Below are 144,179 nucleotides of genomic sequence, written 5' to 3'. Positions count from 1 at the left end.
TATACTCCCTCTAGGTCATCAGGCTGCTGATTATACTCCCTCTCCTGCCTCTAGGTCATCAGGCTGCTGATTATCCTCCCTCTAGGTCATCAGGCTGCTGATTATACTCCCTGTAGGTCATCAGGCTGCTGATTATACTCCCTCTCCGTCATCAGGCTGCTGATTATACTCCCTCTCCTGCCTCTAGGTCATCTGGCTGCTGATTATACTCCCTCTAGGTCATCAGGCTGCTGATTATCCTCCCTCTCCTGCCTTTAGGTCATCAGGCTGCTGATTATACTCCCTCTAGGTCATCAGGCTGCTGATTATACTCCCTCTAGGTCATCAGGCTGCTGATTATCCTCTCTCTCCTCCCTCTAGGTCATCAGGCTGCTGATTATCCTCCCTCTCCTGCCTCTAGGTATTCAGGCTGCTGATTATACTCCCTCTAGGTCATCAGGCTGCTGATTATACTCCCTCTAGGTCATCAGGCGGCTGATTATCCTCCTTCTCCTGCCTCTAGGTCATCAGGCTGCTGATTATCCTCCCTCTCCTGCCTCTAGGTATTCAGGCTGCTGATTATACTCCCTCTAGGTCATCAGGCTGCTGATTATACTCCATCTAGGTCATCAGGCTGCTGATTATCCTCCCTCTCCTGCCTTTAGGTCATCAGGCTGCTGATTATACTCCCTCTAGGTCATCAGGCTGCTGATTATACTCCCTCTAGGTCATCAGGCTGCTGATTATCCTCCTTCTCCTGCCTCTAGGTCATCAGGCTGCTGATTATACTCCCTCTAGGTCATCAGGCTGCTGATTACACTCCCTCTAGGTCATCAGGCTGCTGATTATACTCCCTCTAGGTCATCAGGCTGCTGATTACACTCCCTCTAGGTCATCAGACTGCTGATTATACTCCCTCTAGGTCATCAGACTGCTGATTATACTCCCTCTAGGTCATCAGGCTGCTGATTATCCTCCCTCTCCTGCCTGTAGGTCATCAGGCTGCTGATTATACTCCCGCTAGGTCATCAGACTGCTGATTATACTCCCTCTAGGTCATCAGACTGCTGATTATACTCCCTCTAGGTCATCAGGCTGCTGATTATCCTCCCTCTCCTGCCTCTAGGTCATCAGGCTGCTGATTATCCTCCCTCTCCTGCCTGTAGGTCATCAGGCTGCTGATTATACTCCCTCTAGGTCATCAGACTGCTGATTATACTCCCTCTAGGTCATCAGACTGCTGATTATACTCCCTCTAGGTCATCAGGCTGCTGATTATACTCCCTCTAGGTCATCAGGCTGCTGATTACACTCCCTCTAGGTCATCAGGCTGCTGATTATACTCCCTCTAGGTCATCAGGCTGCTGATTATACTCCCTCTAGGTCATCTGGCTGCTGATTATCCTCCCTCTCCTGCCTCTACGTCATCAGTCTGCTGATTATCCTCCCTCTCCTCCCTCTAGGTAATCAGGCTGCTGATTATACTCCCTCTAGGTCATCAGGCTGCTGATTATACTCCCTCTAGGTCATCAGGCTGCTGATTATACTCCCTCTCCTGCCTCTAGGTCATCAGGCTGCTGATTATCCTCCCTCTAGGTCATCAGTCTGCTGATTATACTCCCTCTCCGTCATCAGGCTGCTGATTATACTCCTTCTCCTCCCTCTAGGTCATCAGGCTGCTGATTATACTCCCTCTCCTCCCTCTAGGTCATCAGGCTGCTGATTATACTCCCTCTAGGTCATCAGGCTGCTGATTATCCTCCCTCTCCTCCCTCTAGGTCATCAGGCTGCTGTTTATACTCCCTCTAGGTCATCAGGCTGCTGATTATCCTCCTACTCCTGCCTCTAGGTCATCAGGCTGCTGATTATACTCCCTTTCCTCCCTCTAGGTCAACAGGCTGCTGATTATACTCCCTTTCCTCCCTCTAGGTCATCAGGCTGCTGATTATACTCCCTCTCCAACCCTCTAGGTCATCAGGCTGCTGATTATACTCCCTCTAGGTCATCAGGCTGCTGATTATTCTCCCTCTATGTCATCAGGCTGCTGATTATACTCCCTCTAGGTCATCAGGCTGCTGATTATACTCCCTCTAGGTCATCAGGCTGCTGATTATACTCCCTCTAGGTCATCAGGCTGATGATTATACTCCCTCTAGGTCATCAGGCTGCTGATTATACTCCCTCTCCTGCCTCTAGGTCATCAGGCTGCTGATTATCCTCCCTCTACGTCATCAGGCTGCTGATTATACTCCCTCTCCGTCATCAGGCTGCTGATTATACTCCTTCTCCTCCCTCTAGGTCATCAGGCTGCTGATTATCCTCCCTCTCCTCCCTCTAGGTCATCAGGCTGCTGTTTATACTCCCTCTAGGTCATCAGGCTGCTGATTATCCTCCCTCTAGGTCATCAGGCTGCTGATTATACTCCCTCTAGGTCATAAGGCTGATGATTATACTCCCTCTAGGTCATCAGGCTGATGATTATACTCCCTCTAGGTCATCAGGCTGCTGATTATACTCCCTCTAGGTCATCAGGCTGCTGATTATACTCCCTCTAGGTCATCAGGCTGCTGATTACACTCCCTCTAGGTCATCAGGCTGCTGATTATACTCCCTCTAGGTCATCAGGCTGCTGATTATACTCCCTCTAGGTCATAAGGCTGATGATTATACTCCCTCTAGGTCATCAGGCTGCTGATTATACTCCCTCTCCTGCCTCTAGGTCATCAGGCTGCTGATTATCCTCCCTCTAGGTCATCAGGCTGCTGATTATACTCCCTGTAGGTCATCAGGCTGCTGATTATACTCCCTCTCCGTCATCAGGCTGCTGGTTATACTCCCTCTCCTGCCTCTAGGTCATCTGGCTGCTGATTATACTCCCTCTAGGTCATCAGGCTGCTGATTATACTCCTTCTCCGTCATCAGGCTGCTGATTATACTCCTTCTCCTGCCTGTAGGTCATCAGGCTGCTGATTATCCTCCCTCTAGGTCATCAGGCTGCTGATTATACTCCCTCTAGGTCATCAGGCTGCTGATTATACTCCCTCTAGGTCATCAGGCTGCTGATTATACTCCCTCTAGGTCATCAGGCTGCTGATTATCCTCCTTCTCCTGCCTCTAGGTCACCAGGCTGCTGATTATACTCCCTCTAGGTCATCAGGCTGCTGATTATCCTCCCTCTCCTGCCTTTAGGTCATCAGGCTGCTGATTATACTCCCTCTAGGTCATCAGGCTGCTGATTATACTCCCTCTAGGTCATCACTCTGCTGATTATCCTCCTTCTCCTGCCTCCAGGTCATCAGGCTGCTGATTATACTCCCTCTAGGTCATCAGGCTGCTGATTACACTCCCTCTAGGTCTTCAGACTGCTGATTATACTCCCTCTAGGTCATCATACTGCTGATTATACTCCCTCTAGGTCATCAGGCTGCTGATTATCCTCCCTCTCCTGCCTCTAGGTCATCAGGCTGCTGATTATCCTCCCTCTCCTGCCTCTAGGTCATCAGGCTGCTGATTATCCTCCTACTCCTGCCTCTAGGTCATCAGGCTGCTGATTATACTCCCTTTCCTCCCTCTAGGTCATCAGGCTGCTGATTATACTCCCTTTCCTCCCTCTAGGTCATCAGGCTGCTGATTATCCTCCCTCTCCTGCCTCTAGGTCATCAGGCTGCTGATTATACTCCCTCTAGGTCATCAGGCTGCTGATTATACTCCCTCTAGGTCATCAGGCTGCTGATTATACTCCCTCTAGGTTATCAGGCTGCTGATTATACTCCCTCTAGGTCATCAGACTGCTGATTATACTCCCTCTCCTGCCTCTAGGTCATCAGGCTGCTGATTATCCTCCCTCTAGGTCATCAGGCTGCTGATTATACTCCCTCTAGGTCATCAGGCTGCTGATTATACTCCCTCTCTGTCATCAGGCTGCTGATTATACTCCTTCTCCTGCCTGTAGGTCATCAGGCTGCTGATTATACTCCCTCTCCTCCCTCTAGGTCATCAGGCTGCTGATTATACTCCCTCTAGGTCATCAGGCTGCTGATTATACTCCCTCTAGGTCATCAGGCTGCTGATTATACTCCCTCTAGGTCATCAGGCTGCTGATTATACTCACTCTAGGTCATCAGGCTGCTGATTATCCTCTCTCTCCTCCCTCTAGGTCATCAGGCTGCTGATTATCCTCCCTCTCCTGCCTCTAGGTCATCAGGCTGCTGATTATCCTCATGCTAGGTCATCAGGCTGCTGATTATACTCCCTCTAGGTCATCAGGCTGCTGATTATACTCCCTCTAGGTCATCAGGCTGCTGATTATCCTCCCTCTCCTGCCTTTAGGTCATCAGGCTGCTGTTTATACTCCCTCTAGGTCATCAGGCTGCTGATTATACTCCTTCTCCTGCCTGTAGGTCATCAGGCTGCTGATTATACTCCCTCTCCTCCCTCTAGGTCATCAGGCTGCTGATTATACTCCCTCTAGGTCATCAGGCTGCTGATTATACTCCCTCTAGGTCATCAGGCTGCTGATTATACTCCCTCTAGGTCATCAGGCTGCTGATTATACTCACTCTAGGTCATCAGGCTGCTGATTATCCTCTCTCTCCTCCCTCTAGGTCATCAGGCTGCTGATTATCCTCCCTCTCCTGCCTCTAGGTCATCAGGCTGCTGATTATCCTCATGCTAGGTCATCAGGCTGCTGATTATACTCCCTCTAGGTCATCAGGCTGCTGATTATACTCCCTCTAGGTCATCAGGCTGCTGATTATCCTCCCTCTCCTGCCTTTAGGTCATCAGGCTGCTGATTATACTCCCTCTAGGTCATCAGGCTGCTGATTACACTCCCTCAAGGTCATCAGGCTGCTGATTATACTCCCTCTAGGTCATCAGTCTGCTGATTATCCTCCTTCTCCTGCCTCTAGGTCATCAGGCTACTGATTACACTTCCTCTAGGTCATCAGACTGCTGATTATACTCCCTCTAGGTCATCAGACTGCTGATTATACTCCCTCTAGGTCATCAGGCTGCTGATTATCCTCCCTCTAGGTCATCAGGCTAATGATTATCCTCCCTCTCCTGCCTCTAGGTCATCAGGCTGCTGATTATCCTCCCTCTCTGGCCTCTAGGTCATCAGGCTGCTGTTTATACTCCCTCTAGGTCATCAGGCTGCTGATTATCCTCCTACTCCTGCCTCTAGGTCATCAGGCTGCTGATTATACTCCCTTTTCTCCTTCTAGGTCATCAGGCTGCTGATTATACTCCCTCTAGGTCATCAGCCTGCTGATTATTCTCCCTCTATGTCATCAGGCTGCTGATTATACTCCCTCTAGGTCATCAGGCTGCTGATTATACTCCCTTTCCTCCCTCTAGGTCATCAGGCTGCTGATTATACTCCCTCTCCTCCCTCTAGGTCATCAGCCTGGTGATTAACCTCCCTCTCCTCCCTCTAGGTCATCAGGCTGCTGATTATCCTTCCTCTCCTGCCTCTAGGTCATCAGGCTGCTGATTATCCTCCCGCTAGGTCATCAGGCTGCTGATTATACTCCCTCTAGGTCATCAGGCTGCTGATTATACTCCCTCTAGGTCATCAGGCTGCTGATTATCCTCCTTCTCCTGCCTCTAGGTCACCAGGCTGCTGATTATACTCCCTTTAGGTCATCAGGCTGCTGATTATACTCCCTCTAGGTCATCAGGCTGCTGATTATCCTCCCTCTCCTCCCTCTAGGTCATCAGGCTGCTGTTTATACTCCCTCTAGGTCATCAGGCTGCTGATTATCCTCCTACTCCTGCCTCTAGGTCATCAGGCTGCTGATTATACTCCCTTTCCTCCCTCTAGGTCAACAGGCTGCTGATTATACTCCCTTTCCTCCCTCTAGGTCATCAGGCTGCTGATTATACTCCCTCTCCTCCCTCTAGGTCATCAGGCTGCTGATTATACTCCCTCTAGGTCATCAGGCTGCTGATTATTCTCCCTCTATGTCATCAGGCTGCTGATTATACTCCCTCTAGGTCATCAGGCTGCTGATTATACTCCCTCTAGGTCATCAGGCTGCTGATTATACTCCCTCTCCTCCCTCTAGGTCATCAGGCTGCTGATTATCCTCCCTCTCCTGCCTCTAGGTCATTAGGCTGCTGATTATACTCCCTCTAGGTCATCAGGCTGTTGATTATACTCCCTCTAGGTCATCAGGCTGCTGATTATACTCCCTCTAGGTCATAAGGCTGATGATTATACTCCCTCTAGGTCATCAGGCTGCTGATTATCCTCCCTCTCCTGCCTCTACGTCATCAGGCTGCTGTTTATACTCCCTCTAGGTCATCAAGCTGCTGATTATACTCCCTCTAGGTAATCAGGCTGCTGATTATTCTCCCTCTCCTCACTCTTGGTCATCAGTCTGCTGATTATCCTCCCTCTCCTCCCTCTAGGTAATCAGGCTGCTGATTATACTCCCTCTAGGTCATCAGGCTGCTGATTATACTCCCTCTAGGTCATCAGGCTGCTGATTATACTCCCTCTAGGTCATCAGGCTGATGATTATACTCCCTCTAGGTCATCAGGCTGCTGATTACACTCCCTCTCCTGCCTCTAGGTCATCAGGCTGCTGATTATCCTCCCTCTAGGTCATCAGGCTGCTGATTATACTCCCTCTCCGTCATCAGGCTGCTGATTATACTCCTTCTCCTCCCTCTAGGTCATCAGGCTGCTGATTATACTCCCTCTCCTCCCTCTAGGTCATCAGGCTGCTGATTATCCTGCTCTCCTCCCTCTAGGTCATCAGGCTGCTGATTATCCTCCTACTCCTGCCTCTAGGTCATCAGGCTGCTGATTATACTCCCTTTCCTCCCTCTAGGTCAACAGGCTGCTGATTATACTCCCTTTCCTCCCTCTAGGTCATCAGGCTGCTGATTATACTCCCTCTAGGTCATCAGGCTGCTGATTATTCTCCCTCTATGTCATCAGGCTGCTGATTATACTCCCTCTAGGTCATCAGGCTGCTGATTATACTCCCTCTAGGTCATCAGGCTGCTGATTATACTCCCTCTAGGTCATCAGGCTGATGATTATACTCCCTCTAGGTCATCAGGCTGCTGATTACACTCCCTCTCCTGCCTCTAGGTCATCAGGCTGCTGATTATCCTCCCTCTAGGTCATCAGGCTGCTGATTATACTCCCTCTCCGTCATCAGGCTGCTGATTATACTCCGTCTCCTCCCTCTAGGTCATCAGGCTGCTGATTATACTCCCTCTCCTCCCTCTAGGTCATCAGGCTGCTGATTATCCTCCCTCTCCTCCCTCTAGGTCATCAGGCTGCTGATTATCCTCCTACTCCTGCCTCTAGGTCATCAGGCTGCTGATTATACTCCCTTTCCTCCCTCTAGGTCAACAGGCTGCTGATTATACTCCCTTTCCTCCCTCTAGGTCATCAGGCTGCTGATTATACTCCCTCTCCAACCCTCTAGGTCATCAGGCTGCTGATTATACTCCCTCTAGGTCATCAGGCTGCTGATTATTCTCCCTCTATGTCATCAGGCTGCTGATTATACTCCCTCTAGGTCATCAGGCTGCTGATTATACTCCCTCTAGGTCATCAGGCTGCTGATTATACTCCCTCTAGGTCATCAGGCTGATGATTATACTCCCTCTAGGTCATCAGGCTGCTGATTATACTCCCTCTCCTGCCTCTAGGTCATCAGGCTGCTGATTATCCTCCCTCTAGGTCATCAGGCTGCTGATTATACTCCCTCTCCGTCATCAGGCTGCTGATTATACTCCTTCTCCTCCCTCTAGGTCATCAGGCTGCTGATTATACTCCCTCTCCTCCCTCTAGGTCATCAGGCTGCTGATTATCCTCCCTCTCCTCCCTCTAGGTCATCAGGCTGCTGTTTATACTCCCTCTAGGTCATCAGGCTGCTGATTATCCTCCTACTCCTGCCTCTAGGTCATCAGGCTGCTGATTATACTCCCTTTCCTCCCTCTAGGTCAACAGGCTGCTGATTATACTCCCTTTCCTCCCTCTAGGTCATCAGGCTGCTGATTATACTCCCTCTCCAACCCTCTAGGTCATCAGGCTGCTGATTATACTCCCTCTAGGTCATCAGGCTGCTGATTATACTCCCTCTAGGTCATCAGGCTGCTGATTATACTCCCTCTAGGTCATAAGGCTGATGATTATACTCCCTCTAGGTCATCAGGCTGCTGATTATACTCCCTCTCCTGCCTCTAGGTCATCAGGCTGCTGATTATCCTCCCTCTAGGTCATCAGGCTGCTGATTATACTCCCTGTAGGTCATCAGGCTGCTGATTATACTCCCTCTCCGTCATCAGGCTGCTGATTATACTCCCTCTCCTGCCTCTAGGTCATCTGGCTACTGATTATACTCCCTCTAGGTCATCAGGCTGCTGATTATACTCCATCTCCGTCATCAGGCTGCTGATTATACTCCTTCTCCTGCCTGTAGGTCATAAGGCTGCTGATTATACTCCCTCTAGGTCATCAGGCTGCTGATTATACTCCCTCTAGGTCATCAGGCTGCTGATTATACTCCCTCTAGGTCACCAGGCTGCTGATTATACTCCCTCTAGGTCATCAGGCTGCTGATTATCCTCCCTCTCCTGCCTTTAGGTCATCAGGCTGCTGATTATACTCCCTCTAGGTCATCAGGCTGCTGATTATACTCCCTCTAGGTCATCACTCTGCTGATTATCCTCCTTCTCCTGCCTCCAGGTCATCAGGCTGCTGATTATACTCCCTCTAGGTCATCAGGCTGCTGATTACACTCCCTCTAGGTCTTCAGACTGCTGATTATACTCCCTCTAGGTCATCATACTGCTGATTATACTCCCTCTAGGTCATCAGGCTGCTGATTATCCTCCCTCTCCTGCCTCTAGGTCATCAGGCTGCTGATTATCCTCCCTCTCCTGCCTCTAGGTCATCAGGCTGCTGATTATCCTCCTACTCCTGCCTCTAGGTCATCAGGCTGCTGATTATACTCCCTTTCCTCCCTCTAGGTCATCAGGCTGCTGATTATACTCCCTTTCCTCCCTCTAGGTCATCAGGCTGCTGATTATCCTCCCTCTCCTGCCTCTAGGTCATCAGGCTGCTGATTATACTCCCTCTAGGTCATCAGGCTGCTGATTATACTCCCTCTATGTCATCAGGCTGCTGATTATACTCCCTCTAGGTTATCAGGCTGCTGATTATACTCCCTCTAGGTCATCAGACTGCTGATTATACTCCCTCTCCTGCCTCTAGGTCATCAGGCTGCTGATTATCCTCCCTCTAGGTCATCAGGCTGCTGATTATACTCCCTCTAGGTCATCAGGCTGCTGATTATACTCCCTCTCCGTCATCAGGCTGCTGATTATACTCCTTCTCCTGCCTGTAGGTCATCAGGCTGCTGATTATACTCCCTCTCCTCCCTCTAGGTCATCAGGCTGCTGATTATACTCCCTCTAGGTCATCAGGCTGCTGATTATACTCCCTCTAGGTCATCAGGCTGCTGATTATACTCCCTCTAGGTCATCAGGCTGCTGATTATACTCCCTCTAGGTCATCTGGCTGCTGATTATCCTATCTCTCCTCCCTCTAGGTCATCAGGCTGCTGATTATCCTCCCTCTCCTGCCTCTAGGTCATCAGGCTGCTGATTATCCTCATGCTAGGTCATCAGGCTGCTGATTATACTCCCTCTAGGTCATCAGGCTGCTGATTATACTCCCTCTAGGTCATCAGGCTGCTGATTATCCTCCCTCTCCTGCCTTTAGGTCATCAGGCTGCTGATTATACTCCCTCTAGGTCATCAGGCTGCTGATTACACTCCCTCAAGGTCATCAGGCTGCTGATTATACTCCCTCTAGGTCATCAGTCTGCTGATTATCCTCCTTCTCCTGCCTCTAGGTCATCAGGCTACTGATTACACTTCCTCTAGGTCATCAGACTGCTGATTATACTCCCTCTAGGTCATCAGACTGCTGATTATACTCCCTCTAGGTCATCAGGCTGCTGATTATCCTCCCTCTAGGTCATCAGGCTAATGATTATCCTCCCTCTCCTGCCTCTAGGTCATCAGGCTGCTGATTATCCTCCCTCTCTTGCCTCTAGGTCATCAGGCTGCTGTTTATACTCCCTCTAGGTCATCAGGCTGCTGATTATCCTCCTACTCCTGCCTCTAGGTCATCAGGCTGCTGATTATACTCCCTTTTCTCCCTCTAGGTCATCAGGCTGCTGATTATACTCCCTCTAGGTCATCAGCCTGCTGATTATTCTCCCTCTATGTCATCAGGCTGCTGATTATACTCCCTCTAGGTCATCAGGCTGCTGATTATACTCCCTTTCCTCCCTCTAGGTCATCAGGCTGCTGATTATACTCCCTCTCCTCCCTCTAGGTCATCAGCCTGGTGATTAACCTCCCTCTCCTCCCTCTAGGTCATCAGGCTGCTGATTATCCTTCCTCTCCTGCCTCTAGGTCATCAGGCTGCTGATTATACTCCCTCTAGGTCATCAGGCTGCTGATTATACTCCCTCTAGGTCATCAGGCTGCTGATTATCCTCCTTCTCCTGCCTCTAGGTCACCAGGCTGATGATTATACTCCCTCTAGGTCATCAGGCTGCTGATTATCCTACCTCTCCTGCCTTTAGGTCATCAGGCTGCTGATTATACTCCCTTTAGGTCATCAGGCTGCTGATTATACTCCCTCTAGGTCATCAGGCTGCTGATTATACTACCTCTCCTGCCTTTAGGTCATCAGGCTGCTGATTATACTCCCTCTAGTTCATCAGGCTGCTGATTATACTCCCTCTAGGTCATCAAGCTGCTGGTTATCCTCCCTCTCCTCCCTCTAGGTCATCAGGCTGCTGATTATACTCCCTCTCCTCCCTCTAGGTCATCAGGCTGCTGATTATACTCCCTCTAGTTCATCAGGCTGCTGATTATACTCCCTCTATGTCATCAGGCTGCTGATTATACTCCCTCACCTCCCTCTAGGTCATCAGGCTGCTGATTATACTCCCTCTTGGTCATCAGGCTGCTGATTATACTCCCTCTCCTCCCTTTAGGTCATCAGGCTGCTGATTATACTCCCTCTAGGTCATCAGGCTGCTGATTACACTCCCTCTAGGTCATCAGGCTGCTGATTATACTCCCTCTAGGTCATCAGGCTGCTGATTATTCTCCCTCTAGGTCATCAGGCTGCTGATTATACTCCCTCTAGGTTATCAGGCTGCTGATTATACTCCCTCTTGGTCATCAGGCTGCTGATTATACTCCCTCTAGGTCATCAGGATGCTGATTATACTCCCTCTCCTCCCTCTAGGTCATCAAACTGCTGATTATACTCCCTCTGCTCCCTCTAGGTCATCAGGCTGCTGATTATCCTCCCTCTAGGTTATCAGGCTGCTGATTATACTCCCTCTTGGTCATCAGGCTGCTGATTATACTCCCTCTAGGTCATCAGGCTGCTGATTATACTCCCTCTAGGTCATCAGGCTGCTGATTATACTCCCTCTAGGTCATCAGGCTGCTGATTATCCTCCCTCTCCTCCCTCTAGGTCATCAGGCTGCTGTTTATACTCCCTCTAGGTCATTAGGCTGCTGATTATACTCCTTCTCCTGCCTGTAGGTCATCAGGCTGCTGATTATACTCCCTCTCCTCCCTCTAGGTCATCAGGCTGCTGATTATACTCCCTCTAGGTCATCAGGCTGCTGATTATACTCCCTCTAGGTCATCAGGCTGCTGATTTTACTCCCTCTAGGTCATCAGGCTGCTGATTATACTCCCTCTAGGTCATCAGGCTGCTGATTATCCTCTCTCTCCTCCCTCTAGGTCATCAGGCTGCTGATTATCCTCCCTCTCCTGCCTCTAGGTCATCAGGCTGCTGATTATCCTCATGCTAGGTCATCAGGCTGCTGATTATACTCCCTCTAGGTCATCAGGCTGCTGATTATACTCCCTCTAGGTCATCAGGCTGCTGATTATCCTCCCTCTCCTGCCTTTAGTTCATCAGGCTGCTGATTATACTCCCTCTAGGTCATCAGGCTGCTGATTACACTCCCTCAAGGTCATCAGGCTGCTGATTATACTCCCTCTAGGTCATCAGTCTGCTGATTATCCTCCTTCTCCTGCCTCTAGGTCATCAGGCTACTGATTACACTTCCTCTAGGTCATCAGACTGCTGATTATACTCCCTCTAGGTCATCAGACTGCTGATTATACTCCCTCTAGGTCATCAGGCTGCTGATTATCCTCCCTCTAGGTCATCAGGCTAATGATTATCCTCCCTCTCCTGCCTCTAGGTCATCAGGCTGCTGATTATCCTCCCTCTCTTGCCTCTAGGTCATCAGGCTGCTGTTTATACTCCCTCTAGGTCATCAGGCTGCTGATTATCCTCCTACTCCTGCCTCTAGGTCATCAGGCTGCTGATTATACTCCCTTTTCTCCCTCTAGGTCATCAGGCTGCTGATTATACTCCCTCTAGGTCATCAGCCTGCTGATTATTCTCCCTCTATGTCATCAGGCTGCTGATTATACTCCCTCTAGGTCATCAGGCTGCTGATTATACTCCCTTTCCTCCCTCTAGGTCATCAGGCTGCTGATTATACTCCCTCTCCTCCCTCTAGGTCATCAGCCTGGTGATTAACCTCCCTCTCCTCCCTCTAGGTCATCAGGCTGCTGATTATCCTTCCTCTCCTGCCTCTAGGTCATCAGGCTGCTGATTATCCTCCCGCTAGGTCATCAGGCTGCTGATTATACTCCCTCTAGGTCATCAGGCTGCTGATTATACTCCCTCTAGGTCATCAGGCTGCTGATTATCCTCCTTCTCCTGCCTCTAGGTCACCAGGCTGATGATTATACTCCCTCTAGGTCATCAGGCTGCTGATTATCCTCCCTCTCCTGCCTTTAGGTCATCATGCTGCTGATTATACTCCCTTTAGGTCATCAGGCTGCTGATTATACTCCCTCTAGGTCATCAGGCTGCTGATTATACTCCCTCTCCTGCCTTTAGGTCATCAGGCTGCTGATTATACTCCCTCTAGTTCATCAGGCTGCTGATTATACTCCCTCTAGGTCATCAAGCTGCTGGTTATCCTCCCTCTCCTCCCTCTAGGTCATCAGGCTGCTGATTATACTCCCTCTCCTCCCTCTAGGTCATCAGGCTGCTGATTATACTCCCTCTAGTTCATCAGGCTGCTGATTATACTCCCTCTATGTCATCAGGCTGCTGATTATACTCCCTCTCCTCCCTTTAGGTCATCAGGCTGCTGATTATACTCCCTCTAGGTCATCAGGCTGCTGATTACACTCCCTCTAGGTCATCAGGCTGCTGATTATACTCCCTCACCTCCCTCTAGGTCATCAGGCTGCTGATTATACTCCCTCTTGGTCATCAGGCTGCTGATTATACTCCCTCTCCTCCCTTTAGGTCATCAGGCTGCTGATTATACTCCCTCTAGGTCATCAGGCTGCTGATTACACTCCCTCTAGGTCATCAGGCTGCTGATTATACTCCCTCTAGGTCATCAGGCTGCTGATTATTCTCCCTCTAGGTCATCAGGCTGCTGATTATACTCCCTCTAGGTTATCAGGCTGCTGATTATACTCCCTCTTGGTCATCAGGCTGCTGATTATACTCACTCTAGGTCATCAGGATGCTGATTATACTCCCTCTCCTCCCTCTAGGTCATCAAACTGCTGATTATACTCCCTCTGCTCCCTCTAGGTCATCAGGCTGCTGATTATCCTCCCTCTAGGTTATCAGGCTGCTGATTATACTCCCTCTTGGTCATCAGGCTGCTGATTATCCTCCCTCTAGGTCATCAGGCTGCTGATTATACTCCCTCTAGGTCATCAGGCTGCTGATTATACTCCCTCTAGGTCATCAGGCTGCTGATTATACTCCCTCTAGGTCATCAGGCTGCTGATTATACTCCCTCTAGGTCATCAGGCTGCTGATTATCCTCCCTCTCCTCCCTCTAGGTCATCAGGCTGCTGTTTATACTCCCTCTAGGTCATCAGGCTGCTGATTATCCTCCTACTCCTGCCTCTAGGTCATCAGGCTGCTGATTATACTCCCTTTCCTCCCTCTAGGTCATCAGGCTGCTGATTATACTCCCTCTCCTCCCTCTAGGTCATCAGGCTGCTGATTATACTCCCTCTAGGTCATCAGGCTGCTGATTATTCTCCCTCTATGTCATCAGGCTGCTGATTATACTCCCTCTAGGTCATCAGGCTGCTGATTATACTCCCTCTAGGTCATCAGGCTGCTGATTATACTCCCTCTCCTCCCTCTAGGTCATCAGGCTGCTGATTATCCTCCCTCTCCTGCCTCTAGGTCATTAGGCTGCTGATTATACTCCCTCTAGGTCACCAGGCTGTTGATTATACTCCCTCTAGGTCATCAGGTTGCTGATTATACTCCCTCTAGGTCATAAGGCTGATGATTATACTCCCTCTAGGTCATCAGGCTGCTGATTATCCTCCCTCTCCTGCCTCTACGTCATCAGGCTGCTGTTTATACTCCCTCTAGGTCATCAAGCTGCTGATTATACTCCCTCTAGGTAATCAGGCTGCTGATTATTCTCCCTCTCCTCCCTCTTGGTCATCAGTCTGCTGATTATCCTCCCTCTCCTCCCTCTAGGTAATCAGGCTGCTGATTATACTCCCTCTAGGTCATCAGGCTGCTGATTATACTCCCTCTAGGACATCAGGCTGCTGATTATACTCCCTCTAGGTCATCAGGCTGATGATTATACTCCCTCTAGGTCATCAGGCTGCTGATTACACTCCCTCTCCTGCCTCTAGGTCATCAGGCTGCTGATTATCCTCCCTCTAGGTCATCAGGCTGCTGATTATACTCCCTCTAGGTCATCAGGCTGCTGATTATACTCACTCTAGGTCATCAGGCTGCTGATTATACTCCCTCTAGGTCATCAGGCTGCTGATTACACTCCCTCTCCTGCCTCTAGGTCATCAGGCTGCTGATTATCCTCCCTCTAGGTCATCAGGCTGCTGATTATCCTCCCTCTAGGTCATCAGGCTGCTGATTATACTCCCTCTAGGTCATCAGGCTGCTGATTATACTCCCTCTAGGTCATCAGGCTGCTGATTATACTCCCTCTAGGTCATCAGGCTGCTGATTATCCTCCCTCTCCTCCCTCTAGGTCATCAGGCTGCTGTTTATACTCCCTCTAGGTCATCAGGCTGCTGATTATCCTCCTACTCCTGCCTCTAGGTCATCAGGCTGCTGATTATACTCCCTTTCCTCCCTCTAGGTCAACAGGCTGCTGATTATACTCCCTTTCCTCCCTCTAGGTCATCAGGCTGCTGATTATACTCCCTCTCCTCCCTCTAGGTCATCAGGCTGCTGATTATACTCCCTCTAGGTCATCAGGCTGCTGATTATTCTCCCTCTATGTCATCAGGCTGCTGATTATACTCCCTCTAGGTCATCAGGCTGCTGATTATACTCCCTCTAGGTCATCAGGCTGCTGATTATACTCCCTCTCCTCCCTCTAGGTCATCAGGCTGCTGATTATCCTCCCTCTCCTGCCTCTAGGTCATTAGGCTGCTGATTATACTCCCTCTAGGTCACCAGGCTGTTGATTATACTCCCTCTAGGTCATCAGGCTGCTGATTATACTCCCTCTAGGTCATAAGGCTGATGATTATACTCCCTCTAGGTCATCAGGCTGCTGATTATCCTCCCTCTCCTGCCTCTACGTCATCAGGCTGCTGTTTATACTCCCTCTAGGTCATCAAGCTGCTGATTATACTCCCTCTAGGTAATCAGGCTGCTGATTATTCTCCCTCTCCTCCCTCTTGGTCATCAGTCTGCTGATTATCCTCCCTCTCCTCCCTCTAGGTAATCAGGCTGCTGATTATACTCCCTCTAGGTCATCAGGCTGCTGATTATACTCCCTCTAGGTCATCAGGCTGCTGATTATACTCCCTCTAGGTCATCAGGCTGATGATTATACTCCCTCTAGGTCATCAGGCTGCTGATTACACTCCCTCTCCTGCCTCTAGGTCATCAGGCTGCTGATTATCCTCCCTCTAGGTCATCAGGCTGCTGATTATACTCCCTCTCCGTCATCAGGCTGCTGATTATACTCCTTCTCCTCCCTCTAGGTCATCAGGCTGCTGATTATACTCCCTCTCCTCCCTCTAGGTCATCAGGCTGCTGATTATCCTCCCTCTCCTCCCTCTAGGTCATCAGGCTGCTGTTTATACTCCCTCTAGGTCATCAGGCTGCTGATTATCCTCCTACTCCTGCCTCTAGGTCATCAGGCTGCTGATTATACTCCCTTTCCTCCCTCTAGGTCAACAGGCTGCTGATTATACTCCCTTTCCTCCCTCTAGGTCATCAGGCTGCTGATTATACTCCCTCTCCAACCCTCTAGGTCATCAGGCTGCTGATTATACTCCCTCTAGGTCATCAGGCTGCTGATTATTCTCCCTCTATGTCATCAGGCTGCTGATTATACTCCCTCTAGGTCATCAGGCTGCTGATTATACTCCCTCTAGGTCATCAGGCTGCTGATTATACTCCCTCTAGGTCATCAGGCTGATGATTATACTCCCTCTAGGTCATCAGGCTGCTGATTATACTCCCTCTAGGTCATCAGGCTGCTGATTATACTCCCTCTAGGTCATCAGGCTGCTGATTATACTCCCTCTCCTCCCTCTAGGTCATCAGGCTGCTGATTATCCTCCCTCTCCTGCCTCTAGGTCATTAGGCTGCTGATTATACTCCCTCTAGGTCATCAGGCTGTTGATTATACTCCCTCTAGGTCATCAGGCTGCTGATTATACTCCCTCTAGGTCATCAGGCTGCTGATTATCCTCCCTCTAGGTCATCAGGCTGCTGATTATACTCCCTGTAGGTCATCAGGCTGCTGATTATACTCCCTCTCCGTCATCAGGCTGCTGATTATACTCCCTCTCCTGCCTCTAGGTCATCTGGCTGCTGATTATACTCCCTCTAGGTCATCAGGCTGCTGATTATACTCCCTCTCCGTCATCAGGCTGCTGATTATACTCCTTCTCCTGCCTGTAGGTCATCAGGCTGCTGATTATACTCCCTCTAGGTCATCAGGCTGCTGATTATACTCCCTCTAGGTCATCAGGCTGCTGATTATACTCCCTCTAGGTCATCAGGCTGCTGATTATCCTCCTTCTCCTGCCTCTAGGTCACCAGGCTGCTGATTATACTCCCTCTAGGTCATCAGGCTGCTGATTATCCTCCCTCTCCTGCCTTTAGGTCATCAGGCTGCTGATTATACTCCCTCTAGGTCATCAGGCTGCTGATTATACTCCCTCTAGGTCATCACTCTGCTGATTATCCTCCTTCTCCTGCCTCCAGGTCATCAGGCTGCTGATTATACTCCCTCTAGGTCATCAGGCTGCTGATTACACTCCCTCTAGGTCTTCAGACTGCTGATTATACTCCCTCTAGGTCATCAGACTGCTGATTATACTCCCTCTAGGTCATCAGGCTGCTGATTATCCTCCCTCTAGGTCATCAGGCTGCTGATTATCCTCCCTCTCCTGCCTCTAGGTCATCAGGCTGCTGATTATCCTCCCTCTCCTGCCTCTAGGTCATCAGGCTGCTGATTATCCTCCTACTCCTGCCTCTAGGTCATCAGGCTGCTGATTATACTCCCTTTCCTCCCTCTAGGTCATCAGGCTGCTGATTATACTCCCTTTCCTCCCTCTAGGTCATCAGGCTGCTGATTATCCTCCCTCTCCTGCCTCTAGGTCATCAGGCTGCTGATTATACTCCCTCTAGGTCATCAGGCTGCTGATTATACTCCCTCTATGTCATCAGGCTGCTGATTATACTCCCTCTAGGTTATCAGGCTGCTGATTATACTCCCTCTAGGTCATCAGACTGCTGATTATACTCCCTCTCCTGCCTCTAGGTCATCAGGCTGCTGATTATCCTCCCTCTAGGTCATCAGGCTGCTGATTATACTCCCTCTAGGTCATCAGGCTGCTGATTATTCTCCCTCTCCGTCATCAGGCTGCTGATTATACTCCTTCTCCTGCCTGTAGGTCATCAGGCTGCTGATTATACTCCCTCTCCTCCCTCTAGGTCATCAGGCTGCTGATTATACTCCCTCTAGGTCATCAGGCTGCTGATTATACTCCCTCTAGGTCATCAGGCTGCTGATTATACTCCCTCTAGGTCATCAGGCTGCTGATTATACTCCCTCTAGGTCATCAGGCTGCTGATTATCCTCTCTCTCCTCCCTCTAGGTCATCAGGCTGCTGATTATCCTCCCTCTCCTGCCTCTAGGTCATCAGGCTGCTGATTATCCTCATGCTAGGTCATCAGGCTGCTGATTATACTCCCTCTAGGTCATCAGGCTGCTGATTATACTCCCTCTAGGTCATCAGGCTGCTGATTATACTCCCTCTAGGTCATCAGGCTGCTGATTATACTCCCTCTAGGTCATCAGGCTGCTGATTATACTCCCTCTCCTGCCTTTAGGTCATCAGGCTGCTGATTATCCTCCCTCTCCTGCCTTTAGGTCATCAGGCTGCTGATTATACTCCCTCTAGGTCATCAGGCTGCTGATTACACTCCCTCAAGGTCATCAGGCTGCTGATTATACTCCCTCTAGGTCATCAGTCTGCTGATTATCCTCCTTCTCCTGCCTCTAGGTCATCAGGCTACTGATTACACTTCCTCTAGGTCATCAGACTGCTGATTATACTCCCTCTAGGTCATCAGACTGCTGATTATACTCCCTCTAGGTCATCAGGCTGCTGATTATCCTCCCTCTAGGTCATCAGGCTGCTGATTATACTCCCTCTAGGTCATCAGACTGCTGATTATACTCCCTCTAGGTCATCAGGCTGCTGATTATCCTCCCTCTCTTGCCTCTAGGTCATCAGGCTGCTGTTTATACTCCCTCTAGGTCATCAGGCTGCTGATTATCCTCCTACTCCTGCCTCTAGGTCATCAGGCTGCTGATTATACTCCCTTTTCTCCCTCTAGGTCATCAGGCTGCTGATTATACTCCCTCTAGGTCATCAGCCTGCTGATTATTCTCCCTCTATGTCATCAGGCTGCTGATTATACTCCCTCTAGGTCATCAGGCTGCTGATTATACTCCCTTTCCTCCCTCTAGGTCATCAGGCTGCTGATTATACTCCCTTTCCTCCCTCTAGGTCATCAGGCTGCTGATTATCCTCCCTCTCCTGCCTCTAGGTCATCAGGCTGCTGATTATACTCCCTCTAGGTCATCAGGCTGCTGATTATACTCCCTCTATGTCATCAGGCTGCTGATTATACTCCCTCTAGGTTATCAGGCTGCTGATTATACTCCCTCTAGGTCATCAGACTGCTGATTATACTCCCTCTCCTGCCTCTAGGTCATCAGGCTGCTGATTATCCTCCCTCTAGGTCATCAGGCTGCTGATTATACTCCCTCTAGGTCATCAGGCTGCTGATTATACTCCCTCTCCGTCATCAGGCTGCTGATTATACTCCTTCTCCTGCCTGTAGGTCATCAGGCTGCTGATTATACTCCCTCTCCTCCCTCTAGGTCATCAGGCTGCTGATTATACTCCCTCTAGGTCATCAGGCTGCTGATTATACTCCCTCTAGGTCATCAGGCTGCTGATTATACTCCCTCTAGGTCATCAGGCTGCTGATTATACTCCCTCTAGGTCATCAGGCTGCTGATTATCCTCTCTCTCCTCCCTCTAGGTCATCAGGCTGCTGATTATCCTCCCTCTCCTGCCTCTAGGTCATCAGGCTGCTGATTATCCTCATGCTAGGTCATCAGGCTGCTGATTATACTCCCTCTAGGTCATCAGGCTGCTGATTATACTCCCTCTAGGTCATCAGGCTGCTGATTATCCTCCCTCTCCTGCCTTTAGGTCATCAGGCTGCTGATTATACTCCCTCTAGGTCATCAGGCTGCTGATTACACTCCCTCAAGGTCATCAGGCTGCTGATTATACTCCCTCTAGGTCATCAGTCTGCTGATTATCCTCCTTCTCCTGCCTCTAGGTCATCAGGCTACTGATTACACTTCCTCTAGGTCATCAGACTGCTGATTATACTCCCTCTAGGTCATCAGACTGCTGATTATACTCCCTCTAGGTCATCAGGCTGCTGATTATCCTCCCTCTAGGTCATCAGGCTGCTGATTATCCTCCCTCTCTTGCCTCTAGGTCATCAGGCTGCTGTTTATACTCCCTCTAGGTCATCAGGCTGCTGATTATCCTCCTACTCCTGCCTCTAGGTCATCAGGCTGCTGATTATACTCCCTTTTCTCCCTCTAGGTCATCAGGCTGCTGATTATACTCCCTCTAGGTCATCAGCCTGCTGATTATTCTCCCTCTATGTCATCAGGCTGCTGATTATACTCCCTCTAGGTCATCAGGCTGCTGATTATACTCCCTTTCCTCCCTCTAGGTCATCAGGCTGCTGATTATACTCCCTCTCCTCCCTCTAGGTCATCAGCCTGGTGATTAACCTCCCTCTCCTCCCTCTAGGTCATCAGGCTGCTGATTATCCTTCCTCTCCTGCCTCTAGGTCATCAGGCTGCTGATTATCCTCCCGCTAGGTCATCAGGCTGCTGATTATACTCCCTCTAGGTCATCAGGCTGCTGATTATACTCCCTCTAGGTCATCAGGCTGCTGATTATCCTCCTTCTCCTGCCTCTAGGTCACCAGGCTGATGATTATACTCCCTCTAGGTCATCAGGCTGCTGATTATCCTCCCTCTCCTGCCTTTAGGTCATCAGGCTGCTGATTATACTCCCTTTAGGTCATCAGGCTGCTGATTATACTCCCTCTAGGTCATCAGGCTGCTGATTATACTCCCTCTCCTGCCTTTAGGTCATCAGGCTGCTGATTATACTCCCTCTAGTTCATCAGGCTGCTGATTATACTCCCTCTAGGTCATCAAGCTGCTGGTTATCCTCCCTCTCCTCCCTCTAGGTCATCAGGCTGCTGATTATACTCCCTCTCCTCCCTCTAGGTCATCAGGCTGCTGATTATACTCCCTCTAGTTCATCAGGCTGCTGATTATACTCCCTCTATGTCATCAGGCTGCTGATTATACTCCCTCTAGTTCATCAGGCTGCTGATTATACTCCCTCTAGGTCATCAGGCTGCTGATTATTCTCCCTCTAGGTCATCAGGCTGCTGATTATACTCCCTCTAGGTTATCAGGCTGCTGATTATACTCCCTCTTGGTCATCAGGCTGCTGATTATACTCCCTCTAGGTCATCAGGATGCTGATTATACTCCCTCTCCTCCCTCTAGGTCATCAAACTGCTGATTATACTCCCTCTGCTCCCTCTAGGTCATCAGGCTGCTGATTATCCTCCCTCTAGGTTATCAGGCTGCTGATTATACTCCCTCTTGGTCATCAGGCTGCTGATTATACTCCCTCTAGGTCATCAGGCTGCTGATTATACTCCCTCTAGGTCATCAGGCTGCTGATTATACTCCCTCTAGGTCATCAGGCTGCTGATTATCCTCCCTCTCCTCCTTCTAGGTCATCAGGCTGCTTATTATACTCCCTCTCCTGCCTCTAGGTCATCAGACTGCTGATTATACTCCCTCTCCTGCCTCTAGGTCATCAGACTGCTGATTATACTCCCTCTCCTGCCTCTAGGTCATCAGACTGCTGATTATACTGCCTCTCCTGCCTCTAGGTCATCAGACTGCTGATTATACTCCCTCTCCTGCCTCTAGGTCGTCAGACTGCTGATTATACTCCCTCTCCTGCCTCTAGGTCATCAGGTTGCTGATTATTCTGCTCACCAGTGCCTCATGACCCTCACCTGGTCTCCATCACCTCCTTGATTATCTTCCCTATATCTTTCACCCCCCTTTGTTCTCTCTTCAGGTGTTGACTCTGTTTTCGTTTTTATTTATTAAAACACTCACTCCCTCCATGTACTTGCTTCCCGACTCTCAGTGTACTCGTTACAAATACCATAAGCACCAGGAGAGTGCAGGAATCTCCAGCTACTGTGTTTGTCTTTATAGGCTTATTCTTCCCAGAATCCCACAGTGGCATCACTAGTAATTCCAATGATGTGTGTATATTTTCTATGATGTTGACATATAGCCAGTCACATTTGCAACCACATTATTTAACACTAACTGGTTGTACACATACTTTTGTGGTCATATGGGGTTATTGAAAATTAGTAGCCTAACAAGTCTCTACATGTCCTCAGTCACATTTGCAACCAAATTACTTGAACCATTGCAAATACTGTTGTATGTCATTTGTAATTTAGTACTTTTTTGTACATGAAATATGACATTTGTTTCCACCACAAAGTGTATTACTTAATAGTATGCATTGTTTTCAGTATCGGCTTGTGAGCCAGCCAACCAAGTGAACGTGTTCACCATTTGATAGTCTCCATATTGGCATTACCAGAGACGGGGAGGAATAAGTAGGCTGTCCTTGTAAATAAGAATTTGTTCTAAACTGCTTCCATATATGTTATTTCATAGTTGTGATGTCTTCACTATTATTCTACAATGTAGAGAATAGTAAAAATAAAGAAAAATCCTGGAATGTGTAGGTGTCCAAACTTTTGACTGGTACTTGCTTAATTAATTTGATTAATATTATGGTTTTTCTATTCCATGAAAAATGAAAAACCCTCTGGGTTTCTGTTACAATGGAACGGAAAATATGGCTCTGTACAACGTGACGCTCATAAATTCAGAGCATTGTCAGATTGTCAGTTTGTACCTGTAGAGCCACAGAAATAGTTTCATGCATTTAGGACCATAGCAACAGACCTTGGCACTCTACAGAAATAACCAATACATGTCATCCTGCTAACTCCTCTAAAAGGGACACCCCTGTCCTGGAAAAGACCCAAGAGGTGTAACCATAGCAACAGTACATAGTTGGCCATAACAGTTACAGGAATAACCAACAGGTGCATATCTAATGGTGTCCAATGACCTAGAGCACATATAGATTACTAGTTTTGCTGACTCCTTCTGAAATAAATAATTGCCATAGTCATACTGGAAAATTCACAATAATAGTTAATATACTGTCAAGTTTGATGTATAACTACTAACGTTAGGTAGATAGCTAACATACCGGTACATACTGCTGTAATGATATGCTATGTGGTTCGTAACGACAGCGTAGCTAACAAATTGACAGCCAACATAACGTGTTAGGTAACTTATTTGAAAAGTCACTACTTTATTACATTGAGTAGCAAGCTACCGTGAGTACGTGCTCTATCGACTCTGCGGCTTGAGCATGCTTTTGGTGTACAGTCAATAGCATGCTTGTCACGTCCTGACCTGCAGAGGGCGTATTGCTTAGTCTTGGTCAGGATGTGGCAGGTGGTTTGTTTGTTTAATGTTGTGTTGGTGATTGGGACTTCCAATTGAAGGCAGGTGTGTATAGTTGCCTTTGATTGGAAGTCCTATATAGGTGTGTGTGTTTGTCTTTGGGGTTGTGGGGAATTGTTCTTGCACTGCGTTTGCATAGCCTGTAAGACTGTCCATGTTGTGAGTATCATTTATTGTTTTGTTTTCCGGTGGATGCTTTGCCTTTTACCATTAAAAGAAAATGAGCATCCACAATCCCGCTGCGCCTTGGTCCTTCTCTATCCAGTATGACATTTTCAGCAACGAGTACGACATATTCTGTGACAATGCTGGACTTTGGGCAAGAAGGTTGAGGGTTTGAAACCTGCTCCCTGCTTGTTTCGTTTAAAGTCGTGCACAATTATCAGTTTATTATTTGGTTTATATTGCCCATTCATTGTCAGTTAGAGACACAGTAGTGCATTGGGACCCAAAAGCATAATCAGTGCTCTAACTCCCCCTTGGTCATTAGGGCAAATCTGGTCTGTGATAGGACGGGGGTTTTTCACATCTAGCTCGGCTATTAGACTATTCTTTAGTAAAGGTTGAATAGTCTGTTGTTCAGCTATTAGCTCCCCTCCCCAACTTGCAACAAATGGATGTCTTTTTGACGGGAGCAAAACTTTTTTATTTTCAATCAAAAATAATTGTTCTGAAAGCAAAAACGAGGCTTCAAATATTTTGTAATAGATCACAAAAATGTATGCATTTTATTCCCCAAAAATATTTTTAACAAAAATGTATTTGAAAACATCAACCACTATCAACCACACTCCATTTTGGCAATTTTTTTGTGTCACTTTGGCTACAACCAATACTGTTCAGCCTTTCTTTCCGACACAAAGGAAGTCATAGCGGACACCTATGAAGAAGGACTGTGTGATGATGGCATCTCAGGTAAGCAGCACTGGGCGTTCTTCCGTCTAACACCAACGAAGAAGGACTGTGTGATGATGGCATCTCAGGTAAGCAGCACTGGGCGTTCTTCCGTCCAACACCAACGAAGAAGGACTGTGTGATGATGGCATCTCAGGTAAGCAGCACTGGGCGTTCTTCCGTCCAACACCTACGAAGAAGGACTGTGTGATGATGTCATCTCAGGTAAGCAGCACTGGGCGTTCTTCCTTCCAACACCTACGAAGAAGGACTGTGTGATGATGGCATCTCAGGTAAGCAGCACTGGGCGTTCTTCCGTCCAACACCTATGAAGAAGGACTGTGTGATGATGGCATCTCAGGTAAGCAGCACTGGGTGTTCTTCCGTCCAACACCTACGAAGAAGGACTGTGTGATGATGGCTTCTCAGGTAAGCAGCACTGGGCATTCTTCCGTCCAACACCAACGAAGAAGGACTGTGTGATGATGGTATCTCAGGTAAGCAGCACTGGGCTTTCTTCCGTCCATCTTTTACATTTACATTACATTTAAGTCATTTAGCAGACGCTCTTATCCAGAGCGACTTACAAATTGGTGCATTCACCTTATGATATCCAGTGGAACAACCACTTTACAATAGTGCTTCTAAATCTTTTAAGGGGGGGGGGGGGGGGTTAGAAGGATTACTTTATCCTATCCCAGGTATTCCTTAAAGAGGTGGGGTTTCAGGTGTCTCCGGAAGGTGGTGATTGACTCCGCTGTCCTGGCGTCGTGAGGGAGCTTGTTCCACCATTGGGGTGCCAGAGCAGCGAACAGTTTTGACTGGGCTGAGCGGGAACTGTGCTTCCTCAGAGGTAGGGGGGCCAGCAGGCCAGAGGTGGATGAACGCAGTGCCCTTGTTTGGGTGTAGGGCCTGATCAGAGCCTGAAGGTATGGAGGTGCTGTTCCCTTCACATCTCCGTAGGCAATCACCATGGTCTTGTAGCGGATGCGAGCTTCAACTGGAATATTATATTATATATATATTTTTAAAAAATTATATAGCTACTAGTTAGCTCCTACGATTCAGTGTCGGTTCATAACATTGTATTATATTACATACATACCGTAGAATGATAAATCATGCAATTATTATTCTCAAGCTAACCAAAAGCATTTAGCTACGAACGCCTGTTCTCGACATTTTCAGTTGAATTAATCTAGCTTTCTTTCATGGCAACACATAAGCAGGCCATGTCCTATTTGTTTCGTAGTCGACATATAATCATATTTCATGACAGTGTAATGGTTATCTTTTTTTACAGAAGGATATGAAAGAACACAATATGTCTGTCAGGGAATGTTATTCTGATATGTCAGATGAAGAGTTAGACCAGAAAGTCAGCGCCATTAAGGCAAGGATGCCCCCATGCGGGCTTTAGAATGGTCAAAGGAAGTCTCAGAACAATGGGCAATCGTGTACAATGGTGAAGAGTTAGGGAGTCTGCAGCGTTTAGATGGTGAAGAGTTAGGGAGTCTGCAGCGTTTAGATGGTGAAGAGTTAGGGAGTCTGCAGCGTTTAGATGGTGAAGAGTTAGGGAGTCTGCAGCGTTTAGATGGTGAAGAGTTAGGGAGTCTGCAGCGTTTAGATGGTGAAGAGTTAGGGAGTCTGCAGCGTTTAGATGGTGAAGAGTTAGGGAGTCTGCAGCGTTTAGATGGTGAAGAGTTAGGGAGTCTGCAGCGTTTAGATGGTGAAGAGTTAGGGAGTCTTTGCAGCGTGTAGATGGTGCAGGTATTATTTCCACAATGATCCAGCTTCGTTGCATTGCTCTGCAAAAATACTCTGTTCCTGCTCCCCTGTCTCTCGTCCACATTGATACAAATCATAAATTGATTTAACCTCTATGGGCTAGGTGGGACGCAAGCGTCCCACCCGTAGTGCACTCCATCAACAGCAGGTGCATTTCAAGAGTGGCAAATTTGAATCCAAATAAATGTCAAAATTCAAATTTTTCAAACATACAACTATTTTACACCCTTTGAAAGATAAACATCTCCTTAATCTAACCACGTTTTACGATTTCAAAAAGGTTTTATGGCGAAAGCATAAATTTAGAGTATGTTAGGACAGTACATTTACAAGAGTTGTGTGTAATGTTGTGCCAATTCAAAGACAGGCGTCACCAAAACCATAAAATCAGCTAAAATTATGCACTAACCTTTTACAATCTCCAACAGATGACACTCCTAGGACATTGTGTTAGACAATGCATGCATTTTTAGTTCTATCAAGTTCATATTTATATCCAAAAACAGCGTTTTACTGTGGCGTTGATGTTCAGGAAATCGTTTCCCTCCAATAACCGGCATTCAAGTCAGCACCACAAATTAAATAATTAAAATTAGAAAACATTGGTAAAATATTATATTGTCATTTAAAGAATTATAGATTTACATCTCTTGAACGCAATCAACTTGCCAGATTTAAAAATAACCTTACTGGGAAATCACACTTTGCAATAATCTGAGCACTGCGCCCAGAAAAATACGCGTTGCGATACAGACTAGCCGTCATGTTGGGGAGATCTAAAATCGAAAATACTATGTAAATAATCCATTACCTTTGATTCTCTTCATCAGATGTCACTTCCAGGTATCACCGGTCCATAACGAATGTAGTTTTGTTCAAAAAAGCTCATCATTTATGTCCAAAAATCTCCGTCTTGTTGGCACATGATCTAAGCCCGCCGGACTTCACTTCATGAACGAGGGGAAAAAATATATTTACGTTCGTTCAAACATGTCAAACGTTGTATAGCATAAATCATTAGGGCCTTTTTTAACCAGAACATTAATAATATTCAAGGTGGACGAATGCATTCTCTTTTATAACGTATTGGAACGAGGGTACCCAACATGAACTCGCGCGCCAGGTGTCTAATGGGCCATCATCGTTCCATGGCTCTTGTTCGGTCAGATCTCCCTCCAGAAGACTCAAAACACTTTGTAAAGGCTGGTGACATCTAGTGGAAGCAATAGGAAGTGCCAAAATATTCCTCAGCCCCTGTGTTTTTCAATGGCATAGGTTTAAAGGTAATACAACACATCAGGTATCCACTTCCTGTCAGAAAATGTCTCAGGGTTTTGCCTGCCAAATGAGTTCTGTTATACTCACAGACACCATTCAAACAGTTTTAGAAACTTTAGGGTGTTTTCTATCCATATATAATAAGTATATGCATATTCTAGTTACTGGGTAGGATTAGTAACCAGATTAAATCGGGTACATTTTTTTATCCAGCCGTGCAAATACTGCCCCCTAGCCCCAACAGGTTAACAAGATGTATAATGTCTCCATCAAATCTAATTAGTTATTTTTACTTTTTTAATTCTTACTTATTCCTAGACAAATGTTCAATGATGTATGAAATGGGAGATGTCCTTCAACTGGTAATACATAAATAATGAAGCAGGTTAATAGGTTAAACATTTCACTTTTAATTACAATACTTTTTTTCAAGATACAACAGGTAAGTATATTATTTTGTATACATATTGCATATTTCCCTTCACTTAATGAACAACCCAGTCTGGTGTTAAGCTTTCTGTGCTGTATTGACGTATCCTGAAAATGACATCTGCTGCTTTAGATTGAACGGTCATATCTCAGTTATTGTTTTCATATCTACAAAAAATAAGCTATTTTCTTTACTTTCCGAGTGCGAGCTGATCAAGAGGTCAAAAATGTAGATATTGCCAGATGTTCACTGTCCGAGGAACAGGCCGTGGAAGCTTCATTGCTGGCAAAAGTGTCCATAACCAGAGATAATTCAACTGTTCTGTGTTCTTTTTTTCTCTCTTCCTCTCTGCCTGTCTTGTTGTACATAGAACCTGTCTCACATGCACAGTATGGAGGAAGAGGAGACCTTGACCTGTCGAATTCTATCCACCTCTTCTGTGTGGGACATGTGTTCCTACCTCGGCAGATCTGCATCATTTCAGACAGTTGGAATAATCATCCTTTAAGTACAGAGGCCAACCTGACACCTCACCAGCTGTTGTCTTAGCACTACACAATGGATTCAAATGATCAAGTCATCATCAAGCTTCAAGTGGTATTTATGCATTCATTTGTGATCTGGTAATGTAAAAGTCTAATAATGACTATCTTCTATTGTTTGTCCTCATGTGTCTGTTTTTCAGCATAAAGTACTCTGTAGCCACTTAGTGTGAGACCACACACACAAAATAAGTCTCTCTCCTTCACTTCATCCCTCATACCTCTAGGTTATATATATATACATTTTATTACCTTTATTTAACTAGGCAAGTCAGTTAAGAACAAATTCAAATTTTCAATTACAGCCTAGGAACAGTGGCTTAACTGCCTTGTTCAGGGGCAGAATGACAGATTTGTACCTTGTCAGCTTGGGGATTAGATCTTGCAACCTTTCGGTTACTAGTCTAACGCTCTAACCACTAGGCTACACTGCTGCCCCATATCAGCTGTGAACTCCTCCCGCACCTGAACTGGCTGACACAGAGGGCACAGCATGATCATAGGTGAGAGGTCACTTGGTCGGGCCAACAGGAAGTATTATTAAAGAGATGCTTTACATTGAAATACAGAGATGTAGTAGTCCCAGAGCTAATGATCCAAGGTCAGTTTTGCATTTCACCTCCTGATGATTATGATGACTGACCGTGTTAGAATAAAAAAAAAAGCTTAATCATGCTCTCTCTCTATCCATGTATGTTCTGATGTGAGAGAAGAAGCCAGTCCCGTCATCGCCACCTCACCCGCTCTTAACATAACCTTCGGGCCAACTGGGGGCCCAAGGCTGGTTAGGAGACACTGCAATTGTGATGAACTGAGAGAATATTAGGGTAGGACTGTAATTCATTAATCATATGCTGTCTGCCTCTGTTCTTACCTCTTTCCCTTTCTGTCTTCTACACCTCTCTCCCCACCTCGTCTTTCTTCCTCGTTTTATAATGCACACCATATGTGCATTGAAGTACAGATTGAACTTGTATTTATAATATAACATTACAATTATCATAATTATAGTGCATGCATTATGTATTTCTAACATCCGGATAATGAACTTCTTTCAAGAAAGCGTTTCACATTCTCCACTGGTTGAAATTAAGTATCTCATTGAAATACTATCCTGTGTCCTCAGATTAATGCAGATGAAGGGAGTTAGATATGCATATTTTTTTCTGTATATATGAATTACAAATCAGCCTTTACTTAAATCATGTTTCTAGTCTATTGCATAGTTACAATGTGTAATTGTCACGAGCGGATAGAGCTGTTTTAGGGTGAGTCAAGCGCAGGAGACAGAGGTCCGTTGGAACAAACTTGATTTAATAAATCCAAGGGCAAAATCCATATACGGCTGGGAGCACAACAGTCAAAAAGACTAAAAGAAGCTCCGCTCAAAAAAGGGCAGCCCGGCAACCCTACTGCCTATACAATAAGTCGTAACCCAAACAATATAACACCACACATAACAAAGAACAATCCCGCACGAATCCTAACTAAACACAGACAGACTAAATACCCCCCCCACTAATGATAAACACGAAACGGGTGCAATCAAAAAACAGACATAACTAACAGACACTGAAACACAGATCGGTGGCAGCTAGTAGGCCGGCGACGACGAACGCCGAGCACCGCCCGCCCGACCGAGGCGCCACCTTCTGTGGACGTTGTGACAGTAATCATTGATGTCCCAAGAGCAGGAGTGGTAAACATAATTGTAATACATACATGCAGACACAGCATCATTCAAATAATGGAGTTTGATATTATTGAAAAAGAATGTCTCAGAGATTCATACCTGAATCTCACCTTTATTTGCATTTACATTTACATTTACGTCATTTAGCAGACGCTCTTATCCAGAGCGACTTACAAATTGGTGCATTCACCTTATGATACCCAGTGGAACAACCACTTTAAATAGTACATCTATATCTTTTTTTTTTTTTGGGGGGGGGGGGGGTTAGAAGGATTACTTTATCCTATCCCAGGTATTCCTTAAAGAGGTGGGGTTTCAGGTGTCTCCGGAAGGTGGTGATTGACTCCGCTGTCCTGGCGTCGTGAGGGAGCTTGTTCCACCATTGGGGTGCCAGAGCAGCGAACAGTTTTGACTGGGCTGAGCGGGAACTGTGCTTCCGCAGAGGTAGGGAGGCCAGCAGGCCAGAGGTGGATGAACGCAGTGCCCTTGTTTGGGTGTAGGGACTGATCAGAGCCTGACGGTACGGAGGTGCCGTTCCCCTCACAGCTCCGTAGGCAAGCACCATGGTCTTGTAGCAGATGCGAGCTTCAACTGGAAGCCAGTGGAGTGTGCGGAGGAGCGGGGTGACGTGAGAGAACTTGGGAAGGTTGAACACCAGACAGGCTGCGGCATTCTGGATGAGTTGTAGGGGTTTAATGGCACAGGCAGGGAGCCCAGCCAACAGCGAGTTGCAGTAATCCAGACGGGAGATGACAAGTGCCTGGATTAGGACCTGCGCCGCTTCCTGTGTAAGGCAGGGTCATACTCTGCGAATGTTGTAGAGCATGAACCTACAGGATCGGATCACCGCCTTGATGTTAGCGGAGAACGACAGGGTGTTGTCCAGGGTCACGCCAAGGCTCTTAGCACTCTGGGAGGAGGACACAATGGAGTTGTCAACCGTGATGGCGAGATCATGGAACGGGCAGTCCTTCCCCGGGAGGAAGAGCAGCTCCGTCTTGCCGAGGTTCAGCTTGAGGTGGTGATCCGTCATCCACACTGATATGTCTGCTAGACATGCAGAGATGCGATTCGCCACCTGGTTATCAGAAAGGGGAAAGGAGAAGATTAATTGTGTGTCGTCTGCGTAGCAATAATAGGAGAGACCATGTGAGGATATGACAGAGCCAAGTGACTTGGTGTATAGCGAGAATAGGAGAGGGCCTAGAACTGAGCCCTGGGGGACACCAGTGGTGAGAGCACGTGGTGCGGAGACGGATTCTCACCACGCCACCTGGTAGGAGCGACCTGACATGTAGGACGCAATCCAAGACTGAGCCACGCCGGAGATGCCCAACTCGGAGAGGAGGATCTGATGGTTCACAGTATCAAAGGCAGCAGATAGGTCTAGAAGGATGAGAGCAGAGGAGAGAGAGTTAGCTTTAGCAGTGCGGAGAGCCTCCGTGACACAGAGAAGAGCAGTCTCAGTTGAATGACCAGTCTTGAAACCTGACTGATTTGGATCAAGAAGGTAATTCTGAGAGAGATGGCAAGAGAGCTGGCCAAGGACGGCACGCTCAAGAGTTTTGGAGAGAAAAGAAAGAAGGGATACTGGTCTGTAGTTGTTGACATCGGAGGGATCGAGTGTAGGTTTTTTGAGAAGGGGTGCCACTCTCGCTCTCTTGAAGACAGAAGGGATGTAGCCAGCGGTCAAGGATGAGTTGATGAGTGAGGTGAGGTAAGGGAGAAGGTCTCCGGAAATGGTCTGGAGAAGGGAGGAGGGGATAGGGTCAAACGGGCAGGTTGTTGGGTGGCCGGCCGTCACAAGTCGCAAGATTTCATCTGGAGAGAGAGGGGAGAAAGAGGTCAAAGCATAGGGTAGGGCAATGTGAGCAGGACCAGCGGTGTCGTTTGACTTAACAAACGAGGATCGGATGTCGTCAACCTTCTTTTCAAAATGGTTGACGAAGTCATCCGCAGAGAGTGAGGGGGGAGGGAGAGGAGGATTCAAGAGGGAGGAGAAGATGGCAAAGAGCTTCCTAGGGTTAGAGGCAGATGCTTGGAATTTAGAGTGGTACAAAGTGGCTTTAGCAGCAGAAACAGAGGAAGAAACTGTAGCGAGGAGGGAGTGAAAAGATGCCAGGTCCGCAGGGAGGCTAGTTTTCCTCCATTTCCGCTCGGCTGCCCGGAGCCCTGTTCTGTGAGCTCACAATGAGTCGTCAAGCCACGGAGCAGGAGGGGAGGACCGAGCCGGCCGGGAGGATAGGGGACATAGAGTCAAAGGATGCAGAAAGGGAGGAGAGGAGGGTTGAGGAGGCAGAATCAGGAGATTGGTTGGAGAAGGTTTGAGCAAAGGGAAGAGATGATAGGATGGAAGACGAGAGAGTAGCGGGAGAGAGAGAGCAAAGGTTGCGACGGCGCAATACCATCTGAGTAGGGGCAGAGAGAGTAGTGTTGGAGGAGAGCGAGAGGGAAAAGGATACAAGGTAGTGGTCGGAGACTTGGAGGGGAGTTGCAGTGAGATTAGTAGAAGAACAGCATATAGTAAAGATGAGGTCAAGCGTATTGCCTGCCTTGTGAGTAGGGGGGACGGTGAGAGGGTGTGGTCAAAAGAGGAGAGGAGTGGAAAGGAGGCAGAGAAATGAGTCAAAGGTAGACGTAGGGAGGTTAAAGTCACGCAGAACTGTGAGGGGTGAGCATCCTCAGGAAAGGAACTTATCAAGGCGTCAAGCTCATTGATGAACTCTCCAAGGGAACCTGGAGGTCGATAAATGATAAGGATGTTAACCTCTCTGGGCTAGGTGGGACGAAATCTTCCCACCTACGCAACAGCCAGTGTAATCCCGTGGCGCGATTTTCAAATACCTTAGAAATGCTATTACTTCAATTTCTCAAACATATGACTATTTTACACCATTTTAAAGACAAGACTCTCATTAACCTCTATGGGACCGGCGGGACGAATTCGTCCCACCTACGTAACATCCACTGCCAGCCTGTGGCGCGATTTTCAAAATCTTCAAAATCCTATTACTTCAATTTCTCAAACATATGACTATTTTACAGCCATTTAAAGATAAGACTCTCGTTAATCTAACCACACTGTCCGATTTCAAAAAGGCTTTACAACGAAAGCAAAACATTAGATTATGTCAGCAGAGTACCAAGCCAGAAATAATCAGACACCCATTTTTCAAGCCAGCATATAATGTCACCAAAACCCAGAAGACAGCTAAATGCAGCACTCACCTTTGATGATCTTCATCAGATGACAACCCTAGGACATTATGTTATACAATACATGCATGTTTTGTTCAATCAAGTTCATATTTATATCAAAAACCAGCTTTTTACATTAGCATGTGACGTTCAGAACTAGCATACCCCCCGCAAACTTACGGGGAATTCGCTAACATTTTACTAAATTACTCACGATAAACGTTCACAAAAAGCATGACAATTATTTTAAGAATTATAGATACAGACCTCCTCTATGCACTCGATATGTCCGATTTTAAAATAGCTTTTTGGTGAAAGCACATTTTGCAATATTCTAAGTATATAGCCCAGGCATCACGGGCTCGCTATTTAGACATCCGGCAAGTTTAGCACTCACCATAATCATATTTACTATTATAAAAATGTCATTACCTTTTGTTGTCTTCGTCAGAATGCACACCCAGGACGTCTACTTCAATAACAAATGTTGGTTTGGTCCAAAATAATCCATCGTTATATCCGAATAGCGGCGTTTTGTTCGTGCGTTCCAGACACTATCCGAAATAGTAAAGAAGTGTCGCGCGCTTGGCGCAATTCCTGACAATAAAATTCAAAGTATTCAATTGCCGTACGTCGAAGCATGTCAACCGCTGTTTAAAATCAATTTTTACGTCATTTTTCTCGTAGAAAAGCGGTAAAATTCCGACAGGGAATCTCCTTTTCGGCAAACAGAGGAAAAAATCCCAAAGGCGGGGGCGGTCGGGGTCACGCGCATAAGCTAGTGTCTCTTGATGGGCCACTTGAGAAAGGCGATAATGTGTTTCAGCCTGGGGCTGGAATGACGACATTCTCTTTTTTCCCGGGCTATGAGAGCCTATGGACGACGTGGGAAGTGTCACGTTAGAGCAGAGATCCTTAGTAAATGATAGAGATGGCAAAGAAGTTCCAGAAATGGTCAGACAGGCCACTTCCTGTAAAGGAATCTCTCAGGTTTTGACCTGCCATTTGAGTTCTGTTATACTCACAGACACCATTCAAACAGTTTTAGAAAATTTAGGGTGTTTTCTATCCATATGTAATAAGTATATGCATATTCTAGTTACTGAGTAGGAGTGGTAACCAGATTAAATCGGGTATGTTTTTTATCCAGCCGTGTCAATGCTGCCCCCTAGCCCTAACAGGTTAACACAGGCTATTCAAGTCCTTCAGTAGATTCAGAGAGGGGAAGGGAGAAAGGTATTTATGGGGGGGGGGGGGTCATAAACCTTACCCACAGGCCAACGTCATGACACCCCTGGTCCCATATTTCCCTGGATTTTGTCACTGGGCTTCCTCCGTCAGATGGCAACACCACCATCCTGACAGTGGTTGACAGATTCTCCATCCCTCTCCGAAGTTACCTTCAGACAAGGAGACGGCCCAGCTCATGGTGCAGCACATCTTCCGAATCCATGGACTTCCGGTCGACATTGTCTCAGATCGGGGTCCTCAGTTCTCGTCCCAATTCTGGAATGCGTTCTGCACTCTTATCGGGTCGTCAGCCAGCCTGTCCTCTGGGTTTCACCCCCAATCTAACGGCCAGTCGGAGCGAGTCAATCAAGATATGGAGACGGCACTACGGTGTCTTGTTGCCAGTAACCCCACCACCTGGAGTGTGACGTAGAAGTCCGTCACTGGCCGCAGGCAGCATTTGGTACTTTAACGCACGCACACATTCATCACTCCTCCCTGCTCCATTATCAGATAAGTTAACAGTGTGGGTCGACACACAAGTTAGCTTCTCTATCTTAGTACATACATTTCACACTTCAGTAACCGGTTATAGTATAAAGAAATAAACATACAAGTGTTCATATTTAACCTCTATGGGCTAGGTGGGACGCTTGCGTCCCACCTACTCAACAGCCAGTTGAATCCTGTGGCGCGTTATTCAAATCCTTAGATATGCTATTACTTCAATTTTTCAAAAATATGACTATTTTACACCATTTTAAAGATAAGACTCTCGTTAATCTAACCACACTGTCCGATTTCAAAAAGGCTTTACAACGAAAGCAAAACATTAGATTATGTCAGCAGAGTACCCAGCCAGAAATAATCAGACACCCATTTTTCAAGCTAGCATATAATGTCACATAAACCCAAGCCACAGCTAAATGTAGCACTAACCTTTGATGATCTTCATCAGATGACAACCCTAGGACATTATGTTATACAATACATGCATGTTTTGTTCAATCAAGTTCATATTTATATCAAAAAACAGCTTTTTACATTAGCATGTGACTAGCATGTGACTAGCATTCCCACCGAACACTGCCGGAGAATTTACTAAATTACTCACGATAAACGTTCACAAAAAGCATAACAATTATTTTAAGAATTATAGATACAGAACTCCTCTATGCACTCGATATGTCCGATTTTAAAATAGCTTTTCGGTGAAAGCACATTTTGCAATATTCTCAGTAGATAGCCCGGCATCACAGGGCTAGCTATTTAGACACCCAGCAGGTTTAGCACTCATCAAAGTCAGATTTACTATAAGAAAAATGTTATTACCTTTGTTGTCTTCGTCAGAATGCACTCCCAGGACTTCTACTTCAATAACAAATGTTGGTTTGGTCCAAAATAATCCATCGTTATATCCAAACAGCGGCGTTTTGTTCGTGCGTTCTAGACACTATCCTAAAGGCTAAATAAGGGTGACGAGCATGGCGCAATTCGTGACAAAAGAATTCTAAATATTCCATTTCCGTACTTCGAAGCATGTCAACCGCTGTTTAAAACAAATTTTTATGCCATTTTTCTCATAAAAAAGCGATAATATTCCGACCGGGAATCTGCGTTTAGATAAACAGACAAAGGAAAAGAAAGCATTCGGTCGAAGCGGGCACGCGCCTAAGCCCATAGTACTCTGAGTGGCCACTTGCCAAAAGCGATAGTGTTTCAGCCAGAGCCTGCCTCGATATCGTTCAACTTTTTCCCGGGCTCTGAGACCCTATGGAAGATGTAGGAAGTGTCACGTTATTGCACAGATCCTGAGTCTTCAATAAAAAGAGCCAAGATGAAACACTACATCTCAGACAGGCCACTTCCTGCATGAAATCTTCTCAGGTTTTGGCCTGCCATAGGAGTTCTGTTATACTCACAGACACCATTCAAACAGTTTTAGAAACTTTAGGGTGTTTTCTATCCAAAGCCAATAATTATATGCATATTCTAGTTAGTGGGCAGGAGTAGTAACCAGATTAAATCGGGTACGTTTTTTATCCAGCCGTGTCAATACTGCCCCCTAGCCCTAACAGGTTAATATAAGCAATATTTATTATACTTAGATGTTATGGATGAGCGCATTGTTTGTTCTGTTCCTCTCTCTCTCCATCTCTGTAGCTTCCGGGTATGCTGGATAAGGACCCGAGCTAAGGGAATTGGGCTTACTTTGTATTGCCTGTCCGGAATGGCTCATTAATGTAAATGGGCATATTGGAAGACACTGTCAGTAGTGATGTAATTTTGTAAATGTTATATTGTGATGTTGTTTCATAAACGTGTTGCAATGTATATATTTTGGTATGTTTAGATAAATGGAAACTGTAGGTTGAATAGGTAATTGCTTATTTAATTAGTGTTAATTGTTCTGAGGGGAGGGGCTACCCCTACAAAAGGAGCCTCTCTTTCAGTTCATGGGGAGGCATTTTGGATTGAGCTGTGGGTGGGGCAGCTTTGTTTTTAAGCTGTCCCATAAGGTATACGTTTGATGGCAGTACTGTTGTTTTTTGTTCCGGAATCACTATGTAAATAAACACCTTTGCACAGAAGAACTTTTGCGGCTCCGCCATCTTTTTATTTTTTGTGGAGGTTGGGTTTTCCAGTTTGGCCTTCTGGCCTACTCTACGTGACACTGGTCTGGGTGGAATATGCCAGGAACACTCTTCCCTGCTCAGCTACTGGACTATCCCCCTTCATATGCCCCATGGGGTATCAGCCCCCACTCTTTCCAGAGCAAGAAGTGGAGGTCAACATACCTTCAGCCCAGATGTTTGTGCGCCGCTGTCGGCATACCTGTAGAAGAGCTCGGGTGGTTCTTCTCAGACCACCTCCAGGTATCGTCAACAAGCTGAATGCCACCGGACTCTGGCTACTCGCTATCGGGTCGGGCAGAGGGTATGGTTGTCCACTCAGGACCTACCCCTCCGGGTAGAATCCCGTAAACATTCCCCCGTTACATTGGTCCTTTCCCCATTTCTAAAGTCATTAGTCCCACTGCTGTCCGTCTGTTGTTGCCCCATACCCTCCGTGTTCACCCCACTTTTCATGTGTCCAGGATTGAGCCCTTGTCTCACAATCCTCTGTCTTCAGTTTCTAGGTCCATATTCTCACTCTCTCCCAGTTTTGACACTTGCCTGTTTTCTGGACTCTGTACCTGCCTGCCCTGACCTCGAGCCTGCCTGCCGCTCTGTACCTCCTGAACTCTGATCTGGTATTGACCTTCTGCCTGTCCACCACTATTCTCTTGTCTACCCCTTTTGGAACTAATAAATATCAAACACTCAAACCATCTGCATCTGGGTCTGGCCCTGAGCTCTTATAGAAGGAATGAGCCCATTCCAGGACCTGAGGCCAGGCCGAATCAGGAACGAACATCCGGTTAGCCCGGCCCCCCCAAGAAAGGAGAAATTGGGCATCTTTGTTTAATTCCACGTCTAACGTCAAATCTGTTCTATGGGATAATTTAACAGAGCTGTTACTATTATTGTAAAGTGTCTTAATTACACTTTGAAAATATTGACCAAAACCAAAAAATCTAAGTCTCAAAAATAAAATAATATATAACTAGTAAATATATAGTTATTTTCTAGAAACATAGCTACAGTCCACTTAGCTAGCTAGATAGCTAGCTTGCTACTTTATCAAATCAGATAGATAGCTAGCAAGAACATTTGTTTTCCACTTGCATTTAAAGCTGCCTGATATAGTTTGCTAGTAAAGTAGGATGGTTAAGTCAGAAGCCAGCTAGCAATGCCACGTTCATGCTTTTTACCCCCCAAAAAACATGCACACACAGTGGAGTAAAGTACTTAACTAGTACTTTAAAGTATTTTTACCTAAGAGAAAATCCCTGGTCATCCCTACTGCATCTGATCTGGAGGACTCACTAAACACAAGTGTTTTGTTTGTAAATTGTGTTGAAGTGTATCCCTGGCAATCTGTAAATTTAAAAAACAAGACAATCATGCCACCTGGTTTGCTTAACCTGTTGGGGCTAGGGGGCAGTATTTTCACGGCTGGATAAAAAAACGTACCATATTTAATCTGGTTACTAATCCTACCCAGTAACTAGAATATGCATATACTTATTATATATGGATAGAAAACACCCTAAAGTTTCTAAAACTGTTTGAATGGTGTCTGTGAGTATAACAGAACTCATTTGGCAGGCAAAACCCTGAGACAGATTCTGACAGGAAGTGGATATCTGATGTGTTGTATTACCTTTAAACCTATGCCATTGAAAAACACAGGGGCTGAGGAATATTTTGGCACTTCCTATTGCTTCCACTAGATGTCACCAGCCTTTACAAAGTGTTTTGAGTCTTTTACTGTGAGATCTGACCGAACAAGAGCCATGGAACGGTGATGGCCGATTAGACTCTGGCGCGCGAGTTCATGTTGGGTACCCTCGTTCCAATACGTTATAAAAGAGAATGCATTCGTCCACCTTGAATATTATTCATGTTCTGGTTAAAAAAGGCCCTAATTATTTATGCTATACAACGTTTGACATGTTTGAACGAACGTAAATATATTTTTTCCCCTCGTTCATGAAGTGAAGTCCGGCGGGCTTAGATCATGTGCTAACAAGACGGAGATTTTTGGACATAAATGATGAGCTTTTTTGAACAAAACTACATTCGTTATGGACCTGTGATACCTGGAAGTGACATCTGATGAAGAGAATCAAAGGTAATGGATTATTTACATAGTATTTTCGATTTTAGATCTCCCCAACATGGCGGCTAGTCTGTATCGCAAAGCGTATTTTTCTGGGCGCAGTGCTCAGATTATTGCAAAGTGTGATTTCCCAGTAAGGTTATTTTTAAATCTGGCAAGTTGATTGCGTTCAAGAGATGTAAATCTATAATTCTTTAAATGACAATATAATATTTTACCAATGTTTTCTAATTTTAATTATTTAATTTGTGGTGCTGACTTGACTGCCGGTTATTGGAGGGAAACGATTTCCTCAACATCAATGCCATAGTAAAACGCTGTTTTTGGATATAAATATGAACTTGATAGAACTAAAAATGCATGCATTGTCTAACATAATGTCCTAGGAGTGTCATCTGATGGAGATTGTAAAAGGTTAGTGCATCATTTTAGCTGGTTTTATGGTTTTGGTGACCCTGTCTTTGAATTGACAAAACATTACACACAGCTATTGTCAATGTACTCTCCTAACATAATCTAACTTTATGCTTTCGCCGTAAAACCTTTTTGAAATCGGACAACGTGGTTAGATTAAGGAGATGTTTATCTTTCAAAGGGTGTAAGATAGTTGTATGTTTGAAAAATTTGAAATTTGACATTTATTTGGTTTCAAATTTGCCGCTCTTGAAATGCACCTGCTGTTGATGGAGTGCACCACGGGGGGGACACTAGCTTCCCACCTAGCCCATAGAGGTTAATATAAGGAATTTGAAATTATTCATCAAATCAAATTTATTTATAAAGCCCTTCTTACATCAGCTGATATCTCAAAGTGCTGTACAGAAACCCAGCCTAAAACCCCGAACAGCAAGCAATGCAGGTGTTAGAAGCACAGTGGCTAGGAAAAACTCCCTAGAAAGGCCAGAACCTAGGAAGAAACCTAGAGAGGAACCAGGCTATGAGGGGTGGCCAGTCCTCTTCTGGCTGTGCCGGGTGGAGATTATAACAGAACATGGCCAAGATGTTCAAATGTTCATAGATGACCAGCAGGGTCAAATAATAATAATCCCAGTGGTTGTAGAGGGTGCAACAGGTCAGCACCTCAGGAGTAAATGTCAGTTGGCTTTTCATAGCCGATCATTCAGAGTATCTCTACCGCTCCTGCTGTCTCTAGAGAGTTGAAAACAGCAGGTCTGGGACAGGTAGCACGTCCCAGACCTGGGACTTGCATTGATAGTTTTACTTTTGATACTTAAGTATATTTAAAACCAAATACTTTTACTTAAGTAGTATTTTACAGGGTGAAGTAAAGAAGAGTATCTGTATTTCACTTGAGTCATTTTCTATTATGTTATCTTTACTTTTTCTCAAGTATGAAAATTGGGTACAGGCTGCATCCCAGGGATGTTGTCCCCTTCAGCTCCAGAGTCTTCACCTGAACGAACATCACAGGCTGAATCCCAGGCTGAATCACACACTTGAGGGGGTGTTGCTTACTAGTGCACATGCTTCACACAATTTTTTCAAGCAACCTGAGGGGAAAATGAACTTCTTAAGTTTTTTTATTGCCATCTGCAAGTGCTGTATATTCTATTTTTATTGACAAATTTTACTTACACTGGTGCATCAATCTAATTAACAGAATGAAAAAATGACCATCAAAATCTGTCAGTTTAAGCTAGAGATATGTTTTTTTGCATAGGCTGCATCTCAATCCACCGCATCCGTCTATAGCAGCCTTCCACATCTGCTGTGGAAGGAGGCCGAGCTACAGCTGAGGTGGTCAGAGCATGAGACATCACGAAAATCGGTCTTCTCACGAATATGGCTGTAGCATCCGAACGGTTTGGCCAACAAACTACTCTCATGAACATGAGACTCTCACTACGACCCCCACAAGTGTCACCGGTTTAAAAAATCAATGGAAGTATGGAGGTAGTTTTGTGCCTACACAAAAAAAGGGGTTAGATATGGGTCCCAAAAAATATATTTTTTAACTTGCAAAAACACCTTCTCTTCTCCCTGGACATTGAACAGCAACCTACTTCAATAATAGTTCTTCAGGAATCGATGCACAGATATGACACTAGATAGAGCAGGAGAGCTGTTAAGAGAGTAACAGCAGAGACTGCCAGACCTCTGGTACCAGTGTACTCACTGTTTCCTGTAGAAACATAACTGTACGATGGGTTGTTGGTGAGGAAACTCCTTTAATAGGAAATTACTAACAGGTATAATATTACCAAGTTTAAAATGTGAGTTTACAGTTATGCCCACATTTTTCCTCGTCTTTGAAGTGAGAATAACATCACTATGCCATAACATCTCAGATAATATACAGACTATATGCACGGAAAAACAAAATATTTGCATTTGAGGGAGAAGACATGACCCTGAAAAAAATAGTAAAAACAATAACACTGTGATGTCATCTTAGCAAGCCAAAAACACTGTGATGTCATCTTAGCTAGCCAATAACAGAGTCACCAGGAGACTATCGGGTCCGCTGCATCTGAAGGGTGAGGTTCATGCAGACAGACTGCTAACAAGGAGGCTTCACACAAGATAGATACTTCCTAAGATATCCGGTCTGAAACATAGAGATTTCATGGTCTAAACAGCCTGACAGGTTCATTTGATGGCCAGGATGGCATCGTAGGACTTCCCTGTCCGACAGACCTGGACGTTGTGGAAGCCAGCGAAGGAGAGCATGTTAGAGTACTGAGAGGGAGGATGCTCCTTCCCCTCCGTCTGGACCAACATGTTGAGGGAGAAGATCTGAGCCATGACCGGACCTCGACGGTTCTCAAACAGTAGAGCCTCCACTAACAGAACCCCACCACCTAGAGAGAGAGAGAGAGAGAGAGAGAGAGAGAGAGAGAGAGAGAGAGAGAGAGAGAGAGAGAGAGAGAGAGAGAGAGAGAGAGAGAGAGAGAGAGAGAGAGAGAGAGAGAGAGAGAGAGAGAGAGAGAGAGAGAGAGAGAGAGAGAGAGAGAGAGAGAGAGAGAGAGAGAGAGAGAGAGAGAGAGAGAGAGAGAGAGAGAGAGAGAGAGAGAGAGAGAGAGAGAGAGAGAGAACCTTCAGCCCTGAATGGAGGTTGCTGTGTTTACATACAGACCTTTTTGTTTAACATTGCTACCTGCTGTGCATTTTTTTTTGATTGTTGTGCACTCTGTCAACAACTTGTGGTGCCTCCCCCATCTCATGCACAATTGGGAGCCTACTGATATCTGATGTGAATCTGAGGTCTGATGTGAATCTCTGCTTTGTCCCCATTAGTAAATTAAGTAATTTTTGTAGGTGGATCCTTAATTGCAGTTAATTATTGGATGTTTACTTCAGGTTCTTTGAATGCTCAAATTGACTTGTATAAAGAAACTAATCTACCCTCCGCCCCATCACCTAGAGTGGCCTTGGAGGCTCTAAAGGTCTTCCTGAGGGGCCACATAACCCAACATGCCTCACACAAAAAGGAGAGAGCTGCCAAACAAATGGAATGTATGAAGCAGATACAAATCAAATCAAACTTTATCAAATTAAACTTTATTTGTCACATGTGCCGAATACAACATGTGTAGACCTTACTGTGAAATGCTTACTTACAAGCCCTTAACCAACAGTGCAGTTCAAGAGAGTTAAGAAAATATTTACCAAATAAACTAAAATGACAATAACGAGGGTATATACACTGGTACCGCTACCGAGTCAATGTGTGGGGATACAGGTTAGTGGAGGTCATTTGTATATGTAGGTAGGGGTGAAGTGACTATACATAGATAATAAACAGTGTAGCAGCAGTGTAAAAAACGAATGGGGGTGGGGGGATGTCAATGTAAATAGTCCGGTGGCCATTTGATTAATTGTTCAGCAGTCTTATGGCTTAGGGGTAGAAGCTGTTAACCTGTTGGGGCTAGGGGGCAGTATTTGCACGGCTGGATAAAAAAATGTACCCGATTTAATCTGGTTACTAATCCTACCCAGTAACTAGAATATGCATATACTTATTATATATGGATAGAAAACACCCTAAAGTTTCTAAAACTGTTTGAATGGTGTCTGTGAGTATAACAGAACTCATTTGGCAGGCAAAACCCTGAGACATTTTCTGACAGGAAGTGGATACCTGATGTGTTGTATTACCTTTAAACCTATGCCATTGAAAAACACAGGGGCTGAGGAATATTTTGGCACTTCCTATTGCTTCCACTAGATGTCACCAGCCTTTACAAAGTGTTTTGAGTCTTCTGGAGGGAGATCTGACCGAACAAGAGCCATGGAACGATGATGGCCCATTAGACACCTGGCGCGCGAGTTCATGTTGGGTACCCTCGTTCCAATACGTTATAAAAGAGAATGCATTCGTCCACCTTGAATATTATTCATGTTCTGGTTAAAAAAGGCCCTAATGATTTATGCTATACAACGTTTGACATGTTTGAACGAACGTAAATATATTTTTTCCCCTCGTTCATGAAGTGAAGTCCGGCGGGCTTAGATCATGTGCTAACAAGACGGAGATTTTTGGACATAAATGATGAGCTTTTTTGAACAAAACTACATTCGTTATGGACCTGTGATACCTGGAAGTGACATCTGATGAAGAGAATCAAAGGTAATGGATTATTTACATAGTATTTTCGATTTTAGATCTCCCCAACATGACGGCTAGTCTGTATCGCAACGCGTATTTTTCTGGGCGCAGTGCTCAGATTATTGCAAAGTGTGATTTCCCAGTAAGGTTATTTTTAAATCTGGCAAGTTGATTGCGTTCAAGAGATGTAAATCTATAATTCTTTAAATGACAATATAATATTTTACCAATGTTTTCTAATTTTAATTATTTAATTTGTGGTGCTGACTTGAATGCCGGTTATTGGAGGGAAACGATTTCCTGAACATCAACGCCACAGTAAAACGCTGTTTTTGGATATAAATATGAACTTGATAGAACTAAAAATGCATGCATTGTCTAACACAATGTCCTAGGAGTGTCATCTGTTGGAGATTGTAAAAGGTTAGTGCATCATTTTAGCTGATTTATGGTTTTGGTGACGCCTGTCTTTGAATTGGCACAACATTACACACAACTCTTGTAAATGTACTGTCCTAACATACTCTAAATTTATGCTTTCGCCGTAAAACCTTTTTGAAATCGTAAAACGTGGTTAGATTAAGGAGATGTTTATCTTTCAAAGGGTGTAAAATAGTTGTATGTTAGAAAAATGTGTATTTTGACATTTATTTGGATTCAAATTTGCCGCTCTTGAAATGCACCTGCTGTTGATGGAGTGCACCACGGGTGGGACGCTTGCATCCCACCTAGCCCATAGAGGTTAACCTGTTAGGGCTAGGGGGCAGCATTGACACGGCTGGATAAAAAACATACCCGATTTAATCTGGTTACCACTCCTACTCAGTAACTAGAATATGCATATACTTATTACATATGGATAGAAAACACCCTAAATTTTCTAAAACTGTTTGAATGGTGTCTGTGAGTATAACAGAACTCAAATGGCAGGTCAAAACCTGAGAGATTCCTTTACAGGAAGTGGCCTGTCTGACCATTTCTGGAACTTCTTTGCCATCTCTATCATTTACTAAGGATCTCTGCTCTAACGTGACACTTCCCACGTCGTCCATAGGCTCTCAGAGCCCGGGAAAAAAGAGAATGTCGTCATTCCAGCCCCAGGCTGAAACACATTATCGCCTTTCTCAAGTGGCCCATCAAGAGACACTAGCTTATGCGCGTGACCCCGACCGCCCCCGCCTTTGGGATTTTTTCCTCTGTTTGCCGAAAAGGAGATTCCCTGTCGGAATTTTACCGCTTTTCTACGAGAAAAATGACGTAAAAATTGATTTTAAACAGCGGTTGACATGCTTCGACGTACGGCAATTGAATACTTTGAATTTTATTGTCAGGAATTGCGCCAAGCGCGCGACACTTCTTTACTATTTCGGATAGTGTCTGGAACGCACGAACAAAACGCCGCTATTCGGATATAACGATGGATTATTTTGGACCAAACCAACATTTGTTATTGAAGTAGACGTCCTGGGTGTGCATTCTGACGAAGACAACAAAAGGTAATGACATTTTTATAATAGTAAATATGATTATGGTGAGTGCTAAACTTGCCGGATGTCTAAATAGCGAGCCCGTGATGCCTGGGCTATATACTTAGAATATTGCAAAATGTGCTTTCACCAAAAAGCTATTTTAAAATCGGACATATCGAGTGCATAGAGGAGGTCTGTATCTATAATTCTTAAAATAATTGTTATGCTTTTTGTGAACGTTTATCGTGAGTAATTTAGTAAAATGTTAGCGAATTCCCCATAAGTTTGCGGGGGGTATGCTAGTTCTGAACGTCACATGCTAATGTAAAAAGCTGGTTTTTGATATAAATATGAACTTGATTGAACAAAACATGCATGTATTGTATAACATAATGTCCTAGGGTTGTCATCTGATGAAGATCATCAAAGGTGAGTGCTGCATTTAGCTGTCTTCTGGGTTTTGGTGACATTATATGCTGGCTTGAAAAATGGGTGTCTGATTATTTCTGGCTTGGTACTCTGCTGACATAATCTAATGTTTTGCTTTCGTTGTAAAGCCTTTTTGAAATCGGACAGTGTGGTTAGATTAACGAGAGTCTTATCTTTAAATGGCTGTAAAATAGTCATATGTTTGAGAAATTGAAGTAATAGGATTTTGAAGATTTTGAAAATCGCGCCACAGGCTGGCAGTGGATGTTACGTAGGTGGGACGAATTCGTCCCGCCGGTCCCATAGAGGTTAAGGAGCCTTTTGGCCTTACAGTCAGACGATGATCAGCTCCTTTGTCTTGAACACATTAAGGGAGAGGTTGTTGTCCTGGCACCACACTGCCAGTTCTCTGACCTCCTCCCTATAGGCTGTCTCATCGTTGTCGGTGATCAGGCCTATTGTGTCATCAGCAAACTTAATGATGGTGTTGGAGTCGTGTTTGGCCATGCAGTCGTGGGTGAACAGGGAGTAGAAAAGGGGACTAAGCACACACCCCTGAGGGGCCCCAGTATTGAAGATCAGCGTGGCAGACGTGTTGTTGCCTACCTTTTCCACCTGGGGGCGGCCTGTCAGGAAGTCCAGGATCCAGTTGCAGAGGGAGGTGTTTTTTTTCCAGGGTCTTTAGCTTAGTGATGAGCTTTGTGGGCACTATGGTGTTGAATACGGAGCTGTAGTCAATGAACAGCATTCTCACATCGGTGTTCCTTTTGTCCAGGTGGGAAAGGGCAGTGTGGAGTGTGATTGAGATTGTGTCATCTGTGGATCTGTATGCAAATTGGGTACCCGCGAAGATGCTGTTGATGTGAGACATTACATTTACGTCATTTAGCAGACGCTCTTATCCAGAGCGACTTACAAATTGGTGCATTCACCTTATGATATCCAGTGGAACAAGCACTTTACAATAGTACATCTATATATTTGTTTGGGGGGGGGGGGGTTAGAAGGATTACTTTATCCTATCCCAGGTATTCCTTAAAGAGGTGGGGTTTCAGGTGTCTCCGGAAGGTGGTGATTGACTCCGCTGTCCTGGCGTCGTGAGGGAGCTTGTTCCATCATTGGGGCGCCAGAGCAGCGAACAGTTTTGACTGGGCTGAGTGGGAACTGTGCTTCCGCAGAGGTAGGGAGGCGAGCAGGCCAGAGGTGGATGAATGCAGTGCCCTTCTTTGGGTGTAGGGACTGGTCAGAGCCTGAAGGTACAGAGGTGCCGTTCCCCTCACAGCTCCGTAGGCAAGCACCATGGTCTTGTAGCAGATGCGAGCTTCAACTGGAAGCCAGTGGAGTGTGCGGAGGAGCGGGGTGACGTGAGAGAACTTGGGAAGGTTGAACACCAGACGGGCTGCGGCGTTCTGGATGAGTTGTAGGGGTTTAACCACTAACTTTCAAATGACCACCGCCCTCAAGAAGCCAACATATCACTTATTCTCAAAAAGGGAAAATGCCCAGAGTCTTGTTCCTCGTACAGACCCATTTCCCTTCTGAATGTGGATAGAAAATTGCTTTCTAAAATTCTAGCCACAAGATTAGACGACTCACTGCCATTAATTGTGAAAGGAGACCAAACTGGCTTCATTAAGGGCCGTAAGTCATGTAACAATGTCAGACGGCTTCTTAATGTAATTCAAGCCTACCAACGAAGTGCAATGGATGGTCTTGTGCTCTCCCTAGATGCTGAGAAAGCATTTCATCGTGTGGAGTGGTCTTACCTATTCTTTGCTCTGACTAAATTTGGTCTAGGGGACAACTTTATAAAATGGGTGAAAGTTTTATATGATGATCCTCAGGCTGCTGTCCTTACTAATAGGCTACGGTCAAATAGCTTCGCTATACATAGAGGTACCAGACAGGGCTGTCCTTTGTCCCCTCTCCTATTTGCACTCGCTATGGAACCACTGGCCGAGGCCATCAGAGTAACGCCTGCTATACAGGGGCTGCTCATTGGTGATGTTCACAATAAAATAAGCTTGTACGCTGATGATGTCCTGATATTTATCTCTAGTCCCGAGACTTCAATTACATCTCTTGTTAATATTATAGAATTATTCAGCAAATTCTTAGGCTACAAGATTAACTTAACTAAATCAGAGGCTATGCCACTTGGTAAGCTTCATTCTGTACCTAATACTTCTCCCCCCTTTCCTTTTAAATGCTCTCCCTCAGGTTTTACGTATCTGGGTATATTTGTAACTCCTAAATTCCAGCAAATGTACAAAACCAATTTTGTTCCCTTGTTTGATACAATAAGACAGGATCTGGAGCGCTGGAACGCTCTTCCGATTTCATGGTTGGGTAGAATATCCCTCTTGAAAATTAACATTTTACCTAAACTACTTTACCCAATCCAAATGATCCCAGTATTACTATCCAATAAGGTAATAAAGGATGTAAATGGATGGTTAACTTCCTTTATATGGAGTAAACGCAAGCGAAGACTTAAGATGGCAATATTGCAGCTGCCAAGTTCTATGGGTGGCTTGGATCTGCCCAATATCAGGTTCTATAAATGGTGTGCCCACCTATGTTATATTTCTGACTGGATCACAAATGATGACTCCTCTATTTGGTTACACATTGAGACTTCTTTTTCAAAATACCCCTTACAGGATCTTTTATTTTTCAGAAGTTTCAAGTCTGTAAGAGATCACTGCAATAATCCCATTACACTTAACACACTCAAAGTATGGAGGTCAGTTCAATGTTTTTTGGGAAGGTCCAAATTAACCTTTGCTCTTACCCCAATTCTTAACAACCCAGATTTTGGTCCAGGATTGCTGGATGCTGGCTTTAACTTTTGGATTAATAAGGGCATAGGCAGACTAAATGATTTATTTGCTGATAAGATTTTATTGTCATTTGAGCAGATGGTTGAGAAATACCGACTCCCAATGTAGGACCTTTTCCGCATTATATATTATATTTTGAAGAGCACCACCTTAACCTCTATGGGCTAGGTGGGACGCTTGCTTCTCAAACATATGACTATTTTACAGAATTTTAAAGACAAGACTCTCGTTAATCTAACCACACTGTCCGATTTCAAAAAGGCTTTACAACGAAAGCAAAACATTAGATTATGTCAGCAGAGTACCCAGCCAGAAATAATCAGACACCCATTTTTTCAAGCTAGCATATGTCACATAATCCCAAACCACAGCTAAATGTAGCACTAACCTTTGATGATCTTCATCAGATGACAACCCTAGGACATTATGTTATACAATACATGCATGTTTTGTTCAATCAAGTTCATATTTATATCAAAAAACAGCTTTTTACATTAGCATGTGACTAGCATGTGACTAGCATTCCCACCGAACACTGCCGGTGAATTTACTAAATTACTCACGATAAACGTTCACAAAAAGCATAACAATTATTTTAAGAATTATAGATACAGAACTCCTCTATGCACTCGATATGTCCGATTTTAAAATAGCTTTTCGGTGAAAGCACATTTTGCAATATTCTCAGTAGATAGCCCGGCATCACAGGGCTAGCTATTTAGACACCCAGCAAGTTTAGCACTCATCAAAGTCAGATTTACTATAAGAAAAATGTTATTACCTTTGTTGTCTTCGTCAGAATGCACTCCCAGGACTTCTACTTCAATAACAAATGTTGGTTTGGTCCAAAATAATCCATTGTTATATCCAAATAGTGGCGTTTTGTTCGTGCGTTCAAGACACTATCCTAAAGGGTAAATAAGGGTGGCGAGCATGGCGCAATTCGTGACAAAAAAATTCGAAATATTCCATTACCGTACTTCGAAGCATGTCAACCGCTGTTTAAAATCCATTTTTATGCCATTTTTCTCATAAAAAAGCGATAATATTCCGACCGGGAATCTGCGTTTAGGTAAACAGACAAAGGAAAAGAAAGCATTCGGTCGACGCGGGCACGTGCCTAAGCCCATAGTACTCTGAGTGGCCACTTGCCAAAAGCGATAAAGTGTTTCAGCCAGAGCCTGCCTCGATATCGTTCAGCTTTTTCCCGGGCTCTGAGAGCCTATGGAAGCCGTAGGAAGTGTCACGTTATTGCACAGATCCTGAGTCTTCAATAAAAAGAGCCAAGATGAAACACTACATCTCAGACAGGCCACTTCCTGCATGAAATCTTCTCAGGTTTTGGCCTGCCATATGAGTTCTGTTATACTCACAGACACCATTCAAACAGTTTTAGAAAATTTAGGGTGTTTTCTATCCAAAGCCAATAATTATATGCATATTCTAGTTACTGGGCAGGAGTAGTAACCAGATTAAATCGGGTACGTTTTTTATCCGGCTGTGTCAATACTGCCCCCTAGCCCTAACAGGTTAATTGGCAACCCTGATGTGTCTATCATGAAATAATGCTTTTTTTCCCACAAAGGAAAATGTCTGTAGGTTTGTTTTATGATGCTTTAAGGTAATTGTCTGCTGTTGACACACAGAGGGTGAAACAAGTGTGGGAAAAATAATTGTCTGTTACTATTGACGAAGAGATGTGGGAGGACATTTGGAGATATGCAAAAACAATATCTATATGTAATCGTAATAGAGCTATCCAGTTAAGAATAATACACAGATTGCATATATCCCCAAATCGCAGACATGCCTTTAGCCCCTCTTCCTCCTCTCCTCAGTGTCTCAAATGTAAAACTGATACAGGCACCCTAACACATTGTTTATGGTCATGTACCTAACAACAAAGATACTGGTCTGGTGTTCTGCAAGAAATGTAAAAGATCCTAGGGGTCACATAAAAATAGATATGGATGAGCGATGGCCGAATGGCATAGGCAGGATGCAGTAGATGGTATAGAGTACAGCATATACATATGAGATGAGTAGTGTAACGTATGTAAACATTATATAAAGTGGCATAGTTTGAAGTGACTAGTGATACATTTATTAAATCCAATTTTTAATTATTAAAGTGGCTAGAGATTGAGTCAGTATGTTGGCAGCAGCCACTCAATGTTAGTGATGCCTGTTTAACAGTATGATGGCCTTCAGATAAAAGCTGCTTTTCAGTCTCTCGGTCCCAGCTTTGATGCACCTGTACTAACCTCACCTTCTGGATGATAGCGGGGTGAACAGGCAGTGGCTCGGGTGGTTGTTGTCCTTGATGATTTTTTTGGCATTCCTGTGACATCAGCTGGTGTAGGTGTCCTGAAGGGCAGGTAGTTTTCCCCTGGTGATGCGTTGAGCAGACCGGACCACACACTGGAGAGCTCTGCGGTTGCGGGGGCAGTGCAGTTGCCGTACCAGGCGGTGATACAGCCAACAGGATGCTCTCAATTGTGCATCTGTAAACGTTTGAGGGTTTTAGGTGCCAAGACACATTTATTCAGCCTCCTGAGGTTGAAGAAGCTTTCCACCTTCTCCACTGCGGTCCAGTAGATGTGGATAGGGGGGTGCTCCCTTTCCTCGTTCCTGAAGTCCACGATCAACTCCTTTTTTTGTTGACGTTGGGTGAGAGGTTATTTTCCTGTTACCACACTCCCAGGGCCCTCACCTCCTCCCTGTAGGCTGTCTCATCATTGTTGTTAATCAGGCCTACCACTGTTGTCGTCTGCCAACTTGATGATTGAGTTGGAGACATGAGTGGCCTCGCAGTCATGGGTGGAGTACAGGACGGGGCTGAGCACGCATCCTTGTTGGGCCCCTGTGTTGAGGATCAACGAAGTGGTGTTTTTTCCTACCTTCGCCACATGGGGGCGACCCTTCAGGAAGTCCAGGACCCAGTTGCACAGGGCTGGGTTCAGAACCAGGGCCTAAAGCTTAATGAAGAGCATGGAGGGTACTATGGGGTTGAATGCTGAGCTATAGTCAATGAACAGCATTCTTACAAGTATTCCCTGTAGCTCAGTTGGTAGAGCATGGTGTTTGCAACGCCATGGTTGTGGGTTCGATTCCCACGGGGGGCCAGTACAAAAAAAAAAAAAATGTATGAAATGTAAGTCGCTCTGGATAAGAGCGTCTGCTAAATGACTAAAATGTAAATGTATTCCTCTTGTCCAGATGGAATAGGGCGTTGTGCAGTGCGATTCCGAGTGCATCTTCTGTGGATCTATTGGGGCGGTATGCAAACTGAAGTGAGTCTAGGGTGTCAGGTAGGGTAGAGGTGATATGATCCTTAACTAGCTTCTCAAAGCTCTTCATGATGACAGAAGTGAGTGCTACGGGCGATAGTCATTTAGTTTAGTTACCTTTGCTTTCTTGGGTACAGGAACAATGGTGGACATCTTGAAGCAAGTGGGGACAGCAGACTGGAATAGGGAGAGATTGAATATGTCCGTAAACACTCCAGCCAGCTGGTCTGCACATGCTCTGAGAACGCGGCTAGGGATGCCGTCTGGGCCAGCAGCCTTGCGAGGACGCTTAAATGTCTTACTCATGTCGGCCACGGAGAAGGAGAGCCCACAGTCCTTGATAGCGGGCCGCGTCGGTGGCACTGTGTTATCCTCAAAGTGTGCGAAGAAGGTGTATAGCTTGTCCGGAAGCAAGAAGTCAGTATCTGCAATGTGGCTGGTTTTCCCTTTGTAGTCTGTGATTGTCTGTAGACCCTGCCACATACACCTTGTGTCTGAGCTGTTCAATTGCAACTCCACTTTGTCTCTATACTGACGCTTTACCTGTTTGATTGCCTTACGGAGGGAATAACTACATTGTTTGTATTCGGCCATATTCCCAGTCACCTTGCCATGGTTAAATGCAATGTTTCGCGCTTTCAGTGTTGCGCAAATACTGCCATCTATCCATGGTTTCTGGTTTGGGTAGGTTTTAATAGTCACAGTGGGTACAACATCTACTATACACTTCCTGATAAATAAACTCAGTCACCACATCAGTGTTTTCATCAATATTATTCTCAGAGGCAACACGGAACATATCCCAGTCCGTGTGATCAAAACAATCTTGAAGCGCGGATTCCGATTGGCCAGACCAGTGTTGAATAGTCCGTAGCATGGGTACTTCCTGTTTGAGTTTCTGCCTATAGAAAGGGAGGAGCAAAATAGAGTCATGATCAGATTTGCCGAAAGGAGGGCAGGGGAGGGCGTTGTAGGCATCCCAGAAGTTGGAGTGGTTCAGTGTTTTAGCAGCGCGAGTACTATAGTCAATGTGTTGATAGAACTTCGGCAGAGGACATTAACCTGGTCCTAGGAAGGTCTTGATGGATGTCTTCTGACTTGGGTGGGAAATATAAACATATTCAATATTTTTTTAAGCGATTCCAGTGCCCGATTTTGGGGACTGTCAGCTTAACCTCTATGGGCTAGGTGGGACGCTAGCGTACCACCCGTGGTGCACTCCATTAACAGCAGGTGCATTTCAAGAGCGGCAAATTTGAATCCAAATAAATGTCAAAATTCAAATTTTTCAAACATACAACTATTTTACAATCTTTGAAAGATAAACATCTCCTTAATCTAACCACGTTTTACGATTTCAAAAAGGTTTTACGGCGAAAGCATAAATTTAGAGTATGTTAGGACAGTACATTTACAAGAGTTGTGTGTAATGTTTTGTCAATTCAAAGACAGGGTAACCAAAACCATAAAACCAGCTAAAATGATGCACTAACCTTTTACAATCTCCATCAGATGACACTCCTAGGACATTATGTTAGACAATGCATGCATTTTTAGTTCTATCAAGTTCATATTTATATCCAAAAACAGCGTTTTACTATGGCATTGATGTTGAGGAAATCGTTTCCCTCCAATAACCGGCAGTCAAGTCAGCGTCACAAATTAAATAATTAAAATTAGAAAACATTGGTAAAATATTATATTGTCATTTAAAGAATTATAGATTTACATCTCTTGAACGCAATCAACTTGCCAGATTTAAAAATAACCTTACTGGGAAATCACACTTTGCAATAATCTGAGCACTGCGCCCAGAAAAATACGCGTTGCGATACAGACTAGACGTCATGTTGGGGAGATCTAAAATCGAAAATACTATGTAAATAATCCATTACCTTTGATTCTCTTCATCAGATGTCACTTCCAGGTATCACAGGTCCATAACGAATGTAGTTTTGTTCAAAAAAGCTCATCATTTATGTCCAAAAATCTCCGTCTTGTTAGCACATGATCTAAGCCAGCCGGACTTCTCGTCATGAACGAGGGGAAAAAATATATTTCCGTTCGTTCAAACATGTCAAACGTTGTATAGCATAAATCATTAGGGCCTTTTTTAACCAGAACATGAATAATATTCAAGGTGGACGAATGCATACTCTTTTATAACGTATTGGAACGAGGGTACCCAACATGAACTCGCGCGCCAGGTGTCTAATGGGACATCATCGTTCCATGGCTCTTGTTCGGTCAGATCTCCCTCCAGAAGACTCAAAACACTTTGTAAAGGCTGGTGACATCTAGTGGAAGCAATAGGAAGTGCCAAAATATTCCTCAGCCCCTGTGTTTTTCAATGGGATAGGTTTAAAGGTAATACAACACATCAGGTATCCACTTCCTGTCAGAAAATGTCTCAGGGTTTTGCCTGCCAAATGAGTTCTGTTATACTCACAGACACCATTCAAACAGTTTTAGAAACTTTAGAGTGTTTTCTATCCATATATAATAAGTATATGCATATTCTAGTTACTGGGTAGGATTAGTAACCAGATTAAATCGGGTACATTTTTTTTATCCAGACGTGCAAATGCTGCCCCCTAGCCCTAACAGGTTAAGAGGTTTCCGAGTAAAAACCGAGACCGGGAGGGGGACAAGGGGTCCAAGACGGAGTCAAGACCAGAAAAATGCGAGTCCAATCCAGAACCATGATTGTAATTTTGTCAAACCACCACCATAAGAGTTGAAAATGTCCAGTATTTCTGTGTTCATCTTTCAGATCAAAATCTGGATTCTGTAGACATTCAGAATAGTGAAAGAATGCATGCTGGGGGAAAATAGAGCCCTCTACAAATGAGTACTAACCCAAACACAGTGGGGAACAATGGGCCTTCTACGCCTTCAGAGAAGGGCTAAGGATTTAAAATCGCATGTGCCGAATACAACCTTACCATGAAATCCTCATTACAAGCCCTTAACAAACAATGCAGTTTTAAGAAAAATAATAGTAAATAAAATATTTACTAAATAAACTAAAGTAAAAAAAAGTTACAATAAACTATCATTATGGAGGCTATAAACATGGGGTACCGGTACCGAGTCAATGTGCAGGGGTATAAGTTAGTAATGAGGCTATATACAAGGAGCACCGGTACAGAGTCAATGTGTGGGGGTACAGGTTAGTAATGAGGCTATATACATGGGGTACCGGTACAGAGTCAATGTGTGAGGGTACAGGTTAGTAATGAGGCTATATACATGGGGTACCGGTACAGAGTCAATTTGCGGGGGTACAGGTTAGTAATGAGGCTATATACATGGAGTACCGGTACAGAGTCAATGTGTGGGGGTACAGGTTAGTTGAGGTAATTGAGGTAATATGTACATGTAGGTAGGGGTTATGGCTTTTATGGTGACCATATTACTGCCACACCTTCATGACGGCAGTCAAATTCCACGTGACCATTTAAATTAAATTAAATACCATTTTATTTGTTACATACACATGTTTAGCAGATGTTATTGTGGGTGTGGTGAAATGCTTGTGTTTCTAGCTCCAACAGTGCAGTAATATCTAACAATTCAAAACAATACACAAAATACACACAACCTCAATTAAAATAATGGAATTAAGGAATATATAAATATTAGGAAGAGCAATGTCGGAGTGGCATAAATTAAAATTCAGTAGAATAGAATACAGTATATACATACGAGATGAGTAAAGCAAAAACACCAGTCTCAACATCAACCGTGAAGAGGCGACTCAGGGATGCTGGCCTTCTAGGCAGAGTTCCTCTGTCCAGTGTCTGTGTTCTTTTGCCCATCTTAATCTTTTCTTTTTATTGGCCAGTCTGAGATATGGATTTTTCTTTGCAACTCTGCCTAGAAGGCAGCATCCCGGAGTCGCCTCTTCACTGTTGACGTTGAGACTGGTGTTTTGCGGGTACTATTTAATGAAGCTGCCAGTTGAGGACTTGTGAGGTTGTGAGCTGCCAGTTGTGAGCTGCCAGTTGAGGACTTCTGTTTCTCAAACTAGACACTCTAATGTACTTGTCCTCTTGCTTAGTTGTGCACCGGGGCCTCCCACTCCTCTTTCTATTCTGGTTAGAGCCAGTTTGCACTGTTCTGTGAATGGAGTAGTACACAGCGTTGTATCAGATCTTCAGTTTCTTGGAAATTTCTCACATGGAATAGCCTTCATTTCTCAGAACAAGAATAGACTGACGAGTTTCAGAAGAAAGTTGTTTGTTTCTGGCCATTTTGAGCCTGTAATTGAGCCCACAAATGCTGATGCTCCAGATACTCATCTAGTCTAAAGAAGGCCAATTGTATTGCTTCTTTAATCAGAACAACAGTTTTCAGCTGTGCTAACATAATTGCAAAAGGGTTTTCTAATGATCAATTAGCCTTTTAAAATGATAATCTTGGATTAGCTAACACAACGTGCCATTGGAACACAGGAGTGATAGTTGCTGATAATGGGCCTTTGTACGCCTATGTAAATATTCCACACAAATCTGCCGTTTCCAGCTACAATAGTCAATTACAACATTAACAATGTCTACACTGTATTTCTGATCAATTTGATGTTATTTTAATGGACGAAAAAAAAATGCTTTTCTTTCTAAAACAAGGACATTTCTAAGTGACCCCAAACTTTTGAACGGTAGTGTTTATGGGGCAGCAGCCTCTAAGGTGCAGGGTTACGTAAGCAGGTGGAAGCCGCCTAGTGATGGCTATTTAACAGTGTGATGGCCTTGAGATTGAAGCTGTCTCTCGGTCCCAGCTTTAAAACAGCAGAGGGAGCACTCCCCTATCCACAACGACGGGACAGCAGTGGAGAAGGTGGAAAGTTTTAAGTTCCTCGGCGTACACATCGCTGACAAACTGAAATGGTCCACCCACACAGACAGTGTGGTGAAGAGGCTGAAGAAATTTGGCTTGTCAACTAAAACCCTCTCAAACTTTTACAGATGCACAATTGAGAGCATCCTGTTGGACTGTACCACCGCCTGGTACGGCAACTGCGCCGCCCACAACAGCAAGGCTCTCCAGAGGGTGGTGCGGTGTGCCCAACGCATCACCGGGGACAAACTACCTGCCCTCCAGGACACCTACAGGACCCGATGTCACAGGAAGGCCAAAAAGATCATCAACCACCTGAGCCACGGGCTGTTCACCCCGCTACCATCCAGAAGGAGAGGTCAGTACAGGTGAATAAAAGCTGGGTTTACTCAACACTTCATCTTAGAGGCTGCTGCCCAGTAAACATAGATATGGAATCACTGGCCAATTTAATAATGTTTACATACTGCTTTACTCATCTCACATGTATATACTGTATTCTAATCTACTGTATTTTAGTCAATGCCCCTCCGACATTGCTCGTCCTAATATATATATATTTCTTAATTCCATTCTTTTACTTTTAGATTTGTGTGTATTGTTGTGAATTGTTAGATACTACTGCACTGTTGGAGCTAGGTACACAAGCATTTCGCTACACCCACAATAACATCTGCTAAATATGTGTATGTGACCAATATAACTTGATTGATAACACTGCTGTAACTTTTCTGTGATGGCTAGGGGTAGACTGCCCTGCCATTCAGACTGTGCCAGAGATTATTCTGATCCATTATGGCAACACATCTATCTAACATAGACTTTCAGATGCACAACTTGTTGTCTGAGTCTCTCGAGGTCGAGGCTGTGGTTGAATGGCCTCGTCAGGTTCAAGCACTTGTCTAGGCAGTGTGTCAGGCTCTGCCTGGTCAGTGTCTCTGTCATTTATAGTCCATTGTCCTGACTGTGGTTGTATCCACAGTTTCACAAAAGAAACATGTCGCATGGCCCCCTTGCTATTCCTTTCCAGGACAACAGAGTTCCCCTTCCTGTCCACAACGATGTATGCTAAATATGTGTATGTGACCAATAAAATGTGATTTGATCAACATAGAGCTGATGTATTTCAACAAATGCCTGTTCAGGGAGTCTAATGTGTTGTTCTTTTTTTCAAACAATAATGCTGGACCGCATACATATTGTTCCTGGAGTAGACTACATGGGGAGCTAGCTTGTGTTGTCAAGCCCTCTCTTTATGGACAATATGCTGGATAAAGAAGTGGATGACTCCAAAGTGGAATAGAATACAACTTTATTGTCCATGGGTCAGAAGGGAAAGGTATCTTACATTTTAGTCATTTAGCAGACGCTCTTATCCAGAGCGACTTACACTAGTGAATGCATACATTTCATACATTTTTTGTTTTCCGTACTGGTCCCCCGTGGGAATCGAACCCACAACCCTGGCGTTGCACACATCATGCTCTACCAACTGAGCCACACGGGATCTTCTCCTTTCTCAACCCAAGTTGACACAGAGTCAGCAGCAGTGCAGCGTCCGTTGATGGAGAGCCATTATGGGGGTTAAGGGCACAACACCAGGAGATTGTACAATGGTACTGTTGGCATTGTTAGCAGAAAACAGGATCCCCCCATCATAGCGAATGGAAAAATGTCAATCTTCACGGTCAATCTTCATGTAAATAAACAAATATTTTGTAGACAATCATAGTACCAATAATTGCTTCTAATACACCAGATGTATGTCCTTGAGCTGATTACTTTAAAATCTCACACAGAATACAATTTATAAGGATAATTTAGTTGCTAATGGCAGCCTGCAGTACCTAGGGCGGCCTTCAAATTGAGTTACTCAATAGAGGGGGCAGCACTGAGCTATCCTGCAACTTTACTTCCTGGAGTAGCTCAAACTGCGCATGTTATGTCTCCATGAGACGCCATCTTAACTGACTGAGTCTTCACATAGGAATGAATGGTGTCATGTGATCAATGGCTTTTTCTATTCATATATCATGTAATTGATGGGATCAGAGACCAACAGCCTTCCAGCAGCCAGTTCAGTTCCATTCCCATTTTTGTGCTGCATGGCCCTGGGCTTGAACCAGCAACCTTCTAGCTGCTGGTCTGCCTATCCAACCTTTGTTTCTTAATCCTGGTCCTGGGGACCCAAATGGGTGCACATTTTTCCCTAGCACTCAACTTATAATCAACTTTAATAATCACATTTACAAGCTTTGATGCTTGAATCAGGTGGGTAGTATTAAGGGAAAAAACTAAATGTGCCCCCCTTGGGGTCCGCAGGACCAGGATTGAGAAACACTGCATGTCCAGGGCTAGGCTACTGTTGCCCCGTGGAGCAGTGAGTGAGTGTGGTACTACGACTACAATGGTTCAAGCCCCGGACCTTACAAAAATGGGAATGGAACTGAACTGGCAACTGGAAGGCTCCCTTGTACCATTTCCTGCCATTGTGCCTGTGAGCAAGGCACTCAACCCCTCACAATTTCTCTCCACCCAGGGGTGCTGCGGTGGTTTTAGGCAAAGGCAAAGGCAGAAGATACATTTCCACATTCTCTCCATGTTCTTGTCACAAGATGACAGTTTGTACATCTCTACACCCACACCTGTTGTCTCTACTGCCTTTACACCAACACCTGTTGTCTCTACTGCCTCTACACATCTCTACACATCTCTACGCCCACACCGCTGTTGTCTCTACTGCCTCTACACATCTCTACACCCACACCGCTGTTGTCTCTACTGTCTCTAAACTAGAGGGCGACCGATTATGATTTTTCAACGCCGATACCGATACTGATTATTGGAGGACAAAAAAAAGCAGATACCGATTAATCGGCCAATTTTTTTTACAGGTATTTGTAATAATGACAATTACAACAATACTGAATGAACACTTATTTTAACTTCAATAAAATCAATTTAGTCTCAAATAAATAATGAAAGATGTTCAATTTGGTTTAAATAATGCAAAAACAAAGTGTTGGAGAAGAAAGTAAAAGTGCAATATGTACCATGTAAGAAAGCTAATGTTTAAGTTCCTTGCTCAGAACATATGAAAGTTGGTGGTTCCTTTTAATTAACATGAGTCTTCAATATTCCCAGGTAAGAAGTTTTAGGTTGTAGTTATTATAGGAATTATAGGACTATTTCTCTCTATACGATTTGTATTTCATATACCTTTGACTATTGGATGTTCTTATAGGCACTTTAGTATTGCCAGTGTAACAGTATAGCTTCCGTCCCTCTCCTACCTGGGCTCAAACCAGGAACACATTGACAACAGCCACCCTTGAAGCAGCGTTACCCATGCAGAGCAAGGGGAACAACTACTCCAAGTCTCAGAGCGAGTGACGTTTGAAACGCTATTAGCGCGCACCCGCTAACTAGCTAGCCATTTCACATCTGTTACACCAGCCTAATCTTGGGAGTTGATAGGCTTGAAGTCATAAACAGCGCAATGCTTGAAGCACAGCGAAGAGCTGCTGGCAAAACGCACGAAAGTGGTGTTTGAATGAATGCTTACGAGCCTGCTGCTGCCTACCACCGCTCAGTCAGACTGCTCTATCAAATCATAGACTTAATTACAACATAATAACACACAGAAATACGAGCCTTTGGTCATTAATATGGTCGAATCCGGAAACTCTCATCTCGAAAACAAAACGTTTTTCCTTTCAGTGAAATACGGAACCATTCCGTATTTTATCTAACGGGTGGCATCCCTAAGTCTAAATATTCCTGTTTCATTGCACAACCTTCAATGTTATGTCATAATTACGTACACTGCTCTTGATAGTATCACTGATATTTAATAAGCTTACGTATCGGCCTAACGGCCTTCGTCAGAGCTTTTGTGAATTTTCTGAAAACAGCACCTCTATGTAGACCTAGCCCCACCCACATCCGTTCCACGCATGGAAAGGGGTAGGAGGCAAAGGAAAAATAAATAAGTGCTACCAAACATAACAATATGTATTTCACGAATACTACAAAAGTGTATAAATAAGACGCATTGAATACGTCCATAAAACCACAATGAGGACATATCAAGTTTTCATTAATCATTGGGTACATCATACGAAAAACAGAGAATTAGTGAACATAAAAGTTCAATCAGGAGAAACGACAGGGATTATCCAGTCGCAGTACATTTTAATGACCTAAAACATGCCATTTCTACCTTTAGATGTTGTGTTATAGAGAAAGTTACGATATCAGACAGGGGAGGTGATATTAATAATACTCTGAGTAAAAGAGAATGTTTTTGGATTTTCACCCTCCAGACATTATTTCCTAAAGGTCTTAATGATGAAATGCCTATGTATGTTATGTTGTGAATTTGAAATATGTCCCTATTTAAGATTACTCTGATGTCTCTACACATCTCTACAACCACACCTGTTGTCTCTACACCACTGAGAATTGCTTGTATTGTAGTACACTGCCATTACTGTATGTATGTCTACTATTTAATTGTGCTATGTAAACTATCCTGTATCTTCAGAATAAAACAAGGTTGAGGTTATTACTAAGCCTTTGAGTTTTTGACATTGTGAAATACTAGTGTCTCATATTACTATGTCTACTTTGAGTATTATTGTTAAAGATTGTGATATTGTGAAAGACTAATCTAATATTCTCACATGAACAACAAATGAGAAAGTTGAAATGATACACCCCGCCTTTGAACTTGAGATGAGTTAAATGGAATAGTACATGACATTTGGACTCACATGTAGTCTGATATGAAATGAACTCCTGCGGAATTAAGTATTTCTTGCAGTACAATGATATACACCAAATGTACATTTTGTCTCGGGAAAAGGAGTGAAGCATTACAGTATTTATTTTCAGCATCTCTTGAGCAAATGCGAATGGACTGTCTTTTTCAGTGATTGACACTGTTAGATAAAAGCTGTGAGTATTTCAACCATATGCTCAAAAACATATATTTTCCTGCACCCCCTGTGAAAAAGTTGTTCCACACTATAAATGATTGCGTTGACAGAGATGATCACCTCGCTTCGAGTCCTTAGGAAACTACCCAGTATTTTGTTTTTCTATGTATTATTTCTTACATTGTAACCCCAGGATATCTTAAGTCTTATTACATACAGCCGGGAAGAACTATTGGATATAAGAGCGATGTCAATTTACCAACATTACGACCAGGAATACGACTTTCCCAAAGCGGATCCTCTGTTGGACCACCACCCAGACAATGGATCTAATCCCAGTAGCCAAACCAAGACAATGGCGCCGCAGAAGGGGCAGATGGAGCGGCCTCCTGGTCAGGCTCCGTAGATGTGCACATTGCCCACCGCTCCCTAACATACTACTCGCCAATGTCCAGTCTCTTGACAACAAGGTAGATGAAATTCGAGCAAGGGTTGCCTTCCAGAGACACATCAGAGATTGTAACATTCTCTGTTTCACTGAAACATAGCTCTCTTGGGATATGTTGTCGGAATCGGTTCAGCCACCGGGCTTCTCCATGCATCGTGCTGACAGGGATAAACACCTCTCTGGGAAGAGGGAGGGCGGGGGTGTACGCTTCATGATTAACGATTCATGGTGTAATCATAACAACAGACAGGAACTCAAGTCCTTATGCTCACCCGGCCTCGAATTCCTCACAATCAAATGCCGGCCATATTACCTTCCAACAGAATTCTCGTAATTTATCGTCACAGCTGTGTACATTCCCCCTCAAGCAGACACCAAGATGGCCCTAAAGGAACTTCACTGGACTCTATGTAAACAGGAAACCATATATCCTGAGGCTGCATTTATTGTAGCCGGCGATTTTTAACCTGTTGGGGATAGGGGGCAGTATTTTCACGGCCGGATAAAAAACTTACCCGATTTAAACTGGTTACTACTCTTGCCCAGAAAAGGGAATATGCATATAATTAGTAGATTTGGATAGAAAACACTCTAAAGTTTCTAAAACTGTTTGAATGGTGTCTGTGAGTATAACAGAACTCATATGGCAGGCAAGAACCTGAGAAGATTCCATGCAGGAAGTGCCCTGTCTGACAATTTGTAGTCCTTCTGTTGCATCTCTATCGAAATTACAGCATCTGTGCTGTTATGTGACACTTTCTAAGGCTTCCATAGGCTCTCTAAAGTGTTCAGAAAGCGGAATGACGTGTCTCCTGTCTCTGGGCAAAGTACAGCAGCAGAGTTTGTAAGTGGCCTGTCTGGGGACAGTGAGACTGAGATGCGCATTCACGAGACTTCTCAATTTTTTTCTTTCACTCTTTGAATGAATACAACGTTGTCCGGTTGGAATATTATCGCTATTTTAAGAGAAAAATAGCATAAACATTTATTTTAAACAGCGTTTGACATGCTTCGAAGTACGGTAATGGAATATTTTGACATTTTTTGTCACGAAATGCGCTCGCGCGCTACCCTTTGGATAGTGACCTGAACGCACAAACAAAACTGAGGTATTTGGATATAACTATGGATTATTTGGAACCAAAACAACATTTGTTGTTGAACTAGAAGTCCTGGGAGTGCATTCTGACGAAGAACAGCAAAGGTAATCCAATTTTTCTAATAGTAATTCTGAGTTTAGGTTGGCCCAAACTCAAATTAGCTAGCCTGTGATGGCCGAGTTATGTACTCAGAATATTGCACAATGTGCTTTCGCCGAAAAGCTATTTTAAAATCTGACATAGCGTTTGCATAAAGGAGTTCTGTATCTATAATTCTTAAAATAATTGTTATGTATTTTGTCAACGTTTATCATGAGTAATTTAGTAAATTCACCGGAAGTTTTCGGCTAGTTCTGAACATCACATGCTAATGTAAAAAGCTGTTTTTTGATATAAATATGAACTTGATTGAACAAAACATGCATGTATTGTATAACATAATGTCCTAGGAGTGTCATCTGATGAAGATCATCAAAGGTTAGTGCTGCATTTAGCTGTGGTTTTGGTTTTTGTGACATATATGCTTGCTTTGAAAATGGCTGTGTGATTATTTTTGGCTGGGTACTCTCCTGACATAATCTAATGTTTTGCTTTCGCTGTAAAGCCTTTTTGAAATCGGACAACGTGGTTGGATTAACGAGAGTCTTATCTTTCAAATGGTGTAAAATAGTCATATGTTTGAGAAATTGAAGTTATAGCATTTTTGAGGTATTTGTATTTCGCGCCACGCGATTCCACTGGCTGTTGAATAGAGTGGGACGCTAACGTCCCACTGGCCCAGAGAGGTTAACAAAGCAAATTTGAGAACAAGGCTACCTAAATTCTAACAGCATATTGATTGCACTACGCGCGGGGGTAATACACTAGACCACTGCTACTCTAACTTCCGCGATGCATACAAAGCCCTCCCCCACACTCCTTGCTCCTATCGTCTTATAGGCAGAAACTCAAACAGGATGTACCAGTGACTAGAACCATTCAACGCTGGTCTGACCAATTGGAATCCACGCTTCAAGATTGTTTTGATCACACGGACTGGGATATGTTCAGGTCAGCCTCAGAGAATAACATTGACCTATACGCTGACTCGGTGAGTGAATTTATAAGGAAGTGCATTGGAGATGTTGGTCCCACTGTGACTATTAAAACCTACCCTAACCAGAAACCGTGGATGGATGGCGGCATTCGCGCAAAACTGAATGCGTGAACCACCGCATTTAACCATGGAAAGAGGTCTGAGAATATGGCTGAATATAAACAGTGTAGTTATTCCCTCTGCAAGGCAATCAAACAAGCAAAATGCCGGTACAGGGTCAAAGTGGAGGCGCAATTCAACGGCTCAGACATGAGACGCATGTTGCAGGGCCTACAGGAAATCATACACTACAAAAAGAGAACCAACCACATCACGGACACCTTCCTTGCCCGCTTTGAGGATAATACAGTGCCACCGTCGCAGCCGGCTAACAAGAACTGGGCCCCCCCTCTCTCCTTCTCGTCACCAACGTGAGTAAAACATTTAAACGTGTTAACCCTCGCAAGGCTGCTGGCCCAGACGGCATACCTAGCTGCGACATCAGAGCATGCGCAGACCAGCTGGCTGGTGTGTTTACGGGCATATCCAATCGCTCCCTATCCCAGTCTGCTGTCCCCACATGCTTCAAGATGGCCACCATTGTTCCTGTACACAAGAAGGCAAAGATAGCTGAACTAAATGACTCACTTCTGTCATCATTAAGTGCATTGAGAGACTAGTCAAGGATCATATCACCTCCACCTTACCGGCCACCCTAGACCCACTTCAGTTTCCATCCTGCCCTAACAGGTCCACAGACGATACAATACTTGTAAGAATGCTGTTCATTAACTACAGCTCAGCATTCAACACCATAGTACCCTCCAAGCTCATCATCAAGCTGGAGGCCCTGGGCCTCAACCCCGCCCTGTGAAATTGGGTCCTGGACTTTCTGACGGGCCGCCCCCAGGTGGTGAAGGTAGGAAACAACATCTCCACCTCGCTGACCCTCAACACTGGGTCTCCACAAGGGTGCCTTCTCAGCCCTCTCCTGTACTCCCTGTTCACCCACGACTGCGTGGCCATGCACGCCTCCGACTCAATCATCAAGTTTGCAGACAACACAACAGAAGGGGGCTTGATTACCAACAACGACGAGTCAGACTACAGGGGGGAGGTGAGGGCACTCGGAGTGTGGGGTCAGGAAAACAACCTCTCACTCAATGTCACCAAAACAAAGGAGATGATTGTGGACTTCAGGAAACAGCAGAGGGAGCACCACCCTATCCACATCGATGGGACAGTAGTGGAGAAGGTGGAAAGTATTAAGTTCCTTGGCGTATACATCAATGACTAACTGAAATGGTCCACCCACACAGACCTCAGGAGGCTGAAGAAATTTGGCTTGTCACCCAAAACCCTGACTAACTTCTAGAGATCCACAATCGAGAGCATCCTGTCGGGCTGTATCACAGTCTGGTACAGCAACTGCTCCGCCGACAACCGTAAGGCTCTCCAGAGGGTGGTGCGGTCTGCACAACACATCACCAGGGGCAAACTACCTGCCCTCCATGACACCTATAGCACCCGATGTCACAGGAAGGCCAAAAAGATCATCAAGGACAACAACCACTCGAACCACTGCCTGTTCACAGCACTATCATCCAGAAGGCGAGGTCAGTACAGGTGCATCAAAGCTGGGACCGAGAGACTGAAAAACAGCTTATATCTCAAGGCCATCAGACTGTTAAATAGCAATCACTACCTCAGAGAGGCTGCTGCCAACATGGAGACCCAATCACTGGCCACTTTAATAAATGGATCACTAGTCACTTTAAACAATGCCACTTTAAATAATGCCACTTTAATAACGTTTACATATCTTACATTACTCATTTCATATGTATATACTGTATTTTATACCATCTACTGCATCTGGCCTATGCCTCTCGGCCATCGCTCATCCATATATTTATATGTGCATATTCTCATTCACCCCTTTAGATGTATGTATTAGGTAGTTGTTGGGGAATTGTTGTGAGATATTACTGCGCTGTCGGAACCAGAAGCACAAGCATTTCGCTACACTCGCATTAAAATCTGCTAACCATGTGTATGTGACCAATACAATTTGATCTGAATATGATTTGATTTGAACATGGAACTCACCTGGTTGACATTATGGAACACTTACCTGGTTGACATTATGGAACACTCACCTGGTTGACAACATGGAACACTCACCTGGTTGACAACATGGAACACTCACCTGGTTGACATTATGGAACACTCACCTGGTTGACAACATGGAACACTCACCTGGTTGACAACATAGAACACTCACCTGGTTGACATTATGGACCACTCACCTGGTTGACGTTATGGAACACTCACCTGCTTGACATTATGGAACACTCACCTGGTTGGCATTACGGAACACTCACCTGGTTGACAACATGGAACACTCACCTGGTTGGCATTATGGAACACTCACCTGGTTGGCATTATGGACCACTCACCTGGTTGACATTATTTACATTTCAGTCATTTAGCAGACGCTCTTATCCAGAGCGACTTACAGTGGTGAATGCATACATTTCATACCTTTTTTTTTTTTCCTGTGCTGGCCCCCCGTGGGAATCAAACCCACAACCCTGGTGTTGCAAACACCATGCTCTACCAACTGAGCTACAGGGAAACACTCACCTGGTTGGCAACATGCATGGATCTTCTTCAGCAGCTGAACACATTTCTCTTCCTTCCAGTCATGGAGGATTCTGGCCAAGATGTACAGATCAGCTGGAGGGATGTCTCCGTCAAAGAAGTCTCCTACAAAACAACATTCCTTTATACAGACTGATCATCTGAGGTGTAAAGTTTAGATGGTTGAGGTGTTGAGGTTAGGATGGTTAACGATGCTCACCCTCCTGAAACACGATGGTGTCGTCCTGTTCAGAGAAGTGCTGTCTGGCTGTCTGGATGACAGTAGGAAGGTCCAGCACCGTGACGGAGGAGGAGGGGTAGGCCTTGGACAGCTCCCTGGCCAGAGCACCCGAACAACCTGCAACAGGCCAACACCACCACACAATATCACCACCACACAATATCACCACCACACATTATCACCACCACACAATATCACCACCACACAATATCACCACCACACAATATCACCACCACACATTATCACCACCACACAATATCACCACCACACAATATCACCACCACACAATATCACCACCACACAATATCACCACCACACATTATCACCACCACACATTATCACCACTACACATTATCACCACCACACAATATCACCACCACACAATATCACCACCACCACACATTATCACCACCACACATTATCACCACCACAACGCAATATCAGTATGACAACTGAATATCACCATGACAACTAACAGGCAAAAAATATTACTATCATTATGTTTTGTTGTGAGTGCTGCTGCATAAGGCTTCATATAGATTATCATAACCTTGCTTATAAATGGAAAACAATCAATTGACCTACCACCGAGGGTCAGGGTAAAGTTCAGGGTTAGGGTTAGGGTCAGGGTTAGGGTTAGGTTCAGGGTTTGGTTTAGGGTCAGGGTTAGGGTCAGGGTCAGGGTTAGGGCCAGGGTTAGGGTCAGGGTTTGGGTTAGGGTCAGCGTTAGGGTTAGGGTCAGGGTTAGGTTCAGGGTTTGGTTTAGGGTCACCTACCTCCAAGGTCCACCATGGCCTTAAAGCAGGAGAGGTTGAAGGCTGTGACGATGTCGTGTCCATCCAGGATCCATGTTGAGTTCATCAGACCCATAAACTTCAGCATCTCCTCCTCTGACCTGAAACAGCAGACAGCTGCCTTCATAAAACCCCAGAAGGTACTGATGGACTGCAAGAACATCCTCTTTACAAGGGGTTTGAGCTGCTCCCCTCAGGGTGACGTTACAGGGTACCGGGGGACAAAAGAAATAGGGCCAAACGATCCTTTGTCCCAGCAGCAGTAAGGCTCCTGAATGTTTAAACCAGCAGGAGGACCAGTGTTCTAGCCTACAGCTAACATTGTAGTTAAACCACCAGGAGGACCAGTGGGCCTACAGCTAACATTGTAGTTAAACCACCAGGAGGACCAGTGGGCCTACAGCTAACATTGTAGTTAAACCCCCAGGAGGACCAGTGTTCTAGCCTACAGCTAACATTGTAGTTAAACCACCAGGAGGACCAGTGGGCCTACAGCTAACATTGTAGTTAAACCACCAGGAGGACCAGTGTTCTGGGACTACAGCTAACATTGTAGTTAAACCACCAGGAGGACCAGTGTTCTGGACTACAGCTAACATTGTAGTTAAACCACCAGGAGGACCAGTGGGACTACAGCTAACATTGTAGTTAAACCCCCAGGAGGACCAGTGGGACTACAGCTAACATTGTAGTTAAACCACCAGGAGGACCAGTGTTCTAGCCTACAGCTACATCTTCCATTGTGTATGTCTGGAACCATAATGGTCCTCTACAACAGATCTATATAGATACTGTCTCTGACTGAGGCCCTGTCTGGAACCATAATGGTTCTCTACAACAGATCTATATAGATACTGTCTCTGACTGAGGCCCTGTCTGGAACCATAATGGTCCTCTACTATAGATCTATATATAGATACTGTCTATACTTGCATGGTTTTTACAATGATACTATCCTCACTAGAACCTGTTACAATATATAGTACATGTTTCCAAATGTAATTATAATTAATGCAAACTATTCAATTATTTATTGAGGGGGAAAACTGAATTTATAACATTCTATTGTATTATGTGCTAATGTTTAGGTCCAGTGAATAAATATTGATGCTCCTTCTATTTGTAACACAGAATGAACTGGCAGTGAGGGAGACTTTCAGAGCACAGAACCCTCAGATATAAACACTAAACCCTTCAAGGCAAATTGTTAACCCTAACCCCAAACCCCTCAAGGCAAATTGTTAACCCTTACCCCAACCCTAAACCCCTCAAGGCAAAATGTTCAATGGAGCTTTAGCTGATTTGGGGCTACAGGTTAGCAATGAACCCCGAGCCGGGATTGCTAACAAGGCTGGAAATTCAAAACATCAAAAATCTAATAATTTCAATTTCTCAAACAATCAACTATTTTACACAATTTAAATGATAAACATCTCCTTAATCTAACCATATTGTTCGATTTTCAAAGAGGCTTTACGGCAAAAGCATAAAGTTAGATTATGTTAGGACAGTACATAGCCACAAAAGTATAAACATCCATTTTCAATTCAAGGTCAGGCGTCACCAAAAGCAGAAACCAGCTTGAATTATGCACTAACTTTTGTCAATCTCCATCAGATGACACTCCTAGGACATTATGTTATACAATACATGCATTTTTTGTTCCATCAAGTTCATATTTATATCCAAAAACAGCATTTTACAGTAGCGTGAAATTCAGATTTTTTTCTTCTCTGAAATGCTTCCGGTGAACATAACAAAATTACTATTCGAAAACATTGGTAAATTATAATATTGTCATTCAAAGAATAATATATTATCATCTCGTAATTGCTACCGAATGGCCAGATCTCAAAATAACTTTACTGGGAAATCACATTTTGCAATAAACGGGGTGCTATGCTAAGAACAACAGGCTATGCTATACAGTTAGCATCATCTAAAATCGATAATAACATTGTAAATATCCCCTTACCTTTGATTATCTCCATCAGAAGACAGGCATCCCAGGTCCGGAAGGCATCCCAGGTCCGGAACAAATGTGGTTTCTTTTGACAAAGTTCATAATTTATGTCCAAATAACACCAAGTACTTAGCGTTCATTATGCTCCCACAAAACGTGGTGGGGGACTGTAAAATCACGCCGAAAAGCTAAAAAAACCTAGTAAATAATCTATTTATGTTCGTTCAAACATGTCAAATGTTGTTTAGCATTAATCTTTTGGTCCATTTTTAACGTTAAACATCAGTAATATTTTCACACAACCTATCCTATGTCGAGATAAACAATGAAGACAAAACTCACGTTTCTCAGATTTATGCGCAGGCGCAAAAAAATGAAGTGATGACATGTCAACTTCCTTGGATTCTAATTTGCTCTCTGTTTATCATAGACGCTTCAAACAACTTTATAAAGATCGTTGACATCTAGTGGAAGCCGTAGGTGTTGCGAAATGAATCCTTTCTCACTATGGTATCTATAAAACAATGACACTAAATAGTACAGTCACAAAATTCACTTTTTTTTAATCTATTTTTCACAGGTTTTTGCCTGCAATATGAGTTTTGTTATACTTACAGACACCATTCAAACTGTTTTAGAAAATTCGGAGTGTTTTCTATCCGAATGTGTTAATAATATGCATATCCTAGCTTCTGAGTTGGTGTAGGAGGCAGTTAAAAATGGGCACATATTTTTTTCAAAATGTCTCAATACTGCCCCCGAGCCCCAACAGGTTAAAGCACAAAAGGAGATGAATGTCTTGGCCTCCCGTGCTAACCCTAACACATCCTAACTCTAACCCAACCTAACCCTAACACATCCTAACCTTAACCCATCCCAACCCATACTAACCCTAACCCAACCTAACCCTAACACATCCTAACTCTAACCCAACCTAACCCTAACACATCCTAACTCTAACTCAACCTAACCCTAACACATCCTAAACTTAACCCATCCCAACCCATACTAACCCTAACCCAACCTAACTCTAACCCATCCTAACCTTAACCCATCCTAACCCATACTAACCCTAACCCAACCTAACACTAACCCATCCTAACCCATACTAACTCTAACCCAACCTAACCCGAACACATCCTAACCCATACTAACGCTAACCCAACCTAACCCTAACACATCCTAACCTTAACCCATCCCAACCCATACTAACCCTAACCCAACCTAACCCTAACCCATCCTAACCCATACTAACGCTAACCCAACCTAACCCTAACCCATACTAACTCTAACCCAACCTAACCCTAACCCATCCTAAACTTAACCCATCCCAACCCATACTAACCCTAACCCAACCTAACTCTAACCCATTCTAACCCATACTAACGCTAACCCAACCTAACCCTAACCTATCCTAACCTTAACCCATCCCAACCCATACTAACCCTAACCCAACCTAACTCTAACCCATCCTAACCCATACTAACCCTAACCCAACCTAACTCTAACCCATCCTAACCCATACTAAACCTAACCCAACCTAACTCTAACCCATCCTAACCCATCCTAACCTTAACCCATCCCAACCCATACTAACCCTAACCCAACCTAACCCTAACCCATCCTAACCCAAGATGGCGCCGGAAGAGATGGCCGCCGTTTTACGGTCTCCTAACCAATTGTGCTATTATGTGTTTTTTTTCGCTATATTTGTAAATTATTTTGAACATAATGTTTCTGCAACCGTATTTTACGGCAGAAAAGAGCTTCTGGATATCTGGACAGCGATCACTTACCTCGGATTAGACAAAGATTTTTCAACAACAAGCAGGACTCACACGATATTCTCCAAACACCCCACAGGGCAGACATCCCAATTATTCGCAAAAGGAAGCGACGCAGAGGACGAAGAGCCGGATACCTCGTCCGGACTCGCAGAAGGTAACTAGAAAAGCTGTCGTTACCATCAACGTAACGAGGGCAATCATTGGACAATAAACTAGACGAGGTACGTTCACGAATATCCTACCAACGGAACATCAAATACTGTAATATCCTATGTTTTACGGAATCGTGGCTGAATGATGACATGGATATTCAGCTAGCGGGATACACGCTGCACCGGCAGGATAGAACAGCACACTCCGGTAAGACGGGGGGGGGGTCTGTGCAAATTTGGAAACAACAGCTGGTGCACGAAATCTAAGGAAGTCTCTAGATTTTGCTCGCCTGAAGTAAAGTATATTGTGATAAATTGCAGGCCACACTACTTGCCTAGAGAGTTCTCAGCTATACTTTTCATGGCTGTTTATTTACCACCACAAACAGATGCTGGCACTAAGACCGCACTCAGTCAGCTGTATAAGGAAATAAGCAAACAGGAAACCGCTCACCAAGAGGTGGTGCTCCTAGAGGCCGGAGACTTTAATGCAGGGATACTTGAATCACTTCTACCAAATCTCTACCAACATGTTAAATGTGCAACCAGAGAAAAAAATTCTAGATCCCCTGTACTCGACACTCAGAGAAACATACAAAGCTCTCCCTCGCCCTCCATTTGGTAAATCTGACCACAACTCTGTCCCCTGATTCCTGCTTACAAGCAAAAATTAAAGCAGGAAGCACTAGTGACTCAGTCTATAAAAAAATGGTCAGATGAAGCACATGCTAAACTACAGGACTGTTTTGCTATCACAGACTGGAACATGTTCCGGGATTCTTCCGATGACATTGAGGAATACACCACATCAGTCACTGGCTTTATCAATAAGTGCATTGAGGATGTCGTCCCCACAGTGACTGTACGTACATACCAGAAGCCATGGATTACAGGCAACATTCGCACTGAGCTAAAGGGTAGAGGCTGCCGCTTTCAAGGTGCGGGACTCTAACCCGGAATTCTACAAGAAATCCCGCTATGCCCTGCGACGAACCATCAAACAGGCAAAGCGTCAATACAGGGCTAAGATTGAATCATACTACACCGGCTCCGATGCTCGTCGGATGTGGCAGGGCTTGCAAACTATTACAGACTACAAAGGGAAGCACAGCCGTGAGCTGCCCAGTGACATGAGCCTACCAGACGAGCTAAATCACTTCGAGGGAAGCAACACTGAGGAATGCATGAGAGCATCAGCTGTTCCCGGACGACTGTGTGATCACGCTCTCTGTAGCCGATGTGAGTAAGACCTTTAAACAGGTCAACATACACAAGGCTGCGGGGCCAGACGGATTACCAGGACGTGTGCTCCGGGCATGTGCTGACCAACTGGCAGGTGTCTTCACTGACATTTTCAACATGTCCCTGATTGAGTCTGTAATACCAACATGCTTCAAGCAGACCACCATAGTCCCTGTGCCCAAGAACACAAAGGCAACCTGCCTAAATGACTACAGACCCGTAGCACTCACGTCCGTAGCCATGAAGTGCTTTGAAAGGCTGGTAATGGCTCACATCAACACCATTATCCTGGAAACCCTAGACCCACTCCAATTTGCATATCGCCCAAACAGATCCACAGATGATGCAATCTCTATTTTACTCCACACTGCCCTTTCCCACCTCGACAAAAGGAACACCTATGTGAGAATGCTATTCATTGACTACAGCTCAGCGTTCAACACCATAGTACACTCAAAGCTCAGCACTAAGCTAAGGAACCTGGGACTAAACACCTCCCTCTGCAACTGGATCCTGGAATTCCTGACGGGCCGCCCCCAGGTGGTGAGGGTAGGTAGCAACACATCTGCCACGCTGATCTTCAACACTGGAGCTCCCCAGGGGTGCATGCTCAGTCCCCTCCTGCACTCCCTGTTCACCCACGACTGCATGGCCATGCACGACTCCGACACCATCATTAAGTTTGCTGATGACACAGCCTATATGGAGGAGGTCAGAGACCTGGCCGGGTGGTGCCAGAATAACAACCTATCCCTCAACGTAACCAAGACTAAGGAGATGATTGTGGACTACAGGAAAAGGAGCACTGAGCACGTCCCCATTCTCATCAACGGGGCTGTAGAGGAGCAGGTTGAGAGCTTCAAATTCCTTGGTGTCCACATCAACAACAAACTAGAACGGTCCAAACACACCAAGACAGTCGTGAAGAGGGCACGACAAAGCCTATTCCCCCTCAGGAAACTAAAAAGATTTGGCATGTGTCCTGAGATCCTCAAAAGGTTCTACAGCTGCAACATCGAGAGCATCCTGACCGGTTGCATCACTGCCTGGTATGGCAATTGCTCGGCCTCCGACCACAAGGCACTTCAGAGAGTAGTGCGTACGGCCCAGTACATCACTGGGGCAAAGCTGCCTGCCGTCCAGGACCTATACACCAGGCGGTGTCAGAGGAAGGCCCTAAAAATTGTCAAAGACCAAAGCCACCCCAGTCATAGACTGTTCTCTCTACTACCGCATGGCAAGCGGTGCCGGAGTCCCAAGTCTAGGACAAAAACGCTTCTCAACAGTTTTTACCCCCAAGCCATAAGACTCCTGAACAGGTAACCAAATGGTTACCCGGACTATTTGCATTGTGTGCCCCACCAACCCCTCTTTTACGCTGCTGCTACTCTCTGTTTATCTTATATGCATAGTCACTTTAACTATACATTCATGTACATACTACCTCAATTGGGCCGACCAACCAGTGCTCCCGCACATTGGCTAACCGGGCTATCTGCATTGTGTCCCACCATACGCCAACCCACCTTTTTACACTACTGCTACTCTCTGTTCATCATATATGCATAGTCACTTTAACCATACCTAAATGTACATAGTACCTCAATCAGCCTGACTAACCGGTGTCTGTATATAGCCTTGCTACTCTTATTTTCAAATGTATTTTTACTGTTGTTTTATTTCTTTACTTACCTACCTACACACACACACACACACACACACACACACACACACACACACACACACACACACACACACACACACACACACACACACACACACACACACACACACACACACAAAACCACACACACACACACACATCTTTTTTTCGCACTATTGGTTAGAGCCTGTAAGTAAGCATTTCACTGTAAGGTCTACACCGGTTGTATTCGGCGCACGTGACAAATAAACTTTGATTTGATTTGATTTAACCCAACCTAACCCTAACCCATCCTAACCTTAACCCATCAAAACCCTATCCCATCCTAACCTTAACCCATCCAAACCCTAACCCATACTAACCCTAACACATACTAACCCTAACCCATCCTAACCTTAACCCATCCTAACCCAACCTAACCCTAACCCATAGTAACTCTAACCCATCCTAACAATAACCCATCCTAACCCATATTAACTCTAACCCATCCAAACCCTAACCCATCCAAACCCTAACCCATACTAACCCTAACCCATAGTAACCCTAACCCATCCTAACCCTAACCCATCCAAACCCTAACCCATCCAAACCCTAACCCATAGTAACCCTAACCCATACTAACCCTAACCCATACTAACCCTAACCCATCCTAACCTTAACCCATCCTAACCCAACCTAACCCTAACCAATAGTAACTCTAACCCATCCTAACCCTAACCCATCCTAACCGAACCTAACCCTAACCCATAGTAACTCTAACCTATCCTAACCCTAACCCATCCCAACCCATACTAACCCTAACCCAACCTAACTCTAACCCATCCTTTTCCCGAAGCGGATCCTCTGTTTGGTCCAACATCCAGGACAATGGATTGGATCCCAGCTGGCGACCCAAAACAATGGCGCCGCAGAAGGGGCTGACGGAGCGGTCTTCTAGTCGGGCTACTTAGACGGGCACATCGCTCACCGCTCCCGAGCATAATACTCGCCAATGTCCAGTCTCTTGACAACAAGGTAGACGAAATCCGAGCAAGGGTTGCTTTCCAAAGAGATATCAGAGATTGTAACGTTCTTTGTTTCAAGGAAACATGGTTCACTCGGGATACGTCATCAGAGTCGGTACAGTCACCTGGTTTCTTCACCCATCGCGCCGACAGAAACAAACATCTCCCTGGTAAGAAGAAGGGTGGGGGTGTATGCCTTATGATTAACGAGACGTGGTGTGATCATAACAACATACAGGAACTCAAGTCCTTTTGTTCACCTGACCTAGAATTCCTTACAATCAAATGCCGACCGCATTATCTACCAAGAGAATTCTCTTCGACCATACCACAGTCGTGTATATCCCCCCAAGCAGACACATCGACGGCCCTGAAAGAACTTAATTTGACACTATAAACTGGAAACCACATATCCTGAGGCTGCATTTATTGTAGCTGGGGATTTTAGCAAGGCTAATCTGAAAACAAGGCTCCCTAAATTTTATCAGCATATCGAATGCGCGACCCGGGCTGGCAAAACCCTGGATCATTGTTATTCTGACTTTCGTGATTCATATAAAGCCCTCCTCCGCCCTCCTTTCGGAAAATCTGACCACGACTCCATTTTGTTGCTCCCAGCCTATAGACAGAAACTAAAACAGGAAGCGCCCGTGCTCAGGTCTGTTCAACGCTGGTCCGACCAATCAGATTCCACGCTTCAAGATTGCGTCGATCACGTGGACTGGGATATGTTCCGCATAGCGTCGAATAACATTGATGAATACGCTGATTCGGTGAGCGAGTTTATTAGCAAGTGCATCGGTGATGTTGTACCCACAGCGTCTATTAAAACACTCCACAACCAAAAACCGTGGATTGATGACAGCATTCACGCAAAACTGAAAGCGCGAACCACTGCTTTTAATCAGGGCAAGGTGACCGGAAACATGACCGAATACAAACAGTGTAGCTATTCCCTCCGTAAGGCAATCAAACAAACTAAGCGTCAATGTAGAGACAAAGTAGAGTTGCAATTCAACAGCTCAGACACGAGAGGTATGTGGCAGGGTCTACAGTCAATCACAGACTACAAAAGGAAAACCAGCCCCGTCGCGGACCACGATGTCTTGCTCCCAGAAAAACTAAACAACTTCTTTGCTTGCTTTGAAGACAATACAGTGCTACTGACACGGCCTGCTACCAAAACCAGCGGGCTCTCCTTCACTGCAGCCAACGTGAATAAAACATTTAAATGTGTTAACCCTCGCAAGGCTGCCGGCCCAGACGGCATCCCCAGCTGCATCCTCAGAGCACGCGCACACCATCTGGCTGGTGTGTTTACGGACATATTCAATCAATCCTTATCCCAGTCTGCTGTTCCCACATGCTTCAAGAGGGCCACCATTGTTCCTGTTCCCAAGAAAGCGAAGGTAACTGAGCTAAGTGACTATCGCCCCGTAGCACTCACCTCCGTCATCATGAAGTACTTTGAGAGACTAGTCAAGGACCATATCACCTCTACCCTACCTGACACCCTAGACCCACTCCAATTTGCTTACCGCCCCAATAAGTCCACAGACGACGCAATCAAATCACACTGCACACTGCCCTAACCCATCTGGACAAGAGGAATACCTATGTAAGAATGCTGTTCATCGACTACAGCTCAGCATTTAACACCATAGTACCCTCCAAACTTGTCATTAAGTTCGAGACCCTGGGTCTCAACCCCGCCCTGTGCAACTGGGTCCTGGACTTTCTGAAGGGCTGCCCCCAGGTGGTGAGGGTAGGAAATAACATCTCCACCCCTCTGATCCTCAACACTGGGGCCCCACAAGGGTGCGTTCTCAGCCCTCTCCTGTACTCCCTGTTCACCCATGACTGCGTGGCCATGCACGCCTCTAACTCAATCATCAAGTTTGTAGACGACACTACAGTGGTAGGCCTGATTACCAACAACGACGAGACGGCCTACAGGGAGGAGGTGAGGGCCCTCGGAGTGTGGTGTCAGGAAAACAACCTCACACTCAATGTCAACAAAACAAAGGAGATGATCGTGGACTTCAGGAAACAGCAGAGGGAGCAGCCCCCTATCCACATCGACGGGACAGTAGTGGAGAAGGTGGAAAGTTTTAAGTTCCTCGGCGTACACATCACAGACAAACTGAAATGGTCCACCCAGACAGACAGGGTGGTGAAGAAGGCGCAGCAGTGCCTCTTCAACCTCAGGAGGCTGAAGAAATTTGGCTTGTCACCAAAAACACTCACAAACTTTTACAGATGCACAATTGAGAGCATCCTGTCGGGCTGTATCACCGCCTGGTACGGCAACTGCTCCGCCGACAACCGTAAGGCTCTCCAGAGAGTATTGAGGTCTGCACAACGCATCACCGGGGGCAAACTACCTGCCCTCCAGGACACCTACAGCACCCGATGTCACAGGAAGGCCAAAAAGATCATCAAGGACAACAACCACCCGAGCCACTGCCTGTTCACCCCGCTATCATCCAGAAGGCGAGGTCAGTACAGGTGCATCAAAGCTGGGACCGAGAGACTGAAAAACAGCTTCCATCTCAAGGCCATCAGACTGTTAAACAGCCATAACTAACATTGAATGGCTGCTGCCAACATACTGACTCATCTCTAGCCACTTTAATAATGAAAACATTTATGTAATAAATGTATCACTAGCCACTTTAAACAATGCCACTTTATATAATGTTTACCTACCCTACATTACTCATCTCATATGTATATACTGTACTCTATACCATCTACTGCATTTGCCTATGCCGTTCGGCCATCGCTCATTCATATATTTGTATGTACATGTTCTTATTCATTCTTTTACATTTGTTTGTATAAGGTAGTTGTTGTGAAATTGATAGATTACTTGTTAGATATTACTGCATGGTTGGAATTAGACGCACAAGCATTTCGCTACACTCGCATTAACATCTGCTAACCATGTGTATGTGACAAATAATATTTAATTTGATAACCCTAACCCATACTAACTCTAACCCAACCTAACCCTAACCCATATTAACTCTAACCCATCCTAACCCTAACCCATCCCAACTCATACTAACCCTAACCCAACCTAACTCTAACCAATACTAACTCTAACCCATCCTAACCCCAACCCATCCCAACCCATACTAACCCTAACCCAACCTAACTCTAACCCATCCTAACCCTAACCCATCCTAACCCAACCTAACTCTAACCCAACCTAACCCTAACCCAACCTAACTCTAACCCATCTTAACCCATCCTAACCTTAACCCAACCTAACCCTAACCCATCCTAACCCATACTAACCCTAACCCATCCCAACTCTAACCCATCCTAACTCTAACCCATCCTAACTCTAACCCATCCTAACTCTAACCCATACTAACTCTAACCCAACCTAACTCTAACCCATCCTAACTCTAACCCATATTAACTCTAACCCATCCTAACCCTAACCCATCCCAACTCATACTAACCCTAACCCAACCTAACTCTAACCAATACTAACTCTAACTGATCCTAACCCTAACCCATCCTAACCCTAACCCACCCTAACCCAACCTAACTCTAACCAATACTAACTCTAACCCAACCTAACTCTAACCCATCCTAACTCTAACCCATATTAACTCTAACCCATCCTAACCCTAACCCATCCCAACTCATACTAACCCTAACCCAACATAACTCTAACCCATCCTAACTCTAACCCATACTAACTCTAACCCATCCTAACCCATACTAACCCTAACCCAACCTAACTCTAACCCATCCTAACTCTAACCCATCCTAACCCTAACCCAACCTAACTCTAACTCATCCTAACCCAAACCCAACCTAACTCTAACCCATCCCAACTCTAACCCATCCTAACTCTAACCCATCCTAACTCTAACCCATCCTAACTCTAACCCATCCTAACTCTAACCCATCCTAACCCTAACCCAACCTAACTCTAACCCATCCCAACCCATCCTAACCCTAACCCAACCTAACTCTAACCCATCCCAACTCTAACCCATCCTAACTCTAACCCATACTAACTCTAACCCATCCTAACCCATACTAACCCTAACCCAACCTAACTCTAACCAATACTAACTCTAACCCAACCTAACTCTAACCCATCCTAACCCTAACCCATCCCAACCCATACTAACCCTAACCCATCCTAACCCTAACCCATCCTAACTCTAACCCATCCCAATTCTAACCCAACCTAACCCTAACCCATACTAACTCTAACCCAACCTAACCCTAACCCTAACCCAACCTAACTCTAACCCAACCTAACTCTAACCCAACCTAACTCTAACCCATACTAACTCTAACCCATCCAAACCCTTGCCCATACTAACTCTAACCCAACCTAACTCTAACCCATCCTAACCCTAACCCATCTTAACCCTAACCCATCCTAATTCATACTAACTCTAACCCAATCCAACTCTAACCCAACCTAACTCTAACCCAACCTAACCCTAACCCATACTAACTCTAACCCATCCAAACCCTTGCCCATACTAACTCTAACCCAACCTAACTCTAACCCATCCTAACCCTAACCCATCCTAACCCTAACCCATCCTAACCCATACTAGGATATATTTGAAGTTACTTGCACTTGTTATTGTGTTGTGCTGTTGGCCTCTCTGTCAGCAATACTCACCATGTAGAATATAGTTATACACTGCTCAAAAAAATAAAGGGAACACTAAAATAACACATCCTAGATCTGAATGAATGAAATAATCTTATTAAATACTTTTTTCTTTACATAGTTGAATGTGCTGACAACAAAATCACACAAAAATAATCAATGGAAATCCAATTTATCAACCCATGGAGGTCTGGATTTGGAGTCACACTCAAAATTAAAGTGGAAAACCACACTACAGGCTGATCCAACGTTGATGTAATGTCCTTAAAACAAGTCAAAATGAGGCTCAGTAGTGTGTGTGGCCTCCACGTGCCTGTATGACCTCCCTACAACGCCTGGGCATGCTCCTGATGAGGTGGTGGATGGTCTCCTGAGGGATCTCCTCCCAGACCTGGACTAAAGCATCTGCCAACTCCTGGACAGTCTGTGGTGCAACGTGGCGTTGGTGGATGGAGCGAGACATGATGTCCCAGATGTGCTCAATTGGATTCAGGTCTGGGGAACGGGCGGGTCAGTCCATAGCATCAATGCCTTCCTCTTGCAGGAACTGCTGACACACTCCAGCCACATGAGGTCTAGCATTGTCTTGCATTAGGAGGAACCCAGGGCCAACCGCACCAGCATATGGTCTCACAAGGGGTCTGAGGATCTCATCTCGGTACCTAATGGCAGTCAGGCTACCTCTGGCGAGCACATGGAGGGCTGTGCGGCCCCCCAAAGAAATGCCACCCCACACCATGACTGACCCACCGCCAAACCGGCCATGCTGGAGGATGTTGCAGGCAGCAGAACGTTCTCCACGGCATCTCCAGACTCTGTCACGTCTGTCACGTGTGATCAGTGTGAACCTGCTTTCATCTGTGAATAGCACAGGGTGCCAGTTGCGAATTTGCCAATCTTGGTCTTCTCTGGCAAATGCCAAACGTCCTGCACGGTGTTGGGCTGTAAGCACAACCCCCACCTGTGGACGTCGGGCCCTCATACCACCCTCATGGAGTCTGTTTCTGACCGTTTGAGCAGACACATGCACATTTGTGGCCTGCTGGAGGTCATTTTGCAGGGTTCTGGCAGTGCTCCTCCTGCTCCTCCTTGCATAAAGGCGGATATAGCGGTCCTGCTGCTGGGTTGTTGCCCTCCTACGGCCTCCTCCACGTCTCCTGATGTACTGGCCTGTCTCCTGGTAGCGCCTCCATGCTCTGGACACTACGCTGACAGACACAGCAAACCTTCTTGCCACAGCTCGCATTGATGTGCCATCCTGGATGAGCTGCACTACCTGAGCCACTTGTGTGGGTTGTAGACTCCGTCTCATGCTACCACTAGAGTGAAAGCACCGCCAGCATTCAAAAGTGACCAAAACATCAGCCAGGAAGCATAGGAACTGAGAAGTGGTCTGTGGTCACCACCTGCAGAACCACTCCTTTATTGGGGGTGTCTTGCTAATTGCCTATAATTTCCACCTGTTGTCTATTCCATTTGCACAACAGCATGTGAAATGTATTGTCAATCAGTGTTGCTTCCTAAGTGGACAGTTTGATTTCACAGAAGTGTGATTGACTTGGAGTTACATTGTGTTGTTTAAGTGTTCCCTTTATTTTTTGAGCAGTGTAATTCCCCTACTTCCTTGATAATGATGATACAAAGTCCACCTACCTGTAGATGGTTTGGAAGATGTCTTCAGGTGAGATGCCAAATGTTTTTTCATTTTGGTTTTTCCCCTCTCTGTAAGACATCAAACACAATGTCCGTCAGCTGAGAAGCATATGAAAACATAACCCTGCTTAACTGATGCAATGTAACTGTTTGTGCGAGGTAGATGAACATGAAATTCTTCTTTTATAACATAACCCTGATAAACTGTCGTAATGTAACGGTTTATGTGAGGTAGATGAACATGAAATTCTTCATTTCTATTTTCTCTACAACTAGTATTCAGTTGGGAGTACATCTTCATGCAGCGTCTGTTGTTGTATTGTTGTTTAGCCACCTGACAGCGTGCACCATGTTGTTCCACAGAGGGTAGATGGTCTGTGATTGGTAGATGATCATGTCATGAAGAGACTTGGCGCTGCCCTTGGCCAGGTAGAGGTTGGCCACATCAGTACTGCTGTAACAGGCTAGAACCAAGAGAAAAGTAAAAACATTACTGCTATAACATGCTGAACTAAGATAACATTACTGCTGGAACACTCTAGAACCAAGAGAACTCTACTGCTGTAACAGGCTAGAACCAAGAGAACACTACTGCTGTAACACTCTAGAACCAAGAGAACATTACTGCTGTCACACTCTAGAACCAAGAGAACACTACTGCTGTAACAGGCTAGAACCAAGAGAACAGTAAAAACATTACTGCTGTAACACTCTAGAACCAAGAAAACATTACTGCTGTAACACTCTAGAACCAAGAGAACATTTCTGCTGTCACACTCTAGAACCAAGAGAACATTACTGCTGTAACACTCTAGAACCAAGAGACCACTATTGCTATAACAGGCTAGAACCAAGAGAACAGTAAAAAAATGACTGCTGTAACACTCTAGAACCAAGAGAACATTACTGCTGTAACACTCTAGAACCAAGAGAACATTACTTCTGTAATGATCTAGAACCAAGAGAACATTACTGATGTAATGATCGAGAACCAAGAGAGCATTACTGCTTTAACACTCTAGAACCAAGAGAACATTACTGCTGTAATGATCTAGAACCAAGAGAACATTACTGCTGTAACATGCTAGAACTAAAAGAACAGTACTGCTGTAACAGGCTAGAACCAAGAGAACAGTACTGCTGTAATAATCTAGAACCAAGACAACAGTACTTCTGTAACACCCTAGAACCAAGGGAACACTACGGCTTTTATACACTAGAATAGTACTGCTGTAACATGCTAGAACCAAAATAACTGTACTGCTGTAACACAATAACCAAAATAACACTACATTACTGCAGTAACACTCTAGAACCAAGAGACCAGTACTGTGGTAACTATAACCAAGATAGCAGTACTGCTGTAACATGCTAAAACCAAGACAACAGAACTGCTGTAACAAGCTAGAATCAAGATAACAGTACTGCTGTAACATGCTAGAACCAAGAGAACAGTACTGCTGTAACATGCTAGAACCAAGATAACATTACTGCTGTAACATGCTAGAACTAAAATAACAGTACTGCTGTAACACTAGAACCAAGACAAAAGTACTGAACCAAGAGAACCAAGAGAACAGAAACACAAAATAACCAAAAGTAAAGTAACTGTTTATTTTTTAGAACACTAGAACAGCAGTGCTGTTGTAACACTACAGAACAGTGCTGCTGTAAGATGCTAGAAAGAAGAGAACAGTACTGCTGTAAGATGCTAGAAAGAAGAGAACAATACTGCTGTAACACACTAAAACCAAGGGAGTATTTATACTGTAACACAATAGAACCAAGACAAAAGTACTACTGTAACATGATAGAACCATGAGAACAGTACTGCTGTAAGATGCTAGAAAGAAGAGAACAGTACTGCTGTAACACGCTAAAACCAAGGGAGTATTTATACTGTAACACAATAGAACCAAGAGAAAAGTACTACTGTAACATGATAGAACCATGAGAACAGTACTGCTGTAACACACTAGAAACAAGAGAACAGAAACAAGCAAGAACCAAGAGAACAGAACTGCTGTAATAATTTAGAACAAATAGAACAGTACTGCTGTAACACTAGAACAAAGACGAAAATACTTCAGTAACACGCTAGAACCAACAGAACAGTACTGCTGGAACACTAGAACAGCAGTGCTGTAAAACTAGAACCAAGACAGCTGTACTGCTGTAACACTAAAACCAAGAGAACTGTACTGCTGTAACAGCCTAGAACCAAGAGAACAGTACCGCTGCAACACTAGAACCAAGAGAACTGTACTGCTGTAACAGCCTAGAACCAGGACAACTGTCCTGCTGTAACAGTCTAGAACCAGGACAACTGTATTGCTGTAACACTAGAACCAAGAGAACTGTACTGCTGTAACAGTCTAGAACCAGGACAACTGTACTGCTGTAACACTAGAACCAAGAGAACTGTACTGCTGTAACATTAGAATCAAAGAGAACTGTACTGCTGTAACAGTCTAGAACCAGGACAACAGTACTGCTGTAACACTAAAACCAAGAGAACAGTACTGCTGTAAGACTAGAACCAAGAGAACAGTACATTACTGCTGTAACACAAGATCCAAAAGAACAGTACATTACTGCTGTAACACTAGAACCAAGAGAACAGTACATTACTGCTGTAACACTAGAACCAAGTGAACAGTACTGCTGTAACACTAAAACCAAGAGAACATTACTGCTGGAACACTAGAACCAAGAGAACAGCACTGCTGTAACACTAAAACCAAGAGAACATTACTGCTGGAACACTAGAACCAAGAGAACAGCACTGCTGTAACACTAAAACCAAGAGAACATTACTGCTGTAACATGCTAAAACCAAGAGAAGAGTACTGTTTTAACATTCTAAAACAAAGTGAATAGTACTGGTGTAACACTAGAATGAAGAGAACAGAACCACTGGAACACTAGAACCAACAGCACAGTACTGCTGTAACACTAGAACGAAGAGAACAAAACTACTGGAACACTAGAACCAACAGCACAGTACTGGTGTAACACTAGAACGAAGAGAACAAAACTACTGGAACACTAGAACCAACAGCACAGTACTGGTGTAACACTAGAACAAAGAGAACAGAACTACTGGAACACTAGAACCAACAGCACAGTACTGCTGTAACACTAGAAAGAAGAGAACAGAACTACTGGAACACTAGAACCAACAGCACAGTACTGCTGTAACACTAGAACGAAGAGAACAGAACTACTGGAACACTAGAACCAAGAGAACAGCAATGCTGGAACACTAGAACCAAGAGAACTGTACTGCTGTAACAGCCTAGAACCAGGACAACTGTCCTGCTGTAACAGTCTAGAACCAGGACAACTGTATTGCTGTAACACTAGAACCAAGAGAACTGTACTGCTGTAACAGTCTAGAACCAGGACAACTGTACTGCTGTAACACTAGAACCAAGAGAACTGTACTGCTGTAACATTAGAACCAAAGAGAACTGTACTGCTGTAACAGTCTAGAACCAGGACAACAGTACTGCTGTAACACTAAAACCAAGAGAACAGTACTGCTGTAAGACTAGAACCAAGAGAACATTACTGCTGGAACACTAGAACCAAGTGAACAGTACTGCTGTAACACTAGAACCAAGAGAACAGTACATTACTGCTGTAACACTAGAACCAAGAGAACAGTACATTACTGCTGTAACACTAGAACCAAGTGAACAGTACTGCTGTAACACTAGAACCAAGAGAACTGTACTGCTGTAACAGCCTAGAACCAGGACAACTGTCCTGCTGTAACAGTCTAGAACCAGGACAACTGTATTGCTGTAACACTACAACCAAGAGAACTGTACTGCTGTAACAGTCTAGAACCAGGACAACTGTACTGCTGTAACACTAGAACCAAGAGAACTGTACTGCTGTAACATTAGAACCAAAGACAACTGTACTGCTGTAACAGTCTAGAACCAGGACAACAGTACTGCTGTAACACTAAAACCAAGAGAACAGTACTGCTGTAAGACTAGAACCAAGAGAACATTACTGCTGGAACACTAGAACCAAGTGAACAGTACTGCTGTAACACTAGAACCAAGAGAACAGTACATTACTGCTGTAACACTAGATCCAAGAGAACAGTACATTACTGCTGTAACACTAGAACCAAGAGAACAGTACATTACTGCTGTAACACTAGAACCAAGTGAACAGTACTGCTGTAACACTAAAACCAAGAGAACATTACTGCTGGAACACTAGAACCAAGAGAACAGCACTGCTGTAACACTAAAACCAAGAGAACATTACTGCTGGAACACTAGAACCAAGAGAACAGCACTGCTGTAACACTAAAACCAAGAGAACATTACTGCTGTAACATGCTAAAACCAAGAGAAGAGTACTGTTTTAACATTCTAAAACAAAGTGAATAGTACTGGTGTAACACTAGAATGAAGAGAACAGAACCACTGGAACACTAGAACCAACAGCACAGTACTGCTGTAACACTAGAACGAAGAGAACAAAACTACTGGAACACTAGAACCAACAGCACAGTACTGGTGTAACACTAGAACAAAGAGAACAGAACTACTGGAACACTAGAACCAACAGCACAGTACTGCTGTAACACTAGAACGAAGAGAACAGAACTACTGGAACACTAGAACCAACAGCACAGTACTGCTGTAACACTAGAACGAAGAGAACAGAACTACTGGAACACTAGAACCAAGAGAACAGCAATGCTGCAACACTAGAACCAAGAGAACTGTACTGCTGTAACAGCCTAGAACCAGGACAACTGTCCTGCTGTAACAGTCTAGAACCAGGACAACTGTATTGCTGTAACACTAGAACCAAGAGAACTGTACTGCTGTAACAGTCTAGAACCAGGACAACTGTACTGCTGTAACACTAGAACCAAGAGAACTGTACTGCTGTAACATTAGAACCAAAGACAACTGTACTGCTGTAACAGTCTAGAACCAGGACAACAGTACTGCTGTAACACTAAAACCAAGAGAACAGTACTGCTGTAAGACTAGAACCAAGAGAACATTACTGCTGGAACACTAGAACCAAGTGAACAGTACTGCTGTAACACTAGAACCAAGAGAACAGTACATTACTGCTGTAACACTAGAACCAAGAGAACAGTACATTACTGCTGTAACACTAGAACCAAGTGAACAGTACTGCTGTAACACTAAAACCAAGAGAACATTACTGCTGGAACACTAGAACCAAGAGAACAGCACTGCTGTAACACTAAAACCAAGAGAACATTACTGCTGGAACACTAGAACCAAGAGAACAGCACTGCTGTAACACTAAAACCAAGAGAACATTACTGCTGTAACATGCTAAAACCAAGAGAAGAGTACTGTTTTAACATTCTAAAACAAAGTGAATAGTACTGGTGTAACACTAGAATGAAGAGAACAGAACCACTGGAACACTAGAACCAACAGCACAGTACTGCTGTAACACTAGAACGAAGAGAACAGAACTACTGGAACACTAGAACCAACAGCACAGTACTGGTGTAACACTAGAACGAAGAGAACAGAACTACTGGAACACTAGAACCAACAGCACAGTACTGCTGTAACACTAGAACGAAGAGAACAGAACTACTGGAACACTAGAACCAACAGCACAGTACTGCTGTAACACTAGAACGAAGAGAGCAGAACTACTGGAACACTAGAACCAAGAGAACAGCAATGCTCTAACACTAGACCAAAGAGAACAGTAGATTACTGCTGTAACACTCTAGAACCAAGTGAACAGTACTGCTGTAACACAAGAACCAAAATAACAGTACATTACAGCTGTAACAAGATAAAACCAAGAGAACAGTTCTGCTGTAACACAAGAACCAAAATAACAGTACATTACTGCTGTAACAAGATAAAACCAAGAGAAGAGCACTGCTGTAACATTCTAAAACAAAGTGAACAGTACTGGTGTAACACTAGAACAAATGGATCAGTACTGCTGTAACACTAGAACGAAGGGAACAGAACTACTGGAAAAGTAGAACCAAGAGATCAACACATTACTGCTGTAACACTATAGAACAAAGAGAACAGTACTGCTGTAACACTCTAGAACAAAGACAAAAGTACTGCTGAACAATGCTACAACCAAAAGAACAGTACTGCTGAAAGACTAGAACCAATACATTGCCGCTGTAAAATGAGAACCAAGATAACAGTACTGCTGTAACACTAGAACCAAGAGAAAAATACTGCTGTAAGACTAGAACCAAGAGAACATTACTGCTGTAACACGCTAAAACCAAGAGAACATTACTGCTGTAACACACTAAAACCAAGAGAACAATACTGCTGTAAGACTAGAACCAAGGGGACATTACTGCTGTAACACACTAAAACCAAGAGAACAGCACTAATGTAACACTAGAACCAAGAGAACAGCACTTATGTAACACTAGATTACTGCTGAAACACTATAGAACAAAGACAACAGTACTGACGTAACAGTCTAGAAACAAGACCCAAATCCAGATAGCTGATGTTCTGAAAGAGCTGCAAAATCTGGACCCCTACAAATCAGCAGGACTAGACAATCTGGACCCTCTCTTCCTGAAATTATCCGCCGAAATTGTTGCAACCCCTATTACTAGCTTGTTCAACCTCTCTTTCGAATCGTCTGAGATTCCCAAAGATTGGAAAGCTGCTGTGGTCATCCCCCTCTTCAAAGGGGGAGACACTCTAGACCCAAACTGCTACAGACCTATATCTATCCAACCCTGCCTTTCTAAGGTCTTCGAAAGCCAAGTTAACCTGTTAGGGCTAGGGGGCAGTATTGACACGGCTGGATAAAAAACATACCCGATTTAACCTGTTAGGGCTAGGGGGCAGCATTTGCACGTCTGGATAAAAAAAATTTACCCGATTTAATCTGGTTACTAATCCTACCCAGTAACTAGAATATGCATATACTTATTATATATGGATAGAAAACACTCTAAAGTTTCTAAAACTGTTTGAATGGTGTCTGTGAGTATAACAGAACTCATTTGGCAGGCAAAACCCTGAGACATTTTCTGACAGGAAGTGGATACCTGATGTGTTGTATTGACTTTAAACCTATCCCATTGAAAAACACAGGGGCTGAGGAATATTTTGGCACTTCCTATTGCTTCCACTAGATGTCACCAGCCTTTACAAAGTGTTTTGAGTCTTCTGGAGGGAGATCTGACCGAACAAGAGCCATGGAACGATGATGTCCCATTAGACACCTGGCGCGCGAGTTCATGTTGGGTACCCTCGTTCCAATACGTTATAAAAGAGTATGCATTCGTCCACCTTGAATATTATTCATGTTCTGGTTAAAAAAGGCCCTAATGATTTATGCTATACAACGTTTGACATGTTTGAACGAACGGAAATATATTTTTTCCCCTCGTTCATGACGAGAAGTCCGGCTGGCTTAGATCATGTGCTAACAAGACGGAGATTTTTGGACATAAATGATGAGCTTTTTTGAACAAAACTACATTCGTTATGGACCTGTGATACCTGGAAGTGACATCTGATGAAGAGAATCAAAGGTAATGGATTATTTACATAGTATTTTCGATTTTAGATCTCCCCAACATGACGTCTAGTCTGTATCGCAACGCGTATTTTTCTGGGCGCAGTGCTCAGATTATTGCAAAGTGTGATTTCCCAGTAAGGTTATTTTTAAATCTGGCAAGTTGATTGCGTTCAAGAGATGTAAATCTATAATTCTTTAAATGACAATATAATATTTTACCAATGTTTTCTAATTTTAATTATTTAATTTGTGACGCTGACTTGACTGCCGGTTATTGGAGGGAAACGATTTCCTCAACATCAATGCCATAGTAAAACGCTGTTTTTGGATATAAATATGAACTTGATAGAACTAAAAATGCATGCATTGTCTAACATAATGTCCTAGGAGTGTCATCTGATGGAGATTGTAAAAGGTTAGTGCATCATTTTAGCTGGTTTTATGGTTTTGGTGACCCTGTCTTTGACTTGACAAAACATTACACACAACTCTTGTAAATGTACTGTCCTAACATACTCTAAATTTATGCTTTCGCCGTAAAACCTTTTTGAAATCGTAAAACGTGGTTAGATTAAGGAGATGTTTATCTTTCAAATGGTGTAAAATAGTTGTATTTTTGAAAAATTTGAATTTTGACATTTATTTGGATTCAAATTTGCCGCTCTTGAAATGCACCTGCTGTTGATGGAGTGCACCACGGGTGGCACGCTAGCGTCCCACCTAGCCCATAGAGGTTAATCTGGTTACCACTCCTACCCAGTAACTAGAATATGCATATACTTATTACATATGGATAGAAAACACCCTACATTTTCTAAAACTGTTTGAATGGTGTCTGTGAGTATAACAGAACTCAAATGGCAGGTCAAAACCTGAGAGATTCCTTTACAGGAAGTGGCCTGTCTGACCATTTCTTGAACTTCTTTTCCATCTCTATCATTTACTAAGGATCTCTGCTCTAACGTGACACTTCCCACGTCGTCCATAGGCGCTCAGAGCCCGGGAAAAAACAGAATGTCGTCATTCCAGCCCCAGGCTGAAACACATTATCGCCTTTCTCAAGTGGCCGATCAAGGGACACTGGGCTTAGGCGCGTGACCCGACCGCCCCCGCCTTTGGGATTTTTTCCTCTGTTTGCCGAAAAGGAGATTCCCTGTCGGAATATTATCGCTTTTCTACGAGAAAAATGTCGTAAAAATTGATTTTAAACAGCGGTTGACATGCTTCAAAGTACGGTAATGGAATATTTAGAATTTTATTGTCACGAATTGCGCCATGCGCGCGACACTTCTTTACTATTTCGGATAGTGTCTGGAACGCACGAACAAAACGCCGCTATTCGGATATAACGATGGATTATTTTGGACCAAACCAACATTTGTTATTGAAGTAGCAGTCCTGGGTGTGCATTCTGACGAAGACAACAAAAGGTAATCAAACTTTTATAATAGTAAATATGATTATGGTGAGTGCTAAACTTGCCGGGTGTCTAAATAGCGAGCCCGTGATGCCTGGGCTATGTACTTAGAATATTGCAAAATGTGCTTTCACCAAAAAGCTATTTTAAAATCGGACATATCGAGTGCATAGAGGAGGTCTTGTATCTATAATTCTTAAAATAATTGTTATGCTTTTTGTGAACGTTTATCGTGAGTAATTTAGTAAAATGTTAGCGAATTCCCCGGAAGTTTGCGGGGGGTATGCTAGTTCTGAACGTCACATGCTAATGTAAAAAGCTGGTTTTTGATATAAATATGAACTTGATTGAACAAAACATGCATGTATTGTATAACATAATGTCCTAGGGTTGTCATCTGATGAAGATCATCAAAGGTGAGTGCTGCATTTAGAGCTGTCTTCTGGGTTTTGGTGACATTATATGCTGGCTTGAAAAATGGGTGTCTGATTATTTCTGGCTTGGTACTCTGCTGACATAATCTAATGTTTTGCTTTCGTTGTAAAGCCTTTTTGAAATCGGACAGTGTGGTTAGATTAACGAGAGTCTTGTCTTTAAATAGCTGTAAAATAGTCATATGTTTGAGAAATTGAAGTAATAGGATTTTTAACGTTTTGAAAATCGCGCCACAGGCAAGCGTCCCACCTAGCCCATAGAGGTTAACAACCAGATCACCGACCATTTCGAATCCCACCGTACATTCTCCGCTATGCAATCTGGCTTCCGAGCTGGTCATGGGTGCACCTCAGTCACGCTCAAGGTCCTAAACGATATCATAACCGCCATCGATAAGAGACAACACTGTGCAGCTGTATTCATCGACCTGGCCAGGGCTTTCGACTCTGTCAATCACCACATTCATATCGGCAGACTCAACAGCCTTGGTTTCTCAAATGATTGCCTCGCCTGTTTCACCAACAACTTCTCAGACAGAGTTCAGTGTGTCAAATCAGAGGGCCTGTTGTCTGGACCTCTGGCAGTCTCTATGGGGGTACAACAGGGTTCAATCTTCGGACCGACTCTTTTCTCTGTATACATCAGTGATGTCGCTCTTGCTGCTGGTGATTCTCTGATCCACCTCTACGCAGACGACAGCATTCTGTATACTTCTGGTGCTTCTTTGGACACTGTGTTAACTAACCTCCAGACAAGCTTCAATGCCATACAACTCTCCTTCCGTGGCCTCCAACTGCTCTTCAATGCAAGTAAAACTAAATGCATGCTCTTCAACCGATCGCTGCCCGCACCTACCCACCCGTCCAGCATCACTACACTCGACGGTTCTGACTTAGAATATGTGGACAACTACAAATACCTAGGTGTCTGGTTAGACTGTAAACTCTCCTTCCAGACTCACATTAAGCATCTCCAATCCAAAATTAAATCTAGAATCGGCTTCCTATCTCGCAACAAAGCATCCTTCACTCATGCTGCCAAACATACCCTCGTAAAACTGACTATCCTACCGGTCCTTGACTTCGGCGATGTCATTTACAAAATAGCCTCCAACACTCGACTCAGCAAATTGGATGCAGTCTATCACAGTGCCATCCGTTTTGTCACCAAAGCCCCATATACTACCCACCACTGCGACCTGTATGCTCTCGTTGGCTGGCCCTCGCTTCATATCCGTCGCCAAACCAACTGGCTACATGTCATCTATAAGTCGTTGCGAGGTAAAGCCCAGCCTTATCTCAGCTCACTGGTCACCATAGCAGCACCCACCCATAGCACACGCTCCAGAAGGTATATTTCACTGGTCACCCCCAAAGCCAATTCCTCCTTTGGCCACCTTTCTTTCCTGTTCTCTGCTGCCAATGACTGGAACGAACTGCAAAAATCACTGAAGCTAGAGACTCATATCTCCCTCACTAGCTTTAAGCACCAGCTGTCAGAGCAGCTCACAGATCACTGCACCTGTACATGGCCAATCTGTAAATAGCCCATCCAACTACCTCATCACCATATTGTTATTTATTTTATTTATTTTGCTCCTTTGCACCCCAGCATCGCTACTTGCACACTCATCTTCTGCACATCTATCACCCCAGTGTTTAATTTGCCATACTATAATAATTTTGCCACTATGGCCTATTTATTGTCTCACCCCTCTTATCGTACCTCATTTGCACACACTGTATATAAACTTTCTCTATTGTATTATTGACTGTATGTTTGTTTATTCCATGTGTAACTCTGTGTTGTTGTTTGTGACGCACTGCTTTGCTTTATCTTGGCCAGGTCGCAGTTGTAAATGAGAACTTGTTCTCAACTAGCCTACCTGGTTAAATAAAGGTGAAATAAAAAATAAATAAATAAAAAAGACAAAAGTACTGCTGTAACATGCTACAACCAAAAGAACAGTACTGCTGTAACACGAGAACCAAGAGAACAGTACATTACTGCTGTAACACTAGAACCAAGAGAACAGTACTGCTGTAATACTAGATCCAAAATAACAACATATTACTGGAAGCCTTCCCTGTAGCTCACTTGGTAGAGCATGGTGTTTGCAACGCCAGGGTTGTGGGTTCGCTTCCCACGGGGGGCCAGCACAGAAAAAACAAAATGTATGAAATGAAATGTATGCATTCACTACTGTAAGTCGCTCTGGATAAGAGCGTCTGCTAAATGACTAAAATGTAAATGTAAAATGTACTGCTGTAACACGGTAGAACCAAGATAACGGTACTGCTGTAATACACTAGAACCAAGAGAACAGTACTCCTGTAACACTAGAACCAAGAGAACAATAACACTTCAGAACCCATCTAACTAATAGTAATGATGATGAGTGAGAAAACAAGGGGACAGGATCAGAGTGATAAAGTCAATACAGTTTAGGGGGTTCACATGTCCTAATTTTAAGTGGTAAGCTTAAAGGTAAGTGGAAGGATGAAGGTTAGGGTAGAGTTTAGGGGTCAGGGGTTAGGTCACCTGTCCCATCTATATGTTCCTCAATGAAAAGCAATTTTAAGGAGTTGGTGGTAAGGGTCTATTTGTATTTGTTATGGATCCCAATTAGTTCATGTGTAACGGTCCTATGTGTAGCTGGTTTAGAGAGTCAGGCACAGGACAGCAGATATACATAATCAAAGTTCTTTACTCAAAAAGACAAATATACAAAGTAAATCACGAGCCCACAAAGACGGACCAAATTACAACAACAATCACTCACAAACACAACATGGGGAACAGAGGGTTAAATAATAAACAAGTAATTTGTTGAGTGAAGTAAGACAAAGACAGAAAAAATGGAAAATGAAAAATGGATCGGTGGCGGCTAGAAAGCCGGTGACGTCGACAACCAAATGCCGCCCGAACAAGGAGAGGGACCGACTTCGGCGGAAGTCGTGACATCATGCCAAGGCAGCAGATAGTCTTCCTGGGATTTATTATGGATCCCCATTAGTTCCTGCCAAGGCAGCAGCTACTCTTCCTGGGGTTTATTATGGATCCCCATTCATTCATGCCAAGGCAGAAGCTACTCTTCCTGGGGTTTATTATGGATCCGCATTAGTTCCTGCCAAGGCAGCAGCTACTCTTCCTTGGGTTTATTATGGATCCCCATAAGTTCATGCCAAGACAGCAGCTACTCTTCCTGGGGTTTATTATGGATCTCCATTAGTTCCTGCCAAGGCAGCAGCTACTCTTCCTGGGGTTTATTATGGATCCTCATTAGTTCAGGCCAAGACAGCAGCTACTCTTCCTGGGGTTTATTATGGACCCCATTAGTTCCTGACAAGGCAGCAGCTACTCTTCCTGGGGTTTATTATGGATCCCCATTAGTTCCTGTCAAGGCAGCAGCTACTCTTCCTGGGGTTTATTATGGATCCCCATCAGTTCCTGCCAAGACGGCAGCTACTCTTCCTGGGGTTTATTATGGATCCCCATTAGCCAAGGCAGCAGCTACTCATCCTGGGGTTTCTTATGGATCCCAATTAGCCAAGGCAGCAGCTACTCTTCCTGGGGTTTATTATGGATCCCCATTAGTTCCTGCCAAGGCAGCAGCTACTCTTCCTGGGGTTTATTATGGATCCCCATTAGTTCATGCCAAGGCAGAAGCTACTCTTCCTGGGGTTTATTATGGATCCCCATTAGTTCCTGACAAGGCAGCAGCTACTCTTCAAAATTAAGGCAGTTCTAAACAATTAAAAACATGACATTACATTCACAACAGATTTCACAACAAATTTAGTGTGTGCCCTCAGGTCACTACTCTACAACCACATATTTACAATACAAAATCCATGTGTACATGTGTGTAATGATGCAGAAAAACAAATCCATGCTTTTGTCACTTCTAGATTAGACTACTGCAATGCTCTACTCTCCAGCTACCCGGATAAAGTACTAAATAAACTTCAGTTAGTGCTAAACACGGCCGCTAGAATCTTGACTAAAACCCCCAAATTTGATCATATTACTCCAGTGCTGGCCTCTCTACACTGACTTCCTGTTAAGGCTAGGGCTGATTTACAGCTAACCTACAAAGTATTACATGGGCTCGCTGCTACCTATCTCTCCGATTTATTTTGCGCCCCCTCATGTTCGTGCGGTGGAAATCTTCGTGGGTTATACTCAGCCTTGTCTCAGGGTAGTAAGTAGGTTGGACTGTTGATATCCCTCTAGTGGTGTGGGGGCTATACTCAGCCTTGTCTCAGGGTAGTAAGTTGGACTGTTGATATCCCTCTAGTGGTGTGGTGACAATACTCAGCCTTGTCTCAGGGTAGTAAGTTGGTGGTCTGTTGATATCCCTCTAGTGGTGTGGGGGCTGTGCTTTGGCAAAGTGGGTGGGGTTATATCCTATATCTCCCTCTCACCCTCCCAGAGGACCTGAGCCCTAGGACCATGCCTCAGGACAACTTGCCCTAATGACTCCTAGCTGTCCCCAGTCCACCTGATCGTGATGCTGCTCCAGTTTCAACTGTTCTGCCTGCGGCTATGGAACCCTGACCTGTTCACCAGATGTGCTACCTTGTCCAGGAACTGCTGTTTTCGAATCTCTCGCTCTCTCTCTCAACTGCACCTGCTGTCTCGACCTCTGAATGCTCGGCTATGAAAAGCCAACTGACATTTACTCCGAGGTACTGACCTGTTGCACCGTCTACAACTCTGCAGGTAATCAATGAACGTTTGAACATCTTGAAGAACAATCTGGCGTTAATGGCCATGTGCTGTTATAATCTCCACCCGGCACAGCCAGAAGAGGACTGGCCACCCCTCATAGCCTGGTTCCTCTCTAGGTTTCTTCCTAGGTTTGGGCCTTTCTAGGGAGTTTTTCCTAGCCACAGTGCTTCTACACCTGCATTGCTTGCTGTTTGTGGTTTTAGGCTGTGTTTCTGTACAGCACTTTGTGACATCAGCTGATGTAAAAAGGGCTTTATAAAATACATTTGATTGATTGATTAAATGTGATTGTATAGTGTGAATGTTATAATGTATGTATGCGTGTCTGTGTTAGTGGTAAGGTGTAAGCGGTTCACCTGTCCCATCTATCTGCTCCACCTCCAGGATGTCGACTCCCACCAGTACGTCCAGAAGGCGCTCAATCCCGTCCACGCTGGCGCCCAGCTCCTGGGCTACGAGCTCCGCAGATAGAGGCTTCTGGGACAGCAGCAGGAGGTCAAACACCCCCAACTCACAGGCTGAGAAGATAACCTGATAGGAGGGGCAACAGTCAAGGTCAGGGGTCAGAGGACTCTTGCAGTCTGACAGCATCTTTTGGTGTTTACATAATGTCATTTTGTGAGATCTAAACTACATATCTGTACATTACGTTGTAAATATTTCCAGTGGTTTTGTACCATAGGTCAGGGGATGTCAATCTACATGATAAAGAAATATTATAAAGTCCAACCTTTGAGACTCTGAATCCATTGAAATACTCCAGCAGTTTAAAGGGGTAGTCCAGTTCGCTCTGGGACAGATGTTCTGCCATGATATTGAGTCCTGATGGGGGAGGAGAGGAGAGTGGGATGGAGGGGGATAGGAGAGAGAAAGGCATTGCAGTGGGGGACAGGAGAGAGAAAGGCATCGCAGTGGGGGATAGGAGAGAGAAAGGCATCGCAGTGGGGGATAGGAGAGAGAAAGGCATTACAGTGGGGGACAGGAGAGAGAAAGGCATTGCAGTGGGGGATAGGAGAGAGAAAGGCATCGCAGTGGGGGATAGGAGAGAGAAAGGCATTACAGTGGGGGACAGGAGAGAGAAAGGCATTGCAGTGGGGGATAGGAGAGAGAAAGGCATTGCAGTGGGGGATAGGAGAGAGAAAGGCATCGCAGTGGGGGATAGGAGAGAGAAAGGCATTACAGTGGGGGACAGGAGAGAGAAAGGCATTGCAGTGGGGGATAGGAGAGTAAAAGGCATCGCAGTGGGGGACAGGAGAGAGAAAGGCATTGCAGTGGGCGACAGGAGAGAGAAAGGCATTGCAGTGGGGGATAGGAGAGAGAAAGGCATTGCAGTGAGGGATAGGAAGAGAAGAGTCAGTGGGCAAAACAGAAAAACAGCTTGAATGCAATGTTGAGTTGAGGGACGCAACAAGGAACTTTAGTTATGTTCGAGTGTTTGCTTGTCTGTTTGTTAGCTTATCGGAAAGCCAGACAGTGGGCTACAGGTTCTTCATAATAAAGCAACCTGGACTCAGAGGAAAGACGTAACATTGTAAATGTAAATCTGTCTCCCTCCATTTAGTATGATATGTTACGTTTCGTATGGTATGTATTAATTTGTGGATGTCCATCATCCATTTCGTATGATATGTTATGAATTGCAATTTGTTGTGGCTAGGGATTAGGGGTTAAGGTTAGGGTTAAGGTTAGGTTAAAGAGTTAAGGTTAGAATTAGGGGAATGGTTAGCTATAATGCTACGTAGCTGCAAAGTAGCTAAAAAGTAGTAAGTAGTTGAGAAGTTGCTGTTTGGCTAAAATACTGAAGTTGTCCGTGATGAGATTTGAAGATGCAACCTTTGGGTTTCTAGACCCAAAGGCTACCTAGGCTACCTGGGGCATCAGTTAGCCTGGTGGTTAGAGTGTTGGACTAGTTACTGAAAGGTTGCAAGATCAAATCTCTGACCTGACAAGGTAAAATTATGTTGTTCTACTCCTGAACAAGGCAGTTAACTCACTTTTTTTAGGCTGTCATTGAAAATAAAAATTTGATCTTAACTGACTTGTGTCATGACGTTGGCCTGTGGGTAAGGTTTATGACCCCCCCCCCCATAAATACCTTTCTCCCTTCCCCTCTCTGACCCTACTGAAGGACTGCTGTCCTGTTAAATATAGAGAGTCTGGGAACATCAAACAAATGGGGAAAGGAACCATATTTTGGTAATAAAACCAGTTGGAAATATGCTTTGGAACGTAATGAGTATGGATGTCAGTTCGGTTGTCATCTGAGACATTATGACTGATGACAGGACGACATAAACTGTACCTGGGAAAGTATACACCCTCTAGTTATCAGAGTCACATGGAATTGTTATGCAATTGAAATGTTTGATATTGAAATTGTTTGTTAGGAGATTAAATGTAATTTTAGCTTCCAAATGAGAGAATTGGGTTTTCATAAGGAAAGTGCCCTGCTTGATCAGTGGCCCACCCCTGTGAAGAGACAGGGGTTATAAACGATGAAACACATCCTTCCCCCTCTCCACTATATAAGCCTTTGACGAAAAGATAACCACAGTTGTTCCAGTACGTGAGGTCTGCAGCCTCTACGTTAGAAGGACACACGTCAAGTACAGAACTAAGCCAACCTCGGCGTGAGCTTTGGTGGCGAATGGTATGAACTTTGAGCTTATTCACTACAGAAGTGATACTTCCTAGCCGTTGAGTTAGCAGCGGCCGCTGTAGACGTGGGCTAGGAAAGGACGGACGACGGATCCAGTTTAACAACGAACAGACGAAGATACCACCACGTATCCAATTTACCACCAGAGACATTCTTCCGAGGACAGGAAGATCTGTTGGCCAACCCGGCCAGCATCTACAACCAATCTACCGAAGCGCAGCTCAGAGTAAATATTTATTGCATTTTCCTTTTCCAAATGGGCGGTAATTTAGAATGCATAAGATAATGTATTTACGATAGCATAGCTGCTGTTTCTTTATTCCTAAGTCTTCCCGCTCTTTCATTCAAGCCCAACCTCCTTTCCTTTGTGTAACCAGCCATCATGTATGACATCATTTGTATTCGGTGTATTTGGAATTCTGTGTGATAAGTTTAGGTATTTAGTAAATAAATAATTAAACCCAATTTTACAGTGCCTTCTCCACTTGTTAGCCCAGAGTATACTCTGCTTCCTAAGAATTTAACATTGTTCAATGATCCGAAAAGGGTCTGAACAGACATATTGGAGCCCCCGTGCGAGGAATCTAAAATATGATGACGCTTTCATTTTGATTCAGCCTATATAAAATTGAAAAGCAGATTACATAATATACCAAGTTTATTATATACATTATGGGAATTGTAGACCGGAATTATTGGTGCGTGTGTGCTCTGGAGAATCGCCTCCGTGTTGTGCTCTGACGTAGTCAGTGGGGAGCTTAAACTATACAGTTCTGTATGAGGGCTGATAAAGCTATCTGAGAAATAGAGCGTTTGGCCAAACGCTGGGCTATTTCTGCCTCGCACGTTTCAGACGCGTGTTGGCTAGGTCATTATTAATTTCTCGAGCGAGGACAAAGAGCCAGCCGATTGAAATTTAGGAGAGATTAGCTTGACCAGCGATAAGTATCTCTCTGTCTCTCTCGCGTTTCGATGCGAGTAGACCACGGTGCATTTCGTTGTTTGCCGCGAGTTCCGGTTAAAACATCGTCAAATATCGCCGAAAAGGGTTTGAACATAATACGTTATAAGTAAAACCATTCCCTTGCCAAGGGAATCCTATGTTGAGCATTTTTCAGGCATAAAGTAGCATTAGCTTGCTCGAGATGCTAAGCTAACAAAAGGGAAAACAGCCATTTTGTTATGTGCCACATTGTAAATCCTCCGCCTTGCTGAACGGAAGTCCCGCCCTGGGTACTTCCGCTTGATTTCAGCGTGTGCCAGCAGGGACCTCTGAAGAGTCACCAGTACTTTCCTTCAAGAAGAATTAGTCAGGTGACACTCAAGTTGTTACTCGTGATATCCAGACGGATATCGATGTCTTATTCAATTGAACTAATAAGTGAAATTGCCAGATTTACATTCTCAAGTGGATCTTTTAAATAATATCCAAATTGATGAGTTTTCTAAATGAGACATTGTAATCTTTTTTCCACATTAACCTAGATGAATAAACCTCTCAGGTTAATTCAAGTTTAAATCCCAAATAGCCTATACAGGTTTGATTTATCATTAAAATTGATAAATCAGTAAAATTTGGTTTTTGCAAAACCCATTCAGTAATCCAGTACTGACAGAAGTCCCGCCCCGCGGGAATCCCATGTGGCTTCGGCCCAAGGAAGAAGTGTACCATAGTGGGGAGTGTTCCCAACATTTGAACTACTGTTTACACTTATGATATCCAATCAATGGAGATTGTATGGATTATCATCTCATTCAATTTAATAAGTTAAATTGTTGAACATACCTTAATGTTCTTGCTATCAAATGAGACACTTTTAAACTTCCCATATTAACCTGGATGAATTCAAGTTTAATACCCAGATAGCCTACCCAGGTAGGATTAATCATTGGCATTGATTAATTAATTCAATTTGCTTTTGCAAATTCATTCACGTCCAACTTCCACATTACTGGTACAGTACTGATGGTTCGTCAACATCTATGAATAGATTAAACTTGTCTTTGCAGCTTCCAATGAATTCCAAACCCAAACATTGAAAAAAAATAGGAACATTTTTCCTCTAAATTTTTCTAATAATGTGCAAGCTACCAAAGGAGGTGGTCACCACTCCTCCGCTAATTAGTGAACCTCAACCCATAAAAGGATCGATCTCTGACCTCAGCAGGGATACCAACCCTAATTATGACATTAGCGAAAACACAGCCGAAATTGCGAACGCTCTCCAAAATCAACCATCAAACACAGGCTTTGTGACGGTTCTCTCCACTTTAGCACTTATGTATCGCCATCAAAGGTTGGCATCGATCCAATACCACAGTGCACAGCTGAAACACGTGCAAGACATGGCTAACATGAAGGCAAAGGTGGAGAGAACTGAGCAACTATTGACAAAAGCAGGAAATGAAAACATTCTGCTAGCCGAGGAACTGCGTTTGAAATCGGAAGAATTAAAAGTAATTGCAAATACTTATGACGATGAACGAGCACAAACTCTCCAACAAAATCGTCATCTGCAGGAACAACTCGATTTAGCCAAAACTAAATACGATGTAGTCCAATCCAAATTAGATAAATCTGTCGAGTTATCTATAAACAGGAGCGCACAATTAGATAACATGCAGGCAGTTTTGTTGAACGTTACTCAAGGTAACGATGTTCTACTCCAAATTCTGCAGACCAAAGACGATCAGTTGATGAACACAATGACAAAGTTGGATGACAAATCAGCAGAACTTATTGAAGTCGCTGACCAATTGAATGATGAGAGAATTCAGGTGATGAGGATGGAAATATTGATTTCTAAGCAAGCAGAGGAAATCTCATCACTGAATCTCTCGCTCCGTACTCGAGACCTCTATCTGCAAACCATGACAGATAAGTTTGAGACCGAAAGGAGCAGAGGTGACACTCACGTGTCCAAAATCGGTACTCTAAGCGCTCAAGTGGACTCTGCAATGCAGCAGAAGACCACCCTTAGGTACCATCTGGAGGAAGTCCAGAATGGTCACGCTCTACAGCATGACTACCCATCCAAGCAACCGGAGTCCGGTACTCAAAGGAGTGAAGACGATAGGTTTCAGACATTGCCTCCATCATGTGTCCCTCAGTCTTCTCCTCTTGGCCATTCGGCACTGAGTAATATGGAGCCTCTTGGCCAACAAAGCCAAAGCTTGGCTTCTCCTCTTGGCCTGTCGGCCCCAATTTCTTCTCAGGATGAAGCCAACCCTCTCCGCCCGCTTGACGCGGAATACCTTGACAAACTCGTCAAGAATTTCCCCACCTTTGACCCCGTTCCAGGTCAGCCAAACGATACTGAGACGTTCCTAGCTGACATAGAGGATGCGTTGGGTGGCTACCTGAATGCTACGGGTTCTGACAGGGTTTACCTGTTGAAGCGAACGTCGAATAGACACGTGACGAGGTTCATTCGCCTACAACAGCAACACGTGCTAAATGACTACGCTAAACTTGCCACAGCTTTGAAATTAGAATTCAGTGGTTCTGCGACTCGCAAACACGATAGCTCACTGGCTAACACGGTCAAACAAGCTCGGAACGAACACCCACAAGCTTTCTACCATTAGGCTTCGTTCAGCTTATTTTGGCCTACTCACGGAAACTGGAATGGAAAAGCTGTTACCATTCAAACAAATGTTTCTGTCGAACATGTATCCCACCTTCATTACCTACTTGGGCCCTGCAGCCCACGTTGGCTTGCCTATCTTACAACTCAGAGATCTTGCAAGCACAGCTTTTGAGGCATCAAAAGCTCGCAACACTAAGAGCCCTGACCACTCGGTTTTGAAGTTTGACCAGGAGCACTCACTCCAGTTAGAGGGTGCATTATCAGGTATTGGAGCGTCAAGAGATGACGCACAACAACAGTTTCTACCTCGAAACCATGATTCCAATAACCGCCACCGTCGAAATAACTGTCAAGTACGTCGCCTTCAAAACGACTACCGCTTCAATCGACCTGTTCGCTACGTTCCTGCACCTAACCCACACAAAGTGTCAGAGCACAAGGGTAACAAAGGGTTGAAGGACGATCAAAACGTAGACCAATGTTCTCCAGAAGTTCCACTACGTGAAGAACTAAAGCGAGAACAATTTGAGAAAAGGGTAAAAGATAAGTCACAAGGACTAGACGGGGAATTACCGGACACCAGGTCCGCAGAAATTAACACCCATAGCAAGGACGTTAAAGTTCAAATTTCTCCCGCTCTCATTCAAGACCCTATCCAGGGCCCGCCTGATCAAGAAACAAGCCCCCGGGCTTTGTCTGTAGACTCTGATACAAAATTTAAGAAGAAAAAGGTCAAATGCTTCGTTAAAGCCAAGCCCACTCAAAATCGGAAAAGTCAATCTGCTTCCACCTTGAACAGAAATGGCACATCACGTCGTTGCGAACGACCACTCCACTTTGTGGGGAATATGTCCACTAACCACGAATCTAAACGGCCATACCTGGAAACAGTCCTGGAGGACTGCTTAACTTGTCATGCGCTAATTGATTCGGGTGCGACAATATCACTCATCTCTCAAACATTGTTTGATGATCTCAAAAGGGCTTTGAAGCCAACTAAACGTTGGTTAAAAGTGGAACGATGCGAAACTACACTTCGAGGGGTCACTCAGACTACCTCGCCTCTCACATTGAGAGTCATGCTGAAACTACAGTTCAAGGATGTATCGCTCGTTCACCCTGTGTATGTTACCAGCCTCAAAACTGTACCCCTGCTACTTGGAGCAGACTTGATGGATCGATTACTCCCATTGATGGATTGGAAAACCAACCAGGTATGGTCACAGGCCACAGTGCCTTCTCCACTGACCACCCTGTCTTCCCCTAACGCTAGCTGCAATGCAGTCATTCACGAGGGGTATCTGTCGAAAGCACCCCTTGGGAAAAAGTCGTTTAGAAACCTCTTGGTGCAGAATCCGATTCAAGGAGATATTACGATATCTCGACACATTCCATCAGCCAATCTGATTGACCATTCTTTTCATGATTTCGAGCCAGCTGTCTCTGTGAATGAGCAACTTCCCTCCTCCTTGCAGTCGTGCAATACGGAAGTTGAGATGAACTTCTCTTGCCCTTCGGACACTTCCGCAAGCACTGCGGCCGTCTCAGCAAGAAAAACATTGATGCGCAGAGTACACTCTGCTTCCGATGATACACCTTCTGCTTTGTTGGGGACTGTCACCCCTTACAATGACACTAATGGCGTCAGTCCAGCAACTGACCCGATGACTCCCACTGGTGAAACACTTTGCGATATCACAGACCGATATCCTCGTCTCAGTTTGCAGGTACTGAAGAGGTTGCCACACGCGGACGCGGTGGTGACTGACAGACCTCGACAGCCACTGAGGGTGTTGAAGCACAAACACCAGGAGATTTGGTTGAAAGGTTACAGCCATTCTCATAATAACGCGGCCACTGACAACTCGTACATAGGGTCCGACCTTTTCGTTTGCGCCTCGGACACCAACACCACCCGCTGGTGGGGGGGTCCCGAGACACAAAGGGGGGGAATAGTTGCCCAGACCCATGATGAGCCTCATCGAGGCCGGTGGGGGGGTCGAGACTACGGACAACACCGTACGAGGCCACCAGAGCATAAATCAAATCTAGTTGTAAACTCCCCTATGAGAACAGTGAGGAGCAGACAGGCCCCTAGACGGGGATTATCTTAGAACACATCTAAGATAGTACTGAGGTGTACCACACTGGTCGTAAAGGAAGTCCAATGGACTTGTCCACCTCCATAACAAATGGCAACAATAATCATTCCTTGCCATGTGTAGGTTAAACTACAATACAGCTAGTAATATGCTCCAATCATGTGTTCCGGTAGATAATATTTCAGAATAAATCGGTAGGACAACTGGACCCCTTGAAGACCAGTACCAATACCACAGTCAGTCCAGCAACACTCAGTAAGAGGATTAGTAACCTCACAAGTTAAATTGCTATTGATAATAGCGACATAGGAGTCACTCAGAGTGCAACGCGTGGAGGGGAATCTCCAGTGCACTCTTCCAATAGTTAACACACATGTCACTAATAAATAGGACCCTCCATTCAGGAGGAAAATTATTAGAAGTCATGAACCATGATCACACCACGTACGACTGGTCTAATACTTAGAGTACTTCCGTCGTGAGGTTAGCTCCTCCGTGGATAACATAGCTATGAAATAGACTTCATACCTACTGCCACTACAATAGTGGAAGACACAGTGACTTGTAGAAAAACTACTACAGACTCCCTTGACACCAATTCTGACTGACCTCCAGGCATTGACCTGAAAATTACCTGACTACGTCACACTCATTCTGAACAAGTTGTAATCTGCCAGGATACTTGGTTTTCTTCCCTTGACATGCACGATTGTGTAAGCATAAACGCACATGCACAACGGAACATCCAATTAGGATTTATGCTAGGATCACTTAAGGATCCAAGCAAAATACCAGCCTTAGTAAAGTTGAACATTTACTTCTAGGCCTTTGACTCTACAGCACTCACCAGTTTTCTAACCAGAAGTCCATAGGTCATCCCTGTAGACTGCCCAAAACTAGTGCCTTACAGCTGTAGACTTATCATATAGTTGTCAACTTAGGATAGTACCCTAAGCGCCACCCCGCCAATTAGGAAAGCCCTAGATATGACATTAGACAATGCCATGATAGGGTAATTTTGCCAAGACCATGGACGTAGATAGAATTCAGTCCAATTAGATGATTAAGGTGGCATAACTATATTTTGTTTTGTTTATGCTTTCATTCATTTTGTTTCATTTTCTTCGGCACATAGAAAGTGATAGAGCCATCCCCCATACAACCATCAGTTAGTGCCACAACGCCGCTCATTTGGGAGGAAATGTAATGATATATTTCATGAGTGTGTGTGCGTTGTTAACATCTGCCTAAGTTACTGCCCAGATATTCCAGTCTGGACGACCAGACGACGGGTCCGGTACGGCGATCCCAATCCGGACATCCGCTGCCGAGCCATGGAACGGACATCTTCATTTGCAGAGACCCTACCCGGGTCGACCACCAGAGGGGGGACTGCAATAGCAACCACCAACTGGACATCTGCTGCCCAGCCTTGGAGCGGACTTCTTCATTTGCAGACACCCTACCCGGGTCGACCGCCAGATGGGGACCACAACGATGATCCACAACCAGGACAACCCACGTTCATTTTTATGTTGGTTTACAACATGCAGGTTAATCGCAAGATTGAACCCAACATGGGGGGACTGTCATGACGTTGGCCTGTGGGTAAGGTTTATGACCCCCCCCCATAAATACCTTTCTCCCTTCCCCTCTCTGACCCTACTGAAGGACTGCTGTCCTGAAGGACTGCTGTCCTGTTAAATATAGAGAGTCTGGGAACATCAAACAAATGGGGAAAGGAACCATATTTTGGTAATAAAACCAGTTGGAAATATGCTTTGGAACGTAATGAGTATGGATGTCAGTTCGGTTGTCATCTGAGACATTATGACTGATGACAGGACGACATAAACTGTACCTGGGAAAGTATACACCCTCTAGTTATCAGAGTCACATGGAATTGTTATGCAATTGAAATGTTTGATATTGAAATTGTTTGTTAGGAGATTAAATGTAATTTTAGCTTCCAAATGAGAGAATTGGGTTTTCATAAGGAAAATGCCCTGCTTGATCAGTGGCCCACCCCTGTGAAGAGACAGGGGTTATAAACGATGAAACACATCCTTCCCCCTCTCCACTATATAAGCCTTTGACGAAAAGATAACCACGTGTTCCAGTACGTGAGGTCTGCAGCCTCTACGTTAGAAGGACACACGTCAAGTACAGAACTAAGCCAACCTTGGCGGCGAATGGAATGAACTTTGAGCTTATTCACTACAGAAGTGATACTTCCTAGCCGTTGAGTTAGCAGCGGCCGCTGTAGACGGGGGCTAGGAAAGGACGGACGACGGATCCAGTCTAACAGACGGACGAAGATACCACCACGTATCCAATTTACCACCAGAGACATTCTTCCGAGGACAGGAAGATCTGCTGGCCAACCCGGCCAGCATCTACGACCAATATACCGAAGCGCAGCTCAGAGTAAATATTTATTGCATTTTCCTTTTCCAAATGGGCGGTAATTTAGTAATGCATAAGATAATGTATTTATGATAGCATAGCTGCTGTTTCTTCGTTCCTAAATCTTCCCGCTCTTTCATTCAAGCCCAACCCCCTTTCCTTTGTGTAACCAGCTTTCATACAGGTTCCGTCCACCAGGACGTTTTCTGTATGACATCATTTGTATTCTGTGTATATGTAATTCTGTGTGATTAGTTTAGGTATTTAGTAAATAAATAATTAAACCCAATTTGGTATTGCTGATTCAACTTGTTAGCCAGGGTTCGTGAAGATAGCCAAGAATTTACAACTTTCATTATGAGACTGAAAATAAGATAAGGGTTAATATTGACTGCTACCGATGTAAAGTATTACTAAGTATTTTAAGAGTTTATTCGGAAGATAACGGCTCTATAAACGTTCTTCCGTGGTGCCCCGACTTTCTAGTTAATTACATTAGCTTAATCAGGTAATATTAATTAGAGAAAGAATTTTATAGGTTAGCATGTCATATCACTTAATCCGGCATAGCCAAAGACACAAAACTTGCCTAGTTAAATTAAGGTTAAAAAAAAAAAGACGTTCATTCACTTTTTCCTTAACCCAGGTAGCACAAACATCTGGCCTGATTCTGGCATGCCAGATCTAAAACTGATGGCCCGGGTCTGGCAACCGGATCAGGCATGAGTCCGAAATGAATGACTGTACAGACTAGCCCAGAGTCATTCGGCCCAGATCTGGCAACCTGAACTGAGCCAAAGCTGCCATTTTAGGGCCAGAATCAGCCCAGCAATGGCCCAAATTCACTCGATTCTGAATGTGCATGCATATAATAACGATAATGAACTGGAACAAATACAATAGGATTTCAATAGCTTCGCTTCTTGAACCCCTAATAACCAACGGCAACAAATACAACCGGATTTCACTAGCTTCGCTTCTTGAACCCCTAATAACCAACAGCAACAATACAACAGGGTCTCGCCAGCACGCAGCTTGAACCCCTGATTATATTGGATATTATGTGTTTAAATCTACTTGTATATATGCATTAAAAACCTAAAATGACCTCTTTCAGCACCATGCTTTTCAAGCCTTGCTTGTTTCCCCATGACCCATCGGTTTCCCCATGACCCTCCAGACAATTACTTTTAAGGAAATGCCTTCAGACATTCCAAGAAAATGTATCTGCTGAAGTGTTGGGAGGTCGTCTAGTGGGTCACCAGAGGTCATCTAGTGGGTCACCAGAGGTCATCTAGTGGGTCACCAGGGGTCATCTAGTGGGTCACCAGAGGTCATCTAGTGGGTCACCTGGGGTCATCTAGTGGGTCACCTGGGGTCATCTAGTGGGTCACCAGGGGTCATCTACTGGGTCACCAGGGGTCATCTAGTGGGTCACCTGGGGTCATCTAGTGGGTCACCTGGGGTCATCTAGTGGGTCACCTGGGGTCATCTACTGGGTCACCAGGGGTCGTCTAGTGGGTCACCAGGGGTCGTCTAGTGGATGGGTCACCAGAGGTCATCTAGTGGGTCACCAGAGGTCATCTAGTGAGTCACCAGAGGTCATCTAGTGGGTCACCAGGGGTCATCTAGTGGGTCACCAGGGGTCATCTAGTGGGTCACCAGAGGTCATCTAGTGGGTCACCAGAGGTCATCTAGTGGGTCACCAGGGGTCGTCTAGTGGGTCACCAGGGGTCGTCTACTGGGTCACCAGGGGTCGTCTAGTGGATGGGTCACCAGGGGTCGTCTAGTGGATGGGTCACCAGAGGTCATCCAGTGGGTCACCAGGGGTCATCTAGTGGGTCATCAGGGGTTGTCTAGTGGGTCACCAAGGGTCGTCTAGTGGATGGGTCACCAGGGGTCGTCTAGTGTGTCACCAGAGGTCGTCTAGTGGGTCACCAGAGGTCGTCTAGTGGGTCACCAGAGGTCGTCTAGTGGGTCACCAGAGGTCGTCTAGTGGGTCACCAGAGGTCGTCTAGTGGATGGGTCACCAGGGGTCGTCTAGTGGGTCACCAGAGGTCGTCTAGTGGGTCACCAGGGGTCGTCTAGTGGATGGGTCACCAGGGGTCGTCTAGTGGATCACCAGAGGTCGTCTAGTGGGTCACCAGAGGTCGTCTAGTGGGTCACCAGAGGTCGTCTAGTGGGTCACCAGGGGTCATCTAGTGGGTCACCAGAGGTCATCTAGTGGGTCACCAGAGGTCATCTAGTGGGTCACCTGGGGTCACCTAGTGGGTCACCTGGGGTCATCTAGTGGGTCACCTGGGGTCGTCTAGTGGGTCACCAGGGGTCGTCTAGTGGATGGGTCACCAGAGGTCATCTAGTGGGTCACCAGAGGTCATCTAGTGAGTCACCAGAGGTCATCTAGTGGGTCACCAGGGGTCATCTAGTGGGTCACCAGGGGTCATCTAGTGGGTCACCAGAGGTCATCTAGTGGGTCACCAGGGGTCGTCTAGTGGGTCACCAGAGGTCGTCTACTGGGTCACCAGGGGTCGTCTAGTGGATGGGTCACCAGGGGTCGTCTAGTGGATGGGTCACCAGAGGTCGTCTAGTGGATGGGTCACCAGAGGTCATCCAGTGGGTCACCAGGGGTCATCTAGTGGGTCATCAGGGGTCGTCTAGTGGGTCACCAGGGGTTGTCTAGTGGATGGGTCACCAAGGGTCGTCTAGTGGGTCACCAGAGGTCGTCTAGTGGGTCACCAGAGGTCGTCTAGTGGGTCACCAGGGGTCGTCTAGTGGATGGGTCACCAGGGGACGTCTAGTGGGTCACCAGAGGTCGTCTAGTGGGTCACCAGAGGTCGTCTAGTGGGTCACCAGAGGTCATCTAGTGGGTCATCAGGGGTCGTCTAGTGGATGGTCACCAGGGGTCGTCTAGTGGGTCACCAGAGGTCGTCTAGTGGGTCACCAGAGGTCGTCTAGTGGGTCACCAGGGGTCGTCTAGTCGGTCACCAGAGGTCGTCTAGTGGGTCACCAGAGGTCGTCTAGTGAGTCACCAGAGGTCGTCTAGTGGGTCACCAGGGGTCATCTAGTGGGTCACCAGGGGTCATCTAGTGGGTCACCAGGGGTCATCTAGTGGGTCACCAGAGGTCATCTAGTGGGTCACCTGGGGTCGTCTAGTGGGTCACCAGGGGTCGTCTAGTGGATCACCAGGGGTCGTCTAGTGGATGGGTCACCAGAGGTCATCTAGTGGGTCACCAGAGGTCATCTAGTGAGTCACCAGAGGTCATCTAGTGGGTCACCAGGGGTCATCTAGTGGGTCACCAGAGGTCATCTAGTGGGTCACCAGGGGTCATCTAGTGGGTCACCAGAGGCCATCTAGTGGGTCACCAGGGGTCGTCTAGTGGGTCACCAGGGGTCGTCTACTGGGTCACCAGGGGTCATCTACTGCGTCACCAGGGGTCGTCTAGTGGATGGGTCACCAGGGGTCGTCTAGTGGATGGGTCACCAGAGGTCATCCAGTGGGTCACCAGGGGTCATCTAGTGGGTCATCAGGGGTCGTCTAGTGGGTCACCAGGGGTCGTCTAGTGGATGGGTCACCAGGGGTCGTCTAGTGGTTCACCAGAGGTCGTCTAGTGGGTCACCAGAGGTCGTCTAGTGGGTCACCAGAGGTCATCTAGTGGGTCACCAGAGGTCATCTAGTGGGTCACCTGGGGTCATCTAGTGGGTCACCAGGGGTCGTCTAGTGGATCACCAGGGGTCGTCTAGTGGATGGGTCACCAGAGGTCATCTAGTGGGTCACCAGAGGTCATCTAGTGAGTCACCAGAGGTCATCTAGTGGGTCACCAGGGGTCATCTAGTGGGTCACCAGGGGTCATCTAGTGGGTCACCAGAGGTCATCTAGTGGGTCACCAGGGGTCATCTAGTGGGTCACCAGAGGTCATCTAGTGGGTCACCAGGGGTCGTCTAGTGGGTCACCAGGGGTCGTCTACTGGGTCACCAGGGGTCATCTACTGCGTCACCAGGGGTCGTCTAGTGGATGGGTCACCAGGGGTCGTCTAGTGGATGGGTCACCAGAGGTCATCCAGTGGGTCACCAGGGGTCATCTAGTGGGTCATCAGGGGTCGTCTAGTGGGTCACCAGGGGTCGTCTAGTGGATGGGTCACCAGGGGTCGTCTAGTGGGTCACCAGAGGTCGTCTAGTGGGTCACCAGAGGTCGTCTAGTGGGTCACCAGGGGTCGTCTAGTGGATGGGTCACCAGGGGTTGTCTAGTGGGTCACCAGAGGTCGTCTAGTGGGTCACCAGAGGTCTTCTAGTGGGTCACCAGGGATCTCGTCTAGTGGATGGGTCACCAGGGGTCGTCTAGTGGATCACCAGAGGTCGTCTAGTGGGTCACCAGATGTCGTCTAGTGGGTCACCAGAGGTCATCTAGTGGGTCACCAGGGGTCATCTAGTGGGTCACCAGAGGTCATCTAGTGGGTCACCAGGGGTCGTCTAGTGGGTCACCAGGGGTCGTCTAGTGGATCACCAGAGGTCGTCTAGTGGGTCACCAGAGGTCATCTAGATGTTGTATAGTGGGTCACCAGGGGTTGTCTAGTGGGTCACCAGGGGTCGTCTAGTGGGTCACCAGGGGTCGTCTAGTGGGTCACCAGAGGTCGTCTAGTGGGTCACCAGGGGTCGTCTAGTGGATGGGTCACCAGAGGTCGTCTAGTGGATGGGTCACCAGAGGTCGTCTAGTGGATGGGTCACCAGGGGTCGTCTACTGGGTACCCAGGGTCGTCTAGTGGGTCACCAGGGGTCGTCTAGTGGATGGGTCACCAGGGGTCGTCTAGTGGGTCACCAGAGGTCGTCTAGCGGGTCACCAGAGGTCGTCTAGCGGGTCACCAGAGGTCATCTAGCGGGTCACCAGAGGTCGTCTAGTGGGTCACCAGGGGTCGTCTAGTGGGTCACCAGGGGTCGTCTAGTGGGTCACCAGAGTCTTCTGGTGGAGGGTCGTTGTTCTGCCCCAGTCTCTGTTCATGTTTTGAAGCTGGGCAAATATGTCCTTGTTCTGTTCTCTCAGGATCATCAGAAGGGTCACCATTTTCCTCAGTACAGCGGTGAACAACTGTGTATCACAAGATTAGGGGTGTAAATACATGTAGGCCTAATGCTATTTGTAAAATGGGAGTGTCATACTTTAAATCATCCGGGTGCATTTTACAGTTAAAACATTAACAAAACAGTCACCCCAACACTGTTTTGGTAAAGGGTTGAGGAATGGGGCTAGAGAAATGTAACTCAGATTCATAGAGCTAACGATGCAAGGACTGGCCATCCATTAAATTAACATTATAGTTTTGACCATTTACAGTGTTTGTTTTCAGTTAAACAGGCCTCTATTTTTTACATTTACATTTTTGTCATTTAGCAGACGCTCTTATCAAGACCGACTTAAAGTTAGCGCATTCATCTTCAGATAGCTAGGTGAGACAACCAAATATCACAGGCATAGGAAGTACACTTTTCCTCAATAATAATTGATGAAGGACAGAGGTGAAGGACAGAGGATGAGGATGAAGGACAGAGGATGAAGGACAGAGGATGAAGGACAGAGGTCATGTCTGGACTGTAAGAGGTAGGGATGCTGTTGGGGATGAAGGACAGAGGTCATGTCTGGACTGTAAGAGGTAGGTAGGCTGTTGGGGATGAAGGACAGAGGTCATGTCTGGACTGTAAGAGGTAGGTAGGCTGTTGTGGGGGATGCAGGGCGAAGGCTCTATCAGGACTATAAGAAGTAAGGGATCTCTAGGGTAGAGTGGCTTTCAGTCTCGGGTAACAGTTTCTCTCTTTGCTGTTCAGGGTAGGTCTTTGAGGAGGGCCAAAGGTAGAACTACTCTGGAGGGCAAAAGGTAGAACTACTCTGGAGGTTAGTAGAAGCTGGTGGTGAAATAAATAAAGCTACTTTCCCCTGCCGTCCTGCTCTCCTGTCATCAGCCTCTTCATCTTCACCTGAGGTCAACTTCCTTGCTCCTCTAATGGAGGAAAACATGCAAAGTTGAATAGAAATGCAAAGTTTACAGATGTTGGAAGTCACAGAATTAAAAACAAGTTATTCACATAATAAGAGATGATTAGCATATGATGATAAATATAAAACACTTGTAAAAGGTCAAGTTCTATCGGTGTTGAGAAACTCTGCCCATGTCAGTAATATATAACGGTTCTTTCAGTCTGGTTATCATCATACATTTGCTTTTAGATTGAAAGAAGCGTGTTCACGCCTGGTTCAGCTCTGACTGCGTGGCCATGCCTGGTTCAGCTCTGACTGCGTGGCCATGCCTGGTTCAGCTCTGACTGATGGGTGACTTTTGGATTGAAAGAAGCGTGGCCATGCCTGGTTCAGCTCTGACTGCTGGGTGACTTTTGGATTGAAAGAAGCATGGCCACGCCTGGTTCAGCTCTGACTGATGGGGGTTTTGCTTTTGATTAGCTTTACAGATTAGATTTATAGCACAAAGTAGCAAGGCTGTATGATTAATTGAATTCAGATCAAAATTGTGATATTGATATGTGAAATATCCGTATTGCAAGAGACTTGTTTGACCCCCTTTAGACTTCTCAACTGCCTGGTAGTGCACTGTAATTTCCTAAATAAACATCAAGCTGAAAAAACAATTACTATTTCAGTTGTTAGTAAAGTATAAACATTTTGGGGGAATTAAAAAAAAACACACAATCTACCTGCAGTGAAGCCGCTCAACATTGACATTACATTCAGTCATCCAGCAGACACGCCCATGCAGAGAGACCCACAGGAGCAACCAGGGTCAAGCGCCCCGCCCAAAAGCACAAATACAGATCCCCCACCCAGTCGAATTGGGGACCCGAACCAGTGACCTCTCGGTCACCGGTTCAAGCTCACAACCGTCAGGCCACCAACCATCCAAGACCCACCCACATGGACTTTACTTCTTGTCAAAAGAGTTTTGAAACTGTTTACAGTGCATTTGGAAAGTATTCAAACCCCTTGACTTTATCCATATTTTGTTACGTTACAACCTTATTCTAAAATTGATTAAATTGTTTTTCCCCCTCATCAATCTACACACAATATCCAATAATGACGAAGAAAAAACGGACATTTTTGCAAATGTATATAAATTAAAAAAATATGAAATATCACATTTACATAAGTATTCAGACCCTTTACTCAGTACTCTGTTGAAGCACCTTTGGCAGCGATTACAGCCTTGAGTCTTCTTGGGTATGACGCTACAAGCTTGGCACACCTGTATTTGGGGAGTTTCTCCCATTCTTCTCTGCAGATCCTCTCAAGCTCTGTCAGGTTGGATGGGGAGCGTTGCTGCTCAGCTATTTTCAGGTCTCTCCTGAGATGTTCAATCGGGTTGAAGTCCGGGCTCTGGCTGGGACACTCAAGGACATTCAGACTTGTCCCGAAGCCACTCCTCCATTGTCTTGGCTGTGTGCTTAGGGTCATTGTCCTGTTGGAAGGTGAACCTTTGCCCCAGTCTGAGGTCCTGTCATCAAGGATCTCTGTACTTTGCTCGGTTCATCTTTCCTTTGATCCTGACTAGTCTCCCAGTCTCTGCCGCTGAAAAACACAGCATGATGCTGCCACCTCCATGCTTCCCTGTAGGGATGGTGGCAGGTTTCCTCCAGACATCTTGCTTGGCATTCAGGCCAAAGAGTTCAATCTTGGTTTCATCAGACAAGAGAGTCTTGTTTATCATGGTCAGAGTGCTTTAGGTGTCTTTGGCAAACTCCAAGCGGGCTGTTATGTGCATTTTATTGAGGAGTGGCTTCCGTCTGGCCACTCAACTATAAAGGCCTGATTGGTGGAGTGCTGCAGAGATGGATGTCCTTCTGGAAGGTTCTCCCATCTCCACAGAGGAACTCAGGAGCTCTGTCAGAGTGACCATCAGGTTCTTGGTCCCCTCCCTGATCAAGGCCCTTCTCCCCTGATTGCTCAGTTTGGCCGGGCGGCCAGCTCTAGGAAGAGTCTTGGTGGTTCCAAACTTCTTCCATTTAAGAATGATGGAGGCCACTGTGTTCTTGGGGACCTTCAATGCTGCAGAAGATTTTTGGTACCCTTCCCCAGATCTGTGCCTCAACGCAATCCTGTCTCAGAGCTCTACGGGCAATTCCTTCAACGTCTTGGCTTGGTTTTTACTCTGACATGCACTTTCAACTGTGGGACCTTATATAGACAGGTGCGTGCCTTTCCAAATCATGTCCAATCAATGTAATTTATCACAGGCGGACTCCATTCAAGTCGTAGAAACATCTCAAGGATGACCAATGGAAAAAGGATGCACCTGAGCTCAATTTAGAGTCTCATAGCAAACGGTCTGAATACTTACGTAAATAAGTTATTTCAGTTAATTTTTTTATACATTTGCAAACATTTCTAAAAACCTGTTTTCGCTTTGTCATTATGGGGTATTGTGTGTAGATGGATGAAAAAAAATAAAGGCTGTAACGTAACAAAATGTGGAAAAATTCAAGGGGTCTGAATACTTTCTGAATGCACTGTACAACTAATCTCGTTCTCAGACACTTCCGCCCAAATGCGTGGAAGGTCTGGTGGACCAACACATCAAACTTGGTTTAAAATCACATTTTAAAAAGATAAATTATAGAAATGATTTCCATAATTTCCCTCTCTTCCCCCCACCAGTTTATGACCCCCATAAATACCTTTCCCCCTTCCCTCTCCACTCTACAAAAATTGACTTTTGAAAATCCGTTGTTACCACAGAGGGAGACTTTGCAAATACAGTAACATCAAAAGGTTGGGAATGGAACAATATTTTTGTAATCCAACCAGTTGAAAGTATCCGTTGGTATATGATGTCAGATCAGTTCTTGTCTGGGACATTATTACTGATGACAGGACAATATGAATTGTATCTTGGAAAGTCTACACATTCTAGTTATCAGATTCACATGGAATTGTGGCGCAATTTAAATATTTGAATATGAAACTATTTGTGAAAAGATTAAATGTAATTTTACCTTCTAAATGAGAGAATTGTTTTCATAAGTAAACTATGCTCACTCAGTGGCCACGCCCAAGTAAACAGACATTGGTTGAGAACTATGAAACACGCCCTTCTCTCCCCCAATACAAAAGCCTGTTGACGGAAGTCAACCTCATTTCCCGACAACGTGAGGACTGGTGTCCATGCTTTTAAAAGGGCTAATTTCAACGTGGAGGTGACAATCACCATGCTGGAAGGATGAATTTCAACTAGACCAGCCAGAATACAGCACGAGATGAGTATGGCAATCTGGTATGAACTTTGAACTCTTATTCAGTAAAGAAGTAATACATCCTAGACGTTGAGTTATCAGCTGCAGCTTTAAAAGTACGTAGCCTAGGAAAGGACAGACAATCTCCTGAGAAGACAGAGTACTTCAAATTATCCCCTCTACAACACTACGACCAGAAAGATTCTACAAAGGACAAGGGCGATCTCTGCTGGGCAAACCAGTCTTCCATCCTCGACCCATCTATCGAAGCGAACCTCAGTGTAAATATACAGTTGAAGTCAGAAGTTTACATACACTTACAGGCTGACCACACCGCTCGCATCGCGTGCGCAAGCGTTGCAAAATAAATTTAGAAATCTATATTATTCAATTATTGCGCCAACGAGCGTCTGCGTTGCCAAGGGCTAAAATAAAAGTCAGTTCTATTTGTGACGCAGATCGTGCAGCGAGTCCTGCCTCTCCCATCTCCTCATTGGTTTATAGAAGCAGGTACCCACGTGCCATCTCCTTGTTGGTTATACCCACGTGGGTGTCTGAAAGACGAGGTCGGTGGCGGTAATGCACCTAATTTATGAAATTTGACAATCGCAACATAAAGTCCAGAGAAGAAAAAGCCTGGAAGGAGATGACTAGAAACGATTCGGTTGACCGTTTTATGTGTGGATTGTGTGGAGTATAGTACCTTGTGCATTTCAGGTAAAATAACAACTCGATGTTTATATCCCAGGACAAATTAGCTAGCAACAGCAAGGCAAAAAAAAAAATCTTCTGAAACTCGTCAGTCTATTCTTGTTCTGAGAAATGAAGGCTATTCCATGCCAGAAATTTCCAGGAAACTGAAGATCTCATACAACGCTGTGTACTACTCCCTTCACAGAACAGCGCAAACTGGCTCTAACCAGAATAGAAAGAGGAGTGGAAGGCCTCAGTGCACAACTGAACATTAGAGTGTCTAGTTTGAGAAACAGACGCCTCACAAGTCCTCAACTGGAAGCTTCATTAAATAGTACCCGCAAAACACCAGTCTCAACGTCAACAGTGAAGAGGCGACTCCGGGATGCTGGCCTTCTAGGCAGAGTTCCTCTGTCCAGTGTCTGTGTTATTTTTCCCATCTTAATCTTTTCTTTTTATTGGCCAGTCTGAGATATGGCTTTTTCTTTGCAACTCCAGAGTCACCCCTTCACTGTTGACGTTGAGACTGGTGTTTTGCGGGTACTATTTAATGAATAGTCATTTACAACATTAACAATGTCTTCACTGTATTTCTGATCAATTTGATGTTATTTCAATGGACAAAAAAAATTGCTTTTCTTTCATAAACATGGGCATTTCTAATTGACCCCAAACTTTAGAATGGGAGTGTATATTTAAAAAAATGTTTATTGTACGTGTTACTGTAATTCAGCTTTTACCTGCCATAGTACACATGAAACAAATACAATAAACCATCATCATCATTATCACCATTGAATCTTGGAGCGCTCTTTGCCATTTCTGCTCGAGACCAGTTGCGTTTCCTCGAATACTTTGTGACTCACTGGGCATAGCTAGCTAGCTAGCCTAGCTAACTGTGACTGCTTGCTAACTAGCTATGTTAACTGGGTGCTGTCTTGCCTAGTCTTAGCTAGATTACCAATGTTTTACAAACAAAACAATAGCTAGCTCAATTAGCTACCTAATATCACATAGGCTAGACCCTAAACGTATTGACTTACCTCTGCTCTAACAGTTAGCAAAGATAGATCGCTAGCTAGCTAATGTTAGCTAGCTAACATTAACGTTAGCTGACATTGATGGAGAAACTTTGACAACAACCATGACCAGTCCAAAAATGAAGCTAGCTACAATGTCAAACTACAATTAGCGACTGAGACTAAATACAATAGCTACAATGACCTTTAGTATTTTGAACTTTTTTATATATTTTCTGGCTGTCCTCGACTGTTAACCAACTGACTGACTCTCACAACGACTGTTGGAAAGTCAGGCGCGGAGGCCGGCTCAAGCTGCGAGGATCATGTGTATATGGTTCTCCTAGAAGTAATGGTAGCTCCCTATTAAGGACACTTCAGCAAGCATTCATATTGGCAATTGACAATACATTTATGCTGCTATTTGTCATCTTAAAAATGACAGTCACAGATTTGTAAAATAGACAGGAAATAGTAGCCTATTAACTCGGTGATGTGTGATGTCTCATTCTTGAATTAAACTCGGTCTATGTTCAGGTCAGCATAGTTTTAGCATGCAACCTTTGGTTGTTATTTTATTTTTTATCCCAGGTCCCCGTCCCCACAGGAGGCCTTTTGACTTTTGGTAGGCTGTCATTGTAAATAAGAATTTGTTCTTAACTGACTTGCCTAGTTAAATAAAGGTTAAATAAATTAAAATAAAATAAAACTATGACAACACAGTGCCTTCAGAAAGTATTCACACCACTTCCGGTGGTCTGTTGGCAGAGATGCATGTGTAGTTCTGAGTACCGTCTCAAAAGTCCAAAATCCGTAATAAATTCCTGACAACTGGCCTCTGAACCTTCAAAATGCTTAATAACATGGACCTACATGACCGAGGAAACGCAACTAAGGCACAGGGAAGTCTAAAAGCGTCCCAAACAAAGAAAGACACCGAGCCAACTATGACCAGCGAGGATACATCCAACTCCGCCATATTGAAGGCTCTGAATCAACAACAAACTTCGATGCAGGCAATGGTCAAACAAGCAGCTAAGGAAATCCCGGAAGAACTGCTTTCTGGAGAAATTACATCACTTAAATATATGGTGGAAGCCTCCAACACGTCTATCTTAAAACTCTCAAATTACATAGCCAGCCAATCTGTCACATGCAAGTCTCTGCAGCGGCGCTGGGATGAGATGCAGGTTAGCACCAGGGATGCTACAGGCGACATAGCCAGCCAATCTGTCACATGCAAGTCTCTGCAGCGGCGCTGTGATGAGATGCAGGTTAGCACCAGGGATGCTACAGACGACATAGCCACCTGCCGAGATGCAGTGAAGCAACTGAGGGAGAAAATGACGTCGCTTGGAGACAGAGAGAAGAGACTGAACATACGTCTGGTGTACCAGAACGTGTACTCAAAGCATGCGCTGACCAACTGGCAAGTGTCTTCACTGACATTTTCAACCTCTCCCTGACTGAGTCTGTAATACCAACATGTTTTAAGCAGACCACCATAGTGCCTGTGCCCAAGAACACTAAGGTAACCTGCCTAAATGACTACCGACCCGTAGCACTCACGTCTGTAACCATGAAGTGCTTTGAAAGGCTGGTCATGGCTCACATCAACACCATTATCCCAGAAACCCTAGACCCACTCCAATTTACATACCGCCCAAACAGATCCACAGATGAAGCAATCTCTATTGTACTCCACACTGCCCTTTCCCACCTGGACAAAAGGAACACCTATGAATGCTATTCATTGACTACAGCTCAGAGTTCAACATCATAGTGCCCTCAAAGCTCATCACTAAGCTAAGGACCCTAGTTAAGAAAAATAATATAGTAGGCTAGCCTATAGAAAGCTGATGGGAGCCTCCTCTTTTTAATAGAGACCATCACTCGGTTTTCTCGAGCAATTGCCAAGGTGTAAAAAAGCAAGGTGTAATTAGAAATGTTGGCAAGATGAGCTCATGGGCTCTCATGAATTGTTGACTAGATTTTCAAAACATTTGTATTGATGTCAGAGTGATTATAGAGACAATAGAGTGCTGAGTACCAGGCAGTTAGCTAGTTTGGTACGCTAATAATGACCATCAGCAGCATCAGAGCTTGGAGAAGACTAATTACCGTGACTAAACGGTTACGTGAATTTGACTGCCTTCATGACTCGTGACCGCCGATGTGGAGGTAATACGGTCACTTTCTGAAGTCACTGTACACAGTTGGTGATACAATTCATAACTTACCTGGTTTAGATACGCTGTTTTATTATGAGGCCATAGCTACTATCAAAAGTTCCATGTAGGAAAATGTTCAATGTCGCACAAATATGAGGTGTGCAAAAATAAAAAATGTGACATTAAGCAGACGCTTTTATCTAAAGCGACAGTATGCATGCATTCATTTTAAGTTTGTGGCCCCGGGAATTGAACCCACAATCATGACGTTTTGAGCGCCATGATTTTTTCCATTGACTGTCATGGACGTTATTTATTTTGCTATTTTAATAGGCTATAGACTACATTTATAACATTTTAATAGGCTATAGACTACATTTCTAACAGTTGAATAGGCTATATACTAGAGGTCGACCGATTATGATTTTTCAACGCCGATACCGATTATTGGAGGACCCAAAAAAAGCCGATACCGATTAATCTGCCGTTCTTTACATTTATTTTTAATTACATTTGTTTATATATTTGTAATAATGACAATTACAACAATACTGAATGAACACTTTTATTTTAACTGGCTCTTTCAATGGGGAATGTCACGTTCTGACCAGTAAAGGGGTTAGTTGTTATTGTAGTTTGGTCAGGACGTGGCAGGGGGGTGTTTGTTTTATGTGGTTCGGGGTTTGTTGGGCTATGTTTCTATGTAAGAGGGGTGTTTGTTTAGAGTGTTTCGGGGTTTGTTGGGCTATGTTCTTGTTTGTTTATTTCTATGTTAGTTCTAGTCTTTCTATTTCTATATTTAGTTAATGGGGTTGACCTTCAATTGGAAGCAGCTGCTCCTCGTTCTTCTAATTGAAGGTCTTATTTAAGAGGGGTGTTTTTGTAATGGGATTTGTGGGTAGTTGTCTCCTGTTTAGTGTCTGTGCACCTGACAGGACTGTTAGTGTCGTATGTTTGTGTTTGTATACGTGATTTGTTTGTTTTTCCTTCTTCACATTAAAAAGAAGATGAGTATACACGTTCCCGCTGCGTTTTGGTCTGATCCTTACCACACACGTTACAGGGAAAGAATTTGCTCATGCCAAGAGAGAGAAAGAATCTGACATCATAAAGGGAATAATGGATTATACTAAAAAAACTGAACTAAGTAATCAGGAATTACTGGAGCTATCATCATTGCAAATGCAGTTAGACTGTATCTACGAGGAAAAGGCCCGGGGATCGCTTGTAAGATCAAGACGAAAATGGATGGAAGAGGGAGAGAAAAATACAAAATATTTCTTTAATTTAGAAAAAAAGGGCAGGCGAAAAGACTTCCATATGTAAATAATTGATTAATAATACTCCCAATGAAAATCCAAAAGAAATCTCTCAGCATGTTGCCCAGTTTTATCAGAATCTGTATACATCAGCCCAGCCAACTTCCAAAATGAATCTTTTCTTAGACAATGTAGCAAACATTGCTAAGAAGATAGATAATGATTTCAGGGATTTTTGTGATGATGAGTTATCTGAAATTGAGATAAAAGACTGTATTAAAAGCCTTAAGGACAATTGGTCCTCTGAAAATGATGGTTTAATAAACGAGTTTTATAAAGCATTCAATGATAAATTGATTCCTTTCATTCTTGCTATGTTTCAAGAATCAATAGAAAAGGGGGAGTTACCAGCTTCCTTAAAGCAAGGTGTAATTACTTTGATTCCCAAACCTAATAAGGATACTCTTTATATAGACAACTGGAGACCCATTAGCCTGTTGAATAATGATGGGAAATTATTTGGCCTTGTATTTGCTAAGAGGTTAAAACAAGGCTTGCATCATATAACTGATGAAGAATAATCTGGTTTTATGCATGGTCGACACATTAGTAATAACATCAGGTTGATCTTAGATATGATTGACTATAATAACCTCATCCTTGATGATAGTTTTCCTATGTTTGTTGATTTTTATAAAGCTTTTGACACTGTAGAACATGAGTTTATGTTCAAAGCAATACGTTTTTTGGGGTTTGGTGACGTTTTTTGAAAGCAGTCCAAACTTTATATAGTGGTTATACTAGCTCTGTAAAATTAGCTCGCGGGACATCCCAAAGATCTGATATTGGCCGTGGCATTAGGCAGGGCTGCCCAATTAGTCCCTTTTTATTTATATTGGTTACTCAAATTATGGCTCTTCAAATCAAGAAAGGGAATTTTCAAGGTGTTTCAGCACTTGGCAAAGAATTTAAACTATGGCAACTGGCTGATGATAGCACCATATTTTTAAGAGACAGGAATGAGGTTTCTAAAGCAGTTTCCAGTATTGAAGACTTTTCCTTAGTTTCGGATTTGAAAATTAATATCAATAAGTCAGTCTTATTTCCACTCAAGGATTGTGTTTTACAGGAAGTATATGGTATCCCAATTAAAGATAAGGTTATTTATCTTGGAATTGTTATATGCAAGGATGAAAAACAAAGGAGTGAATTGAACTTTAACCCCATTATTGAGAAAACAAAGAAGAAATTGAACCTTTGGTTGATGAGAGATATTTCGTTATACGGTCGGGTTTTATTATCCAAAGCTGAACGGTTATCCAGATCGGTTTATGTCTCGTTATCACTTGACTTACCCCTACAATTGTAAAGGACTTAGATAAGATTCTTTGTAATTTTATTTGGAGGAACAAGCCTCACTATCTGCGAAAATATATTCTCACTAATACCCAAGAACAAGGAGGTCTTAAGGTTTTAGATTTCAATACTCTAAATAATACTTTAAAAATAAATTGGATTCTGAAGTATGTTAAGAACCAGAACAGTATTTGGAATGTCGTCCCTAAGTATTTATTTCACTCTGTTGGTGGTTTAGAATTTTTGCTTCGATGTAATTTTGATATTGATAAAATCCCAGTAAAGTTGGCCAAATTCCATAAGCAGGCAATTTTAGCTTGGATGTTAGCGTATAAACACAATTCTTCCCATCACAGATACTTTTTATGGAACAACAAAGATATACGATTTAAAAATAAGTATCTTTTTTTTCGTAACTGGGTTGAGAATAAAATGATTTTGGTTGGTCAGTTTCTGAATAAGGATGGATATCTACTCTCATATGGGGAATTTCTTGATAAGTTTAAAATCCCAATAACCCTGAAAGAATATGCAATTGTTTTTGATGTGATTCCAAGGGGGGTTGTATCTCTTTTAAATTCCTCTGTGGTTGACGTAAGTAACATAGATTTACATGAAAATATATTCATTGGCAATATTAACATCAAAGATAAATGTAGTAATAAACAGATTAGGAATATTGTTTGTGATACTACAATTCCCTCAGCAAGATTATTTTGGTCAAATATCTATGGTGATATACAATGGGGGAAAGCATGGAAAATTGCTAACAAATATTGTATCAGTAACAAAGTAAAGGAAGTTTCATTTAAAATGTTACATAGAATTTATCCTGTGAAACATGTTTTGGAAAGATTCAAGCTGAATATTGACTATAACTGTGATTTCTATGGAATGGAGGAGGTGACCATATTGCATGTGTTTTTTACCTGTATTTATAGCAGAATGTTTTGGATTGACAGACAGAATTCTGTTACAAATAAATAGGACCGGTTGTACTATTTAATGGTTTTGATATAATGATTTATTTCAGACATTCTGACATAGATAAAGATATAGTATATTTAATTCAACTGTTAATAATGCTAGGTACATTTCATATTCACAAAAGCAAATGGTCTAATTCAAAACCTAACTTTTTTTCACTTTATAAATTAGTTTAAACAATACTTTAACTAAAATGAAAAACAAAAAGGCAATTCAAACTTAATTAATGAATATGATTTGTTTGTTTTGGATTCCTGGCAATGTAAATAGTTTGTTTGTATGTCACTATTCCTCTTTTTTGTTGTTGATATTTGTTAAAATAAAAAATAAACAAGAGCAAGCCTGCTTCGCTCCTATAGCATTTCCTGGGATTTCACCAGAAGAGAATAGCGGAGAGGCATTGCATAGCCTATTACGCACAGGAACAGCTGGAAGAGGGAGGCTGTAGAAATGTGTAGCCGAAGTAAAAAGATAAATAAAAGCTAGATATTAGACAGTACATTAGCTAGATATTAGGGCTATAGATATATGTTATTAAAATACAGTAAAAAAAAGTTTCCAGGTTATGAAATGGCAGATATATATATATGTTCCTCCAGGCTGCGACTGTCATAACTGTTTCATTAAAAATAAATGTGCCAACTCTGGTCTTGGCACGTGCGCTCTACCCAACAGCTCACAGACACAATGCGGGTCGGCCAGTCTACATGATGAGATTATTATATATTATTTATTTGTCAAACGGCAGTCAAGCATCGATCCTCGTGTCACCAGAATAAGACCCTCAATATTTATTGGAAAGGAGCATCTAGATCACCAGGCTCTTTCACCAGCCTGTGAAGGTCATCATAAAGTATTTCATCTGTAGCCCAATAAACTGCGTGGTTTCCGGAGTCGTAGTGGGAGGACCACACACCATATCATCTCGTGACTCCCAGTGTACGTCGATATGATGGTTATTATATCAATATTTGCGTATAAAGACGTTTCCACTCCCATTTCCGCATAACACATTTAACCACCAAAAAATCCCACCATGTCGAACGAACAAATTCTGTCGGCATTTATCAAATTACACCGAAACTTCCTGTTTCCATCACAGCTGTCGCGATTAAAACTGTGGATGGAAACGTGGTTACTAACACTGAGATGTTTTTATTAGGAACCTTTATTTAATCAGGGGATCCCAATTGAGAACAGGGTCTCATTTTCAATGGTACCCTGAGACCGTAAAGTAAGATATATATTTTACAGAAACAAGTTACAATAACAGGTACAATACAACATCACTAACATCACAGCCATCATAAACAAGTTATTACATCAATCAAAATAATTGCACACCTCGGTGAACTCATTTATCATCAGGGTTTTAAAGTCCTTCTCAATCTACTAGCAAAATGGACTGAATTTTTGCTCGCAAATGACCTCACAAATTTGCAAGTGAAATTATTACTTTTTTTGTTTTTTTATTCTTCCATCACCTGCCGAATACAAACCTCATATGCCATACTTGTGAAAGAGTTAATCGGGCCAGATATGCTGAAGTGGACTCGGCCGGTACCATTAGCTGGAACCCGGAGTAATATGATTCTGCAGGACTCGGGAAGAACTCAGCCGGTATGAAGGTCCCCGAGTCTCAAACGGAATAGGCCCGAGCCCGCCATGTTGACTGGGAAATAACCTGTCTTATGTAACCACACCAAACATAACATATACTAATTTGAATGTCCCGGATTTTCAAGAATTCTGTTACATCTAGCCTTTAGACCTGGCTGGTTGTGGTTGTGTAGGGTTAGGGTGGGAGCCATAGTTTGAGGCCAATGGAGGTAGCTATATGCAGAGCTGTGCAATACAAAGGAACTCCGTTGCATAACCCATTCTTTTCCCTGCAAAATGTGTGGGTTTCCCTGCAAAATGTGTGGGCTTAACAAGAGGATAAATGTTTAGTCGGCTACATTCAGTCCACTAGCTGTCTGTTTGAATCTCTCGCTCCAGAAAGCATCCTCACCATGAGATCTGCTATAATATTGACCAGGGAGACAGACACGTCACTGGCACTTGATGACATAATATAGTGGTAAAAACAATGTTCCGAAACGTGCAGCAGCTGCCAGCTGTTTTATAGTCCTACCTGTCTTATATACAATATGCGGTGTGAGTCTATAACATGGGGTTATTATCGTGTTGATGACATCAAAACCTGACTCACCCAATAGTTCGATGCTGTCACCTATTGACGACCGTCTGATGTACACTGCAGGTCGGAGAGACAGATTCCGTTAGAATGGTTTAGTGCTGGATGTATGGAAGCTTTCGGAGCAACTGGGATAAAGATCCAAAATGATCCGTGTAGTAGACCCGCTAGTTCACTGCGGTTCTCTTATACAAGTCACTGCAAAGATTCAGATATAACAAAAAGTCGCCTCGCGATTTATATCTGGATGTTTAAAATACATCAACACAACATGAACATTGTAATTCTACTCTGCGCCTGTCCTGCCCGGGCGCTACTGAGCATGTCCGTCTAATCCAATGACCATGGCTCAGTCAAAGATAAGTATAACTAACCCAAGATAGTGAAAGTGTCGTTTTACAGTGGGAGTAAATGAAGTTTCACCTAGTTCCATCCTCTCCCTAAAATATTTGGTGGTGAGAAAACGTTCTAAACGGATGCTTCAGTTTTGTAGCCCGTGTGACGTGTCTGGGTTACCGCTTCTGCCTGTGACCCGGTTTCCCGATAGTGATGGAATTTAGACTTATTTATTTTATTTAACTCTTATTTTACCAGTAAAATTGACTGAGAACACATTTTAATTTACAACAACCACATGGGGAATAGTTACAAGGGAGAGGAGGGGAGATGAATGAGCCAATTGGATGCTGGGGATGATAAGATGGCCATGATGGTATGAGGGCCAGGACACCCTACTCTTACAATAAGTGTATCTTCTCTACACCGGAAGAAGATGTAACATGCGTTTCCCAAAACAGCATGTAGAGAGAAATGTTGCTAAATGTATTCAGCGCACGTGACTTATGAACGTTGATTTAATTTGAGCACGTGTCAACACTGATAGGCTCGAAAGGGAGTGCTGCTCTCATAAACTTTCTGCATTCAAATCTTACATTAACATTATAATTATTTTACAATACCGATGACGGATCAGTTCCTAGAGAGCTATTACCACCTACGGCTGCAAATATTGAGGGTTAGGGTGCACAGAATAACCGATTTGGTTAGGGTGCACAGAATAACCAATTTGGTTAGGGTGCACAGAATAACCGATTTGGTTAGGGTGCACAGAATAACCGATTTGGTTAGGGTGCACAAAATAACCGATTTGGTTAGGGTGCACAGAATAACCGATTTGGCACATAATTGTGCATGTTAGGCTAGCTCTGAAACTCAAGGTGGCATCCTGTCTTCTCCCTACAGTTCTCAGCTATTCTGTCTTCTCCCTACAGTTCTCAGCCATTCTGTCTTCTCCCTACAGTTCTCAGCCATTCTGCCTTCTCCCTACAGTTCTCAGCCATCCTGTCTTCTCCCTAGATTTCTCAGCCATCCTGTCTTCTCCTGACAGTTCTCAGCCATCCTGTCTTCTCCCTACAGTTCTCAGCCATCCTGTCTTCTCCCGACAGTTCTCAACCATCCTGTCTTCTCCTTACAGTTCTCAGCCATCCTTTCTACTCCCTATAGTTCTCAGCCATTCTGCCTTCTCCCTACAGTTCTCAGACATCCTGTCTTCTCCCTACAGTTCTCAGCCATCCTGTCTTCTCCCTACAGTTCTCAGCCATCCTGTCTTCTCCCTACAGTTCTCAGCCATTCTGTCTTCTCCCTACAGTTCTCAGCCATTCTGTCTTCTCCCTACAGTTCTCAGCCATCCTGTCTTCTCCCCACAGTTCTCAGCCATCCTGTGCTCTCCCTACAGTTCTCAGCCATTCTGTCTTCTCCCTACAGTTCTCAGCCATCCTGTCTTCTCCCTACAATTCTCAGCCATTCTTCCTTCTCCCAACAGTTCTCAGCCATTCTGCCTTTTCCCAACAGTTCTCAAGCCACCGGGATCTGACAACTTGGATGGAAAGTTACTGAGGAGGGAAGCAAAAGTCATTCCGCTACCCAAGAATAGTAAAGCCCCCTTCACTGGCTCAAATAGCCAACCAATAAGCCTGTTATCAACCCTTAGTAAACTTTTGGAAAAAATTGTGTTTGACCAGGTACAATGCTATTTTACAGTAAACAAATTGTCAACAGAATGTCAGCTTCCATATAGGGAAGGACATTCAACAAGTACAGCACTGACACAAATGACTGGTGATTTGCTGAGAGAAATTGATGATAAAAAGATTGTGGGGGCTGTTTTGTTAGACTTCAGTGAGGCTTTCGCCATTATTGATCATAGTCTGCTGCTGGCAAAACATATTATGGGAGAGGAGTGGCCTCCCTACCGCATCCCCAGCACCAACTCCCCCCCCCAACAGCTACCCCTCCACCGGCGTCCGGAACCGGAGCCTTGCGCCTGGCTCTCCCCAGGGAGTACGATGGAGCGGCGGCTGGGTGCCAGGGGTTCCTGCTACAGTTGGAGTTGTACCTGGCTACCGTTCGTCCGACTCCCTCGGGAGAGGAGAGCGTAAGCGTCCTCGTCTCCTGCTTAACGGGACGTGCCCTGGAGTGGGCCAACACAGTGTGGTATGGCCCAGACTCGGCAAGGGATCACTACCCCGAGTTCACCCGCCGTTTCCGGGCCGTGTTCGACCACCCAGCAGAGGGCCGGGCGGCGGGTGAACGGCTGTTCCACCTGCGGCAGGAGACGAGGAGCGCACAGGACTTTGCTCTGGAGTTCTGGACCCTGACTGCTGGAGCGGGGTGGAACGACAGGGCCCTGATGGACCACTATCGTTGTAGCCTCCGGGAGGACGTCCGCCGGGAGCTAGCCTGTCGGGACACCACCCTCTCACTGGATGAACTAATAGACATGTCCATTCATCTCGACAACCTGCTGGCTGCTCGCGGGCGTCCGGACCGGGCCCTGTTGGTTCCACCTCCAGGTCCTCCAGCTCCCGTCCCTATGGAGCTAGGGGGGGCCGCGTCCAGGGGAACCGGAGGAGGAGGCCCCTCCTGTACCCAGTGTGGTCGGAGAGGACACACTACCGACTGGGGGAGCTCCTCTGGGAATCGGGATGGCAGGCGGAGCACTCCTCGTTCACCTCAGGTGAGTAAGCACCAACCTCACCCAGAGCTCCCTGTTGGTCATATGTTCATTTTAGTAACTTTCCCCTTGTTTTCTCCCTCTTTCCAGCATAAGGCGCTAGTCGATTCAGGCGCAGCTGGAAACTTTATGGATCGTGGGCTCGCGTTAAGGCTAGGGATTCCCCTGGTGTCGTTGGACCAACCTTTCCCCGTGCACTCCTTAGATAGCCGACCATTAGGGTCAGGACTGGTCAGGCAGGCCACGGTGCCACTGGACATGCTAACGCAGGGGGATCATGGGGAACGGATTAGTCTCTTCCTCATTGATTCGCCTGCGTTTCCGGTGGTGCTGGGGATTCCCTGGCTGGCCAATCACAATCCCAATATTTCGTGGAGACAGGGGGCTCTCAGAGGGTGGTCAGAGGAGTGCTCAGGCAGGTGTAAGGGAGTTTCCATCGGTGCGACGACGGTGGAGAGTCCAGACCAGGTTTCCACTGTGCGCATTCCCTTAGAGTATGCCGATTTGGCTATCGCTTTCTGTAAAAAGAGGGCGACCCGATTACCACCTCATCGACGAGGGGATTGCGTGATAAACCTCCAGGTAAACGCTACACTTCCCAGGAGTCACGTGTACCCATTGTCACAGGAGGAGACGTTGGCTATGGAGACATATGTCACGGAATCTCTGAGACAAGGGTACATTCGGCCCTCCATGTCACCCGTCTCCTCGAGTTTCTTTTTCGTGAAGAAAAAGGATGGTGGGCTGCGTCCGTGCATTGATTATCGAGGTCTAAATTCTATCACAGTAGGGTTTAGTTACCCGCTACCTCTCATCGCTACGGCGGTGGAATCATTTCACGTCGCGCGTTTTTTCACGAAATTGGACCTCAGGAGCGCATACAATCTGGTGCGTATCCGGGGAGGAGACGAGTGGAAAACCGCATTCAGTACCACATCGGGCCACTATGAGTACCTCGTCATGCCGTATGGGTTAAAGAATGCTCCAGCCGTCTTTCAATCCTTTGTTGATGAGATTCTCAGGGACCTGCACGGGCAGGGGATGGTGGTGTATATTGATGACATCCTGATCTATTCCGCCACCCGTGCCGCGCATGTCTCCCTGGTGCGCAAGGTGCTTGGGCGACTGCTGGAGAATGACCTGTACGTTAAGGCTGAGAAATGTGAGTTTTTCAAACAAGACGTTTCCTTCCTGGGGTATCGCATTTCCACCTCGGGGGTGGTGATGGAGGATGACCGCGTTAAAGCCGTGCGTAATTGGCCGACTCCGACCACGGTAAAGGAGGTGCAGTGGTTTTTAGGGTTTGCCAATTACTACCGGAGGTTTATCCAGGGCTTTGGTCAAGTTGCTGCTCCCATTACCTCACTGCTGAAGGGGGTCCGGCATGCTTGCGCTGGTCAGCAGAGGCGAACAGAGCGTTCAGTCGCCTGAAGGAGCTGTTTACCGACGCTCCCGTGCTGGCTCATCCGGATCCCTCTTTGGCATTCATAGTGGAGGTGGACGCGTCCGAGACTGGGGTGGGGGCCGTGCTATCACAGCGCTTGGGCACGCCACTCAAACTCCGCCCGTGCGCTTTCTTTTCCAGGAAGCTCGGGCCGGTGGAGCAGAACTATGACGTGGGGGACCGGGAGTTGTTAGCTGTGGTCAAGGCTCTGAAGGTGTGGAGACATTGGCTTGAGGGGGCTAAGCACCCTTTCCTCATCTGGACTGACCACCGTAATCTGGAGTACATCCGGGCAGCTAGGAGACTGAATCCGCGTCAGGCCAGGTGGGCCATGTTTTTTACCCGTTTCCGGTTCACGATCTCTTATCGGCCAGGTGCACAGAACACGAAGGCCGACGCACTGTCCCGCCTATATGACACTGAGGAGAGGGCCATCGATCCGGCTCCCATCATTCCAGCGTCGTGCTTGGTAGCTCCGGTGGTATGGGAGTTGGACGCGGAGATCGAGCGGGCGTTACGGTTGGAACCTGCACCATCGCAGTGTCCGGCAGGTGTCCAGTACGTGCCGCTTGGTCTCCGTGATCGATTGATTCGATGGGCCCATAATCTCCCCTCTTCGGGTCACCCTGGGATCGAGAGGACAGTGCGGAACCTGAGGGGAAAGTACTGGTGGTCCACCTTGGCCAAGGACGTGCGGTTGTATGTTTCCTCCTGCTCGGTGTGCGCTCAGAGCAAGGCTCCTCGACACCTGCCTAGAGGGAAATTACACCCCCTCCCCGTTCCACAGCGGCCGTGGTCGCACTTGTCAGTGGACTTCCTCACTGACCTTCCCGTCTCTCAGGGGAACACCACTATCCTGGTCGTTGTGGATCGGTTCTCGAAGTCCTGCCGTCTCATCCCGTTGCCCGGTCTCCCTACGGCTCTGCAGACTGCGGAGGCCCTGTTTACCCATGTCTTCCGGCACTACGGGGTGCCCGAGGACATCGTTTCTGATCGGGGTCCTCAGTTCACGTCCAGAGTTTGGAGGGCGTTCATGGAACGTTTGGGGGTCTCGGTCAGCCTGACCTCGGGTTTCCACCCCGAAAGTAATGGGCAGGTGGAGAGGGTGAACCAAGAGGTGGGTAGGTTTCTAAGGACGTATTGCCGGGACCGGCCCAGGGAATGGGCGAGATACGTCCCATGGGCAGAAATAGCCCAAAATTCCCTACGTCACTCATCGACCAACATGTCACCGTTCCAGTGCGTGTTGGGCTACCAGCCGGTCCTGGCTCCATGGCACCAGAGTCAGACCGAGGCTCCTGCGGTGGAGGATTGGGTGCAGCGCTCGAAGGACACTTGGAGAGCCGGCCAAGACACACTCACTAAGGCGAGTGGATGGCAGAAGAAGAGCGCTGACCAGCACCGCAGTGAGACCCCTGTGTTTGCACCAGGGGATCGAGTCTGGCTCTCGGCTAGAAACCTGCCCCTCCGCTTGCCCTGCCGGAAGCTGGGCCCGCAGTGTGTAGGGCCGTTTAAAGTCCTGAGGAGGATAAACGAGGTGTGTTACCGGTTACAACTTCCATCTTACTACCGTATTAACCCCTCGTTTCATGTGTCTCTCCTCAGGCCGGTGGTGGCTGGGCCCATGCAGGAAGGTGAGGTGCCGGAGGTTCCTCCACCCCCGCTGGACATTGGGGGGTCCCCAGGGTATAAGATACGCGCCATTCTGGACTCCAGACTTCGGGGGGGGCCTACAGTACCTCGTCGACTGGGAGGGGTACGGCGCGGAGGAGAGGTGCTGGGTACCTAGGAAGGACATTTTGGACCCCCCACTACTGAGGGAATTCCACCGCCTTCATGGGGATCGCCCTGCGCCTCGTCCTCCGGGTCGCCCTCGAGGCCGGTGGCGGCGCGCTGCGGGAGCCGCGCGTCAGGAGGGGGGTACTGTCACGAATTCCACCGAAGGTGACTCCCCTGCCTGCTCGGGCGGCGCTCGGCGGTCGTTGTCACTGGCTTACTAGCCGCCGCTGATCCCTTTTTCCTTTTCATTTGGTATGTCTTATTGTTTGCACCTGTTCCCCATTTGGTTCTCTTAATTTATGGATATTTAAGCCTGTTTAGCCCGCCCAGGTTTGTGCGGGATTATTTGCGTCAGTGTGTTTGTTATTGGATGTGCTGGCGATCGTATAGTGTTGTTTTATGTGCGTGCTGTGCGCCTGTTGTTTTTGGGCACCTCGCATTTTCACGCCGGTTGTGTTGGCGTCGACCGTTTTTGTTGTGTTAAGGAATAAACACATTATCTCCTTACCTCTGCTCTCTGCGCCTGACTCCTACCACCACTCCTAGCATTTACTGACAGTAGCTGCTGTCCTGGCATGAACAAATGGGGATCCATAATAAACCCCAGGTAGAGTAGCTGCTGCCTTGGCAGGAACTAATGGGGATACACAATAAATGCCAGGAAGAGTAGTTGCTGCCTTGGCAAGAACTAATGGGGATCCATAGTAAACCCCAGGAAGAGTAGCTGCTGTCTTGGCAGGAACTAATGGGGATCCATAATAAACCCCAGGAAGAGAGGCTGCTGCCTTGGCAGGAACTAATGGGGATCCATAATAAACCCAGGAAGAGTAACTTTTGTTTTGGCAGGAACTAATGGGGATCCATAATAAACCCCAGGAAGACTAGCTGCTATCCTGGCAGGAACTAATGGAGATCCATAATAAACCCCAGGAAGAGTAGCTGCTGTCTGGCAGGAACTAATGGGGATCCATAATAAATACACATACAATTCTCAACCATTTGCTTCACCCATGACTACCTCATGTGAACTACAATCCCGACGATGTGTTTTAACATTTAGAAACATCAATAATCATTGCTTGCGATACGACTTTCGAAAGATATGGTCCTTATCTTTCATCAGCAAGAAATAAAAAATATAAACTTACTGTAGCAGTTTAGCACAGATCCATACAGCCATAGGTGCCTCCATCTGAATAAACTACACTTCCCAAGTTACGCTTACACACAGGTGTTCGGAGCATGCTAGATAGCTAATTAGCACAGGTGGTGGCCTCTTGTCTTCCATAAACAAGCGCTGTAACATGGAGATATGGCCATGTGGGAACACTAACTCTAACCCTATCAAGGTGTGTATCGAAAAAAAAAATGCTTATATTATCTCTCGCTGCTATGAAAGATTGAGTGTCTTAACAAAACTCCCACGTACAAGGCCTCCCAAGTGACACAGCGGTCTAAGGCACTGCAGGCTGAGGCACCACTACAGCCTCGGGTTTGATCCCAGGCTGTGTCACAACTGGCCATTACCAGGAGTCCCATGAGGCGGTGCAATTGGCCCAGCGTTGTCTGGGTTAGGGGATGGTTTGGCCGGAGGGATTTGCTTGTCTCATCGTGCTCTAGCGACTCTTTGTGGCAGGCCGGGCGCCTGCAGGCTGTCGTCAGTTGGACAGTGTTTCCTCTGACACATTGGTGCGGCTGGTTTCCTGGTTAACCTGTTATGGCTAGGGGGCAGTATTTTCACGGCTGGATAAAAAACGTACCCGATTTAATCTGGTTACTACTCCTGCCCAGTAACTAGAATATGCATATAATTATTGGCTTTGGATAGAAAATACCCTAAAGTTTCTAAAACTGTTTGAATGGTGTCTGTGAGTATAACAGAACTCATATGAAAGGCAAAAACCTGAGAAGTTTTCATGCAGGAAGTGGCCTGTCTGACAAGGTGTCATTCTTCTTGTCTCTGTTTATTGAAGAGTGAGGATCTTAGCTGTCCCGTGACACTTCCTACGGCTGCCATAGGTTCTCAGAAGGCAGCAAAAAGCGTAATCGTGGCTTTGCAGGCTCTGGCTGAAACAAAGTAGCGCGTTTGGGTAGTGGCTGGTTACAGTACTGTGAGACTCAGGCTCGTGCCCGCGTCGACCGAAAGGTTTGTTTTCTTTCCTCTGTTTAGCTAAATGGACATTCCCGGTCGGAATATTATCGCTTTTTTACGAGAAAAATGGCATAAAAATGGATTTTAAACAGCGGTTGACATGCTTCGAAGTACGGTAATGGAATATTTAGATTTTTTTTGTCACGAATTGCGCCATGCGCGCGACCCTTCTTTACCATTCGGATAGTGTCTGGGACGCACAAACAAAACGCCGCTATTCGGATATAACGATGGATTATTTTGGACCAAACCAACATTTGTTATTGAAGTAGCAGTCCTGGGAGTGCATTCTGATGAAGACAACAAAAGGTAATCAAACTTTTATAATAGTAAATCTGATATTGGTGAGTGCTAAACTTGCCGGGTGTCTAAATAGCTAGCCCGTGATGCCTGGGCTATGTACTTAGAATATTGCAAAATGTGCTTTCACCAAAAAGCTATTTTAAAATCGGACATATCGAGTGAATAGAGGAGTTCTGTATCTATAATTCTTAAAATAATTGTTATGCTTTTTGTGAACGTTTATCGTGAGTAATTTAGTAAATTGTTAGCAAATTCCCCGGAAGTTTGCGGGGGGTATGCTAGTTCTGAACGTCACATGCTAATGTAAAAAGCTGTTTTTTGATATAAATATGAACTTGATTGAACAAAACATGCATGTATTGTATAACATAATGTCCTAGGTGTGTCATCTGATGAAGATCATCAAAGGTTAGTGCTGCATTTAGCTGTCTTCTGGGTTTTTGTGACATTATATGCTAGCTTGAAAAATGGGTGTCTGATTATTTCTGGCTTGGTACTCTGCTGACATAATCTAATGTTTTGTTTTCGCTGTAAAGCCTTTTTGAAATCGGACAGTGTGGTTAGATAAAGGGGAGTCTTATCTTTAAAATGCTGTGAAATAGTCATATGTTTGAAAAATTGAAGTTTTTGTATTTTTTAGGAATTTGTAATTCGCGCCACGCCTATCATTGGATATTGGAGCAGGTGTTCCGCTAGCGGAACGTCTAGATGTAAGAGGTTTTAAGCGAGCAGTGTGTTAAGAAGCGGCGCAGCTTGGCAGGTCATGTTTCGGAGGACGCATGACTCTCAACATTTGCCTCTCCCGAGTCCATTGGGGAGTTGCAGCGATGAGACACGATTGTAACTACCAATTGGATCAGAAAAAGGTGGTGAAAAAAAAGATTATTTCATCTTGTGTGTCATTTAATGGAACTGAGAGTCGTGATCAAGGACTAACATTAGGCTACATATCATTAAATACACTGCTCAAAAAAATAAAGGGAACACTTAAACAACACAATGTAACTCCAAGTCAATCACACTTCTGTGAAATCAAACTGTCCACTTAGGAAGCAACACTGATTGACAATACATTTCACATGCTGTTGTGCAAATGGAATAGACAACAGGTGGAAATTATACGCAATTAGCAAGACACCCCCAATAAAGGAGTGGTTCTGCAGGTGGGGACCACAGACCACTTCTCAGTACCTATGCTTCCTGGCTGATGTTTTGGTCACTTTTGAATGCTGGCGGTGCTTTCACTCTAGTGGTAGCATGAGATGGAGTCTACAACCCACACAAGTGGCTCAGGTAGTGCAGCTCATCCAGGATGGCACATCAATGCGAGCTGTGGCAAGAAGGTTTGCTGTGTCTGTCAGCGTAGTGTCCAGAGCATGGAGGCGCTACCAGGAGACAGGACAGTACATCAGGAGATTTGGAGGAGGCCGTAGGAGGGCAACAACCCAGCGGCAGGACCGCTACCTCCGCCTTTGTGCAAGGAGGAGCAGGAGAAGCACTGCCAGAGCCCTGCAAAATGACCTCCAGCAGACCACAAATGTGCATGTGTCTGCTCAAACGGTCAGAAACAGACTCCATGAGGGTGGTATGAGGGCCCGACGTCCACAGGTGGGGGTTGTGCTTACAGCCCAACACCGTGGAGGACGTTTGGCATTTGCCAGAGAACACCAAGATTGGCAAATTCGCCACTGGCGCCCTGTGCCCTTCACAGATGAAAGCAGGTTCACACTGAGCACGTGACAGACGTGACAGAGTCTGGAGACGCCGTGGAGAACGTTCTGCTGGCTGCAACATCCTCCAGCATGACCATTTGGCGGTGGGTCAGTCTTTGGGGGGCCGCACAGCCCTCCATGTGCTCGCCAGAGGTAGCCTGACTGCCATTAGATACCGAGATGAGATCCTCAGACCCCTTGTGAGACCATATGCTGGTGTGGTTGGCCCTGGGTTCCTCCTAATGCAAGACAATGCTAGAGCTCATGTGGCTGGAGTGTGTCAGCAGTTCCTGCAAGAGGAAGGCATTGATGCTATGGACTGGCCCGCCCGTTCCCCAGACCTGAATCCAATTGAGCACATCTGGGACATCATGTCTCGCTCTATCCACCAACGCCACGTTGCACCACAGACTGTCCAGGAGTTGGCGGATGCTTTAGTCCAGATCTGGGAGGAGATCCCTCAGGAGACCATCCGCCACCTCATCAGGAGCATGCCCAGGCGTTGTAGGGAGGTCATACAGGCACGTGGAGGCCACACCCACTACTGAGCCTCATTTTGACTTGTTTTAAGGACATTACAAGGCTAATCTGAAACAAGGCTCCCTAAATTCTATCAGCATATCGATTGCGCAACCCGGGCTGGCAAAACCCTGGATCATTGTTATTCTAACTTCCGCGACGCATATAAGGCCCTCCCCCGTCCTCCTTTCGGAAAAGCTGACCACGACTCCATTTTGTTGCTCCCAGCCTATAGACAGAAACTAAAACAGGAAGTACCCACGCGCAGGTCTGTTCAATGCTGGTCCGACCAATCGGATTCCACACTTCAAGATTGCTTCGATCACGTGGACTGGGATATGTTCCGCATAGCGTCGGACAATAACATTGATGAATACGCTGATTCGGTGAGCGAGTTTATTAGCAAGTGCATCGGTGATGTTGTACCCACAGCGTCTATTAAAACACTCCCCAACCAGAAACCGTGGATTGATGGCAGCATTCGCACAAAACTGAAAGCGAGAACCACTGCTTTTATTCAGGGCAAGGTGACCGGAAACATGACCGAATACAAACAGTGTAGCTATTCCCTCCGCAAGGCAATCAAACAAGCTAAGCGTCAGTATAGAGACAAAGTAGAGTTGCAATTCAACAGCTCAGACACGAGAGGTATGTGGCAGGGTCTACAGTCAATCACGGACTACAAAAGAAAAATCAGCCCCATCGTGGACCACGATGTCTTGCTCCCAAGACAGACTAAATAACTTCTTTGCTCGCTTTGAGGACAATACAGTGCCACTGACATGGCCCGCTACCAAAATCTGCGGGCTCTCCTTCACTGCAGCCAATGTGAGTAAAACATTTAAAAGTGTTAAACCTCGCCAGGCTGCAGGCCCAGACGGCATCCCCAGCCGCGTCCTCAGTGCATGCGCAGACCAGCTGGCTCGTGTGTTTACGGACATATTCAATCAATACTTATACCAGTCTGCAATTCCCACATGCTTCAAGAGGGCCACCATTGTTCCTGTTCCCAAGAAAGCTAAGGTAACTGAGCTTAATGACTATCGCCCCGTAGCACTCACCTCCGTCATCATGAAGTACTTTGAGAGACTAGTCAAGGACCATATCACCTCTACCCTACCTGACACCCTAGACCCACTCCAATTTGCTTACCGCCCCAATAGGTCCACAGACGATGCAATCGCAATCACACTGCACACTGCCCTAACCCATCTGGACAAGAGGAATACCTATGTAAGAATGCTGTTCATCGATTACAGCTCAGCATTTAACACCATAGTACCCTCCAAACTCGTCAATAAGTTCGAGACCCTGGGTCTCAACCCCGCCCTGTGCAACTGGGTCCTGGACTTCCTGACGTGCCGCCCACAGGTGATGAGAGCAGGTAACAACATCTCCACCCCGCTGATCCTCAACACTGGGGCCCCACAGGGGTGCATTCTCAGCTCTCTCCTGTACTCCCTGTTCACCCACGACTGGGTGGCCATGCACGCCTCCAACTCAATCATCAAGTTTGCAGACGACACTACAGTAGTAGGCTTGATTACCAACAACGACAAGACGGCCTACAGGGAGGAGGTGAGGGCCCTCGGAGTGTGGTGTCAGGAAAATAACCTCACTCTCAATGTCAACAAAACAAAGGAGATGATCGTGGACTTCAGGAAACAGCAGAGGGAGCAGCCCCCTATCCACATCGACGGGACAGTAGTGGAGAGGGTGGAAAGTTTTAAGTTCCTCGGCGTACACATCACAGACAAACTGAAATGGTCCACCCACACAGACAGCATGGTGAAGCAGCTCCTCTTCAACCTCAGGAGGCTGAAGAAATTCAGTTGTCACCAAAAACACTCACCAACTTTCACAGATGCACAATCGAGAGCATCCTGTCGGGCTGTATCACCGCCTGGTACGGCAACTGCTCTGCCTATAACCGTAAGGCTCTCCAGACGGTAGTGAGGTCTGCACAAGGCATCACCAGGGGCAAACTACCTGCCCTGCAGGACACCTACACCACCCGATGTCACAGGAAGGCCAAAAAGATCATCAAGGACAACAACCACCCGAGCCACTGCCTGTTCACCCCGCTATCATCCAGAAGGCGAGGTCAGTACAGGTGCATCAAAATGGAGACTGAAAAACAGATTCTATCTCAACGCCATCAGACTGTTAAACAGCCATCACTAACATTGAGGGGCCGCTGCCAACATACTGACTCAACTCTAGCCTGTCACGTCCTGACCAATATAAGTTGTTATTTTCTGTGGTAGAGTGGTCAGGGCGTGACAGGGGGTGTTCTTGTGTTTGTTCTATGTTTTCTATTTCTATGTTGTAGTTCTGGTTTGTCTATTTCTAGGTAGGGGTTTATTGGGTTGACCTTCAATTGGAGGCAGCTGGTCCTCGTTGCCTCTAATTGGAGGTCATATTTAGTAGGGGTGTTTCTGCATGTTGTTTGTGGGTGATTATCTTTTGTGAGTGTGTATGTTCCTCCTGCGTCACGGTTTGTTGTTTTTCCCTTCAGTGTTTTGTTAGTGCATTTCAGTTTCACGTTTAAATAAATATGTGGAACAACGACGACGCTGCATTTTGATCCAATCCTTATAACAGCCGTGACATAGCCACTTTAATAATGGAAAAATGGATGTAATAAATGTATCACTAGCCACTTTAAACAATGCCACTTTATATAATGTTTACATACCCTACATTACTCATCTCATATGTATATACTGTACTCCGTACCATCTACTGCATCTTGCCTATGCTGTTCGGCCATCACTCATTCATATATTTTTATGTACATATTCTTATTCATTCCTTTACACTTGTGTGTATAAGGTAGTTGTTGTGAAATTGTTAGGTTAGGTTACTTGTTAGTTACAAAAAAAAATTATGCATTCACTACTGTAAGTCGCTCTGGATAAGAGCATCTGCTAAATGACAAAAATGTAATGTAAATGTAAGATATTACTGCATGGTCGGAACTAGAAGCACAAGCATTTTGCTACACTCGCATTAACATCTGCTAACCGTGTGTATGTGACAAATACATTTGACTTGATTTGGTTGTGTTAAAATATGTTACTGCAAAAGTGGCTAAATTGATAGATATTGTGACACACCCCCTAAACTGAAAAAGTGCAGAATAATGCCAGGTTGTGAATATTTATGGTGAATATAAGCTTAACTTTTTGGTAGCTGATTAATAGACAGATTTTCCAAGTCAAATGTTCTTCAAGGTAGCCAGTTTTAGCTAGCTGGCTAGTTAGCCACCGGAGGACAACCGCCTAGTATATAGGTCATGGATGGCAGGAAGCTTGGCCCCAGTGACATACTGGGCCATACGCACTACCCTCTGTAGCGCCTTACAGTCGGATGCCGAGCAGTTGCCATACCAGGCAGTGATGCAGGCAGTGATGCAACCGGTCAGCAACCGGCCCTCCTTTTCCTGTAGTCCACGATCATTTCCTTAGTCTTGCTCAAGTTGAGGTCTCTGACCTTCTCCCTAAAGGATGTCTCATCGTTTTTGGTGATCAGGCCTACCACCTCACATAGTTGTCCAGAACAGCTGGTGCTCTCATGCATGCTTCAATGTTGCTTGGCTCAAAGCGAGCATAAAAGTCTGTAATAGTTTGCAAGCCCTGCCACATCCGACGAGCGTCAGAGCCGGTGTAGTAGGATTCAATCTTAGTCCTGTATTGACGATTTGCCTGTTTGATGGTTCGTCTGAGGGCATAGTGGGATTTCTTATAAGCGTCCAGATTAGTGTACCGCTTCTTGAAAGCGGCAGCTCTAGCCTTTAGATCGATGCGGATGTTGCCTGTAATCCATGGCTTCTGGTTGGGATATGTACGTACAGTCACTGTGCACTTATTGATGAAGCTGGTGACTGAGGTGGTATACTCCTCAATGCCATTGGATGAATCCCGGAACATATTCCAGTTTGTGTTAGCAAAAGAGTCCTGTAGCGTAACATCCGGGTTGAATAAGATGGTGCCGACAGATATGGCAGCTCTACTTCTAGCTCCTAAGCAAATTTGCAGTATTTCGTTTTTTTGTGTGTTATTTCTTACATTATTAGCCCAGACATTTTTTTGTGTTATTATATAGAGCCAAAAATACCTTTTGGATATCAGAGCCACGGTAACTCACCAGCATTACGACCAGGAATACAACTTTTCTGAATTGGATCATTTGTTCGTACCCCCCAGGGCAGTTGAATTTATTCCACAGGCTGCTCCAAACCACCGCCTGCAGAGAAGAGGTATTCGGAGTGGACCACTGCTTCCGAGTATATTACTTGCTAATGTTCAGTCTCTGGATAATAAAGTAGATGAGCTCAGGGCGAGGATCTCCTTCCAGAGAGACATCAGGGATTGTAACATACTCTGTTTCACAGAAACATGGCTCTCCCCATCCTTACAGGCAGCTGGGTTCTTAGTACATTGCGCAGACAGGAATAAAGATCTCTCCAGGAAGAAAAAAGGCAGGGGTGTATGTTTAATGATTAATCACTCATGGTGTGATTGTGATAACATACAGAAACTCAAGTCCTTTTGTTCACCCGACCTAGAATAGCTCACAATCAAATGCCGACCGTATTACCTCTCAAAATAATTCTCTTTGGTTATAGTCACAGCCGTGTATATTCCCCCTCAAGCCGATACCACGATGGCCCTCAAAGAACTACACTGGACTTTATGCAAACTGGAAACCACATATCCTGAGGCTGCATCTATTGTAGCTGGGGATTTTAACAAAGCAAATTTTAGGAAAACGCTACCAAAGTTCTACCAACACATTGACTGTAGTACTCACACTGGTAAAACATTGGACCACTGCTACTCAACTTTTCAAAATGCCTACAAAGCCCTCCCCTGCCCTCCATGCTTCAAGATTGTTTTGATCACGAGGACTGGGATATGTTCCGGGTAGCCTCTGAGAATAACATAGACGAATACACGGATATGGTGACTGAGTTCATCGGGAAGTGTACAGGAGATGTTGTACGCACTGTGACTATTAAAACCTACCGAAACCAGAAACCGTGGATAGATGGCACCATTCGCGCAAAACTGAAAGCGCAAACCACTGCATTTAAGCATGGCAAGGTGACTGGGAATATGGTCGAATACTACAGTGGTTCCTCCTTTAAAAGTTGCGAGCTTACACCGCGGGACTTAGAGGTACCCAGCATCATGGCCTCATTGCTCCAGACCACCACAAGGGGGAGTTAGAGCACTCATTATGCATTTGTGTCCGAAGGATTTTATATGACCAATCATATCGAGTGGTTTCAATGAAATATTTGACACAAGCCACCCGTCCCTGGGTGAAGGTGGCTGACAAAACATTACGGTGGAACCAAATGTAAGTAGTTATAACGTCATAATGAGTCAAGCAAAAAATTTACAATTGAGAGGAGTATGTTAGTTAATGTAGAGACAAACGTTTGTGCATCATTTTTTGTCATAAAGTTAATTTACGAAAATCGCTATTTAGCAAGTTAGCTGACTAGCTAACATTAGCTAGCTAGCTAGCTAGTGTTATGACAAGACAATGAATTTATAATTTGTGCTGTTTAATGTTTTAGGGACTCCTGAGAAAACCAGCAAACCAGGCTGTTGTCTTGGGAAACAGTGGATGTAAAGAATCTAGCTAGCTAAAGCATTTACTGCAAATTGAATATACAATTGTGTAAGCTTGCTTTGCCTTGCAATGCAGCTGAAATAACATAGCTTGCTAACTATTTACTTGCTTATTGTGTAGTGGAGGATAAAAATAACTGTATGCCTATGGATGTGTATCTAGCTACATTATGTAGACTATCTGTGTATGGACCCTAAATCATTCTGAACTAATATTCATACCAATCTATAAACCTCAGCTATCATAGTTGTTGTAGACTTCTATTCAAGTCTGAATGGCATTAATGAAGCCTATGGATAGAGTAGAATATAATAACTTTATTGTGCCAAGGATGCAAGTCCTCTATACATGTACTGTAGTTATTACCACGCATGAGATCCCCCCCACATTGTAGCCTGTACATTGAATATATTCACTGATCATGTACTCTTCCTTGGCAAATAAAGATGAGGTTCAGGTATGAATCTCTGAGACATTCTTTTTCGTCATATCAAACTCCATTATTTGAATGATGCTGTGTCTGCATGTATGTATTACAATTATGTTTACCACTCCTTGCTCTTGGGACATCAATGATTGCACATTGTAACTATGCAATAGACTAGAAACATGATTTAAGTAAAGGCTGATTTGTAATTCATATATACAGAGAAACAACTATGCATGTCTAAGTCCCTTCATATGCATTCATCTGAGGACACAGGATAGTATTTCAATGAGATACTTAATTTCAACCAGTGGAGAATGTGAAACGCTTTCTTGAAAGAAGTTAATTATCCGGATGTTAGAAATACATAATGCATGCACTATAATTATGATAATTGTAATGATATATTATAAATACAAGTTCAATCTGTACTTCAATGCACATATGGTGTGCATTATAAAACAAGGAAGAAAGACGAGGTGGGGAGAGAGGTGTAGAAGACAGAAAGGGAAAGAGGTAAGAACAGAGGCAGACAGCATATGATTAATGAATTACAGTCCTACCCTAATATTCTCTCAGTTCATCACAATTACAGTGTCTCCTAACCAGCCTTGGGCCCCCAGTTGGCCCGAATGTTATGTTAAGAGCGGGTGAGGTGGCGATGACGGGACTGGCTTCCTCTCTCACATCAGAACATACATGGATAGAGAGAGAGCATGATTAAGCTTTTTTTTTATTCTAATACGGTCAGTCATCATAATCATCAGGAGGTGAAATGCAAAACTGACCTTGGATCATTAGCTCTGGGAATAAAACATCTTTATCTGTATTTCAATGTAAAGCATCTCTTTAATAATACTTCCTGTTGGCCCGACCAAGTGACCGCTCGCCTATTTTTTTTTTTATTGTAATTTTTTTATTTCACCTTTGTTTAACCAGGTAGGCTAGTTGAGAACAAGTTCTCACAGAGTTACACATGGAATAAACAAACATACAATCAATAATACAGTAGAAAAATCTATATACAGCATGTGCAAATGAGGTAGGATAAGAGAGGTAAGGCAATAAATAGGCCATGGTGGCGAAGGAATTACAATATAGCAATTAAACGCTGGAATGGTAGGATGTGCAGAAGATGAATGTGCAAGTAGAGATACTGGGATGCAAAGGAGCAAGATAAATAAATAAATACAGTATGGGGATGAGGTAGATTGGATGGGCTATTTACAGATGAGCTATGTACAGGTGCAGTGATCTGTGAGCTACTTGACAGCTGGTGCTTAAAGCTAGTGAAGGAGGTAAGAGTCTCCATCTTCAGAGATTTTTGTAGTTCTATGAAAAACCGACACATGAGGACAAACAATAGAAGATAATGTCAATAGAAGATACTGTGTGTGACGCAGACACATATCGGAGTATACCTGAAACATTTAAATATAGAGGGCTATGTGTCTCACCACTTG

At 44.8% G+C, this 144,179-nt stretch overlaps 1 protein-coding gene across 2 annotated transcripts; it reads right to left on the bottom strand.

Moving 5' to 3' along the window:
- Positions 1–41,278: 41,278 nt before the first annotated feature.
- asmt2 (acetylserotonin O-methyltransferase 2) lies at positions 41,279–126,024 on the bottom strand. Of its 2 annotated transcripts, XM_014211603.3 has the most exons (9): positions 125,737–126,024; positions 96,785–96,876; positions 96,411–96,585; positions 82,249–82,378; positions 81,915–81,983; positions 67,776–67,894; positions 66,979–67,116; positions 66,762–66,884; positions 41,279–41,931 (listed from the first exon to the last, which is right to left on the bottom strand). In XM_014211603.3, the coding sequence occupies exons 2-9, from the start codon at positions 96,863–96,865 to the stop codon at positions 41,720–41,722; spliced, it is 1,047 nt and encodes a 348-aa protein (XP_014067078.2). In that variant the 5' UTR covers positions 96,866–96,876; positions 125,737–126,024; the 3' UTR covers positions 41,279–41,719. The 2 variants fall into 2 exon arrangements, with proteins under 2 accessions (XP_014067078.2, XP_082811960.1); XM_082955834.1 differs by lacking the exon at positions 125,737–126,024 and having other exon boundaries at positions 96,785–103,149.
- Between the last annotated feature and the right edge of the window lie 18,155 nt (positions 126,025–144,179).

The sequence above is a fragment of the Salmo salar genome, chromosome 09 (assembly GCF_965601325.2).
Source record: "Salmo salar chromosome 09, fSalSal1, whole genome shotgun sequence".
Classification (NCBI taxonomy): Eukaryota; Metazoa; Chordata; class Actinopteri; order Salmoniformes; family Salmonidae; genus Salmo; species Salmo salar.
Note: the sequence above shows the minus strand (reverse complement) of the source record. Positions and strands in the feature narration are given on the sequence as shown.

Coding starts and splice junctions, on each gene's coding strand:
- asmt2 (XM_082955834.1), bottom strand. CDS start 97,381: ATGCCTTTCTCTCTCCTATCCCCCACTGCAATGCCTTTCTCTCTCCTG. Junction 81,984..82,248: donor AACATGGTGCACGCTGTCAG/GTGGCTAAACAA, acceptor GATGTCTTACAG/AGAGGGGAAAAACCAAAATG. Junction 66,885..66,978: donor CACCATCGTGTTTCAGGAGG/GTGAGCATCGTT, acceptor GTTGTTTTGTAG/GAGACTTCTTTGACGGAGAC.